Here is a 144,179-nt window from a genome sequence, read left to right as displayed (position 1 = left end):
GGAGATGCAAACCTGTCCTCGTCTCTCTTCTCTTCCCTCCATCCAGGGACACAAATAATTTCTCCAGGTGAACTGCGATTTGCTTGCACTTCTTCCAGTTCAGTGTGTTACAGTCTGTGTTCACCTCTGCAGGTACAGATTGGGTGATTATATTGCAGAACATCAGAGCGCAGTCCATCGGGGTGACCCTGAGCTTTAATTTACATTCCATTCCCACACTGCCCTCTCTGCCTGTGGCCTCCTGAACTGTTACAGTGTGATCCAAGGCAAACACGAGGAAAAGAGCCCCATCTTGCATCTGTACGTTGCAATTGTCAGACTCTGTATAGGCTTGTTCACCTTTAGGGACTGATTTCCTGTTCGAATAAGGACTGCTCGTTTCTGCCTGATTCCTGCTCCAGCCTTTCCTTCAGTTTTTGTTCATCTGCCGGGCATCTGTAGTAGAATTCTCCTGGTAGGCTGGTCTATATAATATGACACGGAGTTCAGAACATTAGCAACACTTTATGCAGACAGAGCAGCTTCACTGTCCCCTTATGGCCACATTATTTCAGTATCAGAGGAATTCCCCTTGTGCCACTCACTGTCCTCCCCACCTTCTCTGCTATTTAGACCAACTTGTATCTTTTTCCTTTATTTCTGGTGAATCGGTCTCAAACCTGAACTGCTGGGTGTTTCCAGTATATCCGATTTTATTTTGAATTTCTGGCATCAGTGTTTTTTTAATTGATACTTGACCTCTCATTTGACTGCCTTCACTGTTCCAACAAAGCCCAATATAAGTTCAAGAAAGAGTACTCAACTTCTGCCTGGGCATTTTCTGGCCCTTAGGTCTCAACATTAAATACAACAATTTCAGATAACAAACCTTTCCAGTTTGCGTCAGAAAAGATGTCAACCTGAAGTATTAAGTTTCTCTTTTTATAATTGCTGCCCAACTCACCGAGTGCTTCCAGCATTCTTTTCCTTTTTGGGTTCCCTGCAATTTTAGTCTTCAGTTAGCGCAGAGAAGACAGAACTATAATACAAGCCTTTTTCAGGCTGGAAGAAGGGGGACACACTTGTGGAACACAACAGGATATGTTCTTCACCCTATTTAATTACCAGTGACCTAGACAAGATGGCAGAGTACAAGATATTTGAGTTTGCCAATGATATGAGATAGGTGGGAAGGAAGGCATGTTGCAATGAGGCTATTCGGACTTCCCGAAGTATATAGACAGGTTGAGTGAACAGGTTGAAAACCTGCCAAGTAGAATTTAGTGTGGGAAGTGTGAAGTCTGAACTTCAGTAAGAGGAATCAAAGGCAGATTATTATGTATAACAAAGAAAGATTGCAGACAAGGGAAGTGCAGAGGGAGTGAGGTGCTCTTGTGAATGAATCATAAGAAGTCAGCAGACAGGTGCAGTAAGTGGTAAGGAAGACAGATGACACGTTGACCTGAATTGCGAGTTGTTTGGAGTTTCGAGATGGGGACGAATTAGTACAATTATTCATGTGCTGATAGGTTCATACAGTTTTGGTCCTTTTGCATCTCCAAAAGAGATGCACCAACCTGATTCCTGGGACGAAAGGCTGCCCCATCATAAGCAGTTTAAGAGATTAGACCTATATTCAGGTCAACGCCTTTGACCACAGGGCCATCAGGCAGTGGTCAGCACGTAAGGTCCTGCAGGCACTGCAGGAGAAGGACGTGGCGGACACAGTGGGGTGGTTCCCTGAGCAGACAGTCCAGTTCATCTGGCAAAATGCCTCATCACCAGATCTCACCAACAGGCACCAAGACCTCGCCTGGCTAGCGATGAGAGGGGCCCTCCCAGTCCGATCCCTCCTGTACGCCCGGAACGTCGTCCCCACACCCCTCTGCCCACGGGAGGACTGCAGTGAGGAGGAGTCAGTGACCCACCTCTTTGCACACTGTGGGTTCGCGGAGAAGGTGTGGAGGAGGATGGAAGGGGAAGTGTCGAGGTTCATCCCCAGCAGCGGTGTAACAGAGGACTCTCTGATCTACGGGCTGTTCCCGGAGACACACACGGAGACCAACATCTGGTGCGGCTGGCAGATCATCAACTCGGTGAAAGACGCTCTTTGGTCGACCCGAAACTTGATGGTCTACCAGCACGCGGAGATGTCCGTGGGGGAATGCTGCCAACTGGCACATTCTCGGCTGCAGGAGTACGTGCTGAGGGATGCACTCAAACTCGGTGTAGCTACTGCAAGGGCCCAGTGGGGAAGGACCACAGCCTAGGGTTCTTCTCCCGTGGGAGTTGAGGGGTGGGGGGTTGGGGATATACCCCTTGAATGAAAATATGAAAGAACAAAGTGCCACGTGTGTGGCAAAACTTTTGAACTTTGAAAATGTAAAGACAGTAATGGTACCAACTGTAAAGAATTGAAAGTCTTTGAATGGTTATTGTATATAATTTTATTTTTGAATAAAGTATATTTTGTTTAATAAAAAAAGCAGTTTCTAAACTAACCAATCATGATGGAAGTGACTTTCGAAAATCAAAATAAGTCACACCCCCTCCCACCCTCACAGGACAAGTGTCAGCACATCATTTCTTAGATAAGGGGCCCAAAACTGCTCACAATACTCCAAGTGAGGCCTCACCAGTGCTTTATAAAGCCTCAGCAATACATCTTTGCTTTTATATTCTAGTCCTTTTGAAATGAATGCTAACATCACATTTGTTTTCGTTACCACCAAACTACCTGCATATTGAAATCCCCCATGGCAACTGTAACATTGCCCTTTAGCATGCATTTTCTGTCTTCCATTGTAATTTGTAGACCACATCCTTACTACTGTTTGAGGGTCTGTATACAACTCCCATCAGGGTCTTTTACCCTTGAAGTTCCTCAGCTCTACCCACAATGATTCAGCACCTTCCGAACCTATGTCACATCTTTCTAATGATTTGATTTCATTTTTAAACTAACAGAGCCATACCTCCCACTCTGCCTTCCTGCTTGACCTTTCAATACAATGTGTATTCTTGGACGTTAAGCTCTCAGCTATAACCCTCTTTCAGGCATGATTCAGTAATGCCCACAACGCCATATATGCCAATCTGTAGCTATGCTACGAGTTCATCCACTGTATTCTGTGTGCTGTGTGCATTCAAGTATAAGGCCTTCAATCCTATATTCACCTTTTTAAAAAAAAAAAAAAATTTAAATTAGTTTTTCAAAACATTTTACAAAATTAAAAACCCCAAATCCCAGTGAGGAGCATTAATATAGAGCAAGGTTAAGCATACAATAACAATATGCTACAAAGGAAGAGAATTTAACAAAAAAGCACCTAAATTAAAGACAAGTGAGCTTAGTGTTCTCCCCAAGCCCCACAACACAAGAAAAAAACAACAACAACTCCAGACCAACCACCACACAGTATAAAGAGTATAAGTCTGGACAGTCAAACTCCCAGACTGTGAATACACTTAGCAACAGAGGGTAATAATGCCTACTACCAGAAAAAAAAAGGAGCTGAAAGCAAGGGACCGAAAAGAAAAAAACCCTAGTCAAGAGGAAGGTTATGAAAGTACTCGATAAAAGGCCCCCAGACCTTATGGAACTTTAAATCCGAATTGAGAACTGAGTAATGAATTTTTTCGAGGTCCAAGCAGGCCATAATGTCGTTAAGCCATTGCACATGAGTGGGCGGGGCAACATCGCTCCATCTAAGGAGGATCAAGCGTCTCGCCAGGAGAGAGGCAAAGGATAGTATTCGGCATTTGGTCGGACCCAGACATAAATCTGTCTCGCCCCAAAAACCGAACAGAGCAATTAAGGGGTTAGGTTCTAGGTGCTGATTCAGAATACCCGATAGTGTAGTGAAGACATCTTTCCAGAATTTCTCCAAGCTAGGACAGAGCCAATACATATGGATGAGAGAGGAGAGAGGCCACGCCCCTCTTGCATTTATCACAGAGCGGACTAATGCCAGGGTAGAATCGAGATAGTTTAGATTTAGACATATGGGCTCTATGAACAATCTTAAACTGTAAGAGACAATGGCGAGCACAAAGAGAGGTTGAGTTAACCGACTTGAGAACTGAGTCCCAGCTCTCCTCGGATATTTAAATCCTGCTCCCAGGCCATTTTAATTTTATCCACAGGGGCCCGTCGTAAGGCTGCTAGTTTATCTTGGATAATTGAAATTAAACCTTTACCTAGTGGATTAATGGAGAGAAATAGGTCCATAGCATTTTTCGCAGGCATTTCAGGAAAGTTAGGAATTAAAGGAGCAGTGAAGTGTCGGATTTGAAGATATCTGAAAAAGTGAGCATTAGGCAGGTTGAACTTAACAGAGAGCTGTTGAAAAGAAGCGAAGCGGTTATCAATGAAGAGATCTTCAAAATGTCTAATGCCCTTCCTGTACCAAACATGGAATGCTGAATCGAACGTGGTAGGTAAAAAAAGGTGATTGTGTGCGACAGGGCTAGAAATGGAAAACCCTTGGAAACCATAGCATTTCCTGAACTGAGCCCATATACGCAAAGTGTGTCTAACCAGAGGATTTGCTATTGATCTGGGCAGAATGCTAGGGAGTGCAGAGCCAAGAAGTGCAGATATAGATAATTCTTTAGTGGAGCTCAACTCCATTGCCACCCAGTTAGGGCACTCAGGTTGACCATGGAAGAAAGACCAGAAGGCAGCACAACGTATATTAGCTGCCCAGTAATATAAGCGAAAGTTAGGTAAAGCCATGCCACCCTCTTTTTTAGATTTTTGGAGGTGGATTTTATTAATTCTAGAGCGCTTATTCTGCCACAGATATGACAAAATAATAGAGTCTAAGGAATCAAAAAAGGATTTAGGAATAAAAATTGGGATAGATTGAAATAAGTATAAAAATTTGGGGAGAACATACATTTTGACAACATTGATACGACCTACCAAGGACATAGAGGTGACCATTGTACCAGATTCTGTTTTGTAGCATATGAAAGATTGACAAAGTTTTCACGAAAGAGATCTTTAAACTTCCTTGTGACTGTAATTCCAAGATAAGTAAATTGATTATGGACTACTTTAAAAGGGAGATCACGAAATATTAGTTCTTGTGCTTCTTTATTAATTGGGAAAAGTTCACTCTTATGTAAGTTGAGTTTATAGCCAGAGATCTGGCTAAACTGGTCAAGAAGTGAAAACATTAGAGGTAAGGATGTAGACGGATATGAGAGAAAGAGTAGTAAGTCATCAGCATAGAGAGAGACTTTATGCTCAACACCCCCTCTCCAAATCCCGGTCAGTTCAGGACATTTTCGAAATGCTATCGCCAGAGGTTCTATAGCCAAATCAAAGAGAAAGGGACTTAAGGGGCATCCCTGACGGGTGCCACGTTTGAGATTGAATACTTGGGATTTCTGAAAGTTAGTTAGAACAGAAGCAGTAGGACACAGGTACAGCAATTGGATCCAAGAGATGAAACTTTGGCCGAGGTCAAATTTTTCTAAGACTGCAAAAAGGTAGTTCCACTCTATACGGTCAAATGCTTTCTCCGCATCAAGGGAGATAACACATTCAGGAGTCCCAGTTGGAACTGAGTATAAAATATTAAATAGACGCCGAATGTTAAAAAAAGGGAGACGGTTTTTAATAAAGCCTGTTTGGTCATCAGAGATAATGGAGGGAATAACGGTTTCTAATCTATGAGCCAACACTTTAGCTAAGATCTTTACATCAACATTGAGCAGAGAGATCGGCCTGTACGAGGAACACTCTGTTGGGTCTTTGCCCTTTTTTAAAAGAAGAATAATAGATGCCTATATTCACCTTTTTTGATTTTGTCTCCCTTTTACATTGCAACTCATCCTATTGACTGCAATTTTGCCCTGTCATCAGCTTCTCCTTGCTAGAGGTCTCACTACATACCGCCCCGGTTGTAAACCAACTATCGCACCCTTAGCACTAAGGGATTTGTTTGAGTCCACTGGACAGTGTGTGTGGAATCGCAAGAGACCATAGATGCTGGAATCTGGAACAACACACAAAAAACACAAAATCTGGAGGAACTCAGAAGGTCAGGCTGCATCTACGGACAGTCTGCAGGGTTTAGACCCAAAACGTTGACTGGCCATTTCCCTCTAATGTGTGAGGAATTTTGGTTAAACATTTCAGCCAAAGGTATTTGGAAACACAGGAGCAAAAGATGGCCATTCAAGTCTGGCCCACGACTGGTCATTCGTTTCAGCATCTCCTCCCCCTATTCCTTAATCACTTTAATAGTAAGAAATATACTGCATCTACCTCTTTAATGACTTGGACTCCAAAGGTTTTGGCAGTACAGAATTGTACAGGTTCACCCACCCTTGTTTGAAATCAATTGTGCTTGTACTCAGGTGCTAGTCTGATGTATTGGCCAAGTACTGAAATGGGACTTGAACTTGTATCCTCCTGACACTTTCCAGCAATTTACATTGTCTATCATTCCTCCCCCTATAAACTTTGTCCCTTCGCCCAAATTTCACTATGGAAACACATTGTAGAGTCCCTTCCACCATTTGACAACTTTGCACTGGGCCACATTGACTGCAGATAATGCACTGACAGATGATATGAAGTAGATTTCATTATACGATGACTCTCTTTCATCGATCAATAAGCTTAAGTAAATCTGTTCCAAGGGTAATAAAATGTCACTATTGACACAGCACTACTGAGAATATCATGTTACTGTCTGTAAGACCTAGTTACGTCAAATGTTGAGTTTTTTGACCTTCAAATTTTGGAGATGGACCCATAGTTCAATGTAATTTGAGAGAGTATCTGTTCTAATTAAATCTCATTATCTCATTCTTCTCTGGTTAATGCTTTGTGACATTATTTGGCACAGACTTGGTGGTGGTGGAATGTGTGACTGATGTGGGCATTCCTAGTTTGCTCCATAAAGCTGGGAACAGGATGGGAAATGAGGTATAAGCAGGAGCTAACAGGAACTCTGTTTTCAATGGGGATTCGGTCAAAAGTTATATCAACAACAGCTTGCACTTATAAATGCCAATCAAAAAATAACTGCAGAAGCTGGAATTCCAAAATAAAAGCTGAAAATTAAGCAAACATTCACATATCTGTTGAAAAAAAGGTGTGAGACATCTAATTCTAACTGGGAAGTTTAAGGTATGAATTAATTACAATGTTAGCAATGATTTCGAGCATCAGAACCAATTATAGGTCCAGTTCTGAAACATTGACTTTCTCTTTCCGGTTAGTGCAATACTTAACAGTGCCAGGTGTAAGACTGGGGTTCAATTCCTGCTGCTGTCTGTAAGGAGTTTGTATATTTTCCCCGTGGCCGTGTGGTTTTACTCTGGGTGCTCTGGTTTCCTCCCACATTCCAAAGACATACACTTAGGGTTAGTGAGTTGCGGGCATGCTATATCGGCCCGGATGTGTGGTGACACTTGTGGGCTGTCCTCAGCACAATCTCGCTAACTTAATTTGAGCAAACAATGCATTTCACGGTATGTTTCGATATACATGTGACAAATAATGCTTATCATTCATCTTTAAAGCTGCCTAATCTTTGAATGCTATCATCTTGTACTTGAACTTCATAAAATGCCTCAGGCAAAATCAGATACTGAAATAGGTAAAGTGAAAGTCTGGTCAAACAGACAGGTTGTAAGGAACATCACAGAGGATGATTCAAACGGCAGGGAGATGGAGAGGTTTTGGGGAGTTATTTCTGAATTTAAGGCCAAGGAAGTTGAAGCCCTTCTGCCAATGGTTAAGTAATTAAATTCAGTGTTGACTGTGAGGCCAGCAGTAAACTCATCAAGATGAATCAGTTCAGACAAACCCTTAGAGTACTGCACATGAATTAGAATGTATATCGTACTTCTGTTATCTGCCAACAATAACAGCAAGTTTGGAGATCAGAGGTTGGAGATAGGGAGGGGCAGGTAATGGAGGGTGATATTTTTCAAAAAATTGTGATTTTAGTTAAACTAGGAAGCAATGTGGATTAGCGAGAAAAGGGTGATAGGTGAGCAGACTTTGGAAGTGTGCTGACACATCCAGTGACCTCAGGATTACGGATGGCAGAGCCAAAGATTAGCCAGAGGTAAAAGCTCTGTTAATTACTTGAAACCGGTGCTCAATAAATTTAGTGAGCTAAGAGCATTAAGGGAAATAGAGCCTTAGTTGGGTGGATTGAGTTAGATAGAGATCACACATGAACTCATTGGATTGTGCTCAGAAGGATGAATGGTGTGTTCAGTCAATGTTTCTCTCCTCTTGGACCACGGAGCTACCTGGCTTGTCTTTTTGGGCATCAGTGAAGATAAATTGCCAAAGAGAAATGTTACTACAGTTTCACTATTCTGAATATTTGGGTCAATCCTGCTATTTGAGCAGCTATAGATTTGTATATCTATTTCGACACATTGTCATGCTGCTAATTCATTTGATCAGCAATACATCCATTCCTGCTTTCAAAAGTGTGATGATATCATTACTTACCTATTACTCTTTTATAATCAGATTGGTGATGCATTTCTCCATATTACCTCGTGAATATTTGCTAATGTTTACTAACAACAAAATATAGTTTTGCATTGAAGCCTCTGATAAAAGTCAGTGGCACAAAGATACTTAATTAAGCACTGCTCAATGGAAAAAGAGAGAAGGGGGAGGAAAGATATTGATGTCCATGCCATCAGGTTGGAGGTTACCCAGACGGGATAGGAAGTGCTGCTCCTCCAACCTGTGTTTGGCCTCCTTGTGATAATAGAGCACATAATGGACAGACACGTTAGATTATGAATAGGAAGTTTAGTAATGGATTTTAGTGAGGCACTTGACAAACAATTAGTGTAATGGGACAAGGACAAAAAGAAAGGTTTGTGCATAAAAAATTCGAAATAGTTCAGCTTTTCAAGTAATGTCCACTTGTAGAAAAACAGAAACTTCTTCTAACTAGTCTGGAGGTAATCATCTTTTGGTCCCCAGTACAAACTCTCTTTCCCAATCACTAATTTTCCTCATCTCTTGCTAAACACCTGAATCTAACGAGAAGCTAGATGTTGATTTTGACATTAAGTTAGACAATTTCTATCCCTGCTCTATTATCTGCCCCTGCCCTCACCTTAACTCATCAGCTGCCAAAACCTTTAGCATGTCTTTGTTAATTCTAATGTTGTCAATTCTACTGGGTTTCTGTTCTTCCATCTGTAATCCTGTGGTCATCTGAAATCCTATTCCTGCCACCAGGAATCTAACACCTTCTAACCTAACTCTCACACAGCTATCTTGACTATACTTCTTCCCACCCTGTATTCCTTTTTTCTCAGAACTGCACTTGTTCTCAGGATGAGGTCTTCCATTCCAGAACATCTGAGATATCCTTCATCAGAGAATGGGGGTTCTCTTTTTCTACTATTGATGCTGCCCTTATTTCCCGGAAATCCACACTCACACTATCTCCCCACCGCCATAACAGAGTTCTTGTCCTCATCTAAGTGGTGGAACCTCCCTATCCAGCACATCATTTTCAGTAACATCAGTCATTTTCAATACGTTCATAAACACATCTTTCCCTCCTCCCCACTCTCCGCTTTCTGCAGCGATCACTCTCTATGTGACTCCCTTGTCCACTTGTCCCTTCTCAGTGATTTTCCACCTGGGACTTATCCCTGCAAGAGCTACAGCTGCCCCACATCTCTTCCCTCATCACCATTAAACAGACATTCCAGATGAGCTAACACTTCAACTTCGAGTCTTTTGTGGTTGTCTAGTGTATCTGGTTCTCTAGTGTGGCCTCCTCTACATCAGTGAGATCCAACCTAGTTTGGTGGACTGGTTCAACAAGCAGGATTTCTTGGTGGCCATGTATTTCATTTAAACATAGAACAGGACTGTACAGGCCATTCAGCCCATAATGTTGTGCTGAACCAGCTAAGAAGCCACTCAAAAACACCCAAACACTAATCCTTCCGACCTACACAATGTCCATATCCCTCCATCTTCCTTACATCCATGAGCCTATCCAAATGTCTTAAAAGCCTCTACTGCATTTGCCTACCACCATACCAGGCAGTACATTCTGAGCAAAAAAAACTTACATCTCACATCCCTCTTGAAGCTACCACTTTCACCTTCAAAACATGCCCGCTGGTATTAGACATTTTTACTCTGAGAAATAGTTACTACCTGTCTACTCTATCTATGCCTCTCATAATCTTTTAAACCTCTATCAGATCCCCCCTCAGCCTCCAGAGAAAACAACCCAAGTTTATCCAGCCTCTCATGATAGCAGATGCCCTCTAAACCAGGCATCATCCTGGTAAAGCTCTTCTGCAGCCTCTCCAAAGCCTCAACATCTGTCCTATAGCGGGGCATCTAGAACTTATTAAATGCTCCAGATGTGGCCTAACCAAAGTTTTATAAAGTTGAAACGTAACCTCTTGACTTTTGAACTTATTGCCTTGGCTAACGAAAGCAAGCATTCCCTAAGCCTTCTTAACTACCTTATCAACCTGTGTAGCTACTTTCAAGGAGCTATCAACATGGATCCCAAGATCTTTCTGCTCGGCAACATTGTTAAGAATCTTACCCTTAACAGTGTACTGGCTCTTTGCATTTGCCCCACCGAGGTGCAACACCTCACATTTATCTGTGTTAAACTCCATATGCCATTTCTCTGCCCATATCTGCAACTGATCTATATTACCCTGTATTCTTTGCCAGTCTTCTACACTACCCACAGTCTTGGTATCATCTACAAACTTACTAACCAACCCATCTACATTTTCATCCAGGTCATTTATATGCGTCACAAACAGCAGAGGTCCCAGCACAGATCCCTGCGGAACATCAGTAATTACAGACCTCCGGCTCAAATCAGTCCCTTTAACCACTACCCTCTGTCATCCATGTGCAAGCCAGTTCTGAATCCAAACAGCCAATTTCCTGTGGATCCCGTGTTTCTTAATCTTCCGGATTAGCCTCTTATGAGGGACTTTGTCAAATGCCTCACTAAAATCCATTACTAAACTTCCTATTCATAATCTAACATGTCTGTCCATTGTGTGCTCTATTATCCCAAGGAGGCCAAACACAGGTTGGAGGAGCAGCACTTCATATCCCGTCTGGGTAACCTCCAACCTGATGGCATGAACATCAATTTCTTTCCTCCCCCTTCTCTCTTTTCATTCCCCATTCTGACTCCCCTCTTATCTCTTCTCTTCTCCCCCTGCCGTTCCCTCACTCTAGTGCCTCTTTTCCTTCCCTGTCTCCCATGGTCCACTCTCCTCTCCTATCAGACTCCTCCTCCTTCAGCCCTTTACCTCTTCCACCTAAAACCTTCTAGCTTCTTACTTCATCCCCACCCACCCAGCTACACCCTCACTTAGTTTCTACGAACACCTGCTAACCTGGATTTGGCCCCCTTCCTTTCCAGTGCTGCTGAAAGGCCTCATCCTGAAACATTGACTGTTTATTCCTCTCATGTTTATTGCTGTCTTACTTGCTGAGATCCTCCTGTACCTAACACACCAGTGCTTCCCAATCTATCCTGCTTTAACAATGCCTCAATTTCAAAATATCTTGTTTTCAAATCATACCTGGACTTTGCTCTCAATAATTTCTACTGTTAAAAATTCCTCAACATGTGTCCACTCCTCCAATCACACCACTTTATCTTCCCTAGTTTTAATTGTTTCACAACTAGCTGCCATTCTGACATTACCAAGGTCTGGAATTATTATATGCTCTCTACAACTTCCTTAAGGTAATCCTGAACACCCATTACTTTGGTTGTCTGCCTCATTATTTCCTTAATTATCAAGTTTTCTTTGACAATGATCGCACGAGGCACCCAAAGGCACCATTTCCCACAAGCTGTGAGGTTTAAAGAGCAAGTTCAATCTTACCTGGAGGAGGTTCCACCATCGATAATTTCAGAGTGAAAATACAATTCTCTTACGTTTGAATTGTGAACCATATGCTGCCTATGTTGGCGCAACTGATGCACGAGATACTGTATAAGTGCAGCAACGTTAGAATCTTAATACCTCTCTTACTGACAACTTTGGGGCTGTCCCATTTAGAGAGAATGACAAGGAATAAGGAATGACTCACTGAAGATCACGTGACACAAGAATCAAAAAATCTCCATTCCGACATTGCCTTACTGCACTCAGGATTTGCAATGTTTAAGGTACCTACAAAGTCATTGTGATTTGGCCCAATGATTACAGCAATTTAAGACGTACAGAAAGGCTGGATGAACTCAGCAGGTCGGGCAGCATCTGTTGAAAGGAGCAGTCAACGTTTTGGGCCGAGACCCTTCGTCAGGACTGAAGAAGGAGGGGGAAGGGGCCCTATAAAGAAGGTGGGGGGTGGGAAGTGTCGCTCTGTCCCTACACCACCTCTCTTACCACCATTCAGGGCCCCAAACAGTCCTTCCAGGTGAGGCAACACCTTACTTGTGAGTCTGTTGGGGTAATCTATTCCATCCGGTGCTCCCGGTGTGGCCTCCTCTACATCAACGAGACCAAACACAGATTGGGGGACTGCTTCGTCGAGCACCTACGCTCCATCCGCCAAAACAGACAGGATCTCCTGGTTGCCACTCACTTCAACTCTCCTTCACATTCCCATTCAGATATGTTCATACATGGCCTCCTCTACTGCCATGATGAGGCCAAACTTTGGTTGGAGGAACAACATCTCATATACCGTCTGGGTAGTCTCCAGCCCCTTGGTATGAACATCGAATTCTCCAACTTCCAGTAATTCCCTCCCTCTCCCTTCCCCCATCCCACCTTCACTCTGTCTCCTCTTCTAGCTGCCTATCACCTCTCTCATGATTCTGTCTTCTTCTACTACCCATAGTGCTTTTCCCTTACATTCCTCCTTCACCTTTCCTGCCTGTCCCCTCCCTGCTTGCCCTTCCCCATCCCTTGATCTTTCTTCTGATTGGTTTTTCACCCAGCACCTTCCACCCTCCACCCACCTTCTTTGTAGGGCCCCTGCCTCCTCCTCCTTTAGTCCTGACGAAGGGTCTCGGCCCGAAACGTTAACTGCTCCTTTCAACGGATGCTGCCCGACCTGCTGAGTTCCTCCAGCCTTTTTGTACGTCTTGATTTGACCCCAGCATCTGCAGTGTACTTTGTGATTACAGCAATTTATCTTTTGCATCCCAGGGCACAGAGATGAAAGAAAAAATGGAGGGCTATCTGGGAAGGAAGGGTTAGATTGATCTTAGAGTAGTTAAAGGGTTGGAACAACATTGTGGGCCGATTGGCTGTGTTCTATGTTCTATTTTGTCTCGCATATCATTCCGTGTTCTGCAGTGGGAAGAGCCGCTCATGGCACAGGACTCCATCAGGGCAAATGATCACATGGGAGTACAGTAGGTCAGTAGTGTGACTGACCTCTCCGCTACCTCCTTCACCTAAATAGCACTCTCTGCTTCGACTGACTGGCAGGCCTCATAGGAAGAGAGCTCAACGGGGCTTCCTAATGGCCAGTGCAGCAATAACGCGGCTGTATTGAACTTCCCCCACTAGCACTGCCAGTTGTACAGTTTTAAGAGGAGGACTGAGAAGGTGTTAGACGTGGTAACGTTTTAGCACACCTCTGTGTTTAAAATTCAATTTCTGGGAACATGTAAATTTAGACTGTTCGGAACTATTGAGTTTTCCTACCTATCAGAAAGAACACATTTTCATGGAACAGATAGAGTGGCTTTGTCAGTGAACTACTAATTCTGAGAGTGGGGGAGAAGAGGTGTTTCCGACTTGGAGCAATGCTTTAAGTTTATTGACTCTGCTCTCTGCTCCCCGTTTCAGGCAGCACTGCTGTAGGCGAGAGACAGCTTACTGGTGGTTATCAAAACAAGAAATACAACTAAATACGTTATTAATAACACTTTCTCTGCAAAGAATTATGGTAAGCACTCATCGCAAACGAGGGCTAAAGCGTATGGGTGCAAGGTGAAGTTGGGGCGAGGTCGAGGCACGTTCAAAGCGAAATCAAGGTGAGCAGAGTGGAGTAAGGTCGGAGCAGAGGAGAGGCAGATTCGCGGTCCATCCTCCTGAACCATGAGCGAGGTTTGATTGATCGAAGCCCCAGGCCAGTTTGGCAAGGTGGGGTCCAGACCCAGAACATATCGATGCAACAGGGTCCAGGTCTTAGAGCGAGGAAATCACCTGCTGTTTGGATGATTTAAACACGGGGACAAATGGATTGAAAAGGCGGGATATCAGGGCTAGAGGCAGGGATTGGGCTGGTTCTGCTTGCCAATCCACGACATTTACTCAGCTCTGCACTGCACAGAGGCTGTGGCCTGCTCCGATCGCTCAAGGCTTCGTGTCTGAGGACTCTCTTTCGTTTTAACCGCTGTTGGCTTACTTTTGTCTTTTTTGCATTATTTGTTTGTTTTTCTCTTTGCACATTGGGTGTTTGTCAGTCTTCTTTTTGTTATGGGTTCTGTTTGGTTCCTTGTTTTGTGGCTGCCTGTAAGGAGAAGAATCTCAAGGCTGCATAAAGGATACATACTTTGATAATAAATGTACTTTGAAGTTTCAAACTTTGAAATGGAAACGCAGTGAGACAAGGTGGTGACGAAGTTGTTAGGCTCATCTGTCAGGGCAGTGAGAACAGTTGTAGTTTAATTTTGGTGGAGCTTGAGCTCTTAAGTTGCTTGTAGTGAGTAAGCGCTCGATTTTACAAGTGAGTGGGGCCAATCGGGGCTTTCAGTGGAGGTTGAGATCGTTTTGAGTTATTAGGCAAGTACAAAAACATTAGGTTGTAGCAGAGGGGCTATTTTGAACATGGCCATTGTGTGAGTGGGGAGGAGAGACAGGGGCTAAGGTAGTGTTGCAAGTTTCTTTCTCTATTACTGCAGAGTTAGAGCAGTGGGAATGACATTCAGGACATTGTCGGAGGTGTGAAGACAGGGAGACCTTTAGTATCCCTAACGACGGCAACTGCAGGAAGTGCATCCAGCTGTCACTTATGTTGGGGAGCTGGAGCTGGATGAGCTCCATATCATTCGGGAGGCTGAGGGACTGATTGACAGGAGACAGTTGCAGGACACAGGTAATTAGGTGACTGCCAAGATGGGGAATATCATTAGACCATAAGGCATACAGTAGGGCAGACTTGGGTAGTTTGGCCCATTGAATCTGCTCTGCCATTCCATCGTGGCTGATTTATTATCCCTCTCGACCCCACTCTCAAGCCTTCACCTGTAGCCTTTGACACCCTGACTAATCAAGAAAATAATAAGAGCGTAAAACGTAGGAGTATTCAGCCATTCGGTCCATTGCATCGGAAAGGGGATAGACATCTGGCGCAGGGTACCCCACCTATATGGCTTTGGAAAATGTTGAGAGGGAAGACCAAGGGAAGGAAAGTGACAGCAGTGAGGTCTCTCGCACTGAGTCGGGCTCTGTGACTCAGAAGGGAAGGGATGAGAAAAGATGAGGAGTAGTGAGAGGGGATTGATTGGTGAGAGGAACAGAAAGGAGGTCCTGTGGATGAGAATGAGATTCTGGGTGGTATGGTGCCTCCCAGGGTTAGACACATTTTGGATTGAATTCACTCTTGAGGTGGAAGGTGAGCAGCCAGAGGTTGTGGTCCACATCTTTACCAAAGACATAGACAGGAAGGGTGACAATGTTCTGTAAAATGAGTTCAGCAAGTTAGGAGTTAAATTAAAGCACAGGACCTCCAGGCTAGTGTTCTCAGCATTTCTGCTTGTGACACACTGGTAAGGCTTGAAAGATAATACGGTTTAATATGCGGCTGAGAAGATGGTGCAGGAGGGAGGGCTTCAGATGTTTGGACCAGTGGTCTGTCTGCCAGAGAAGGTGGAACATGTTCAAACGGGACAGTTTGCAGCTGAATTGGAGGAGGACCAATGCAGGGTGATGGGAATCTGAGTGGAAGGGCAGCTAGTGGGGTGACTATGGGAAAAGTAGATGGTTAGCCTACATACGGAGACAAGAACCAAAAGGTTCATGCTAGGACTAATGTCCTGAGTTGCATCTATTTCAATGCAAGGAGCATTGTGGGAAGGCAGATGATGCCAGAGCATGGATCAGCATGTGGAATTATGACATTGTAGTCATTAGTGAGACTCTGTTGAAGGAGGGGCAGGACTGGCAGCTCAGTGTTCCAGGGTTGTGTTGTATTAGACGTGATATCAGGGGAGATGTTGAAGGGAAAGTGATGGAAAATGTCCTGGCAGTGCTCAGACGAGACAGACTGAAGGGTCTATCCACTGAAGCTGTATGGGTGGAATTGAGGAATAAGAAACAGGTGACCATACTCTGGATTTACCTTATAGAACACCCAATAGGCATCAGGATTTAGAGGAGAAAGTATGTAAAGAGATAGCAGAAAGTTGTGAAGAGAATAAGGTTGTGATAGTAGGTGAGTTTAACTTTCCATATATTGACTGGGACCCCATACTGAAAAAGGACTGGTTGCAACAAGCCAGTTAATGCAATGCTTTATATTGCCAGCTGTAAGATCGAGGTTTGATTCCAGCCACTGTCTGTAAGGAGTTTGTACATTTCCCCAGTAGCCGTGTGGGTTTCCTCCCACATTCCAACGACATACGGGTAGGGTGAGTAAACTGTGTTGGTGTCAGAAGCATATCAACACTTCCGAGCTGCCCAGCCCAATCCTTGCTGATCTGCTTTGATGCAAAAAATACACTTCACTGCATATTTTACATGTAATAAATAAATCTAACCCCTCACTGGGTGGGATAGAGTTTGTCAAATGTGTTCAGGGAACTTTCCTTAATCAATATTTTGAGGTGTCAACAAGAGAGGATGATACTGGATCTGCAAGAAAAGGCAGGTGACAGAAGTGTGTGCAGGCCAACAGCTTGGATCTAGTGATCCATTAGGTTAAACATAGTTATAGAGAACGATAGGACTGGTCCTTGGATTGAGCTTCTAAATGGGAGAAAGGTCCATTTTAAAAGCATCAGAAGGGTCTGGCAAATGCAGACTGGGACGGGTTGTTTTCTGGCAAAGGTGAATTTGGTAAGTGGGAGACCTTCAAAAGTGAAATATTGAGAGGACAGAATTTGTATGTTTAGAGAACTTTGGTTTGTGAAGGGTAGGAGTCCCTGGTTAACAAGAGGGAGGAGGTGCATTACAGGTATAGGCAGAATGAATAAATGAGGTGCTTTAAGAGTATAAGAATTAGAAAAGAGCAATTAAGAGGGAAATCAGGAGGGCTGAAAGAAGACATGATACTCCTCTGGTAGACAAGCTGAACAAGAGTCCAAGGGGCTTCTATAGACATACAAGAGCTAAAGGATAGCAAAGAATCAAACTGGTCTACTCTACTAGAAAATCAATGTGGTCATCAATGCATGGAACCAAAAGAGCTGGGGGACATCCTAAATGGATTTTTTGAGACTGTGTTTACATGGGAGAAGGACTCGGAAATTATAGAACTGAAGAAAGACAATAGTGAGGTCATGGACTATATCCAGATTACAGAAGAAGAGGTGCTTGTGATTGAGGCGAATTAGGCTGTATAAAACCCCAGGGTCTGACAAGAGGTGCTAGTGCAGAAATTATAGAGGCCCTGGCAGAGGTACTTATAATGCCCTTATCCAGAGGTGAGGTGCCAGATGACTGGAGGATAGCTAATTTTGTTTGATTATTCAAGAAAGGCTCTAAGAACAAACTGGGAAATTATAGGCCAGTGAGTCTGATGTAGTGGGTAAATTATTGGAAGGAATTCTACGGGACAGGATATATAAATATATATATTTGGATAAACAGGGCCTGAATAAGGATATTCAACCTTTGTGTGTGGTAGGCTGTGTCTAGCTAATCTAGAGTTTTTTGAGGAGCTACCAGGAAAGTTGATGAAGGAAAGACAGTAGACGTTGTATACATGGACTTTGGCAAGTCTTTTCACAAAGTCTTGCATGGGAAACTGGTCCAGAAGATTCAGTTGCTCAGCATTCAGAAAAAAAGTTGCAAATTGGATTCAACTTGGACTTAGTAGGACAAGCCAGAGAGTGGAAATAGATGGTTGCTTCTCAGACTGGAGGCCTGTGACTAGTGGTGTGCCACAGGAATGGATGTGAGTTCATTGTTGTTTGTCACTTATATTAATGATTCGGATGATAATGTGGTGAACTGGATCAGCAAATTTGTGATGACAGCAAGATCGGGGGGCATAGTGGACATCGTACAAAGTTATTAATGTTTGCAGCGGGATCTGGACTAGCTGGAAAAACGGGCTGAAAAGTGGCAGATGGAATTTAATGCAGACAAGTGGGAGCTGTTGCTCTTCTGGACTTGCATGGTGAGCTGTAGGGCTTGGCAGAGTGCAATAGAATGGAATCTGGGAATACAGATCAATAATTCCTCGACAGTGGTATCACAGGAGGATAAAGTCGTACAGAGAGCTTCTGGCACATAGCCTCCATAAATCAGAGTGCTGAGTACCGGAGTAGTGATGAGTGCTATAGTAGGACAATGAGGACAAATTTGGAATGTTGTGTGTGATTCTGGTCACACACTCCAGAAAAGATATCAATAAGATTGAAATAGTACAGATAAAACTTACAAGAATGTTGCTGGGTGCTTGAGGACCTGAGATACAGAGGAAGATCGAATAGGTAAGGACTTTATTCCCTTGAGCATAGGACAATGAAGGGAGATTTGATGGAGGCATACAAAATTGAGGGGTTTTTATACTGAGCTTGGGTGGGACTAGAACTGAGTTAAAGGAGAAAGGTGAAATATTTAAAGGGAAATTTCTTTTCTCAGAGAGTGCTGTGAATGTGGAATTAGTTGCCAGCAGAAGTGGTAGATGTGGGATTGAATGCAGTATTTAAGGGAAATGTGGATAAGTACATGGATGAGAGAGGAATGGAGTCTATAGTCCAGCTGAAGGTCGAGGGGTCTACGTGGGCCAAAGAGCCTGTTTCTGTGCTGTACTGCTCTATCACTCTATGTGTGTAATTCTGGTTGCCTGTTTATATGAAGGATGTCATTTTGCTGGAAAGGGTGCAGGAAGGATTCAGGAGGAAGTTACCGGGATTGGATGTCTTCAAGGAAAGATTGGATAGGCAGGGATTTTTCTCCCGGGAGTGTGGCAGAGAAGTGACCTTGCAGAAGGGTGTAGTTAACGTGGATGCTCGTAGTCATTTTCCAGGAATGGGGAGCCTAAATCTAGAGGACGTAGATTTAAGGCAAGTGCAGAAGGAATTAAAAGGGGTCTGAAGGGCCACTTTTAGCAGAGGTTGTGGTGGGTATATGCAACATCAAATTTTCACAGAGATGGTGGGAGGGGGGCACATGCAACCAGCTGCCAAAGGAAGCTTCGGAGATGGGAATAATTATAATGCCTGAAAGGTAGTTGGTCAGGTTCATGGATAGAAATGGTTTGGGGATGTGGGCCAAACAAAGGCAATCGGAACCAGCTCCCATAAACATCTAGGTCATCACTGACAAGATAGGCTGATGAGTTAGTTGACTCTATACCTCAGCCTGTTTTATATTCTAGTCAACTCCAAGATGATCTAAGAGTCCAAATCTGACTCTGTGTTAAAGCAAAACAATGTTGTTGGTACTCAGCAGTTCAGGCAGCAGCTGTGGATGAGAAAGAGCTAACTTTGGCAGTTTATTCCAGTTTAAGACAATAAAATAGTGTCAACAAATGTACTCCCTAAACTGGTGTTTGTTAGCTTAACCCCTAATGAGAAACCCCACTGGTTCACTTAAGTCCTTTAGGGCAGGAAACCTGTTATCATTACCTGCTTTTGGCTTTGTTTGAAGCCCAATGCAATTGATTTATCCTTCCTTCTGGGACAGGATACTCTACATAAGGAGGCACAGCAGCTATAATTGCAGGCCCACATGCAAGAACATATTAAAAATGTACTGCAAAGTCATGCGGCAATAGTTTCTAACTATAATCTAGGACACTGCTGATAAACTCAAGACAATGAAACCTGTGACAACTGAAACACCCAGAGGGAGTCATAAAGATAGGTTAATTGTCGCAGTAAAATAAACAATGTAAGTGAAAAATCTGTGCATCTGTGATAGTGTTCTTTATTAGCATACTTCTGAACCCTTAAGATGAAATGTTATCCTGTGCAAAGATACTGGTGAAATTTATAATCTTCTAGTTAGCAAACCTCTTGGAAAGAGTGCTCACAGTATGATTGAATTTCTCGTACAAATGGAGGGTGCAATTGTTTGATCTAAGACCAGTGTATTAAGCCTAAACACGGCAGACTGCAATGGGATGAGAGTAGATTTGGCTAGTACAGATTGTGGACACAGGCTCTATGGTGGGACAGTTGAGGAACAGTAGAAGTCTTTCAAAGTCATTTTTCACAGTGCTCAACAAAATGAAATTTCAGTTAAATGCAAGGATAGTGAGGGTGTGGAGAGCCAGCCTTGGACAGCCAAGAATATAAAGAAAGATATAAGGCTCGAAGCTCAATATACAAAGTTGTCAAGTGGAGTGGGAAACTGGAAGATCATGAAAACTTTAAACAGTAATGAAGAGCCACTCACTAGGCAAGCAATAAGGAAATGGTCACAACCACAAAATATAAAAACAGATAGTAAAAGTTTTTAAATATAATTTTATAAAGCAGAAAAGGGTGGCTAAAGTGAAGTTAGGGTCCTTGTAAGATGAAAGGGGAATAAAAGAAGGGGTAATGCAGAACTGGCTGAAAATCAATCGACTATTTTGTGTTGACTCTCGCGATGAAGTGGATATCTAACATGGCAAATAGAGATGTGATTGGAGTTGAGGACCTTGATACAATCACTTTTACTAAAGAGGTAATGTTGTGCAAGCTAATGGTTCTAAAGATAGACATATTCCCTAGTCCTGATGGAATACTTCCCAGTGTACTTGAAAGAATTAGCAGAAGTTGTAGCAAAAGAAATTGTGATAATCTACCAAAATTCTCTGGACTCTGGGCAGATCCTGGCAGATTGGAAGACCAGCAAATATCATGCCACAATTTAAAAAAAAAAGAATTTAGGCAAAATGCAGTAACTAGAGACCAGTCATCTTAACACTTGTAGTCAGGAAAATGATTGTAGCTTTCATTAAGGAAAAAATAGTGAGGCTTCTAGATAGAAGTGGTTCTATTAGGCAGATTCGTCATGCATTCAGGAAGGGCAGATGCTGTTTGACAAACTTACTGAAGTTCTTTGAGGATATAATGAGTGCAGTGGATAGAACGGAATGGGTGGATGTTGAATACTTGCATTTTCAGAGGCATTTGATCAGGAGCTAAGTAAAAGACTTATTCATAAGATAAGATTATATGAAATTCAGGGTAATGTATTAGCATGGATAGAGGATCTACTAACCTAGAAGACTGAAAGTTGGGATGAATGAGTGCTTCTGTGATTGGCAATCTGTGTCGCAGGGGTTGTTATGAGCCCGCAACAGTTCATGATGTACGTTAACGATTTGGAAGAGAGCACCAAGTATAGCATATCCAACTTTGCTGATGACACTAAATTGAGAGGAAAAGCAAATAGTGCCGAGGATGCGGAGAGTCTGCAGAGAGATATAGATAGGTTAAGTGAATGGGCGAGCATCTACTTTAGAGAGAAAAATGGAAGATCTGATTATTATTTCAACGGTGAAAGGGTGCAGGATACTGAATGCAGAGGGACCTAAGCGTACATGTGCATGATTCATAAAAGATTGGTTTGCAGTTCCAACAGGTTATCCAGAAGGCAAATGGAATGTTGGCTTTCATTGTTTGAGGGATTGAATTTAAGAGCAGGGAGATTATGCTGCAATAGCACAGGGACTGGTGAGGCTGCACCTGGAGTACTACGTGTGGTTCTGGTCTCCTTACTTGAAGAAAGACATATTGGCTTTGGAGGATCACCAGGTTGATTCCAGACATGAGGGGGTTAGTCTAGGAGTTGCCTAGGGGTATATCCGGAAGAATGAGAGGGGACCTTATAGAAGCATATATAATTATGAAAGGGGATGATAAAATAGAGACAGGGAAGTTGTTTTGACCAGTAGATGAGATTAGAACTAGGGGGATATATTTCAAAATTTTGGTGGAGCAGGTTCAGGACAAAGATGAAGAGGAACTGCTTTCACCAGAGACCATTGACTCTGTGGATTTCTCTGCTCAGGGAAGCAGTAGAGGCTACATCATTAAATATATTTCAGACAGAGTTAAGTTTTTGCATAGCAAGGGAATTAAGGGTTAAAGGCAGGTTCAGCCATAATCTGAATGAATGGTGAAGCAGTCTTGAAGGGTCAGATGTCCCACTCCTGCTCTTATTTCTTATGTTCTTAAATCGCTGATGGGAGAGGAGGAGTGCACTCCACACTCGGCCACTACCTTGAATTTTCATGGGAGTATTTGTGCTGTGTGGCAATGGGAAAGTTTTGTGTCTTTTAGTATAGGTGAATTTTGACTGATTCGGGCATCATCATTTTAATGTCAACCATGTTGGTGTAATATCATTTCAAAGGAGATGGTCAGATACCACTGTGTCATGAGTTGTCTGAGTTTCCCCTTCAGTAGATTCCCCGTTGGTTAATGCAATGGCTGTTCCAGGAGTTACACTCGTTAGCTGACTGCCTTAGTGGTGGGCCCCTATGCTCAATGATTGGCCTGGACTGTTAACTGATTTCCTGTGTAGCTGCTCCAGTGGTTTTCTCCAATTGCCTGCTGCTGGTATGCTTCTGGGTTCTCCTTTCAGCTGCTCCACTGGATAACTGAGCAGCAGGCCAGCTGCTGGTCCTGATTTCCCAGTAACATCCTACTGCTCCCGTTTCCTGCTTTAAATTTACAGCTATTCTGGTGGTGGACCTGGCATTTAATCTTGTGGTTGCCCATGTTTTTCCTTGCTGCTGCCCCTTTTGTTGGCCAGTACTTAGCTTTATTTGCAGAAGTGGCTTTGCCAAATTTCATTGAAAGTGGAAGACCATTAAACTCCCAATCTAACCTTAGGGTCCCATGGTGTGTGTCATAATAGACTACTTAGGTGAGTATAGTACAAGACTTATAAATGCTATTTTCTTTATTTCTTTAAGGTATACTTTAGAATTTAGATAACAGTTAGTCCCATCGAAAATCCTGTCCCACCATTTGATAAAACTTTATATTATATGGTCTATAAAATTCTTTCAGCTGCTCAATAACATCTGAGTCTATCTGGACATGAGTTCTCCCCTTGGATTTCCCGAGGCATCTTGGCAGGCTGCTGCTCTCAGGTTTCTTCAGGCACGGAAATCCCTTGGTTTTGTTGAAGTAAAAATGTTTGTCTGTGACAATCCTCTTGAGGCCCAAGAAGTCCTGAACTTTTCCCATCTCTCCAGCCGGGTCAATGATGAGCCTCTCCCCGCTGACGAAATGGATCTGGGAGAGGGGAAAAAACTGGAGCCAGTTCTCCAGGTGTAAGGCATAGATCCCAATGCGGATGGCACTCCAAGAGGCATCGATCAGGCCCAGGGTCCTGTTCTTGAAGGCCAGAACCTCAAAGGTTGGAATCTCAGGTTTCTTGGACAGTGTCTGGGTGTAATCCGAAATGGCTCTGGTCACTGGGTTCCGTACCACCACCACCAGCTTGGTGCCCTTCGCCATGGAGAAGATTCGTTTTGGAGCTTCTCTGGTGACAAAGTAACTGGGTGTTTTCTCCATGGTAAGCTGACCGTCCAGTGTCTTCGGCATCAAACTCCTAAAAGTAAAATAGGTCACAATTTAGAAACTCTCGACTGGAATCTATCAAACTAGGTTGCATAAAGCAGAGAAAAATTAATGTGGCTAAAAATAAATATCTGATAAAAAAACTGAAAGAAAAATACTTCTGTGTAGAAGAGGATTCATTAGGTAAGTAGAGTTATGGAGTCATACAACATGAAACAGGCCATTCAGCCCAAATGGTCTGTGTTGATCATGAATCTTATCTAAGCTAGTCCCATTTGCCATGTTTCCAATATCCCTCTAAACATTTCCCATTTCTGTACCTGTCCAACTAGCTTTTAAATGTACTGTCTCGATCACCTTTGGTGGTTCATTCTGCATACTAATCACTCTTTGGGGAAAAAGTGTTGCCTCTCAGGTTCCTTTTAAATCTTTTGGCAGACCAATAGATTCGAAGAGAGAGAGAGCTTCACACAAGTCGGGGGGAGAAGTTTTAAAAAAGGCATGTTTCGTGGGGCTCAGCGTATTATCGGTGGACCAATCAATTGAGAGAGAGAGAGGGGGAGAGAGATAGAGAGCTTCGCACAGGTCAGGGAGCAGAGTTTTAAAAAAGGAGAGTCTCACGGGACTCGGTGTATTAGAATAGTGGGTATGACTGTGAGGCTAGTTTTCTGTTCTGGGTGTCAGATGTGGGATGACCAAGAGACTTCCAGCCTTCCTGATGGCCACATCTGTGCCAGGTGCTTCGAGCTTAAGCTCCTTAGAGATGGAGTTTGGGAACTGGACCTGCAGCTCGATGACCTTTGGCTTGTTAGGGAAAGTGATAAGCTGATAGACACGAGCTATAGGCAGGTAGTCACCCCGGGACCACAGGACACAGATAAGTGGGTGACCATCAGGAGGGGGAAGAGAGGGCGTTTCTCTTCTGATGTTGTTGGGGAGGGTGACCTACCTGGGGGGAAACAACAGCCTCTGTCACTGAGTCTGGCCCTCTGGCTCAGAAGGGTAGGGAAAGGAAGAGGATGGCAGTGGAAATAGGGGACTCTATAGTTAGCGAGACAGAGAAGCGATTCTGTGGACTCGATAAAGAAACAAGGATGGTAGTTTGCCTCCCGGGTGCCAGGGTTTGTGATGTTTCTGAGCGTGTCCACAATATCCTGAATTGGGAAGGTGAGCAGCCAGAGGCCGTGGTATGTATTGGTACCAACGACATAGGTAGACAAATGATGGAGGTCCTGAAAGCAGAATACAGGGAGTTAGGAAGGAAGCTGAGAAACAGGATCGCAATCTCCAGATTACTGCCTGTGCCACAAGACAGTGAGTATAGGAATAGAATGAAGTGAAGGATAAATGCGTGGCTGAGGGATTGGAGCAGGGGGCAAGGATTCAGATTTCTGGATCATTGGGACCTCTTCTGGAGCGGGTGTGATTTGTACAAAAAGGACGGGTTGCAGTTGAATCCAAGGGGGGCCAATAACCTGGTGGGGAGGTTTGCTAATGCTATTGGGGAGGGTTTAAACTAGATTTGCAGGGAGGTGGGAACTGAAGTGAAGAGGCAGAGGATAGGGAGGTTGGAGCACAAGTAGAGACAGCCTGTAGGGAGTTTGTGAGGAAGGATAGGCAGATGTTAGAGCAAAGATGCACTCAGTCTGATGGTTTGAGATGTGTCTATTTTAATGCAAGGAGTATCATAAACAAGGTCGATGAACTCAGAGAGTGGATCAATACGTGGAACTGTGATGTCGTGGCCATTACAGAGACTTGGATGTCTCAGGAGCAGGAATGGCTGCTGAGTGTGCCAGGCTTTAGATGTTTCAGAAAGAACAGAGAAGGAGGCAAAAGAAGTGGCATTGCTAATTAGGGATAATGTCATGGCTGCAGAAAAGGAGGAAGTCATGGAGGGATTGTCTATGGAGTCTCTGTGGGTAGAAGTCAGAAACAGGAAAGGGGAAATAACTCTACTGGCTGTTTTTATAGACTCCAATAGTAACAGGATTATCAAGGAGCAGATAGGGAGGCAGATTCTGGAACAGTGTAATAATAACAGGGTTATCGTGATGAGAGATTTTAACTTTCCTAATATTGATTGGGATCTCCATAGTGCAAGGGGTTTAGATGGGGTGGAGTTTGTTAGGTGTGTTCAGGAAGCTTTCCTGACACGATATGTAGATAAGCCAACTAGAGGAGAGGCTGTACTTGATCTGTATTGGGAAATTAACCTGGTCAGGTGTTAGATCTCTGGGAGGGAAAGCATTTTGGAGGTAGTGACCACAACTCTATCTCCTTCATCATAGTGCTGGAGAAGGATAGGAGCATACAATTTGGGAAAACATTTAATTGGGGTGGGGGGAAATATGATGCTATTAGGCAGGAACTTGGGAGCATTAACTGGGAGCAGATGTGCTCAGGGTAATGCATGGCAGAAATGTGGCAAATATTCAGGGAATATTTGCATAGAGTTCTGCGTGGGTATGTTCCATTGAGGCAGGGATAGGATGGTACAGTTAAAGAACCATGGTGTACAAAGTATGTAGAAAATCTAGTTAAGAAGAAAAGAAGAGCTTGCATATGGTCCAAAAAACTAGGTATTGTTAGAGCTCTAGAAAATTACAAAGTTTGCTAGGAAGGAGCTTAAGAACGGAATTACAAGAGCCAGAAGGGGTCATGAGAAGGCCTTGGTGATCAGGATTAAGGAAAGCCCCAAGGCATTCTACAAGTATGTGAAGAGCAAGAGGATGAGCAATGTGAGAATTAGGACCAATCAGGTCTGATAATGGAAACGTGCATGGAGCCGGAGGAGGTAGCAGAGTTACTTAATGAATACTTTGCTTCAGTATTCACCAGGGAAAAAGACCTTGGCAATTGTGGGGATGATTTACAATGGACTGAAATGCTTGAGCAAATAGAGATTAAGAAAGAGATTGTGCTGGAGCTTTTGAAAAGTGTTAAGTTAGATAAGGCACTGGGACTGATTGAGATATACCCCAGGGTACTATGGGAAGCAAGGGAGGAGATTGCTGAGTCTCTGGTGATGATCTTTGCATCATCAATAGGGATGGGAGAAGTACTGGAGCATTGGAGGATTGCAAATTTGTTCCCTTGTTAAAGAAAGGGTGTAGAGATAACCCAGGACATTTTAGAACAGTGAGTCTAACATCAGTAGTGGGCAAGTTGTTGAAGATCATGAGAGGCAGGATTTATGAGCATTTGGAGAGACACAATCTGATTAGGGTTAGTCAACATGGCTTTGTCAAGGACAGGTCGTGCCTTACGAGCCTGACTGAATTCTTTGAGGATGTAACAAAACACATTGATGAAGGAAGAGCAGTGGATGTAGTGTATATGGTTTTCAGTAAGGAATTTGATAAGGTTCCTGATGCAAGGCACCTTCAGAAAGTAAGGAGGTATGGGGTCCAAGGAGACCTTGCTTTGCAGATCTAGAATTGGCTTGTGGATCTAGAAGGCAAAGGGTGGTTGTAGATGTTTTGTATTCTGCATGGAGGTTGGTGACCAGTGGTGTTCCAAACGGATCTGTTCTGGGGCCCCTCTTCTTTGTGATTTTTATAAATGATCTGGATGAGGAAGTAGAAGTGTGGGTTAATAAGTTTGCTGATGACACAAATATTGGGGATGTTGTAGATAGTCTGGAGGGTTGTCAGAGGTTACAGCGGGACATCAACAGGATACAGAACTGGGCTGGGAAGTGGCAGATTAACTTCAACCCAGATAAGTGTGAAGTGGTTCATTTTGGTAGGTCCAGTTTGAAGACAGAATATAATATAAATGGTAAAACTCTTGGCAGTGTGGAGGATCTGAGGGTCCATGTCGATAGGACACTCAAAGCTGCTGCGCAGGTTGACACACGTTAAGAAGGTGTATAGTGAACTCAGCCATGGGATTGAGTTCAAGAGATGTGAGATATATGCTGGGGAAATTCTAGGCAGTTTCTAGACTAGGTTACATGTTTGGCACGACGTTGTGGGCCAAAGGGCTGTAATATGCTGTAGATTTCTATGTTCTATGTGTCCCATCTATTCTTAAGCCAATGTCCTACAGTCTTTGATTCCACAACCACAGGTAAAGAAATTGTGCATATTACTTTATCTATGCCTGTTATGATTTTATGCATCTCTGTAAGATCACCCTTCAATCTCCTTTGCTGCAAAGAAGAAGTCTCAACCTGTTTAATCTCTTGCCACTCTCAGTTCCCCGAGTTCTGGCACCATCCTCGTAAATCTCCTCTGCACTCCTTCCAGTTTAATGCCACTCTTCCTACAGCAGGGTGAACACAATATTCCAATCGTGGCCTCACCAATGACTTGTATAACTGCAGTGTAACATGCCAGCTTCTCATTGCCTGGACCGATGAAGGCAATGTTCCAAAAACCTCCTTTACTACCCTGTCTACCTATGATACCACTTCCAGGGAATAGAGACAGGGTGCTCATGGAATATGGGAGCACATTTAACTTAGGGAGGTGGGGACTAGAAGTCATGATGGAGAGAGGTTTACCCATGGGTTTGGAAGCAGATGACCAGATAATTTTTTCTTCAATACATTTTAAGTATGTTATTTATGACCATCACTCATGCTTTTAAATCCTGAAGGACAAATGCTGGTTTGAGCATTCAATGAATCTTCTAGCTCAAATTTAATTTGACTGCTGAACTGTAAAATGTGATACTAACTTCCTTCGGAAGCTATTGGATTACAGCAACCTTGCTTATTCTTCCTCTGCTGGCCGTAACCTGAGGAATTGTTCTCAGCCTGAGAATTTGTTGTTTAATGTGATTAACATCTCACAAAAAGTTTTCCTGTCAGTATATTTTCAGCCCAATCACATTTAAGTCTCTGGGCATATTCCCAATATCTAGTTTCTAACACCTTCCTGGTGAAAGATTCTGCTTGGGTAAGCTCGCCGAACGTCAGTTGGAAGGTCACTCCAGAGACATGAACACAAAGCTCAGTGAAACAGGAAGCAAGTGCTGGAGGGCTACAGGTGCTGGCACTGGGATCAGACATTAAACGGCCCCCCCTGTCAGATCGATATAAAAGGACAAACTTGGAAAGTAAGGGGCTTTTAGCCCTGTTACCGTGGCTACAATTTACCTCTCAACCATCAGAGAACGGGGCAATCTGAAAATGATCATGTTGCTGCTCTGAAACCGATTGTGAGCTAATTCACTTGACACCTCTCAACAGTAACTGTTCTTAAAAAGTAACTAACGGGATTAAAACCTCTCAGTGCTGTCCCAAGGACATGAAGGGCTTCTTGTGAATGACTACCTCGACAGGAACACTTCCACCTTGTGTAACTCTAGCCCCTCGATTCTTTCTCCTCACATCTTTCCTGAAACTAGATATTCCTAAGCAAAATTATTGTTCAGCTGTGCCATCTCATGCACTTTCTGCTGGTGGAACGCAACAGGCCAGGCAGCATCTATAAGGAAAAGCACTGTCGACGTTTCGGGCTGAGACCCTTCGTCAGCATCTGCAGATTTCCTCATGTCATGCACTTTCCTCCTTCTTTCCCACTTACATTATAGGAATTGGTAGATATTTCAGATTTTGGCACCTGGTTGTCCATGACTGACGAACTCCTTAGCCCCCCCAACATTCCCACAACATGGGTGTATTTACACACAGTATCGGCTTGGCCTGCTGCTTCTCACTTTTCCCAGAAATAACGGTTACATCTTCCAACTGTGATGCTATGGTATTTGGAAAAAGCTCCGTAGATGTAGAATGAATTAATAATTAATTCTAGTCAGGAAAGAAAGTTTTAAAGGCTGAAGGTACCAAATTCCACTGTGTTGGATGTTCCCAGATGTGTAATATGTGGAGTGATGCTGAATGAAACCCACGTCTGATTTGCTGAAGTTATTATTCACATTTGACAGCACTGGAAGATAGCTGGAATGGGCAAAGAAGTCTTACTTTAATATTGGACGGATTCCTGCACACGTTGTAATCGTTCAAGACCACTTGCATGCACATGATACAGCTGGCTACTGTGTGTGTTTAATTGCATGAGCTAATGCATCAAAGGTTGACTCAATACATCATGAAACATGGATTCTGGCCCTTTTGCCCAGGAGTCCATGTTGACTATCAAGTGACTATTTACACACTTCAATACTATTTTATTCTCCTCATGTTTCCATCAACTCCCTCTGATTCTGACACTCACCAACACACTTGGGGCAACTTTCAGTGAGTAATGAATATACTGTATCAACCTGCCTATCTTTGGGATGTGGAGGAAACTGGAACACCCGGAGGAAACCCTGTGTAGTGATGACTGGAAAACAAACCAAAACTGCTCAGAGACAAGCACAGGGATTAACACTGTATGAGACACTCCAAAACCATTCAGAGACAAGCACAGGGATTGACACTGTACGACACACTCCAAAACCATTCAGAGACAAGCACAGGGATTGACACTGTACGAGACACTCCAAAACCATTCAGAGACAAGCAGAGGGATTGACACTGTACGACACACTCCAAAACCACTCAGAGACAAGCAGAGGGATTAACACTGTATGAGACACTCCAAAACCACTCCGAGACAAGCACAGGGATTGACACTGTACGACACACTCCAAAACCACTCAGAGACAAGCACAGGGATTGACACTGTATGAGACACTCCAAAACCACTCCGAGACAAGCACAGGGATTGACACTGTACGACACACTCCAAAACCACTCAGAGACAAGCACAGGGATTGACACTGTATGAGACACTCCAAAACCATTCAGAGACAAGCACAGGGATTGACACTGTACGACACACTCCAAAACCACTCCGAGACAAGCACAGGGATTGACACTGTATGAGACACTCCAAAACCATTCAGAGACAAGCACAGGGATTGACACTGTACGACACACTCCAAAACCACTCAGAGACAAGCACAGGGATTGACACTGTACGACACACTCCAAAACCATTCAGAGACAAGCACAGGGATTAACACTGTACGAGACACTCCAAAACCATTCAGAGACAAGCAGAGGGATTGACACTGTACGACACACTCCAAAACCATTCAGAGACAAGCACAGGGATTGACACTGTACGACACACTCCAAAACCATTCAGAGACAAGCACAGGGATTGACACTGTATGAGACACTCCAAAACCATTCAGAGACAAGCACAGGGATTGACACTGTACGACACACTCCAAAACCATTCAGAGACAAGCACAGGGATTGACACTGTACGACACACTCCAAAACCATTCAGAGACAAGCACAGGGATTAACACTGTACGACACACTCCAAAACCATTCAGAGACAAGCACAGGGATTGACACTGTACGAGACACTCCAAAACCATTCAGAGACAAGCAGAGGGATTGACACTGTACGACACACTCCAAAACCACTCAGAGACAAGCAGAGGGATTAACACTGTATGAGACACTCCAAAACCACTCCGATACAAGCACAGGGATTGACACTGTACGACACACTCCAAAACCACTCAGAGACAAGCACAGGGATTGACACTGTATGAGACACTCCAAAACCACTCCGAGACAAGCACAGGGATTGACACTGTACGACACACTCCAAAACCACTCAGAGACAAGCACAGGGATTGACACTGTATGAGACACTCCAAAACCATTCAGAGACAAGCACAGGGATTGACACTGTACGACACACTCCAAAACCACTCCGAGACAAGCACAGGGATTGACACTGTATGAGACACTCCAAAACCATTCAGAGACAAGCACAGGGATTGACACTGTACGACACACTCCAAAACCATTCAGAGACAAGCACAGGGATTGACACTGTACGACACACTCCAAAACCATTCAGAGACAAGCACAGGGATTAACACTGTACGAGACACTCCAAAACCATTCAGAGACAAGCAGAGGGATTGACACTGTACGACACACTCCAAAACCATTCAGAGACAAGCACAGGGATTGACACTGTACGACACACTCCAAAACCATTCAGAGACAAGCACAGGGATTGACACTGTACGAGACACTCCAAAACCATTCAGAGACAAGCACAGGGATTGACACTGTACGACACACTCCAAAACCATTCAGAGACAAGCACAGGGATTAACACTGTACGAGACACTCCAAAACCATTCAGAGACAAGCAGAGGGATTGACAATGTACGAGACACTCCAAAACCATTCAGAGACAAGCACAGGGATTGACACTGTACGACACACTCCAAAACCATTCAGAGACAAGCACAGGGATTGACACTGTACGACACACTCCAAAACCATTCAGAGACAAGCACAGGGATTGACACTGTACGAGACACTCCAAAACCACTCAGAGACAAGCAGAGGGATTAACACTGTATGAGACACTCCAAAACCATTCAGAGACAAGCACAGGGATTGACACTGTACGACACACTCCAAAACCACTCAGAGACAAGCACAGGGATTGACACTGTATGAGACACTCCAAAACCACTCCGAGACAAGCACAGGGATTGACACTCTACGACACACTCCAAAACCACTCAGAGACAAGCACAGGGATTGACACTGTATGAGATACTCCAAAACCATTCAGAGACAAGCACAGGGATTGACACTGTACGACACACTCCAAAACCATTCAGAGACAAGCACAGGGATTGACACTGTATGAGACACTCCAAAACCATTCAGAGACAAGCACAGGGATTGACACTGTACGACACACTCCAAAACCATTCAGAGACAAGCACAGGGATTGACACTGTATGAGACACTCCAAAACCATTCAGAGACAAGCACAGGGATTGACACTGTACGACACACTCCAAAACCACTCCGAGACAAGCACAGGGATTGACACTGTACGACACACTCCAAAACCATTCAGAGACAAGCACAGGGATTGACACTGTACGACACACTCCAAAACCATTCAGAGACAAGCACAGGGATTGACACTGTACGAGTCACTCCAAAACCACTCAGAGACAAGCAGAGGGATTAACACTGTATGAGACACTCCAAAACCACTCCGAGACAAGCACAGGGATTGACACTGTACGACACACTCCAAAACCACTCAGAGACAAGCACAGGGATTGACACTGTATGAGACACTCCAAAACCATTCAGAGACAAGCACAGGGATTGACACTGTACGACACACTCCAAAACCATTCAGAGACAAGCACAGGGATTAACACTGTACGACACACTCCAAAACCATTCAGAGACAAGCACAGGGATTGACACTGTATGAGACACTCCAAAACCATTCAGAGACAAGCACAGGGATTGACACTGTACGACACACTCCAAAACCATTCAGAGACAAGCACAGGGATTGACACTGTATGAGACAGTCCAAAACCATTCAGAGACAAGCACAGGGATTGACACTGTACGACACACTCCAAAACCATTCAGAGACAAGCACAGGGATTGACACTGTACGACACACTCCAAAACCATTCAGAGACAAGCACAGGGATTGACACTGTACGACACACTCCAAAACCACTCAGAGACAAGCACAGGGATTGACACTGTACGAGACACTCCAAAACCACTCAGAGACAAGCAGAGGGATTAACACTGTATGAGACACTCCAAACCCATTCAGAGACAAGCACAGGGATTGATACTGTACGACACACTCCAAAACCACTCCGAGACAAGCACAGGGATTGACACTGTACAACACACTCCAAAACCACTCCGAGACAAGCACAGGGATTGACACTGTACGACACACTCCAAAACCATTCAGAGACAAGCACAGGGATTAACACTGTACGACACACTCCAAAACCACTCAGAGACAAGCACAGGGATTGACACTGTACGACACACTCCAAAACCACTCAGAGACAAGCACAGGGATTGACACTCTACGAGACACTCCAAAACCATTCAGAGACAAGCAGAGGGATTGACACTGTACGACACACTCCAAAACCATTCAGAGACAAGCAGAGGGATTAACACTGTACGACACACTCCTAAACCACTCAGAGACAAGCACAGGGATTGACACTGTACGACACACTCCAAAACCACTCAGAGACAAGCACAGGGATTGACACTGTACGAGACACTCCAAAACCATTCAGAGACAAGCAGAGGGATTGACACTGTACGACACACTCCAAAACCATTCAGAGACAAGCACAGGGATTGACACTGTACGAGACACTCCAAAACCACTCAGAGACAAGCAGAGGGATTGACACTGTACGACACACTCCAAAACCATTCAGAGACAAGCACAGGGATTGACACTGTACGAGGCACTCCAAAACCATTCAGAGACAAGCAGAGGGATTAACACTGTACGAGACACTCCAAAACCATTCAGAGACAAGCAGAGGGATTGACACTGTACGACACACTCCAAAACCATTCAGAGACAAGCACAGGGATTGACACTGTACGACACACTCCAAAACCATTCAGAGACAAGCACAGGGATTGACACTGTATGAGACACTCCAAAACCATTCAGAGACAAGCACAGGGATTGACACTGTACGACACACTCCAAAACCATTCAGAGACAAGCACAGGGATTGACACTGTATGAGACACTCCAAAACCATTCAGAGACAAGCACAGGGATTGACACTGTATGACACACTCCAAAACCACTCCGAGACAAGCACAGGGATTGACACTGTACGAGACACTCCAAAACCATTCAGAGACAAGCAGAGGGATTAACACTGTACGACACACTCCAAAACCATTCAGAGACAAGCACAGGGATTGACACTGTACGACACACTCCAAAACCACTCCGAGACAAGCACAGGGATTGACACTGTACGACACACTCCAAAACCATTCAGAGACAAGCACAGGGATTGACACTGTACGACACACTCCAAAACCATTCAGAGACAAGCACAGGGATTGACACTGTACGAGACACTCCAAAACCACTCAGAGACAAGCAGAGGGATTAACACTGTATGAGACACTCCAAAACCATTCAGAGACAAGCACATTGATTGATACTGTACGACACACTCCAAAACCACTCAGAGACAAGCACAGGGATTGACACTGTATGAGACACTCCAAAACCACTCCGAGACAAGCACAGGGATTGACACTGTATGAGACACTCCAAAACCACTCAGAGACAACCACAGGGATTGACACTGTATGAGACACTCCAAAACCATTCAGAGACAAGCACAGGGATTGATACTGTACGACACACTCCAAAACCACTCAGAGACAAGCACAGGGATTGACACTGTATGAGACACTCCAAAACCACTCCGAGACAAGCACAGGGATTGACACTGTACGACACACTCCAAAACCACTCAGAGACAAGCACAGGGATTGACACTGTATGAGACACTCCAAAACCATTCAGAGACAAGCACAGGGATTGACACTGTACGACACACTCCAAAACCATTCAGAGACAAGCACAGGGATTAACACTGTACGACACACTCCAAAACCACTCAGAGACAAGCACAGGGATTGACACTGTACGACACACTCCAAAACCACTCAGAGACAAGCACAGGGATTGACACTGTACGAGACACTCCAAAACCATTCAGAGACAAGCAGAGGGATTGACACTGTACGACACACTCCAAAACCATTCAGAGACAAGCACAGGGATTGACACTGTATGAGACACTCCAAAACCACTCAGAGACAAGCAGAGGGATTGACACTGTACGACACACTCCAAAACCATTCAGAGACAAGCACAGGGATTGACACTGTACGAGGCACTCCAAAACCATTCAGAGACAAGCAGAGGGATTAACACTGTATGAGACACTCCAAAACCATTCAGAGACAAGCAGAGGGATTGACACTGTACGACACACTCCAAAACCATTCAGAGACAAGCACAGGGATTAACACTGTATGACAGACTCCAAAACCACTCAGAGCCAAGCACAGGGTTGACTCTATATGATATACTCCAAAATAACCAATTCCAAAGTTAAAAAAGTTTGATGCTTTATTAAGAAACCAGCAAAGATGAAAAATCTTGTAATGATAAAAAAACTTATTAAACTAAAATTAGCGATACTATGAAATAAATGGTCTCAGTGTTAGCAATCTTAGCGTATTTAAGTGGTCAACAAAAATAAAATCTCCTCAGCCTTCTCTCTGGCTCTAACCAGTCTAAACTGAACTCAGACAAAGTGTGAACACATTATTATACTCGTATGCTTCCACCACACCCCGACCCATGTGACAAATTACCCATAACACAAAGTACAATACAGACAGACAGAAAATAGATACTTGGTTCCTGCGCCTCGATTGTTACAAGGAGATTGCGCAAATTCCACAGCGACAGACCGGGACTGAGACAGGGCAGCTCTACTGACTGCTCAACAGTGTGAATCAGCACCCTCTCATTAGCATCCAGTCCTGCAGCAACTGAGACACAGATACTGACTGGACAGTGGTGTAAATAAACTAATCCTTCAACCTGCTCTCTCAGAATTCAGCACCTTGCAAAGGCATGGATTGTCATGGATTTTCTATGGAAGTCTGCTTCATGAGGGCTGTCACCTTCCAGCAAGAAAAAAATAATCTGTCTCTTAATTATCCAATTTGCCCAAACCTGGACCTTCACATTTGCGCACAGGCTGCACAAATGAATGTTTACAGCTTCCTTCTCTGAACAGTTATTGGGATCAAGTCCTAGATAAAAAGAAAAAGGAACGTGCAAAGCTGTGTGGTACAGTGTTGAGTAGAGATTAAGTATAGCAGAAGACCGTGCTGAAGGGAGGAATTTATCAGTAAAACTAATAATGCAGGAGCAATGTACTTGCATGCAACCCAGAATATCCATCAGAAAGTGAGACAGCACAGGCAGGGGCTAATCCATCAGAGGCTGTGACAACTGAGATACATGCCTCTTGGAAAGGTAAATAAATGGGTAATCTATTGGAGAGTGAGCCAGCAGGGGCAAGTCCAACATGGAGCAATAGAACAAGGTGTCAAATTCACCTGGGAATAATATAGTAGGGCAGATCCTTCAGAGAGTATCAAAGCAATAAATCGTTGGAATAACGGGTGCAATGTATTTCTGTTTAAAAAGGAATAACTGAACGGTCATTAATATAGTGCTGGAACAAAGGCAGTTGTGGAACCCTTTTGGCAAGTTATCCAGCAGGGGGCAAGATGCTGCTCAAAATAACTGAGGAGGGGCAATCCATTGTTGTGAAGGAGGGAGAGGAAACAATATCACTCCAGCACTCATACAGCAGGGGTAACTATCAGAGAGCAACTCAAAGGTGGTAATAGCACCCTGTAAGTAATCATTATGAGGCAGTGTCCTGCTGGAATCAATACTGAGGAGATCTTTCTTCAGAGGACAATGGAATCAGAGGCAATATTCTCCCTATAAATATTGCATCATGGGGCAGTTCATCAGAGTGGAACATATTTAGAGGCAATCTTCCAGTAAATTTAAATCTGGTGTGGAGGTAGGAGTGGGTGGCTCGGAGGAGGGGCGGTTGGTGGCACTGGCTGTGAGTGGTGAGGGGATGTTGGGAAATAGTGTAGGTTCGGGTAGGAGGAAGGATCTGGAAAAGGGAGCTGCAAATGGAGGTTCGGGTGAGTTGGGGGAGGTTCAAATGAAGTTGAATCTGGATCTAGAAAATGTAAAAAGAAACACAATACTGGAATGATTTTGAAGAGATGGAGAAGAAGGGTGGGATATTTTGGTAAAAAAGGAAAGAAGACTTCAAGGTATTGTTTAAATTTGACCTGGAACAGCCTTTTTCTATCAGTTCCATTAAATTAACTGCAGTTGAAATCTGTCCTAGGGGATATAGATTGTAATCGTACTTTAAGAGGAGGTAATGTGTTAATCGTTTGTGAGGATTAGAAACAGTGTGAAAAGGCGTTACGTTTGAAGACTTTACTTGGCAAAAAGATAGTATCTATGTTGCCTGATGAAATAGAGGTGTTAGGGATGTTATAATGGGTGTTCTGGTGGAGATTTTGATAGAGGGGGTTAAATCTCATTTATTTGGAGGCAAGGTTAAGGAGGTAAAGAGATTGCAAGTAGTCAGAAATGGGGAAAAGATGGGAAGTTTATCTGTATTGATATATTTTGATATGGCGAAACTCCCTGACAAAGTTAGTTTGGGGTATGTTAGTTATAATGTTCAAGCTTATATTCCACATCTGCTCAGATGGTACAGTTGTCAGTGGTTTGGGCATGTTGCGGCACTGTGTTGTGAGAAACTAAGATGTAGTACGTGTGGTGGAGAACATAAGTGTGAAGATTGTGGAGAAGGTGTAAAGTTTAATTGTAATTGCAGGGGAGGACATGGTGCAGCTTATAGAGGATGTGAAGTGTTTCAGAAGGCAGCTGAAGTTCAACAGGTTAAAGTACAGATAGGTGTGTCTTCTGCAGGGGCCTTGCAGAACTTTAAACTGAATGTTGATAAAGTATTACCAGTTAGAGAACAGAATGTCAGAGGCTATACGTCGGCATCATACTTCTCTTACTAAAGATACATTACTAGTTGATAATAAAATTTGTGATGTTTATAATGGACGTGGTGAATTGTACTGCTCAGATATCTAGTTGTACTTCTGTAGTTGTACCATGGAGAGCATTCTGACAGGCTGCATCACTGTCTGGTATGGAGGGGCTACTGCACAGGACCAAAAGAAGCTGCAGAAGGTTGCAAGTCTAGTCAGCTCCATCTTGGGCACTAGACTACAAAGTACCCAGGACATCTTTAGGGAGCGGTGTCTCAGAAAGGCAGTGTCCATTATTAAAGACCTCCAGCACCCAGGGTGTGGTGAACTACATATACCTGTCTGGACACGCCCCCCCGCTGACTGCTCCTCTGGCTCCTCCCACAGACCGTGGCTCCTCCCACGGACCCCGGTATAAAGGCGATTGGAGACACAGACCCTTCCTCAGTCTCCAGGATGTTGTGTGGTGGTCGCGTGCTGCTTGTGCTTTCTTCCAGCCAATAAAAGCCTACCTTAACTCATGTCTCCGAGAGTTATTGATGGTGCATCACAGGGAATGCCCTTTTCTCACTGTTACCATCAGGTAGGAGGTACAGAAGCCTGAAGGCACACACTCAGTGATTCAGGATCAGCTTCTTCCCCTCTGCCATCCGATTCCTAAATGGAGATTGTACCTCACTTTTTAAAAAAATATACAGTATTTCTGTTTTTTAAATCTATCCAATATACGTAATTGCTTTACTTGTTTATTTAGTATTTTATTTACTATTATTATTATTTCTCTGCTAGATTCACGTCACATGCCAATGATAATAAACCCAATTCCGATTCTGATTCTAAGAAAAGCTTCTGAAAAGTATCTGGGTATAACAGGGGTTATGTGGAAAGTTGTAAATGAAGCTCTGATAGTTGGGGTATCTGTATTTCAGTCTCCTGTGAAGGTATACAACGGGATTAAGAATATTGCAGTGGATTGTGAGAAGCCTGATTTCTAATGGTCAAGACCTTAAGAAGTTTATTTTTGATTTATCAAATCCATCTGATGTTATATGTATACAGGAAACCTTGTTGTTACCACACTTAAATTTTCTCTTTGCAGGATTATATTATAATTAGGCATGATGGGTTAGTTGGTAGAGGGAGTGGTGTTGCAAGTTTTATAAGTAAAGGGATAGGATATAGTGTTTTTGATGTAAATTAAGTATATGAGGCACTTGTAGTAGAAGTGGTAGAAATTCAACAGGTAGGGTCATTAAAGTGGTACATTTTTTAAACCATTATGGAAATCTCTCAATTGATTTGCTGAAAAGCAAATGTAGCTCTGGCTCACTAAGGGTTATATGGTGTGGGGATTTTAATGCACATAGTTCACTGTGGGGTTGTTTTCAGAATGATGGTAATGCTTTGATTGTAGAAAAGTTTTTAGATATTTCACATCTTGTGTGTCTTAATGATGGGAGGGATACAAGTTTTAATGTTCATAATAGTTCTGAAACTGCTATAGATTTAACTTCCGTTCTGTACATTCTGGCTGGAGTGTGTGTGGGATGTCAGGGGAGATGAAACTTTGTGGAGTGATCATGTTCCTACATTTATAAGCTTGGGTTTGGATTTGTATCAGGGACAGGACACCACTTTTAGGAGTTGGAATTTTGGTAAAGCAAATTGAGAGAAGTTTAAGGTTTTACATGATGAATGTCTGTCTGGGCTGAATGTTGAGGATGATGTGGATTTCTGCAATGAAAAATTATGTCACCTTATTCATCAAACTGTGGTGGAAGTGATTCCTATCCTATTAAAAATGGCATTAATAGGATAAAGGTGGTACCATGATGGACTGAGGAGTGTGCAGGGCAATTAGAGAGAGAAATAAAGTGTTTAGGAAAGTTAAGAACGATCACTCTCCGAGTGACCCTATTAAAAGGGCTCAGACCATGGTGAAGGTTGTGAAAAGTGTTTACTGGATGTCATAATGTGATGGTATTGGAAGGGATATTAAAGTTGGAGATTTCTGGGAAATTATTAAGAAAATATAGGGGACTCATAGGGCTAATAACATTGCAGTATTGATTAAAGAAGTTAATACAATAGAGAAGGTTGAGTTACTGGCTTGGTTACTTGCTGCAGTCAAGATGATTTAAGTGGAGAGGCTATACAATGAGGCTCCAAGTGAAAACACTGATGTGTGGGAAGCCAGCTGTAGCATTGGTAGTACTAGGGATGTAGAGTTTTCTCAGTGTGAATTTACATGTTCTTTGTGTGACTGGCACATGTTCAGGGAGGCTGCAACCGATGGCGACTCTACCAACTGAGAGGAGTACACAGCATCAGTGACCAGCTGCATCAGCAAGTGCATCGACGACGTCACTGTGTCCAAGACCATCACTACACGCGCTAACCAGAAGCCATGGATGACCGCGGAGGTGTGCGCGCTGCTGAGGACCCGTGACTCCGCCTTCAGAGCAGGTGACAAGGCAGCTCTAACAACAGCGAGGGCCAAACTGTCCCGGGCCATCAGAGGGACAAAGTGTGCACACGCCCAGCGAATCCACAGTTACTTCCAGGACAGTGGTGACATAGACAGACAGGCAGACATACTTTATTGATCCCGAGGGAAAGTGGGTTTCGTTACAGTTGCACAATAAAACCAGAAATAATTAAATTATGTCAAGTGGAAATAAGTCCAGGACCAGCCTATTGGCTCAGGGTGTCTGACACTCCGAGGGAGGAGTTGTAAAGTTTGATGGCCACAGGCAGGAATGACTTCCTATGATGCTCAGTGTTGTATCTCGGTGGAATGAGTCTCTGGCTGAATGTACTCCTGTGCCTAACCAGTACATTATGGACATGCGGCACATGTGGGAGGACATTCAGGACATCACCAACTACAGGACAACATCACCTGACTGTGCGGGTGATGCCTCCCTCCCAGATGCGCTGAACAACTTCTACGCTCATTTTGAGTTGGAAAATGACGTGGCGGTGAGGAAGTCCACCCCTCCTCCAAATAACCAGTGCTGTGTTTCACCGTGGCCAACGTGAGGAGAACCCTGTGCAGGGTCAACCCACGGAAGGCTGCTGGACCAGACAATATTCCTGGCAGAATGCTTAGAGAATGTGCAGACCAGCTGGCAGATGTACTCACAGTCATCTTCAACATCTCCCTGAGCAGTGTCGTTGTTCCAACGTGCTTCAAGGCCACCACCATCGTCCCCGTGCCGAAGAAGTCTTCAGTGTCCTGCCTCAATGTCTACTGTCCCGTTGCACTCACATCCATCATCATGAAGTGTTTCGAGAGGCTCATCATGAGGCATATCAAGACCCTGCTGCCCCCCTCACTGGACCCCCTGCGGTTCATGTACTGTCCCAACCACTCAACAGATGACACCATTGCCATCACCCTCCACCTGGCCCTAACCCACCTGGACAAAAAAGACACATACGTTCGAATGCTGTTCATAGACTTTAGTCCAGCATTCAACACAAACATCCCTCAGAAACTGATTGGAAAGCTGAGCCTACTGGGCCTGAACACCTCCCTCTGCAGCTGGATCCTAGACTTCCTGACTGGGAGACATCAGTCAGTCCGGATTGGAGGCAGCATCTCTAACACCATCACACTGAGCACGGGGGCTCCCAAGGGTTGCGTGCTCAGTCCACTGCTGTTCACTCTGCTGACCCACGACTGTGCTGCAACACACAGCTCGAATCACATCATCAAGTTCGCCGATGACACGACCGTGGTGGGTCTCATCAGCAAGAACTATGAGTCAGCTTACAGAGAGGAGGTGCAGTGGCTAACGGACTGGTGCAGAGCCAACAACCTGTCTCTGAATGTGAACAAAACAAAAGAGATGGTTGTTGACTTCAGGAAGGCACAGAGCGAACATCGACGGCTCCTCGGTAGAGATTGTTAAGAGCACCAAATTTTTTGGTGTTCACCTGGCGGAGAATCTCACCTGGTCCCTCAACACCAGCTCCATAGCAAAGAAAGCCCAGCAGCATCTCTACTTTCTGCAAAGGCTGAGGAAAGTCCATCTCCCACCCCCCCAACCTCACCACATTCTACAGGGGTTGTATTGAGAGCATCCTGAGCAGCTGCATCACTGTCTGGTTCGGAAATTGCACCATCTCGGATCACAAGACCCTGCAGCGGATAGTGAGGTCAGCTGAGAAGATCATCGGGGTCTCTTTTCCCGCCATTAAAGACATTTACACTACACGCTGCATCCACAAAGCAAACAGCATTATGAAGGACCCCACGCACCCTTCATACAAACTCTTCTCCCTCCTGCCGTCTGGGAAAAGGCTCCGAAGCATTCAGGTTCTCACGACCAGACTATGTAACAGTTTCTTCCCCCAAGCCGTCAGGCTCCTCAATACCCGAAGCCTGGACTGACACCAACTTACTGCCCTCTACTGTGCCTATTGTCTTATTTATTATTTATTGTAATGCCTGCACTGTTTTGTGCACCTTATGCAGTCCTGGGTAGGTCTGTAGTCTAGTGTAGTTATTTTTCTGTGTTGTTTTTACATAGTTCAGTGTAGTTTTTGTATAGTTTCATGTAGCACCATGGTCCTGAAAAACGTTGTCTTGTTTTTACTGTGTACTGTACCAGCAGTTATGGTCAAAATGACAATAAAAAGTGACTTGACTTGACTTGAAGAAAGCTATTCATAGTACGGGTCAGATGGCTCCAGGAAAAGATGTTTTATGCTATTGTATGTTTAAATATATGGCTGACAACTGTCTTGAAATAATATTAATTTTTTTGAATCATATTTGGAGTTTCGGCCATCTTCCCTCTTCATGGAAAATGGCAGTAGTAGCAGCGCCTATTCTAAAACCTGGGAAACCTCGGTCAGATCCTTCTGGTGGTAGACCAGTATCATTAACGTCCCATTTGTGTAAACCTATGCATCATATGGTAACAGAGTGGTTGAAGTATATTTTGGAAAAAAGAGGTGATATAGCATTTTATCAGAGCAGATTTCAAAAGGGGTAAAATGACACGGTTAGAAGATGATATTAGGAAACCAAAGGTAAACAAGGCAGTATTTCTTGATATTGAAAAAGCATATGATATGTTATGGAGGGAAGGGTTTTTGATTAAATTATGGAAATTAGGTGTGAGAGGATGGCTATACAATGTTTCTTCTGAGTTTTTATTTGGATGGTCTGTGCAGGTAAGGGTAAGTGAGGTATATCCAGGCTTCTACGAGACACAACAAGGGACTTCACAAGGCAGTATTTGTAGCTCTTTATTGTATAATATTATGATGAATGATGTTTTCTCTGAGATAGGAACTGGAGTGGTTAAAGCTCTTTTTGCAGATGATGGAGCTTTATGGATAAGAGGTAGAAATTTCAATTTAACTGTATATAGGATGCAATTAGAAATTAATAAGGTCAAACAATGGGCAAGTAGATGGGATTTTAAGCTTTCAATAGCTAAAACACAAGTTATGTGTTTTACAAAGAGGATCAATAGACCTGCACTGGATTTGAAATTATATGGTCAAACTCTTGAAGAAGTGCCAGTGGTGAGATTCCTCAGCATGTGGCTGGATAGTAAGCTGACATGGAAGCTCTGCATCAGTAAGATAATTGATAAATGTAAAGGAGCATTAAATATCTTCAGGTGTCTATGTGGGTATTCTTGGGGTGTTATACAAAAATCTTTGACCATTTATATCTGTTTAATTAGATCTCCACTTGATTATGGTTGTGTGGTTTATGAATCAGCTTCACCTTCAAATTAAAAATGTTTGGATGTGATGCAAGCCCAGGCTTTAAGACTGTGTTGTGCTGCAGTAAAGGTTATCTCCTGTTTCGGCTTCACTGGTTGAAATGGCATAATTACCCTTGTATGTTGCCGCCATACCTGTCCTTCATAAAGAAGTTCTTTCAGGTCAACGCCTTTGACCACAGGGCCATCAGGCAGTGGTCAGCACGTAAGGTCCTGCAGGCACTGCAGGAGAAGGATGAGATGGACACAGTGGGGTGGTTCCCTGAGCCGACAGTCCAGTTCATCTGGCAAAATGCCTCATCGCCAGACCTCACCAACAGGCACCAAGACCTCGCCTGGCTGGCGGTGAGAGGGGCCCTCCCAGTCCGATCCCTCCTGTACGCCCGGAACATCGTCTCCACACCCCTCTGCCCACGGGAGGACTGCAGTGAGGAGGAGTCAGTGACCCACCTCTTTGCACACTGTGGGTTCGCGGAGAAGGTGTGGAGGAGGATGGAAGGGGCAGTGTCAAGATTCATCCCCAGCAGCTGCATAACAGAGGACTCTCTGATCTACGGGCTGTTCCCAGGGACGCACACGGAGACCAACATCTGGTGCGGCTGGCAGATCATCAACTCGGTGAAAGACGCTCTTTGGTCGGCCCGAAACTTGATGGTCTACCAGCACACGGAGATGTCCGTGGGGGAATGCTGCCGACTGGCACATTCTCCGCTGCAGGAGTACGTGCTGAGGGATGCACTCAAACTCGGTGCAGCTACTGCAAGGGCCCAGTGGGGAAGGACCACAGCCTAGGGTCCTTCTCCCATGGGAGTTGAGGAGTGGGTGGCGGGGTGTATACCCCTAAACCACTGTATGTAAATATGGAATAACAGAGTGCCACCTGGGTGGCAAAAGTGTGGGAATGTAAAGACTGTAATGGAAACATTTGTAAAGGACTGAGAGTCATTGAATGGTTTATTGTACCTAAGTTTATTTTTGAATAAAGTATATTTTGTTTAAAAAAATTACCCTTATAGTTGCAGAGATTGAAGTTGATGTTAATATACTGAATTAATTTCAGGGTGCAGAGAAATGATCACCCTGTTAAAAGTGTGTTGGAAGACTGTTGGGAACATCACAAGAAGAGTGATGTGTGGCGGAGTTCTAGTTTGGCGTGGTGGGGTTCTTATCATGCGAGGAATATGGATTTGTTGGATAATGCAATATGTTCCACTGTAGCTTTTTTGGTAACCCCAGCTTGTTTTTTTTTCAATGACTTTAGTTGATTTTAAGTTGCATGATTTAATGAAGTCAGGAGGTGTCATCCATCATGGATGATCTTACAAGAATCATCATCTTCTGGAATGATTTCGGGGGAATGGAGAATTGTAAATGTCACTCCACTCTTTAAGAAGGGAGGGAGGCAGAAGAAGGGAAACTATAGGCTAATTAGCCTGACTACAGTGGTTAGAAAGATGTTGGAGTCCATTATTAAGGATGAGTTTTTAGGGTACTTGGAGGTGCATGATAAAGTGGGCCAACACCAGCATGATTTCCTTAAGGATAAATCTTGTCTGGCGAATCTGTTGGAATTCTTTGAGGAAATAATAGGCAGGATAGGCAAAGGAGAGTCAGTGGATGTGGTTTGAAAAGGTTCTGCATGAGGCTGCTTAACAAGGTAAGGGCCCATGGGTATTGCAGGAAAGGTACTAGCATGGATAGAAAATAGGCTGACTGGCAGGAGGCAAAGAGTGAGATGAAAGAGTGGCTTCTGGTGACTAGTGGTATTCTGCAGGGGTCGGTATTGGACTATTTCTTTTCATGTTATGTGTCAGCAGTTTGGATGATGGCATTGACAGCTTGGTGGACAAGTTTGCAGACAATGCTAAGAAAGGTGGGGGGGGGCAGGAAGTGTTGAGGAAGGATATAGTCAGACTGGGAGAGTGGAAGGCAAATGCAATGTTAGCATTCATTTTGAGAGGAATAGAATATAAGAGCAAGGATGTAATCCTGAGGCTTTCTAAGACATTGGTCAGACTGCACCTGGAATATTGTGAGCAGTTTGGGCCCCTTATCTAAGAAAAGATGTGCTGCATTGGAGAGGGTCCATGGGGGATTCATGAGAATGATTCTGGGTTTGAAAGGGTTAATGTATGAGGAGCATTTGATGGCTGTGGGCCTGGACTCACTGGAGATTAGAAGAATGAGGAGGAGATCTCATTGAAACCTATTGAGTGTTGAAAGGCCTAGATAGAATAGATGTGGAAAAGATGTTTCCTATAGTGAGTGAGTCTAGGACCAGAGGACACAGCTTCAGAATAGAGGGACTTGCATGTCGAACTGAAGTGAGGAGGAATTTCTTTAGCCGGAGGATGGTCGATCTGTGGAAGTCATTGGTATGGACAGTTGTGGAAGCCAAATCATTATGTATATCTAAAGCAGTGGTTGATATGTTTTTTTATTAATCATGGCATTAAAGATTATGGGGAGAAGGCAGGAGAATGTTGAGAGGGATAATAAATCAGCCCTGAAGGAATGGTGGAGCAGGCTTGATGGGCTGAATGGCCTAATTCTGCTCCTATGTCTTATGTCAGCATCAGAATTGGGTTTATTATCATCGGCATGTGTCGTGAAATTTGTAAACTTAGCAGCAACAGTTCAATGCAATATATAATATAGAAGAAGAAAAAATAGTTAATCAATTACAGTATACATATATTGAATAGATTAAAAATCATGAAAAATGCAAATAATATATATATTAAAAAAGTGAGGTAGTGTTCACGGGTGACTCTGTGAATCTCCCATCCACTATCACCAACTTCATAGTTCCCACACTCCGCACCTCCCGTTTCTACCTCCTACCCAAAATCCGCAAACCTGCCTGTCAAGGTAGACCCATTGTTTCAGCTTGTTCCTGCCCCACTGAACTCATATCTGCATACCTCGACTCTGTTTTCTCCCCCTGGTTCAGTCCCTTCCCACCTACATCAGTGACACCTCACACGCTCTTGATCTTTACAAAGATTCCAGGTTTCCTGGCTCCTGTAATCTTATTTTCACTACGGATGTCCAGTCCCTATACACCTCCATCCCCCACCAGGAAGGCCTCAAAGCTCTCCGTTTCTTTCTGGACACCAGACCCAACCAGTCCCCCTCCACTACCATTCTCCTCTGCCTAGCAGAACTTGTTCTCACTCTAAATAATTTCTTCTTTGGGTCCTCCCACTTCCTTCAAACAAAAGGTGTAGCCATAGGTACTCGCATGAGTCCCAGCTATGCCTGCCTGTTTGTTGGCTCCATGGACCAGTCTATGTTGCAAGCCCACACAGGAGACCGTCCCGCACTTTTCCTATGCTACATTGACGACTACATTGGTGTTGCTTCTTGCACCCATGCTGAACTCGTCAATTCCATCCACTTTGCCTCTAACTTCCACCCGGCCCTCAAATTCACCCGGTCCATTTCCAACACCTCCCTTCCCTTTCCTGATCTCCCTGTCTATATCTCCGGAGACAGCTTATCCACCGATGTCCATTATAAACCAATGGACTCTCAGATTGTCCCACCCTGCATCTTGTAAAAACAGCATCTCCTTCTCTCAATTCCTCTGTCTCTGCCGCATCTGCTCTCAGGATGAGGCTTTTCATTCTAGAATGAAGGACATGTCCTCCTTTTTCAAAGAAAGGGGCTTCCCTTCCTCCACCATCAATGCTGCCCTCAACCGCATCTCTTCAATTTCACGCATCTCTGCTCTTACCTCATCCTCCCGCCACACTATCAGAGATAGGGTTCCTCTTGTCCTCACCTACCACCCCACCAGCCTCCGCGTCCAGCACATAATTCTCTGAAACCTCCACCACCTCCAAATGGATCCCATCACCAAACACATCTTTCCCCACCCCCACTTTCTGCTTTCCACAGGGATCACTCCCTACGTGACTCCCTTGTCCATTTGTCTCTCCCCACTGATCTCCCTCCTGGTACTTAGCCCAGCAAGCGGAACAAGTGCTTTACCTGCCCCTAAACCTCCTCCCTCACTACCATTCAGGGCCCCAAACAGTCCTTCCAGGTGAGGCAACACATCACCTGTGAGTCTGTTGGGGTCATATACGGTGTTCTGTGATCCCTGTGTGGCCTCCTGTATATCGGTGAGACCTGACATAGTTTGGGAGACCGCTTCACCGAGCACCTACGATCCGTCCACCAGAAGAAGCGAGATCTCTCAGTGGCCACACATTTTAATTCCACTTCCCATTCCCATTCCGATATGTCCATCCATGGCCTCCTCCACTGTTGGGGTAAGGCCACACTCAGGTTAGAGGAACAACAACTTATATTCCATCTGGGTGGCCAACCTGATGGCATGAACACCGATTTCTCAAACATCCAGTAATGCCCCCACCCCCCTTCACCATTTCCCATCCCCTTATCCCTCTCTCAAGTTATGTCCTTGCCCGCCCATCGCCTCCCTCTGGTACTCCTCCCCCCTCCTTTCTTCTTTCTTCCATGGCCTTCTGTTTCTTTCACCAATCAACTTCCTAGCTCTTTGCTTCACTCCTCCTCCTCCATTTAACCAATTGCCCGGCATTTCTTTCTCCCCTCCCCCCACTTTTCAAATCTACCCCTCAGCTCTTTTTTCTCCAGTCCTGCCGACGGGTTTCGGCCCAAAACGTTGACGGTGCTTTTTTCCATGAACGCTGCCTGGCCTGCTGAGTTCCTCCAGCATTTTGTGCTGTTTCTCGGGTTCAATGTCCATTTAGGAATTGGATGGTAGAGGGGAAGAAGCTGTTCCTGAATCACTGAGTGTGTGCCTTCAGGCTTCTGTACCTCCTACCCGATGGTAACAGTGAGAAAAGAGCATGCCCTGGGTGCTGGAGGTCCTTAATAATGGACGCTGCCTCTCTGAGACACCGCTCCTCGAGGATGTCCTGCGTACTTTGTAGGCTAGTACCCAAGATGGAGCTGACGAGATTTACAACCTTCTGCAGCTTCTTTCGGTCCTGTGCAGTAGCCCCACCATACCAGACAGTGATGCAGCCTGGCAGAATGCTCTCCATGGTACAAGTATAGAAGTTTTTGAGTGTTTTTGTTGACATGCCAAATCTCTTTAAACTCTCAATGAAGTATAGTCGCTGCCTTATCTTCTTTATAGCTGTATTGATATGTTGGGACCAGGTTAGGTCCTCAGAGATCTTGACACCCAGGAACTTGTATAATCATCTAATGGAATATTGCACCTTGGGGAAATACATTAGTGTAGAGCACAACAGTGGACAATATAGGTCTTGAAATAACACAGCAACAGGTATTCCATCAGGGAGAGCAACTGTACAGGACAATGTTGGTGGGACTAATACAGCAGAGACTTCTGAACTATAGGAAGCATCCTCTCAATGTCCATTCTATTTAGATATTTCCATACTTGATTGGTTTTGTTGAGATCCTCCCTCATTCTTCTAAACTCCAGCGAGTGTGAGCCTAGACCCGTGAAACGCTCCTCATAAATTGCTGGGGTCATTCCCCCGAACCTCCTCTGGACCCTGTCCAATGTCAGCACATCCTTTCTTCGAGAAGGAGCCCAGACGTGCTCATGATGGTCAGATCACACTAAGGGCTGTCTTCTAACCAACGCCTAATGCCTCAACAATACATCCTTGCTTTTATATTCTAGTCCTCTCAAAATTAATGCTAACTTTATATTTTCCTTCCTTACCACCAACTCAACTTGCAAGTTAACCCTTAGGGAATCATTCATGAAGATCTCAAGTCCCTTGGCTCCTCTGATTTCCGAATTTGTTCCCCATTTAGAAAACAGTCCTCATCATTAGTCCTTCTATCAAAGTGCATGACCATACACTTCCACACTTTATTCAATCTGCCACATCATTTCCCTTTTTTCTAATCTGTCTAAGATCTTTTGTAGACTCCCTGCTTCCTTAACACTGCTTGCTCCTCCACTTATCTTTGTATTGTCTGTAAATGACCAGAAAACCATAATTTCATCATCCAAATAATTAACATATAATGTGAAATGAAGCAATTCCAACAACGACTCCAGTGGAACATCATTAGTCACTGGCAGCCAGTCTCTAACTGTGCTACAAGATCATTTACCTTATTCTATGTACTATGTGCATTCAAATATAATACCTTCAGTGCTACATTCACCATCCTTTTCAATTTTGCCTCCATGTTAAATTCTTATTCCTTTTTAAACTACCTTTTATTTTTTCTGAATTTTCTTAAACTCTCTTGCACTCTCCATTCCTTTTACTTTATCAACACTTTTCTAAACTGTTAACCCCACCTCCACCTCACTTTACATTAAAACACACTTCATCCAAGTCCCACTGACTGGAATTCTGCCCTATCATATGCCTATCCTTCCTCGGTCTCAGTGCATACTGTATCTAGTTGCATACCAGCTACCCCTCTGCCCGATCATTCCATATCCCACTGCCTTACCAAATTAGTTTAAACCCTCTCCAACAGCTCCAGCAAACATTCCTGCAAGGATGTTGCTTCCCTCAATTTCAGGTGTAACCTGTGAGATCCCAGTGATCTAGAGATATGAAATCCTGCCCCCCCTCCACTAATTCCTCAGCCATGTTTTCATCTGCCAAATCATCCTATTCTTACTATTCTTACCTGGTACAGGCAACAATTCATAGATGACTATCCTTGAGGTCCTGCTTTTCAGCTTTCTAGCTAGCTCCCTAAATTCTCTCTGCGGGACCTCAACCCTGTTTCCTACTCATGTCATTGGTACCAATATGTACTACAACTTCTGCTTGCTCACCTTCACCTTTAGAATCTTGTGGACCCATTCTGAGATGTCCCTGACCCTAGCACCTGGGAGGCAACATACCATCCAGGTGTCTATTTCCTGTCCACAGAATCTTCTTCTGCTCCTCAATTATTGAATCTCCTATCAGTACAACATTCCTCTTCTCCTCCTTTCCCCCTGAGCCACAGAGTCAGATTTAGAGCCAGAGAACTGGTCGCCCTGGTAAGTAATTCCTGGCCCAATAGTATCCAAAATGGTAGACTTATTATTGAGGGGTGCTCTACACTATCTGTCTATTTCATTTGCCTCTCCTGACAGTGATTCAGCAGCCTACCTCTTGCATCTTAGGGGTGACTATCTCCCTGCAGCCCCTTTCTCTAGCACCTCCTTCTTCTGCTGTATGAGCTGAAGATCATCCAGCTGCAGCTCCCGTTCTCTAACACAGTTTGTAAAGAACATTACAATCGGATTTGGATGCACTTTATGCAGATGTAGACAGACAGACAGACATACTTTATTGATCCCGAGGGAAACTGGGTAATTGGGTAGTTACTGGGGAGACCAGAGTTCTCCCAGAATTCAAGTTCAAGTTTAATTATCATTCAACCATACATGGATATGGCCAGATGAAGCCCCTCTGGGGCCAAGGTGCAGAACATATTACCAGCAGCATACAGCACATAGCAGAAATAGTTATGATTTCAGAAAAACATACAGTCACAAAGGAAAAAAATAGAGCTCAAGTCCCTGATCGTCCGATTTGTTCTTCCAGCGAGTGAACGCAGGATTGCAGCACCAATGGGAAGGGAATGGATTCCAGCACTCCTACAGAGCTCCCCTCCTCACCACCTTGGCATCTCCTCCCCTGGGTGACTGCAACAGGGAGCCTAGGCCTAGTCCTCGTCACAACTGATGCAACACCGCCCCTCCCCCCATAAGTCTTGCTAATAAACCAGTGACCTGGACTTGCAGTGTTCTACGTTACCGATGTCCAGTAGGGCCTTGTGATCACAATAAAACACCCAAGACAATCACTTGCACCTTCCAACGGTATGCAAGTCCAGGCAACAACACAACAACGGAAAGCAGTAAGCCCAGCTCCATCACCATTCAGCAACTCACTGATAGGATAGTCCTGCAGTACTTGATCTTCTTAGTATCCAGCAATGACTTGCAATCATAAAAAAGATGTACAAGATGAACAGTACGCCTTTGATTGGACCCGGACCGTTGCGTTCAAGTGCGCCACCATCTTACTGGAATTCCCACATCTCACAGAAAGAACACACCACTGATCCTGGACCCTTTCTCACTGCGCTAATAGTCAAAGAAAGAAACTTGACAGAAACTTAGCTAGAGTCATCGCTCTTCTTGCCCAAGGCCTGAAACTAACCACTCTAACATTGCCACTCCCACAATGGCCGCTCCACTTAAACTGAACTTTTAATTAGCTTTTGCTCATTGCCTAATAAATTGTGATAAGTGAAGCCGGCTCAAAAGTCCTTAAAGGCCCCCCTTTCTTTTTCAAATCTCATGTTGTCTCACCAAAGGAAACAACTGCTTACGATGACTGAAGCCTGTAGAAACATTCTGACTAATTGCATCACAGATGAATATGGATCCTCCAATGCACTGGATCATATGACGCTGTTCAGGTCTGAAGACTCAAATAGCTCCATCGGGGCACAACCCTTTCCACCACTGAGGATATTTTCAAAAGTTGAATGTAAATTTGTTATTGAAGTATATTTATGTCATCAGATACAACCCTGAGATTCGTTTTCTTGTGGGCGTACTTAGTAAATCCAACAGCCATAATCGAATCAATGAAAAACCACACCCAACTAGGCAGACAAGTAACCAATGTGTAAAGGACAACAGACTGTGCAAATGAGAAAGAAATAATTATAAAGACTGAGAACATGAGATGAAGAGGTGAAAAGATGGTGCCTCAATAAGTTGGTATCCATCATGAAGGACCCTCACCATCTAGGACATGTTCTCTTCACTGCTACATCAGAGAAGAGGTCCAGCAGTTCCTCAGCCCACATTCAATGATTCAGGAACAGCTTCTGTCCCTCATTCATCAGATTTCTAAATGATCCATGAACCCAGGAACATGATCAAGTTATTCCTTTTTATGTACTGTTTATTTATTCCATAACTTATAGTAATTTTATGTCTTTGTGCTCTGTACTCCAGCTGCAAAACAACAAATTTTACGAAATATAAGCCAGCGATAATAAAGCTGTTTCTGCTTCTGATTCTGCGTATTACAACACAGACGAAAATACTGCTGAGAATTATACAGTAGGGGGCAATTCATCAGAGAGTAACAGAGCAAGGCCAATATTCCTTTCTAAATAATACTGCAGGGAGTAATAGATCTCCGATTAAATATCACATTAGGGATTAATGGAACAGAGAATACTACATCTGGTCATGATACAGTGGAGAGCTGTGTTTGTACACGAAGTGGCACAGAGGCACACATTAGCTAGCGTTGCGGTCAGGTGGGACGGTATCTCATCATTTAAAACAAGTATATGCTGAGCTGCCATGTTTCTTAAATCCTTCATGTGGAAGTGTATCAATTGATAAGCCTGCATTTCTGGGGCGTGATATACAGAACTATCAATAAACTGTCATGAATGGATCATGGCCTTGATTTTGAATACAGGCCACGCACGCACCTCTGACTACAGATGGATAAAAGGAGGATATATGCTCAGACTGGACACTGCAGTGGGTTTTGCTAATAAATTCACACTCTACCAAACCCATTCCCATTCAGTCCCACTGGGAGATTGGCATTGTATCAAACCCATTCCCATTCAATCCCACTGGGAGATCAGCACTGTACAAACCCATTCCCATTCAATCCCACTGGGAGATCAGCACTGTACAAACCCATTCCCATTCAATCCCACTGGGAGATCAGCACTGTACCAAACCCATTCCCATTCAATCCCACTGGGAGATCAGCACTGTACAAACCCATTCCCAATCAATCGCACTGGGAGATCAGCACTGTATAAACCCATTCCCACTCAATCCCACTGGGAGATCAGCACTGTACAAACCCATTCCCATTCAATCCCATTGGGAGATCAGCACTGTACAAACCCATTCCCATTCAATCCCACTGGGAGATCAGCACTGTACAAACCCATTCCCATTCAATCGCACTGGGAGATCAGCACTGTACAAACCCATTCCCAATCAATCCCACTGGGAGATCAGCACTGTACAAACCCATTCCCAATCAATCGCACTGGGAGATCAGCACTGTATAAACCCATTCCCACTCAATCCCACTGGGAGATCAGCACTGTACAAACCCATTCCCATTCAATCGCACTGGGAGATCAGCACTGTACAAACCCATTCCCATTCAATCCCACTGGGAGATCAGCACTGTACAAACCCATTCCCATTAAATCGCACTGGGAGATCAGCACTGTACAAACCCATTCCCAATCAATCCCACTGGGAGATCAGCACTGTACAAACCCATTCCCGTTCAATCGCACTGGGAGATCAGCACTGTACCAAACCCATTCCCATTCAATCCCACTGGGAGATCAGCACTGTACAAACCCATTCCCATTCAATCCCACTGGGAGATCAGCACTGTACAAACCCATTCCCATTCAATCCCACTGGGAGATCAGCACTGTACAAACCCATTCCCATTCAATCCCACTGGGAGATCAGCACCGTACAAACCCATTCCCATTCAATCCCACTGGGAGATCAGCACCGTACCAAACCCATTCCCATTCAATCCCACTGGGAGATCAGCACTGTACCAAACCCATTCCCATTCAATCCCACTGACAGATCAGCACTGTACAAACCCATTCCCATTCAATCCCACTGGGAGACCAGCACTGTACAAACCCATTCCCATTCAGTCCCACTGGGAGATCAGCACTGTACAAACCCATTCCCACTCAATCCCACTGGGAGATCAGCACTGTATAAACCCATTCCCATTCAATCCCACTGGGAGATCAGCACTGTACAAACCAATTCCCATTCAATCGCACTGGGAGACCAGCACTGTATCAAACCCATTCCCGTTCAATCCCACTGGGAGATCAGCACTGTACAAACCCATTCCCGTTAAATCCCACTGGGAGACCAGCACTGTACAAACCCATTCCCGTTCAATCCCACTGGGAGATCAGCACTGTATCAAACCCATTCCCATTCAATCCCACTGGGAGATCAGCACTGTACAAACCCATTCCCATTCAATCCCACTGGGAGACCAGCACTGTACAAACCCATTCCCACTCAATCCCATAGGGAGATCAGCACTGTACCAAACCATTTCACATTCAATCCCACTGGGAGATCAGCACTGTACCAAACCCATTCCCATTCAATCCCACTGGGAGATCAGCACTGTACCAAACCCATTCCCATTCAATCCCACTGGGAGACCAGCACTGTACAAACCCATTCCCATTCAATCCCACTGGGAGACCAGCACTGTACAAACCCATTCCCACTCAATCCCACTGGGAGATCAGCACTGTACAAACCCATTCCCATTCAATCCCACTGGGAGACCAGCACTGTACAAACCCATTCCCATTCAATCCCACTGGGAGATCAGCACTGTACAAACCCATTCCCATTCAATCGCACTGGGAGATCAGCACTGTACAAACCCATTCCCATTCAATCCCACTGGGAGACCAGCACTGTACAAACCCATTCCCACTCAATCCCACTGGGAGATCAGCACTGTACAAACCCATTCCCATTCAATCCCACTGGGAGACCAGCACTGTACAAACCCATTCCCATTCAATCCCACTGGGAGATCAGCACTGTACAAACCCATTCCCATTCAATCGCACTGGGAGATCAGCACTGTACAAACCCATTCCCATTCAATCCCACTGGGAGATCAGCACTGTACCAAACCCATTCCCATTCAATCCCACTGGGAGATCAGCACTGTACAAACCCATTCCCAATCAATCGCACTGGGAGATCAGCACTGTATAAACCCATTCCCACTCAATCCCACTGGGAGATCAGCACTGTACAAACCCATTCCCATTCAATCCCACTGGGAGATCAGCACTGTACAAACCCATTCCCATTCAATCCCACTGGGAGATCAGCACTGTACAAACCCATTCCCATTCAATCCCACTGGGAGATCAGCACTGTACAAACCCATTCCCATTCAATCCCACTGGGAGATCAGCACTGTACAAACCCATTCCCATTCAATCGCACTGGGAGATCAGCACTGTATCAAACCCATTCCCATTCAATCCCACTGGGAGATCAGCAGTGTACAAACCCATTCCCATTCAATCCCACTGGGAGATCAGCACTGTACAAACCCATTCCCATTCAATCCCACTGGGAGACCAGCACTGTATAAACCCATTCCCATTCAATCCCACTGGGAGATCAGCACTGTACCAAACCCATTCCCACTCAATCCCACTGGGAGATCAGCACTGTATAAACCCATTCCCATTCAATCACACTGGGAGATCAGCACTGTACCAAACACATTCCCATTCAATCCCACTGGGAGATCAGCACTGTATAAACCCATTCCCATTCAATCACACTGGGAGATCAGCACTGTACCAAACACATTCCCATTCAATCCCACTGGGAGATCAGCACTGTATAAACCCATTCCCATTCAATCCCACTGGGAGATCAGCACTGTACAAACCCCGTCCCATTCAATCGCACTGGGAGATCAGCACTGTATAAACCCATTCCCATTCAATCCCACTGGGAGATCAGCACTGTACAAACCCATTCCCATTCAATCCCACTGGGAGATCAGCACTGTATAAACCCATTCCCATTCAATCGCACTGGGAGATCAGCACTGTACAAACCCATTCCCACTCAATCCCACTGGGAGATCAGCAATGTACCAAACCCATTCCCATTCAATCCCACTGGGAGATCAGCACTGTACAAACCCATTCCCATTCAATCCCACTGGGAGATCAGCACTGTACAAACACATTCCCATTCAATCCCACTGGGAGATCAGCACTGTACCAAACCCATTCCCATTCAATCCCACTGGGAGACCAGCACTGTACAAACCCATTCCCACTCAATCCCATAGGGAGATCAGCACTGTACCAAACCATTTCACATTCAATCCCACTGGGAGATCAGCACTGTACCAAACCCATTCCCATTCAATCCCACTGGGAGATCAGCACTGTACCAAACCCATTCCCATTCAATCCCACTGGGAGACCAGCACTGTACAAACCCATTCCCATTCAATCCCACTGGGAGACCAGCACTGTACAAACCCATTCCCACTCAATCCCACTGGGAGATCAGCACTGTACAAACCCATTCCCATTCAATCCCACTGGGAGATCAGCACTGTACCAAACCCATTCCCATTCAATCCCACTGGGAGATCAGCACTGTACAAACCCATTCCCATTCAATCCCACTGGGAGCTCAGCACTATACCAAACCCATTCCCATTCAATCCCACTGGGAGATCAGCACTGTACAAACCCATTCCCATTCAATCCCACTGGGAGATCAGCACTGTACAAACCCATTCCCATTCAATCCCACTGGGAGATCAGCACTGTACAAACCCATTCCCATTCAATCCCACTGGGAGATCAGCACTGTACAAACCCATTCCCATTCAATCGCACTGGGAGATCAGCACTGTACAAACCCATTCCCATTCAATCCCACTGGGAGATCAGCACTGTACCAAACCCATTCCCACTCAATCTCACTGGGAGACCAGCACTGTATAAACCCATTCCCATTCAATCGCACTGGGAGATCAGCACTGTACAAACCCATTCCCATTCAATCCCACTGGGAGATCAGCACTGTACCAAACCCATTCCCATTCAATCCCACTGGGAGATCAGCACTGTACCAAACCCATTCCCATTCAATCCCACTGGGAGATCAGCACTGTACAAACCCATTCCCACTCAATTCCACTGGGAGATCAGCACTGTACAAACCCATTCCCATTCAATCCCACTGGGAGATCAGCACTGTATAAACCCATTCCCACTCAATCCCACTGGGAGATCCCACAAGTGAGAGAAATACATCGACTATTAGAAACTAAAGATATAAACTGTTAAAGTGGAATTAGTAGTGAGTATCCCCTACCCTGCTTACTTGAAAACCTCAGGATGAAACCCCTGGGGGAGAGACGATCTTGATAAAAGATTTAGTGTAGTTAGAGCTATAACAAGCAGCAGCTATAGCGAGACAGTATCGGCAGAGACGAGTGTCCAAGATTTCTACTGTATAACCGGGAATTAGTTCTGTTAAATCATAACAAGGGATTTGGTTAGGTTTTTTTGTGTAAGTATTGTGAATTGACATTCTGTGGATGACATAGAAACATTGAAACATAGAAAACCAACAGTACAATACAGGCCCTTCAGCCCACAAAACTGTGCCGAACATGTCCTTACCTGAGAAATTACTTAGAGTTACCCATAGCCTTCTATTTTTCTGAGCTCCATATACCTATCCAGGAGTCCCTTAAAAGACCCTATTGTATCCGCCTCCACCACCGTTGCCGGCAGCCCATTCCACGCGCTCACCACTCTCTGCGTAAAAAACTTACCCCTGACATCTCCTCTGTACCTACTTCCAAGCACCTTAAAACAGTCCCCTCTTGTGCTAGCCATTTCAACCCTGGGTAAAAGCCTCTGATTATCCACATGATCAATGCCTCTCATCATCTAATACACCTCTATCAGGTCACCTCTCATCCTTCATCGCTCCAAGTAAAAAAGGCCAAATTCACTTAACCTATTCTCATAAGGCATGCTCCCCAATCCAGGCAACGTCCTTGTAAATCTCCTCTGCACCCATTCTATGGTTTCCACATCCTTCCTGTAGTGAGGCGACCAGAACTGAGCACAGTACTCCAAGTGGAGTCTGATCAGGGTTCTATATAGCTGTAACATTACCTCTCAGCTCCTAAACTCAATCCCACAATTGATGAAGGCCAATGCTCTGTATGCTTCCTTGATCACAGAGTCAACCTGCGTAACAGCTTTGAGTGTCCTATGGACCTGGACCCCAAGATCCCTCTGATCCTCCACACTGCCAAGTGTCTTACCATCAATACTATATTCTGTTAACATATTTGACCTATCAAAATGAACCACCTCACCCTTATCTGGGTTGAACTCTATGTGCCACTTATCAGCCCAGTTTTGCATCCTATCAATGTCCCACTGTAACCTCTGACAGCCCTCCACACTATCCACAACAACCCCAACCTTTGTGTCATCAGCAAATTTACTAACCCATTCCTCCACTTCTTTACCCAGGATGAAGGATGACCCACCAATTCCTCCAACGACCCTGGAAACAAGATGGCGACCCACCCAAGATTGAAGAAACAGCACGAGAATGAAATGTTTAATGATATATATTGAACTTGTGAATTTGAAGACATACTGTCCTGAAAATGAAGCTGAAACTGTGGGTAACCATAATACTTAAGAATAGGAGTTCGATTAGTTTTCTAACTAACTATGGATAAATAAAAAGGCAAGTGTTAGACTGTAAACTTTTAAATAGGGAATAATATGAGATCTAATTAGTTAAAGAAATTGGAGAAATAAAATTTATTCTAATGAATCTCACTGATTCTAACTAAAAAGGAATCTGGTTTTGTTTGATACATGAAATTTGGAACTTAAACAGAATGTTAGAATTTTGAATTGTTCTTGTTTATGTAAACATTTTGCATACATTGCTATTTTTATAAACTTAGCTCTAGAAGTGTGTAACACGAGTGTGGCAGTGGACGAACCCAAGTGCAGAACATGGGCGTGGAGGCAGAGTTGGGCGGGATTATTTACATAGCGAGCGTGGAGTCGGTATCCAGGAGCAATGCTAGACCTAGAACTGGCAGTCCTTAGAAACATGAAACAAGGTTACTCACACCGGAGTCAACCAACAAACTGGCAGCTCCTTGTTGTGGTCACAGGGTTTTTATCCTGCATTTGCTGATGGAAAGCAGGTGTTAGTGGAACCTGGGAATGATTGAAACTAAATGAGGTGATTGAGGCCCAATTCCTGAGGTAAATAGCCAGGTGGGCGAATGCCAGAAGGGACCGTGACAAAGTGTGTTTTCTATTCACTGCCCCCTTTACAATACCTAGAGCTTCTGATGGCCCACTAGCATTTGGTGCAGTACTATGTAACTTGATTTTCTCAGAAAGAGTGTGGCAGCCAGTCACACAAGATAAGACAAGCGCTGCACAAGTGTTACAGTTATTAAATCTGATTCTGATACCAAACTCATTCCCATTCACTCCCACTGCTCAGATCCATACTGTACTGAATAGATACCCATTAACTCCCACATATACAGTAGAATATCTACCCATTCATTCCCACTGTATAGAAATTATTGGGGAAACCAATCCATATTCACCATTGTTTAAAACTATATTGCCAAACTTTTTTTTAACTCTTTGATCACCTGCCTGAAACTCACCCCAGCCCCACCGATGCCACTGTGTGGGTAAAAATCAAATGCCCCAGCTCAGTTCTCTTCTACATGAAAGAATCAGCCTTCTCTGAACGTAGGTCCTGTGGGCTTCAGTCATCAAATCCAAGTTTGGAATCTGTTGAGTTTATTGTCATGAGCACAAGTCATGAGTACACAGGTGCAGTGACAAACTTACTCACAGCAGCATCACAGACAACATCATACAAGCAGGATTCATATGAAAATATAAATCAAAAATAAGTTTATACACAAACAGATGAAAGTTTGCAGATGCTGGCAATCCAGAGCAACACACACAAAATGCAGGAGGAACTCAGCAAATCAGGCAGGCTCTATGGAAAAGAATAAACAGTCGGCATTTTGGGCCGAGACCCTTCTTCGGGACTTAGAAGGAAGGGGGAGATGCCAAAATAATAAGGTGGGTGGAGGGGAAGGAGGCTAGCTGGAAGGGGGTAGGTTGTGCCAGGTGGGTGGGAAAGGTCAAGGGCTGGAGAAGAAGGAATCTGATAGGAGAGGAGAGTGGATCACAGGAGAATGGGAAGGAGCAGGGAATCCAGGGTAAGTAATGGGCAGGTGAGAGAAGGTCAAAGTGTGTAATAGAGGAAGGGGAGGGGTGGAATTTGTTTACCGGAAAGAGAAGTCAACATTCATGCTATCATACTGTTGTATCTAGGTGCTGGGCCCAGGACATATCATCTAAGATGCTAAAGTTGCTGATTCTCCCCACACCTTCAGCTGATCGTACCAATCCTGTCATGCCTCTACACGGTCTAAGCAAGTAAGTTCTCTTTATTTAGAGGGAAACCAACAACGTAATCAATAAGGGCAAGGATTTCCCACGTCACAAATTGTTCATGTTTGCAGAGAAGGTGTTAACACACAAGGAAAGGACGAACAAGAGAAAATCTGCAGATGCTGAAAATCCAAGCAACACACACAAAGTGCCTCTGGTGCTCCTTCCCCTTTTCTTTCTTCCATGGCCTTCTGTTCTCTCCTATCAGACTACCCCTCCTCCAGCCCTGTATCTCTTTCACCAATCAACTTGCCAGCTCTTTACTTCATCCCTCCCCCTCCAAATTTCACCTGTCACCCTGTGTTTCTCTCTCCCCTCCCCCCACCTTTAAAATCTATTCCTCATCTTTTTTTCTCCAATCCTGCCAAAGGGCCGCGGCCTCAAATGTCGACTGTTTACTCTTTTCTATAGATGCTGCCTGGCCCGCTGAGTTCCTCCAGCATTTTGCGTGAGCCCAAGGAAAGGACGAACTGGTTTTGTACATTTCAGGGCTTCAGGATATCTTAAAATGTTTTCCATTTAATTCATCTGTAATGTGATATGAGAAACATGTCACGAGTCAGCTCCCACGGGAAGCTACACTCATGTTATTAGGTACTGGCGAGGCACTTTGGAGAAAATTACTTCTCATCTTAGTTTGGTATTGGGGCAATAGCATCAACTTCAATGAACTGGTTGATAATGGATTAGAAATTATAATAAGTGAATTAGCTCTATATATATATATATATAAAGAGAGAGAGCTGTGGAGGCATTCAACACAGAAACAAGACATTCAGCCATTCTAGTCCTTATCGACCTTCCACCGCTTTTTCACACTAATCCGACATGAATTCCATTTTGTGTTCTTTCCATGTTTTCATCAACCCTCCAGATTCTACCACCCACCAATACACAGGGGCCGATTAACCTACCAAGCTGCAGGTGTTCAGGATGTGAGAAGAAACTTGGAAACTCTCGTGGCCACAGGAAAAATGTGGAAACTCCATGAAGACAGCATCTGAGATCAGGAATGAAAACCCGGCTCTCCGGAACTGTGAGGCAGGAGGTTTACTAACTGGTCACTCTGTTGCCAGGGTGGTGCAGCCAACCAGAATATCTAATTATTGAACTGTGGACACACACCGCTGCCTGCGCTCAGCAGCAGAGGAATACAGATGACTTGATCATTGCTGGTGGTATAAACTTGCTGAATTTAAATTGGCTACCACGTTTCCCTACAACATAACAGGGACGACACTTCAAAAACACTTCATTGGCTGTAACACACTTTAGGAGACCCTGAACTTGTCAAAATCATCTTGTGAATCAAGTCGTTCTTTTGCATCAAGAAACAGCAGCAAAAATAAAAAGGTATTGGAACGGTAGTTGGCGGTAATGAGAAGAAGACTAAATTCAGCCGAGCAGTCTGCGTGTTGTCTGGGAATAATTACACTGAGCTTTCATCATCTGCCCTGTGGGAAGATTACCTGAGGACTTCCAATCCCAGGACATGCAGAGCACCTAACCAAAAATGATCAGTACTCCACTAATTACTGCTCACTGTCCACTGTCACACCAAGTGATTCTAAAACCAAGTGCCTCCAACTGAGTGTGAAACTGGGAATTTGATGCAGAAGGGAAAGGAGCTACTGGCAGCTCTCTCCAATGCTCAAAGTGATTTATGTTAATATGAGTCAGTCAGTGCTTCACATTTTGTTCTGTGATTTAGTACAGTACATTCATATATTTAGTTTAAAAACCTTTTATTACAGATTCAAAGGTGAATGTGTTATTATGGTAGTAATGCAAATCTCATCTAATCTGGCATTCCCAAGACTCTGGTGGTGCTAGAATAACAGATTTTCCAGACGATTGGATTTGGGTCCATAATTAAGAAAGACGGGTGACCTCATTGAAACCCATCGAATGTTGAAAGGCCTCGATAGAGTGGATGTTTCCTGAAGTGGAGCCTAGGACCAGAGGACACAGCCTCAGAATAGAGGGACATCCTTTTAGAACAGAGATGAGGAGAGTGGTGAATCTGTGGAATTCGTTGCCACAGGTGGGTGTATTTAAGGCAGAGGTTGATTGGTCGGGACATGAGGGATATGGGGAGAAGGCAGGCGAGTGGGGCTGAGAGGGAAATAGATCGGCCATGGCAGAGCAGACTCGATTGGCCTAACTCTGCTCCTGCACCTTACAGTCTTATAATTGCACAAACACACATTTATTTCACTGTTTTTACACAGCAGTAAAATAAATTCTCCAGTGAAGTCAGTAAGTATAAAGAGAGCAGGAAATATACAAGCACATGGGACCCTGGCCCAGGACACGCACTTTGCTTATGCTCTAGGCACCCAGCTCACAGTCCGGACTAATCAGCAAACTAGATGTCAGACCACCAGTATTTCTGAAAAACCAGTTGCCATATTAACGCAGTTACACCTTACTGTAGGTGAAGTTGTTGAACCATGGACAGTCCTGAACAAATGCCCAGTAAGGTATCTCTCTGCCTCAGAACCATCAGAGGCACTCAGACTCATAGGAAATGTGGGGAAATATCTAGAAGGTTTGTTCTAGTTGCTAGAAGCATCTCCTGGAGAGTTGTGGGATCAGAGTGGGGTGATTGTGAATGGTTGTATGTTGAGTAAAGAAAACTGTTTACTCTTTTCCATAAATCTGCCTGGCTTGCTGAGTTCCTGCAGCATTTTGTGTGTGTTGCTATAGAATAAAGATCTGCAGCATCTGTAGTAGCAACAGGTGCAATGTGCTTATCACCTGTACGTATCGGTGTATGGTGCACAGGTGTGTATCTTCATCAGTCCTAGGGCGATGCCATTAACATTTTTAAGTTTATCAGGTCCAACTATAGAGTCATAGGGTCATTGAAAAGAACAATACAATAACAGGCCCTTTGGCCCATCTAGTCCGTGACGAACCATTTAAACTGCCTACTCCCATCGACCTTCACTGGGACTATATCCCTACCATCCATGTACCTATCCAAACTTCTCTTAAATGTTGAAATTGAGCTCACGTGCACCACTTGTGCTGGCAGCTCGTTCCACACTCTCATGACCCTCTGACTGAACAAGTTTCCCATTATGTTCCCCTTAAACTTTTCACCTTTCACCCTTAACCCTTGACTTCTGGTTGTAGACCCACCCAACCTCAATGGAAAAAGCCTGTTTGCTTTTACCCTCTCTATACCCCTCATAATTTTATATACCAGCAACACCCTAATAACTTTTCTCTGTGTTCTTTCACCCTTATTTGCATCTTGTAGGTAGGTGACCGAAACTGTACACAATACTCCACGTTAGGCCTCACCAATATCTCATGCAGCTCCAACATAACATCCCATCTCCTTTATGAAGGCCAATGTGACAAAAGCTTTCTTTACAACCCTGTCTACCTGTGATGCCACTTTCAACAAATTACGGATCTGTATTCCCAGTTGGCTTTGTTCTACCACACTCCTCAGTGCCCTGCCTTTCACTGTGCAAAACTTACCCTGGCTGGTCCTTCAGAAGTACAACACCTTGCACATGTCTGCATTAAATTCCATTTGCCATTTATCAGCCCATTTTTCCAGCTGGTCCAGATCCTGCTACAAGCTCTGATAGCCTTCCTCGCTGTCCACTACACCCCCAATCTTGGTGTCATCTGCTGATCCAGTTAATCACATAACATCCAGGTCATTGATATAGATGACAAACAATAATGGACCCAGAACTGATTGCTGTGGCACTCCACTAGACATAGGTCTCCAGTCAGAGAGCCTACTACCACTCTCTGGCTTCTCCCACAAAGCCAATGCCTAATCGAATTTACTACCTCATTTTGAATGCTGAGTGACTGAACCTTCTTGACCAACCGCTTACAACAACAGGACCTTGTCAAATGCCTTGCTAAAGTCCATGTAGACAACAACCATTGCCTTGCCTACATCAACTTTCCCGGTAACGTCCCCAAAACACTCTTTAAGATTGATTAGACATGACGTACCATGCACAAAGCCCTGCTGACCATCCTTAATCAGTCCATGTCTATCTACACACTTCCATATCCAGTCTCTCAGAATACCTTCCAATAACTTTCCCACTACTAACGTCAGACTCACCGGCCTGTAATTATCTGGTTTGTTTTTACAGCCTTTCCTGAACAGTGGAACAACATTGCCTATCCTCCAGTGTCTCTGTCGCTAAGGATGATTTAAATATCTCTGCTTGGACCCAGCAATTTTTGCACATGCCTCCTGTTATCCACCCTGATTTGCCTCAGGGCAGCAAACACCTCCTCTTCTGTAAAGTGTACAGGGTCCATGAAGTTACTGCAGATTTGCTTCAATTCTGTAGACTCTGTGTCCATCTCCTGAGTGAATATAGATGCAAAAAGATTCTTTGAAGGTCTCCCCATCTCTTTTCGCTCCACAGATCGATTACTGTACTGAACTTCCAGATTAATTTTGTCCCTTGCAATCCTTTTGCTCTTAACATATCTGTAGAATTGATACAGGATAGGGGCGCGATTACCTTTATCAGATCAACCGAGGCTGAGAACTGCTTTGTAATGTCCTGGTTGATTTGCTCAAAAGAAAATGATAAAGACTGACTGTCAGAATGCAGGCATTGGCACACCAGAGCAGAACACCAGTTGCAGAGAGAATGGGAAGAGTAATTAGGTATTTATGTGAGATACCATGATTAATCACACAGATGGCATCCTATGTAAATAGGATCAGAAATCCCTCACGGGATGATGCCTGATTTGTGCCAGGCAGCAGATGCCTTGGGTTGCGTTGAATGTATGAATGGATGGAAGAGGAGAGAGAGGCTTCGTGTTGGTTTGTTTAGGACCACCAACACTGGAAGGAGTGCACCAGTGTCAATTCAGGCACAGAAGGGAATTTACTAGTGGGGCAGGTTGCTGCAGGAATGGTGAGGACACACACATTAAACTACTAAATACTTGGGAGCACAAAGGATGAATAATGGAACAACGGTAGCTCTAAAGGCAATAAAAGGGAAGAGAATGGATTTACAGTCAGGAATGTTAATTTAGGCCCTGTTGTTAAAAAGTGTAGTCATTTAACCAAAGGAAAAAGATATATCTAGGCAAAACGTCAGACAGTATGGGGTATAATCTGTGGCCCAGGTCACACAGATACACAGATTATAAGGCATGAAGAGAATGAATTTTAACTATAAATTTAGCATAGAAAGTACAAGCTGCCAGCAGTTACTATGACATAGGTGTGAAACAAGACTGGAAACTACAAACAATTTTGTATATGTATTGGGTAATAGCATCTATATCTATAAGAGGTTATCTAAGAAATGATGTGCTGACTTTGGAGAGGGTTTAAAGGAGGTTCACAAGAATGATTCTGGGATTGAAAGGCTTATCATATGAAGAGTGTTTGATGGCTCTGGACCTGTACTCACTGGAATCCAGAAGAATGAGGGGTGATCACATTGAAACCTATCGAATGTTGAAAGGCCTCGATAGAGTGGATGTGGAGAGGACGTTTCCCATGGTTGGGGAGTCTAAGACCAAAGGACACAGCCTCAGAGCAGGGGGACATCCTTTGAGAACTGAGATAAGGAGTGATTTCTTTAGCTGGAGCGTTGTGAAATTGTGAAATTCATTGACACGTGCAGCTGTGGAGGCCAAGTCATTGGGTATATTTAAGGCAGAGGTTGATAGATTCTTGATTAGTCAGGGCATGAGAATTATAAGAAGAAGTCAGGAGATTGGGGCTGAGAGGGAAATAGATCAGCCATGATGAAATGGTGGAGCAGACCTGATGAGCCAAAATAGCCCAATTCTGCTCCTATATCTTATTGTCTTGTGCTCTATAGAATTAATAGGATACTTTCACTAAATATAAAAAGTTGAGTGGGTGATGAAGGAAGAATCATATCAATAACAAGAAAATAATGAGATGAGAACTAAATAGTGAGGGGATGGTATGGGTTCAACAGCTTGGAGAAGTATAGATAAAGTAACAGGGAAGGAAAGTGCGGAAGAGATCAGAGAACAAAACAAGACAAAAAGTTTAGAAAGGGATAAATTTCAGCTTCAGTAGCATGAGGACTAAATTGAAAAGGATGGTGAATAAAAGACTGAAGGTGTTATATTTGAATGTGCACAGTATGCGTAATAAGGTAGATGATCTTCAACAATTCCAGGATTCAAAGTACATCTATTATCAAAGTATGTCTACAGAATAAAGCTTTGAGATTCATCTTCCTGTAGGCAGCCACGAAACAAAGAAACACCATGGAACCTGTTCAAGAAAACATCAAGCACTCAATGTGCAAAAAAGGAACAAATTGCGCAGATGGTTAAAAAAAAGCAATGGACAATAATACATTGAATATCACACGTCAGCCCAGGAGACTAGCAGCATTTAGTTCAGTGTCGCACTGCTAGCCCACCGCAGGTCACAGGGCAAAGCATTCTTTGCTAAAGTGCCCCAGACCTCATGATCAAACCGCTCAAAAACAGCAGATAAAGAGTAACCAGAATCTAGGAACATGTGCAGCATGAACCCCAGAGTCCCCCAAAATGAGTCCCCAGCCTCTCCAATCAATCCACACAACATGGATCTCAAGACTCATGCGCTTTCAACTGAGAGCAGCTAACGAGAGGGAGAAGAAAACTGGTCCAATGCAGGCAGATGGCACCAAACGCTTGCCAATCCTCCACTCTCATCCTTGCCGACTTCAACCTTGCTTGATGCCTGCATCGAGAAAAACAATGGAGTCGATCATGGGGTTCTTACTCGCCACGCCTCAATTGGAGACAACCTTTGGAGTTGATTAGGGGCTGATGCCCTCAACATCTCAATCGGAGAGAAGCAATGGAGTCGATCAAGGGTATTCAGGCTTCCAGGCCTCCAGGCTGCACGTTCTGCTCCAAACCTTGCCAAGCTGCCTTGGAGACAGCAAAGTGCTAAGTTGCTCAAACAGTTCAAAAACTGTCTTTATCTAAGAAAGTGCATTTGGCATTGGAGAGGGTCCAGAGGTTCATGAGAATGATCTCGGGAATAAAAGGATTAGCATATGGAAAGCATGTGATGGCTCTGATCCTGGACTCCCTGAAGATTAGAAGTATGAAGGGAATCTCATTGAAACATTCTGAATATTGAAAGGACTAGATAGTGTAAATGTGGAGAGCATGTTTCCAGTAGTTGGAGATTGTAGAAGCAGGTGGCACAGCCAAGGAATAGTGTTATGATACAGCAACGATGAATATAGAATTGAGACAGGTTTTTTTAAACAAATAAACATTTATTTAAACTCTGCTCAATAAAAATGAAAAGTAAACCAATGACTAACTTAACCAGAAGTTAACTGCTATATGGCAACTCGAACAGTTCTTAAAGCGATAAATGCGAACACAGTTAAAGTGGTAAATGCGAAAGTCCAAATGATTTATACAGTCAATTAGGAGAGACTTTCCTGAAGTAACAAATTCCTCAACAACATGACGTTACTGCTGATCCCGGCAGAAATATGCCTTGCCTGAAGGTTTCATGATGAAGGAAATAAAAACAGCTTGAAGGAACTGACCTTTTCCTTGGCGAATAACACTGCACCCAACTCTTTCTGCTCTTACAATGCAGGGGCTATCTCAGATGCAGGTTACTATTTCTGAAACGAAGATCCAATAAGGTCGATCCTGTATTAAACTGCCGACGACACCAACTTTACCGATCCTTCGGGTTTCTGTACTTCAGTAAATCTTCACTTGCCAATATTTAGACTTTAAAATTAAATCGAAGATTCATCAAACATAACTGGCAGTGATTTTCAAAGCTGCCGGCACAATGACAATGTACCTTACAGTAAGAATTAAAATTCCATTTTAAAACAAAACTGCATCATGAAACCAAGTACACAGCATAACGGAGTAATGGATGACTTAAACAACGTCCCAACAAAAACTCCTGCATCACAGCAGGCTTTCCCCGTTTTACACCTGTTGGAACAGGCCATCGCATGACCTTACACTGGCAGGAAAATTACATCATGTGACCTCACACTGGCGGGAAAATATATCACCCACCATCACAAGACCATTACATCATGCTCACCAGATACTCGATTACATCATGGTCATAAGACAGTCACAAGATACCCACAGGGTATGTAACAATAGAAATATATCCCTTTTGAAGAGAGCTAAGGAGGAATTTCCTTAGCCAGAGGGTAGTCAATCTGTGGAGTTCATTGCCACTTGATGGTTGTGGAGGACAAATCATTGAGTATATTTAAAGCAGAGGTTCATAGGTTCTTGACTAGTACGGGCATTAAGTATTACGGGAAGGTAGGAGGATGGAGTTGAGAGTGAAAATAAATTAGCCCTGATTGAATGTCAGAGCAGATTTGATAGGCCTAATAGCCTAATTCTGTCCTATGCCTTATGGTCTCAAGGCCAAGGAGATATTATGGATAGAATAAAGAAATGGATTTAAGAGCAAAATAAGTTTTACATTAGACTCCTGTTAGCAACTGTGAATGGCATCATGAATGCAGAAATTAGATGCGTATGTAGCTAAAGACAACTAGTTCAAAAGGAAGATTTCAGTTTTCATGCAGATAAAGATAAGCAGAGCAGCTCCTGTCTAAAGGACTAGGTGTTTCTCAAGTGGATTCAGTACAATCTTCTGACAGCTGCCCTAGAACCAACATGTTAACAACAACAAAAGTTTTAATTTTTGTGAGCTTAGTTAACAGTCTACTCGACCATGAGCATTATTCACATAGGATTCAGTGTGAGGGAACTGGGTAAATCTACAAATGGGAAAATCTACTACAGACCAATGGAACAGAAAATATTTAATCTGAAACAGAACCAGTTCATTCTTATCAAACTACAGGAGCTCTAGCTGTGAAAGAAAGAGGCAAGAAGCAGCATCAAAATGAAAGAAGGCACACATAACGGTGCACGTTGCATCATCTCATAGAAACGAGGAAGAAGAGACTCTGAACGCAACTATTTAGATCAATGGTTGGATCTTGCCAAAAATGAACATTCTCAAAATCAACAAAAATGCCCCACTGACTGACATGTCCTTAGGCCAAGGAGTTATCATCATTGAATTTTAAAGATTTAAATGGTAACACTGAATAATAATATTTATGTCATCTTCAAAGTTCTTTCCATCAGGGAACCATTCCTTTAGGTTGGAAAATTGCTTTGTCACTCAGCTACTTGGGGAGGAAAACTAGGGAATGAAAATGGGGTAGTCCAAGATCTGTTGTCATGAAATTACTAGAGTCTATAATTAATGGCAAAATCACCACAAGATATAACAGTATTGGCCCATTCAGCCCATCAGATCTGCTTTGCTATTCCATCATTGTTATTCATTATCCCTCTGCACCCCATTTTCTCCCCCTCACACAAAATGTGTCAGTGTCATAATAAAAACTCAGTTATTACAATAAAAAAAAATCAGAGATAGCAAATCTTAAACAGAAAATAGATAATGCTAGAAACACACAGCAGGTCAGGCAGCACATGCAGGGGGAGAAACTGAGTTAATATGGTGAGCCTGAGATTTAGTGAAGGTCTGTATTGTTCTGAGCAATTTTAATCGAGCTCTGAAGAAGCCCAGCAAAACAACAGACTGCCGTGGTCAAAGTAGCATGTGATGGGTAATACTTGAGGGCTTTGCACTGGAATAAATATTAAAACAAAGACGGCTATTGCCAGCCAGTATAGAGATGATGAGGACATTATGCTATCAATCAATTGTAGTGACCACACTGCTGTAACAGACAAGAATGATAACTGCAATTTTCCAGTGAAATCGTCCTGATCTCACTGGGAAAAGTCACTGTAGTTTATGCTTTTCATTGTTTGTGGTAGAATAGACTCTTCCTACGAGCTTGGTAATAAATCCTGCCCTGCCACATAACACACATCGTCTCCAAGGCCTTCACAGACTCCTCCAGCCTATTAAGGAAACCTAGCGGCAGTTGCCTGCTTCACGCCTTCCAGATCCACCACTGCTCAGCAGTCACTGTCACTGTGGCTGCAGGGTTATTTGTTCCATCCAGACAGCCATAACTGGAAGGACCTTACTTTGCAATTAGCACAAGTTACCTGCACTCTCCACTGTTCAGGATAGCCAGGCAGAGAGTTTCTGAATTGAAAGGCTAAAGGATATTTCCCTGGTTCTGATCTGATCTGACACAAAGTGGGTACTAATCAGTTTATTAGACTGTGGACTGAGCACGTAGGTGTAACGCGCTGTAAGGTTTCACCGTTAATGTGATAGTTTCCCTGTAATGTTTCACTGCTAATGTAATGGTCTCTCTGTAGCAGCAGTGCTTGGGTTATGACTAGAGATAACGGAGGCTTTGGAATGTGTGACACTCAATGTGTTGTTTCTTCTTGTGGGTCTGAGAGAAGGTATTCGTGGTCTTTTGTCGGTGAGAAATGAAGAGAGAAGACGCGAGTGGAGAGAGTTGGTAGACCACAGGATGGAGTGGACTTGGAGTGAGGGTCTGAGGGTCAGCTATGCTCGGAGGGGGTCGATGGGGAACGAATGGATGGAACTGTGAGCTCCAGTATTAGACTGTTTCATTAAAATGGGCCTAAGTTTAATTGTTTAACTGCATATGGTCTGATATTTTGCGGTTCGGATTTGTAACTGGGCAACACATCAGGCAGCATCCACACAAACGAGATTTCTCAGTTTGGTGGGGCCAGAGGCTGTCTTCCCCTGGACAAACACATGCTGGCCGAAGCTAAGGGTTACACAAGTGTTTAGCGGGATCTGATAACTGGCTTCTTACCCATCCAGACTAGTTTCCCAAAGGTGCACGCAGATGGAGCTGCTGTCATTCACTGACTCCACTGCCTAATCTGGGTGGATGTTTCAGGCTCCAATACCCTATCAAAGAAGAAGGATGTTTCCCTGGAACCTTCTGCAGGAATCAACTTTCCTTCATTAACCTGCAGGTTACCTTCCCCCCTTAACTGAGATTTGCGTCAAAATGGTTTTGGCATTTGAGAGTCATGGAGAGATAGAACACAGAAACAAGTCAACACCAAGGATCAAGCACCCATTTGCAGTAATCCTACCCTAAACCAGCCTATTCTCCCCACGCTCCCATCAGCACCCCCTCCCTCCACTGATTCAAGCACATAACTAAGGGTAATTTACATGGAAACCAATTAACCTCACCACCCACATGTCTTTGCATGAAGGAGAAACCCAGCCAGCCAGAGAGGACCCATAGTCACAGGTAGAATGAGCAAACCTCACACAGACAGGACTGAACGTGGTCATTGAGGCTGTGGGGCAGAAGGTCTTCTTGGATACCTCCTCGTGGAGGCTGAACAGAGAGGGTCTGAGCTGATCCAGTGTCACAGGGAACAGGACAACAAAAGAAGGTTCGAGAACGGGTAAATGCAAAGCCCAAGCTGGGCTCGTGCCCTCTCTGAGTTGGGCATAAAGGATTCCTTGTTGGTGCAGTTCTAGCTGTAGCCCAAAAGGTTGCTCATATTTCCCATTGAAACACAATGGCCCAGGAATAGTACAGTGCTGGAGAAGGTGCCTTAAATTAACAACGATAGGTGAGCCAACAAATATTACCCTGAGGAGCTGCAAATTGCAATCAAGCACAAGACCCGAATCTTCGTGAGTTGCGGGTCATCACCATGTGGATGTCTGCTCTGAATACTCCCCCGAGGATAGCTTGTGCAAAGGAAGATGGAATGATGATTCCAGGGTAATCCTGTTGTATCTCAGATCCTAGTACATCTTCCCCTAAATTCCTCTACTTTCAGTATGTTCCCTCAATATCCTGTTGCGGCTTGACCACTCCTGCACATCTCCCGCATACTTCACTTCTCCGGGGGTATTTCCTCTCTTTCCCATTATTCCATCCATATTCTGTCAATTCCACTTTGTTGTTTCTATATCCCACTCTTCTAGTGCGTTCCCTCTGTGACTGACCTTTACTGGCATGTTCCATTTGACGTCCTGCTGCTCCCAATGCATTCCCTCTGCATCACACCAATCCTAGTGATCAATATATATCCTGGTATCAAATTGTTCCCTTCATATCCCACTGCTCTAGAGTGTCCCATCTGTATCCCACTGCTCCTAGCATTTTCCTCTAGATCCCACTGCTCTCAGTTATTCTAGATCCCACTGTTCACAGAGTTTTCCTTGCATAAACAAAATGTTTTCAGAGTAGATTATCTGTTCTGCTGTTTTTGGTGCAGACATGAGTGTTGCTGTGTCTCCTGTTTCATCTACCACTCCCAGAGAGGAACCTTGTTCTCTTCTATATACCATAGAACATAGAAATTTACAGCACATTACAGGCTCTTTGGCCTACAATGTTGTGCCATCCATGTAACCTACTTTAAACAACTGTCTAGTATTTCCCTACGCATAGCCCTCTATTTTTCAAAGCTCGATGTACGTATCTAGGAGTCTCTTAAAAGACCCTATTGTATTCGCCTCTACCACCGTCACTGGCAGTGCATTCCACGCACCCACCACTCTCTGTGTGAAAAACCTACCCCTGACATCCCCTCAGTACCTACTTCCAAGCACCTTAAAACTATGCCACCTCGTGCTAGCCATTTCAGCCCTGGGGAAAGCCTCTGTCTATCCACACGATCAATGCCTCTCATCATCTTATACACCTGTATCAAGTCACCTCTCATCTTCTGTCACTCCAAGGAGAAAAGGCCAAGTTCACTCAACCTATTAGAAACATAGAAAACATACAGCACAATACAGCCCACAAAGCTGTGCCAAACATGCCCCCACCTTAGAATTACCTAGGCTTTACCCATAGCCTATTTTTCCAAGCTACATGTAGCCATCCAGGAATCTCTTAAAAGACCCTATCACTTCTGCCTCCACCACTGCCGCTGGCAGCCCATTCCCCACACTCTCCACTTCCTGTGTAAAAAACTTACCAAAATCAATGCCTGTAATTATCTTGTACACCTTTATCAGGTCACCTCTCATCTTCCGTCGCTCCAAGGAGAAAAGGCCGAGTTCACTCAACCTATTCTCATAAGGCATGCTCCCCAATCCAGGCAACATCCTTGTAAATCTCCTCTGCGCCCTTTCTATGGCTTCCACATCCTTCCTGTAGTGAGGCGACCAGAACTGAACAGTACTCCAAGTGGGGTCTGACCAGGGTCCTATATAGCTGTGACATTACCTCTCGGCTCCTAAACTCAATCCCACAATTGATGAAGGCCAATACACCATACGCCTTCTTAACCACAGAGTCAACCTGTGTAGCAGCTTTGAGTGTCCTATGGACTCAGATCCCAAGATCCCTCTGATCCTCCACACTGCCAAGAGTCTTACCATTAATACTATATTCTGCCATCATATTTGACCTACCAAAATGAACCACTTCACACTTATCTGGGTTGAACTCCATCTGCCACTTCTCAGCCCAGTTTTGCATCCTATCAATGTCCCGCTGTAACCTCTGACAGCCCTCCACACTATCCACAACACCTCCAACCTTTGTGTCATCAGCAAACTTACTAATCCATCCCTCCCCTTCCTCATTCAGGTCATTTATAAAAATCATGAAGAGTAAGGGTCCCAGAACAGATCCCTGAGGTACTCCATTGGTGACCGACCTCCATGCAGAATATGACCCATCTACAACCACTCTTTGCCTTCTGTGGGCAAGCCAGTTCTGGATCCACAAATCAATGTCCCCTTGGATCCCATACCTCTTTACTTTCTCAATAAGCCTTGCATGGGGTTCCTTATCAAATGCCTTGCTGAAATCCATATACACTACATCTACTCCTCTTCCTTCATCAATTTGTTTAATCACATCCTCAAAAAATTCAATCAGGCTCGTAAGGCACGGCCTGCCTATGACAAAGCCATGCTGACTAATCATATCATGCCTCTCTAAATGTTCATAAATCCTGCCTTTCAGGATCTTTTCCATCAACTTACCAACCACTGAAGTAAAACTCACTGGTCTATAATTTCCTGGGCTATCTCTACTCCCTTTCTTGAATAAAGGAACAACATCCACAACCCTCCAATCCTCCGGAACCTCTCCCGTCCTCATTGATGATGCAATGATCATCGCCAGAGGCTCAGCAATCTCCTCCCTCACCTCCCACAGTAACCTGGGGTACATCTCATCCGGTCCCGGTGACTTATCCAACTTAATGTTTTCCAAAAGCTCCAGCACATCCTCTTCCTTAATATCTATATTCTCAAGCTTTTCAGTCCACTGCAAGTCATCCCTACAATCGCCAAGATCCTTTTCTGTAATGAATATTGAAGCAAAGTATTCATTAAGTACCTTAGCTATCTCCTCCGGATCCATATACACTTTTCCACTGTCACACTTGATTGGTCGTATTCTCTCACGTCTTACCCTCTTGCTCTTCACATACTTGTAGAATGCCTTGCGGTTTTCCTCAATCCTGTCCGCCAATGCCTTCTCATGGCCCCTTCTGGCTGTCCTAATCTCATTCTTAAACTCCTTCCTGCTAGCCTTATAATCTTCTAGATTCCTATCATTACCTAATTTTTTGAACCTTTCGTAAGCTCTTCTTTTCTTCTTGACTAGATTTACAACAGCCTTTGTACACCACAGATCTTGTACCCTACCATCCTTTCCATGTCTCATTGGAACGTACCTACTCAGAACCTCACATAAATATCCCCTAAATATTTGCCACATTTCTTCCGTACGTTTCCCTGAGAGCATCTGTTTCCAATTTATGCTTCCAAGTTCCTGCCTGATAGCCTCATATTTCCCCTTACTCCAATTAAACATTTCCCTAACTTGTCTGTTCCTTTCCTTCTCCAATGTTATGGTAAAGGAGATAGAATTATGATCACTATCTCCAAAATGCTCTCCCACTGAGAGACCTGACACCTGACCAGGTTCATTTCCCAATACCAGATCAAGTACAGCCTCTCCTCTTGCAGACTTATCTACATATTGTGTCTAGAAACCTTCTGAACACACCTAACAAACTCTACCCCATCTAAACCCCTCATTCTAGGGAGATGCCAATCAATATTTGGGAAATTAAAATCTCCTACCACAACAATTCTGCTTCCAGAATCTGTCTCCCTATCTGTTCCTCGATGTCCCTGTTGCTATTGGGTGGTCTATATAAAACACCCAGTAGAGTTATTGACCCTTTCCTATTCCTAACTTCTACCCACAGAGACTCCGTAGACAACCTGTTCATGACTTCCTCCTTTTCTGCAGCCACGACACTATCTCTGATCAACAGTGCCACACCCCCACCTCTTTTGCCTCTCTCCCTGTCCTTTCTGAAACATCTAAAGCCTGGCACTTGAATTCCTGCTCCTGCACCATCCAAGTCTCTGTAATGGCCACAACATCATAGCTCCAAGTGTTGATCCACGCTCTACGCTCATCCGCTTTATTCATAATATTCCTTGCGTTAAAATAGACACATATCAAACCATCAGACTCAGTGCGTCCCTTCTCTATCACCTGCCTATCCTCCCTTTCGCACTGTCTCCAAGCTTTCTCTATTTGTGAGCCAACCTCCCTTTCCTCCATTACTTCAGTTCAGTTCCCACCTCCCCCCCAGCAATTCTAGTTTAAACTCTCCCCAATTGCCTTAGCAAACCTTCCCGCTAGGATATTGGTCTCCCTCAGATTTAAGTGCAACCCGTCCTTTTTGTACAAGTCACACCTGCCCCAGAAGAGGTCCCAATGATCCAGAAATCTGAATCCCTGCCTCCTGCTCCAATCCCTCAGCCATGCATTTATCCTCCACCTCATTCTATTCCTATACTCACTGTCACATGGCACAGGCAGTAATCCCGAGATTACAACCTTTGAGGTCCTGTTTCTCAACTTCTTTCCTAACTCCCTGTAGTCTGTTTTCAGGACCTCTTCCCTTTTCCTACCGATGTCATTGGTACCAATATGTACAATGGCCTCTGGCTGTTCTCCTTCCCACTTCAGGATATCTTGGACATGATCAGAAACATCCTGGACCCCGGCACCTGGGAGGCAAAGTACCATCTGTGTTTCTTTCCTGCATCCACAGAATCACCCATCTGACCCCCTAACTATAGAGTCCCCTATTGCTGCCATCCTCTTCCTTTCCCTACCCTTCTGAGCCACAGGGCCAGACTCTGCCAGAGGTGTGGCCACTGTCGCTTCCCCCAGGTAGGCTGCCGCCCCCAACAGTACTCAAGCAAGAGTACTTAATGTTAAGGGGGACAGCCACTGGGGTACTCTCTAGTATCTGATTCTTGCCCTTCCCTCTCCTGACTGTTACCCACTTCTCTGTCTCCTGTGGTCTTGGTGTGACTACCTGCCTATAGCTCCTCTCTATCACCTCCTCGCTCTCCCTGACCAGTCGAAGGTCATCGAGCTGCAGCTCCAGTTCCCTAACGCGGTCTCTAAGGAGCTGCAGCTCAACAAACCTGTCCAGGAGGCCGGGAGTCCCGAGGACCTCCCACATCTGACACAGAGCACAGAAAACCGGCCTCACACACTTACTTTCTGTCTTTATTTTAAATAGATAACCTACCTGGCCTCGACCCTTTATCGTCGAAGCCCCTTTAAGCCAAAGCCTTCCTACTCTGGTCTCCCACTACTCCGTCGCCCACTCTGTAAACCTGTCTTCCTTTTAAACTCTTCACACACTGTTCTCACTGGCCAACCTCCACGAACTTGGGCAGCTATGCCCCGTTCAATCTGCTGAAGAAATAACCATCACCTTTTCAACTCTCTCATAAGGTTGGCCTCTAATCCAGGGAACATCCTCGTAAATCTCCACTGCACTCTCTCTATAATATCCACATCCTTCCTGTGGTGAGGTGAATAGAACTGAACGCAGTTCTCTAAGTGGGGTCTGACCAAGGTCTTGTATCACTGTAACATTACCTCACGGATCTTGAACTCAATCCCACGGTTGATGAAGGCCAACACATCATACACTTGTTGAATAACACTGTCAACCTGCGCAGCAGCTTTGAGTGTCCTTTGGACACGGACTCCAAGATCTCTCAGATCCTCCAGTCTGCCAAGAGTCTTACCATTAATATTACATTCTGACTTCAAATTTGACAGTGAAATGAACCACTTCACACTTATCTGTGTTGAACTCCATCTGTCACTTCTCAGCCCAGTTCTGCATCCTATTGATGTCCTGCTGTAACCTCTGACAACCCTCCAGACAATCCACAACCTTTGTGTCATCAAAAAACTTACTAAACCATGCTTCTACTTCTTCAACTAGAGGATTTTTATAAGGTCCTATAATATTTCACTGCTCCCACCACTGTATCCCTCTACATCTCCCTCCCACCACTGTATCCCTCCACATCTCCCTCCCACCACTGTATCCCTCCACATCTCCCTCCACCCATTGTATCCCTCTACATCTCCCTCCACCCACTGTATCCCTCTACATCTCCCTCCACCCACTGTATCCCTCCACATCTCCCTCCCACCACTGTATCCCTCTACATCTCAATCCACCCATTGTATCCCTCTACATCTCCCTCCACCCACTGTATCCCTCTACATCTCCCTCCACACACTGTATCCCTCTACATCTCCCTCCACCCACTGTATCCCTCCACATCTCCCTCCACCCACAGTATCCGTCTACATCTCCCTCCCACCACTGTATCCCTCCACATCTCCCTCCACCCACTGTATCCTCTCTACATCTCCCTCCCATCACTGTATCCCTCTACATCTCCCTCCCACCACTGTATCCCTCCACATCTCCCTCCAACCAGTGTATCCCTCTACATCTCCCTCCAACCACTGTATCCCTCTACATCTCCCTCCACCCACTGTATCCCTCTACATCTCCCTCAAGCCACTGTATCCCTCTACATCTCCCTCCCACCACTGTATCCCTCTACATCTCCCTCCAACCACTGTATCCCTCTACATCTCCCTCCACCCACTGTATCCCTCTACATCTCCCTCCAACCACTGTATCCCTCTACATCTCCCTCCACCCACTGTATCCCTCTACATCTCCCTCCCACCACTGTATCCCTCTGCATCTCCCTCCAACCACTGTATCCCTCTACATCTCCCTCCCACCACTGTATCCCTCCACATCTCCCTCCAACCACTGTATCCCTCCACATCTCCCTCCACCCACTGTATCCCTCCACAACTCCCTCCACTCATTGTATCCCTCTACATCTCCCTCCACCCACTGTATCCCTCTACATCTCCCTCCACCCACTGTATCCCTCCACATCTCCCTCCACCCACTGTATCCTCTCTACATCTCCCTCCACCCACTGTATCCCTCCACATCTCCCTCCACCCATTGTATCCCTCTACATCTCCCTCCACCCACTGTATCCCTCCACATCTCCCTCCACCCACTGTATCCCTCCACATCTCCCTCCCACCACTGTATCCCTCTACATCTCAATCCACCCATTGTATCCCTCTACATCTCCCTCCACCCACTGTATCCCTCCACATCTCCCTCCACCCACTGTATCCCTCTACATCTCCCTCCACCCACTGTATCCCTCCACATCTCCCTCCACCCACTGTATCCCTCCACATCTCCCTCCACCCACTGTATCCCTCTACATCTCAATCCACCCATTGTATCCCTCTACATCTCCCTCCACCCACTGTATCCCTCCACATCTCCCTCCACCCACTGTATCCCTCTACATCTCCCTCCACCCACTGTATCCCTCCACATCTCCCTCCACCCACTGTATCCGTCTACATCTCCCTCCGCCCACTGTATCCCTCTACATCTCCCTCCGCCCACTGTATCCCTCTACATCTCCCTCCAACCACTGTATCCCTCTACATCTCCCTCCACCCACTGTATCCCTCTACATCTCCCTCCAACCACTGTATCCCTCTGCATCTCCCTCCCACCACTGTATCCCTCTGCATCTCCCTCCAACCACTGTATCCCTCTACATCTCCCTCCACCCACTGTATCCCTCTACATCTCCCTCCAACCACTGTATCCCTCTACATCTCCCTCCACCCACTGTATCCCTCTACATCTCCCTCCCACCACTGTATCCCTCCACATCTTCCTCCCACCACTGTATCCCTCCACATCTCCCTCCACCCATTGTATCCCTCTACATCTCCCTCCACCCACTGTATCCCACTACATCTCCCTCCACCCACTGTATCCCTCTACATCTCCCTCCACCCACGGTATCCCTCCACATCTCCCTCCACCCATTGTATCCTTCTACATCTCCCTCCAACCACTGTATCCCTCTACATCTCCCTACCACCACTGTATCCCTCTTCATCTCCCTCCACCCACTGTATCCCTCCACATCTCCCTCCAACCACTGTATCCCTCTACATCTCCCTCCACCCACTGTATCCCTCCACATCTCCCTCCACCCACTGTATCCTCTCTACATCTCCCTCCCATCACTGTATCCCTCTACATCTCCCTCCCATCACTGTATCCCTCTACATCTCCCTCCCACCACTGTATCCCTCCACATCTCCCTCCAACCACTGTATCCCTCCACATCTCCCTCCACCCATTGTATCCCTCTACATCTCCCTCCAGCCACTGTATCCATCTACATCTCCCTCCAACCACTGTATCCCTCCACATCTCCCTCCAACCACTGTATCCCTCCACATCTCCCTCCACCCATTGTATCCCTCTACATCTCCCTCCAGCCACTGTATCCCTCTACATCTCCCTACCACCACTGTATCCCTCTACATCTCCCTCCAACCACTGTATCCCTCTACATCTCCCTCCACCCACTGTATCCCTCTACATCTCCCTCCAACCACTGTATCCCTCTACATCTCCATCCAACCACTGTATCCCTCTACATCTCCCTCCCACCACTGTATCCCTCTGCATCTCCCTCCACCCACTGTATCCCTCTACATCTCCCTCCACCCACTGTATCCCTCCACATCTCCCTCCACCCACTGTATCCCTCCACATCTCCCTCCACCCACTGTATCCCTCTACATCTCAATCCACCCATTGTATCCCTCTACATCTCCCTCCACCCACTGTATCCCTCCACATCTCCCTCCACCCACTGTATCCCTCTACATCTCCCTCCACCCACTGTATCCCTCCACATCTCCCTCCACCCACTGTATCCGTCTACATCTCCCTCCCACCACTGTATCCCTCCACATCTCCCTCCCACCACTGTATCCCTCCACATCCCCCTCCACCCACTGTATCCTCTCTACATCTCCCTCCACTCACTGTATCCTCTCTACATCTCCCTCCCATCACTGTATCCCTCTACATCTCCCTCCACCCACTGTATCCCTCCACATCTCCCTCCACTCACTGTATCCTCTCTACATCTCCCTCCCATCACTGTATCCCTCTACATCTCCCTCCCATCACTGTATCCCTCTACATCTCCCTCCCACCACTGTATCCCTCCACATCTCCCTCCAACCACTGTATCCCTCCACATCTCCCTCCACCCATTGTATCCCTCTACATCTCCCTCCAGCCACTGTATCCCTCTACATCTCCCTCCAACCACTGTATCCCTCCACATCTCCCTCCAACCACTGTATCCCTCCACATCTCCCTCCACCCATTGTATCCCTCTACATCTCCCTCCAGCCACTGTATCCCTCTACATCTCCCTACCACCACTGTATCCCTCTACATCTCCCTCCAACCACTGTATCCCTCTACATCTCCCTCCACCCACTGTATCCCTCTACATCTCCCTCCAACCACTGTATCCCTCTACATCTCCATCCAACCACTGTATCCCTCTACATCTCCCTCCCACCACTGTATCCCTCTGCATCTCCCTCCACCCACTGTATCCCTCTACATCTCCCTCCACCCACTGTATCCCTCCACATCTCCCTCCACCCACTGTATCCCTCTATATCTCCCTCCACATCTCCCTCCAACCATTGTATCCCTCTACATCTCCCTGATCTCAGTGCATTTCCTCTATATTTCCTTATTGCCAGAGTACTCTCTTTATATCAGAATGTTCCCTCAGTGCCACGGCGTTGCTTTTCTACACCACTCAGTCCAGCGTTTACCTCCTCAATCCACTATTTCTGCTGGTTCCCTTCCCTATTCCAGTGTTCCTCATATTTCTGTTAGATCCTTCTGCTCCCAATGTGAAGATATTCCACGGCTCCCAGTGTTCCCTCTTCAGAACATTGTCGCTACAGTATCCCATCTGGACATTCTACTCACTGGGATAAGTTGTGTTTCTTCCATTTCAGTTCAATTCAAGTTTAATTGTCATTCAGCCATACAGGAATACCCATGAATATGACCAAATGAGATAGCGTTAGTCTGGGGTCAGGGTGTAAAACACAGCACCGACAGTCACACACAGCACAAAGCACACGTAGCACATACAAGATAGCAAGCAGATGTAAGATATCTGTAAGATACAGCTATGCAAAAAAATAGTCCACAGCCTGTGTCCTCGATGCCACAAAAAAATGCAGTTGACCAGAATACTGCTGAATGGTTGCTAAGGGCAACACCGATTCCAGCCTGGATGCCACGCCACATCGCCCCCCCCGCCCCCCCCCCCGGTGGAGTTTTCCAGCTCCGACGCCTTCGTCCTGGTGGCCGTCGACAGGTGTTACCACAGCTCGTGGCGACCAAGGCCACCCAGCTCCCTCACTGTCCGCCAATAAATCAGTGAATCGGACTTGCAGCATTCCACGTTGACGGTGTCCAAGCGGGGTCTCGTGATCACGGTCATTCTTTATCAGACCGCATGCTTCCTCCGTGCACCAACTCCTTTGATGCCTCTCTGGCGCAGGCAGCAGCACGATCTGCACCAACTCCAGCTCCTCCTGTTTTCTCCGCTGATGAGGTAGAGACCTGCGGTTATTTAAGTTCTTAATGTCCAGCTGGAACTTGCCATCATCACAAATATGTTGAAAAAGGATAATATCCTTCTGGATCCTGATGCTCTCAATGTGCTTGTTCGATATTCTACTGTTCTCAGGATATTTCCACAGTATTCCACTGGTGTTAGACAACTGTTTACCACTTTTCTCTGCAAATTCTGTCTGTATTTCACTTTGCACACATACTGTTTCTGAACTGCTAAAAAGGCAGAAAGGTTCATCTGATGCTGTGAGAAATAGTCCCAGTGAAAGTAAGAAGGGGCAAGGCTTCAAATTTCCAGCCACGCTAATAACCTTTTCAGGTAGGACTCTGGGATTATAGAAACGTACGCGGTGAGTCCTGGCTCTTTTCCAATGCCTTTCCTGACCACTTGCGTCACAATCTTCTCCGGACCACTCTGGATGGGCAAAGCCAGCTTTTGCCCAAGATGCCCACATCCTGCCCATGTCTCCTAAAGATAGCCGGCCTTTCCCGGTTTGGTTAGGGGTGAACTTGAAAGTGATGAGTCTGCACTGTACGACGGGTGCTCACAATCCACTAATTGACAGGGCAAAAGTGGATCGCTTTTCCTCTGTATTAGCAACAAGCTCTAGAAATCAATCTCGAGGCAGTGGCAGTTTTATAAGCATCTAGTTATTACCATTAGCTCAGAACCCGGGTGAAAATTGCTGTTAAATTAATGAGACATTCTCTCCCTTGTCAGGCTTTCAATAACAGATGCCCACTAAATCAATTTGTCTTTTCACGCAGCTCAGTCAAGGATTGATACGTATCAGACAAGGGTGTCTCTGTCAATCAATTACCCAAATGAAGGAGGAAATTGGATTGAGACTGGCTGATTAAAGCACATTGCAACAGTCGAGACATTGACAACAACCTCCATGTAATGATCGCAAGCATTAATCAGCTGGTAATTCGAAAGGAGTTATACAGGCCATTAGCATGTGGAGCATGTTAAATCACTGATGTGGGAGTGCCACAAGAAGCTACATTAACTACACAAATGTGGGATTTTACTTTATGAGAACTTTACTGAGATGGCAATGAAATTAATAATAATGATGAGCTTTTTTATCGCTCTTCGAATCAATTTTTCAATTAGAAAAGGATTTTGAGAAACATTTTACAGCTCTTTATTTCAAAGATTAATGCCTCCCTCCATGTATTTTTATTCCAATGACATACCCATTTTGGACAAATTGCAAGGCACTTGATAAGATTCATGTCTATCTTGCCAGCTTGGAAGCTACATATGGATTTGAAAGAGTCCTCTCAGGCTATTGCTCGACGTAATGGCGACATGTTAATCAATTTTAACTGACCACTGTAGTTTCATTTCTCTCAATGCCCTTCCCAAAAAAAGGTTTCTCCATCTTTGGCTGTAGCATCGATATCATCCTTCATTTTAGTTTTAAGGGCAGTTTAGGACCTTCAAGTATGTTAAAATGGAGGGGCGTGAGCAGGTTATGTCTAGGAAATCATGGATAAGAAGTATCACTGGGAAGATACACGAGATTATAGGTCAGTTTCTAGGGATACAGAGAAGCCCAAAAGGAGATTTAGTGGAAGTGTGTCAAGTTCTGAAAGCTTTTGAATGGTGTAAAAATGGCCAAATTACAACCTCTACTCTTAGTAATGTCCTAGGAAGAGGGGAGAGTAATTCCACTAGCTGTGAAGTCATTAGAAAGGTCACCCACTTAAAATAACGAAGCATACTGTGGGTCATGCCAAGAACAATCATGGCCAAGACCGTGATTGGCCACATCAGAATGCACGGCACATAATGATGATGCTGGTGGTGCTTGTGGGTCAGGCACGGTCTCAGAAAATGTACAACTTGAGATCAGGTCAAGGATATTGGGGGGGGGGATGTGATAGAGGAAATTATTTGAGAATGATGCATGTAGAAACTACAGCCATGAAATTAGCTTGGGGTTGACTCAGAGCTGCAGGCAGAAAGCTGAATATGGGGCCCACCTTGGGACTTCCCTAGCATACCAGACACAATGTGTGCTGATTTTGTCCTTTGCTATTGTACAATGATTTACATAGCACTGTCGTTCCTGTCGTCTCAAGGTACCTAGTGTTTCCTTTACTATAGCACACAAAATGCTGATGGAACTCAGCAAGTCTGTCAGTTTCCACGGAGTGGAATGAACAATTGCCGTTCTGGGCTGAGACCCTTCAGATGTGTTTGTGTTTCCTTTAGCATAGCCACTCGATAATTGCGAGTGTTCTCTGCATTGAACATGAGCAGTGGGGTCTTGAGGGAACTTTTGAAAGAAGCAAGAATTCTCTCAGCTCCCTCTGTGACCAGTTGGCCTCTGATCTGCAGGCTTTTACGTCTGGCGCAAGGCACCCGGAAACAAGCTCACTAATATCACCCTACACAAGATCGTGATTGGATTTGTGATCAGCCTGAGTTCAAACACAGGAAGCATTGACCCTGCTACATCAAGTGCAAAAGGATTAAAATGTGGATTGGGAGAACTCAACAAACCGGGCAGCATCTGTGAAGGGAGAAAGTGAAGCCATGCTTTAGGTTGATGTCTTCTCACCAGAACTGGGTTCCTTCTCGTTCAGTTTTACACTCCTGCCATTGACATGGTTCAGCAGTGATGGAGTTTTTGCATACTGTATTTACTTCAGTCAATTAATCTCCTCAGATCCCATAAAAGTGCAAGGAAATCCTTGGGAGGGAGGATTTTTGAAGACAAACAAGTGTCCCTCAAAATCTATGAATTTGTGTTGAATGAATTATTACTGCCTCTCCAAAGGACATAGTTCATTGGTTGATTTCTTGTTCATTGACAAAATGGCTCACTGTTAATTTGAGCTAGGAGCATACTGTGAAAGGGCAAGTAATAAGATGGCATATCAAAGCTCAGAGAACTTCTGACCCCACAACCTCATCACTGGATCCAGACTACTGACTTGTGCGCAGATCCAGTGATGGGTCTGATTGGGGTGGCTATGGTTGGGGGTGGAGAGGGACATCAATGGGAAGGGCGGTCTTATAGTGCTAGTGCAGCTCCCCCTCACCATTTATGGACCCTTTGATACTGCCTCTAGTCCCTCAGAATCCTCCCTCGGACTGAGCACCCCTGTCCCAGGACAGACAGCTGAACAGAGTGCTGCTCCCACAGTCCTGCCTCCTGGCATTGCTGTACTCCCTCAGCGACACTCGTTGGGCTGACCAGTGTCAGCTGAGTAGCTCCATCCCCTCACCATCGGACTTCATAAACCCATGAATGCCACATCATTATTCACGACGGAGCAGGATTTAATTGTTTTCAGGATCATCGCAACTTGACGACTTGGCTCAAGACTGAGTTTGATTTGGCTTCTGATTCTTATCGAAAGATTAGCGTTGTATCCCAGTTCTGCTGTCTGACAGTGTGCCACTCCCTCAGTACCGTCCCTCTGACAGTGTGACACTCCCTCAGAACTGTCCCTCTGACAGTGTGACACTCCCCCAGTACTGTCCCTCTGACAGTGTGACACTCCCTCAGTACTGTCCCTCTGACAGTGTGACACTCCCTCAGTACCGTCCCTCTGACAGTGTGACACTCCCTCAGTACCGTCCATCTGACAGTGTGACACTCCCTCAGTACCGTCCCTCTGACAGTGTGACACTCCCCCAGTACCGTCCTTCTGACAGTGTGACACTCCCTCAGTACTGTCCCTCTGACTGTGTGACACTCCCTCAGTACTGTCCCTCTGACAGTGTGACACTCCCCCAGTACTGTCCATCTGACAGTGTGACACTCGCTCAGTACTGTCCCTCTGACAGTGTGACACTCCCTCAGTACCGTCCCTCTGACAGTGCGACACTCCCTCAGTACTGTCCCTCTGACGGTGTGACACTCCCTCAGTACCGTCCCTCTGACAGTGTGACACTCCCTCAGTACCGTCCCTCTGACAGTGTGACACTCCCTCAGTAATGTCCCTCTGACAGTGTGACACTCCCTCAGTACCGTCCCTCTGACAGTGTGACACTCCCTCAGTAATGTCCCTCTGACAGTGTGACACTCCCTCAGTAATGTCCCTCTGACAGTGTGACACTCCCTCAGTACCGTCCCTCTGACAGTGTGACACTCCCTCAGTACTGTCCCTCTGACAGTGTGACACTCCGTCAGTACCGTCCCTCTGACAGTGTGCCACTCCCTCAGTACCGCCCCTCTGACAGTGTGACACTCCCTCAGTAATGTCCCTCTGACAGTGTGACACTCCCTCAGTAATGTCCCTCTGACAGTGTGACACTCCCTCAGTACCGTCCCTCTGACAGTGTGACACTCCCTCAGTACTGTCCCTCTGACAGTGTGACACTCCGTCAGTACCGTCCCTCTGACAGTGTGCCACTCCCTCAGTACCGTCCCTCTGACAGTGTGACACTCCCTCAGTACTGTCCCTCTGACAGTGTGACACTCCCTCAGTAATGTCCCTCTGACAGTGTGACACTCCCTCAGTACCGTCCCTCTGACAGTGTGACACTCCCTCAGTACTGTCCCTCTGACAGTGTGACACTCCGTCAGTACCGTCCCTCTGACAGTGTGCCACTCCCTCAGTACTGCCCCTCTGACAGTGTGACACTCCCTCAGTACCGTCCCTCTGACAGTGTGACACTCCGTCAGTACTGTCCCTCTGACAGTGTGCCACTCCCTCAGTACCGCCCCTCTGACAGTGTGACACTCCCTCAGTACTGTCCCTCTGACAGTGTGCCACTCCCTCAGTACTGCCCCTCTGACAGTGTGACACTCCCTCAGTACTGTCCATCTGACAGTGTGACACTCCCTCAGTACTGTCCCTCTGACAGTGTGACACTCCCTCAGTACTGCCCCTCTGACAGTGTGACACTCCGTCAGTACTGTCCCTCTGACAGTGCGCCACTCCCTCAGTACTGCCCCTCTGACGGTGTGACACTCCCTCAGTACTGTCCCTCTGACAGTGTGACACTCCGTCAGTACTATCCCTCTGACAGTGTGACACTCCCTCAGTACTGTCCCTCTGACAGTTGGTACTCCCTCTGATGGTCCTTTGCTTATGTAGGACTGTCTAACAACCCTTGAGTGACCTGACATAAGGTCTCCCCTGGGTAGGGATACCCCTGCTGACCTAGATGCCTTGTTTTTCGAGTCGGCTCTCATTTGGCTGCTCTCTCTGAGCCATCTTTTCCCTCTCTCTCTCCTGTGAGCCGCACTGCACGACCGTGAGGGGACATCCGATTGGAATTAGCCGTCCAGCTCTGTTTCATTAATTCTTCAGTGACTCTTCCTGGGCTGTGAATTATTAAGCAGCCTCCAGGCAATCTGAAGCATGTTCAACTCAGGCAGATTAACAACAACGTGGAGATCATTGCCAATGCTGCCTGTGATGTTTAACGGTAAAGACACAGTGTTTGGGCTCTGCTTCTGACTAGGAACAAGTGATGGGATGTTCATTAAGTGTAGCTGTAATGTCTCAATAAGGTTTCTGAATGTTAAAAAATGTCTACAATTCCAGTGATAAGGACTTGTATTCTAATATTTTAGCAGAACACTGTGTTGTGCATGAAAATGTGCAGCCAGCTCGGTGGCCAATCCAGGCTGTCGTGGGAATGAAAGAGTATACTGGCCTAATCATGGCCAAAATGTCAGTGGCTGGGATGGGAGGCTTGGTAGTCCTGGAAGGTGGTGTGTGTGTGTGTGTGAGAGAGTGAGTGAGTGAGATCTCCTCGGGGTCTGATAGAGATCCCTGGGTGAAGAAGCTACAATCTGGGCTGCCTTGGAAGTTGAGGAAAGGGACTCATGGTTGGGGTAGATGTGCTCAGAAATTACAAGTTAAATATGGGTGCACTTCCCTGGGGGTCCGAGCCAGTGTAGCTACACAGAGAGCAGTATGCCTCCAGATCATCAAGGGCTCATTTCCCCACTATCCTCGAAAAGGAATAATGGACACAGAATAATGAATCTGATGCGTGTTTCATCCTGTCTTTGAATGCAATAACCCAGAACTGGCTGTTCCTGCATTTCCTTCTTTGGAAAATATGTTTTTTTGTATCATCTGGTGCTCAAACAAATAATATAAATTATGTGCAATATACTGTAGGTTCAAGGGCAATGCATGGTCATTGGATAACTGGGAGTTTACAAGCACAAGGAGTGGTTTGATGTTTTTTGTCCAACAGCCGGCAAGGGAACCCCCTCCTGGTCACCATCTACCACCTTCCCTCAGCTGATGAATCAGCGATCCACCATGACAGCAGCTGGAAGAGTAATGAGGACACAGAATGTGGACTGGGCGGTGGTGGTGGGAGCTCAGTGCTCATCATCAGGAGTCGTCTGGTAACGCTAACACTGACTGAGTGCTGAAGAACAGAGCTACCGAACTGGGTCTGCCATCGGAAGTGAGTTAACTAACTCAAGGCTAAACGTAGTTGAACATGACCTCTCCGAGCTATCTGCGGCGAATGCATCCATCCACAATAGAACTGGCAGAAATGGTCCTTGTGGGGTCAGGCAAGGAACAGGCCCTTTGGCCCCATTTGTCTATGCTGTGCAATGCTGCCCCACCCCCTGCAAGATAGTCCTATTTGCTTGCGTCTGGTTTGTATCCTACTGAATCTTTCCTGTCCATTTACTTATCTAAATATCACTTCATTTTTCCTTAAATGGTGACTAAGTCACCATCTTCATAATGAACACACCCTCCATTATATATATTACTTAACACAGAATATAGCAACTTACAGCACATTCAGGCCCTTTGGCCCAAAATGTTGCGTCGCTATGGTGTGTCGTAATGATGCTAAATGGATAGATGCTGAACAGTTCAAAACTGGGCATCCACTAGGCACCCTGGACCATCGGCAGCAACAGAAATGCAACAGCACTTGCAACCTGCGAAATGGTTTATCTCCGAGTATACTTACCGATAAAGCCAGAGGATCAACAAGAGCACAGAAGAGCATTTTGGGAGAGGTGTATAAAAGTGAGAAGCAAACTCAGTGTAACTGCCACACAAAACCATATTATGCTAAACAGAAACAGAGACATCCAGTAGAGCTAAATGATCCACAGATCGGTTTAAAGCTCCTAGAGACATAGATAAACAGAAACAGCAACATCTCGTAGAGCTAAATGATCCCTGACTCCACAGATCGGTTTAAAGCTCCTAGAGACATAGATAAACAGAAACAGAGACATCCGGTACAGCTAAATGATCCACAGATCGGTTTAAAGCTCCTAGAGACATAGATAAACAGAAACAGCAACATCTCGTAGAGCTAAATGATCCCTGACTCCACAGATCAGTTTAAAGCTCCTAGAGACATAGCTAAGTACAGCAGAGGAAGAGGGCTGAACTAGAGCCGAACCATTTAAATTGTCTACTCCCGTCGACCTGTACCGGGACTATAGTCCTCCATATCCCTACCATCCATGTACCTATCCAAACTTCCCTTAAACATTGACATCAAGCTCACGTACACCACTCGTGCTGGCAGCTCATTCTCACGATCCTCTGAGTGAAGAAGATTACCCTCCTGTTTCCCTTAAACTTCTCACCTTTCACCATTAACCCATGACATCTAGTAGTAGTTACCCCCCACCCTCAGTGGAAATTGTAGTACTGCCACATCTAATCATGAACCGTGGCGGACAATTAATCAGTCAGTGGGAAGACGAGGCTCCAAGAATATCTGCCTCCTCAGATGCATGTGAGTGCTAATGACAAGGCTGAAGCATTTGCAGTCACACTTAGCTGGAAATGCGAGGTGGATGAACCATCTTAAGACATTGCTTTCATAGCCTTTGGCCAATTCCATCCATTCCACATGATATCTTGCGGAGGATACAAGACCAGAAACATCACAGCTGTAGAGGACTATAAGACCATAAGATAGAGGAGCAGAATTAGGCCATTTGGCCCATCGAGTCTGCTCTACCATTTCATCATGGCTGATCTGTTTCCCTTTCATCAGCCCCAATCTCCTGCCTTCTCCCCGTGTCCCTTCATGCCCTGACTAATCAATAATCTATCAACCTCTCCCTTAACTATTCCCAATGACTTGGCCTCCACAGAATTACCATCTGATTAATATCAGCAAAACAATGGAAGGTGTCACTGACGATGCATTTACTGACCAATTCCTTCATCACTGAGAAAATGTTAGAAATGCTCAGAAGTTCTATCTGGCCTACTGATGTATTTTGTTTTAGCTTTTGGTTTATTATTGTAACGTGTACAGATATACAGTGAAAATCTTTGTTTTGCATGTCATTCCTGCAAATTATTTCATCACATCAGTACATTGAGGGCATCCTGACCGGCTGTGTCACCGCCTGGTATGGGAACTGCACCAACCTTGATCGCTGGGCACTGCAGAGGATGGTACAGACTGCCCAGCACATCTGTGTTGCGAACTTCCCTCCACTGCGGACATTTATAGCAGCAGGTGTGTAAAGAAGGCCTGGAAGATCACTGGGGACACCAGTCACCCCAAACATAACCTGTTTCAGCTACTTCGGCCTGGCAAACGGTAGCACAGCATTAAAGCCAGGACCAACAGGCTACAGGACAGCAGCTTCCTACAAACCATTAGACTTAAATTCACATGTCTGTACATTTCGACGGAGTCATTACACAAAGATCTTTACTCCCTCACGTTGTGGGATGAATGTAAGATTTAAATGAATTCAATTCTAGGGAAAATCAGTAACAGAGAGCAGCACATAGTGTTATAGTTACAGAGAAATTCAATTGCAGGCAGACAATAAAGTACAAGGCCACAACAAGGTCAAGAATCCATCTAATTGTACAAGAAGTCTGTTCAGTTGTCTTAAAACAGCAGGTTTCCAGATTTCTAGCACCTGTGGTTTTTCCGATTTTCACCTGCTCACCAATGCCCAGTTTAGTTCCCGCCAGAACACCTACTTCCCGGCGTCACCACAGCCTTGACGTAAACAAGGAACAAAGAGCACACTGCAGAGGTGAAGTGAGGCGGGCTGCCCTTGACAGCCAGCACGCTGCAGCGTGTGGTACCACAGCGTACTGAGGTTACTGGCCGTAAAGTCAGTCTGGACACGGGGTCTCGTCAGCCAAGAGCTTCAACAATTCAATCAGTGTCTCCACCCTGGTGAATGTAATGTTCCTGAATGCGTCCAGCACTTCCAAATCCCAATTTACAGTCAATGCTCAGATACTTCTTGTACCTGAAAACTGATGCAAAATTCCTGTTTAATTCTTCCACCATCTCTTTGTTTCCCCGGACTCACTTTCTACGGGACCAACGCTCACTTTATTAACTCTTTTTAATAAATCTGTCAGGTTCTGATAAATTTCAGGTTCTGCAGGAAGGCCACTGGCCTGAAACTCTTTCTCTGTCCACAGATGGCGCCTGACCTACTGAATATGCCCTTCATTTTCTGTTTTCATTTGATCTCAGCTTTTCAGCACCTTCATTTTTTTTGTTTTCTGCTCAAACACTGTGTAGTGGCAAGCATCAATCCCAAAACAGTGCCAGCGAGCCCCCCTTTAATGTTAGTGTGATTCAGGAAAAGGCAGCATTCAGGGTTTAACATCCAGTATTAGCTCTATCTTCTTTCTCAGCCTGGCCTCAGCAATTGCCCTTAAAGAACTCTTTCAGATGCTGGACAAGGAATGAGTGCATGGTAGGAGGAGGTGGGAGTGTCCTCCTGGGGTGTTGGGGTAGGGGGAGCACAGGAAGTTGCGTAGGAGACTGGAGAAAACTGTGTACTGGTGCAGCTTAGGACCGCAGAGGGCATTAAAGGCAGGCAGATGCCAAGGCAAGTACCTTCCATGGAGTTTTCCATTTGGGAGCTGTGTAATGCAGCCAAGTTCCCCTTCCATGTTTGAATGCAAAAATCACATTTAACAAAAATCACACACAAAATGCTGGCCAGGCAGCATCTATAAGGAGAAGCACTGTTGACGTTTCGGACCGAGACCCTTCGTCAGGACTGACATTTAATGAAAATGCAAGGTCTCCTACTTTTCCAGTATGCACCCACAGCTGTGAGTGCCAAGCATGGCTTCTCGGCAGAGGCAGGTTGCAGAGAGCCTGGGGCAGGGCTCCTGAGAAGGAGAGAGAGCCTGCCGTTGACATTTACAGCAGAGCAGGAATTTATGCAGGTTTGCATTTTGAGCTTTCCCTGTTGACCCAGCAGTAACTGCAGAATGTGGGACTTACAGCACAAATCATTAAAAAGTCCTCAAATCTGTTGAGATGAAGTGCCAGGCAGCTGACTAAATCTTAACCAGAGCTACCAGAAGACATGCCATTCCAATTTATAATGGCTAATTATTTTTCCAGTGAGGACACAGATCACAACTACAGTTTTGAACCGACCTGAGCCAAAACCCAAGGCAGACATACCAGCAGTTAGGTGAAAAAGAGTTAGACAGATGAGGAAGGGTGAGAAAAGACTAACCAGGCATACCATGGTGCTTTTGTCCGTATAGAATCCATTTCATTATGGGTTATACACGACCATTGAACCTCCTGCCACACCCTGTGTTTGCTCTGACCTATCATGGATCCTATCAGAAGAATGAGGGGAGACCTCAGTGAAACTGATCGAATGTTGGAAGGTCTTGATAGAGTGGATGTGGAGGGAATATTTCCTATGCCGGGGTAGCTGAGACCAGAGGACACAGCCTGGAATAGAGGGACATCCTTTTAGAACAAAGATGAGGAGGAATTTCTTTAATCAGAGGATGGCAAATCTGTGGAATTCGTTGGCACAGCCGGGTGTGGAGGCCAAGTCATTGGGTATACTTAAGCCAGAGGTTGATAGATTCTTGATCAGTTGAGTCATCAGGACATGAAGAGATACGGGGGGAAGGTTGGAGATTTCGGCTGAGAGGGAAATGGATCAGCCATGATGAAATGGCGAAGCAGACTCGATGGGCCAAATGGCCTAATTCAGCTCCTGTATCTTATGGTCTATCCACACACTGACCCCCTTCCTACACTCCACGTTTAAATGCCTCTGTAGATCTGCAAGAAACAGGAGTAGGCCATTGGTCCTCATGTCCATTCCACCATTCATGACTGATCTTTTAGCTCAGTGGCAATTTTATTCTCTAACTGCTTATCCCCAGATTCCATTAATTTTCCATCTATTGAGAACTCTATCCGTCCATTGAGTCTCTTCTCACAGCTCACGTATGTGTCTATGCACCATGGCGACTATACACACTAAATCTCTTCCCATCTCAGCGACACTCTCCCATCTCCAACATACCCCCAGCAGAAGCTAGCAAAGCTTCTGTGTGAAACTTTTCGATACAGGGGCTGACTATAGTGGAACTTATCTGATACTTGAAGAAATGCAAACAAAGTATAGGTGCTTCACAGCAATATTATCCTTAAAACAGAGACAATGTAGAGTGGGTGCAGGAAGGTTCCACTGAGCTCAAAGGTCACCTGTGATATTATGGATGTTAGAGGCTGCATGGGAGAAGCATGCAGGATCATAATGGGAACAGCATGACAAAGCAGAGCTACTTTGATTGTGAGTTAGCTACTGCAAGGTTCTATGGCACCCAATGCCACAGGCCTGTTGTCCCAGTCACGGTTGGGGGAGGGAGGCACAGTGAATCTGGGACTGAGACCAATATTGCAATTAGGACAGTGGTGCCAGGAGATCAGTGCTTCAGGGGCATTAGGGAAGAGCTTGGAGGTGGGAGTTCCTGGGAGGAGGACTTACAGTTAATGTCTGGTGGGGCCAGGGAGGCGCAGACGATGGGATATTGATGGTGCCAGCACTGTGTGTGTGTGTTGGAATCAGGACTACAAGGGAACAAACCCAAATTCTTAAGGATAATGTATCTGGAACGTATCCATGATACCCATGAGAACAGTTTAGTTCTCCAAAGGACACTCATCTAGGCCACAAACAGAAACTAGCACATGATGTTCCAGGTCCAAAGTAAGAACAGAATTTTTTTCTCCTGTTATCATCCAGTAAATGCTACTTAAAGACAAAATCAGTCCTATTCACAGCCGAGAATTAGACCGGTTAATGTTTGCAATGTTGAGGGGCCCCTAGCTAATGCAGTGGGGGCAGCTTTGTTGAAGAAAAAGGGGTGACAGATAACATAGTGTGAGAATGATAATCTGCATGCTGTTTGTAATGACATATTACAAACCACTATATCAACATAGTGTGAGAATGATAATCTGCGTGCTGTTTGTAATGACATATTACAAACCACTATATCAACATCGTGTGAGAATGATAATCTCCATGGTTTGTAATGATGTGTTACAAACCACTATATCACCATAGTGTGAGAATGATAATTTAGAAAATTTTTTGGTTTAGCGAATTTTTCATTATCAGCTCCCATTCTCATTAATTATTTTTTTTTATCCCTTCCATGACTGATAAAGTCTTTAAATATTGGGATGAATTAGGTATTAAGTGTTTTTGGGACCTGTTTATCTCAGGATCTCTTGCTTCATTTGACCAATTGTCAAATAAATTTGCACTCCCAAAATCACATTTTTACAGATACCTTCAAATTAGAGATTTTCTACGTTTCCAATTAGCTACTTTCCCTATAGGTCCTGATAAAAATTTACTGGACGATCTTTTAAATAGTTGGTAGGGGGTTGACTTTTTTATATACATAAAAAAATTTCTTTTTTGGTCAATTTTATTACAATATATGAATGTACACAAGTTATGTTGAGATGTATCTATGTGTTGCACTCTGTGATAATCTCCATGGTTTGTAATGACGTTATTACAAACCACTATATCAACATAGTGTGAGAATATGACATATTACAAACCACTATATCAATTTATGTCATCATATTTTTTGAACATTCCCAAGCAACAGAATGAAATTGATACTACCTTGCCTCACCAGTTGTCTGAATGGACTGGAAGACAACTCTAACTATGTGACTGTGACTTTATTCTGGGCTCTGACTGAATAGGGATCACGATCTTGCGTGAAACAAGAGGCTGATAAAACAGAGAACTTTATTTGTAACACTATAGTTCAGTATTCATTTTGATTGATGTAATATTATCCACTCTAATCCAGTTTCATCCTAATAAATGTAATTTTGCCTCTCCACTCTGAGCTCTGAGGCACGGCTTGACCTGAAATGTCAACAGTTCCTTTCCCCCACAGAAGCTGCTCAACACGGTGTGTTCATGCCGCAGAATGTTTGCTGCCCTGGATTTGCAGTCTCTTGTGTTTCTGTGATTTCCCTTATGTTTAGATTAAATAACTTGCAGACAGTGGAACATAGAATGTAGAACAAAATCAGCCCTTGGCCTACAATGTTGTGCTGACCCAAGTAAACCTACTGCACGATCAATCTAATCCTTCTCTCCTGCACAACCAAACCTTGATTTTTATTACATCCATGAGCCTAACTAAAGAATTTTTTTAACACTCCTATTGTATCAGGTTCTACCATCAACCCCCGCTGTGGGTTCCAGGCCTCCACCACTCTCAGTGTAAATCTTCACCTCTGACAAATCCCCAAAACTTTCCGTAAACAAATGTCCTCTGGTATTGGCCGTTGCTGTACCAGGAAGAAACGGATAGCTCTCCACTCCATCTACACCTCTGATAATGTCCCTTGATTTTGGCCATTGGCACCTTGGGAAGAAGGTGTTAGCCCCCCACCCTATCTATGCCTCCGATAATGTTCTCTGGCTTTGGCCATTGGTGCTCTAGGAAGAAGATTTAGCGGTTCACCCTGTCTATGCCTCTCATTATCTTATCCATTTCTATCAAGTTGCCCCTCATCTTCCTTTGCTCAAAAGGGAAACCCCCAGCTAGCTCAACCTTTCCTCATAAAGCATGCTTTCTAGTCCAAATCTCCTCTGCACTCTCTCTCAAGTTTCCATGTCCTTCCCAAAATGATGCAAACAGAACTGGGCACAACGGTCCAAGTGTGGTCTAATTAGAGTTTTATGGAGCTGCAACATTACCTTGCTGCTCTTGAAATCAGTCCCTCAACTAATAAAGGCCAATACACCGTATGCCTTCTTAATCAGCCTATCAACTTGTGTGGCAATGTTGAGGGATCAGAGAACTTGGACCCCAAGATCCCTCTGTTCCTCTAAACTGATAAAAATCCTGCCATTAACTTTGTGTCCCGCCTTCAAGTGCGATCTTCCAAAGCGAACCACTTCACATTTCCACCTTGAACTCCATCTGCCACTCTCTGCCAAATTCTGCATCCTGTGTAGATCTTGTTGTGGCCTATGGTAATTTTCTACACTATCCACAACACCTCCAACCTTCATGTTATCAACAAACTTACTAACCCATTCCTCTGCTTCCTCATCCAGGTATTTTAAGAGCAGGAGTCCTTGAAGAGACCTCGGTGGAGTCTAACTATCACAACCTCCAGGCAGAATTCTAATGGCCAATTCTAAATCCACGTAGCCAAAGCCTCAATCCTTTCTGGATGAGCCTTCCATGGGGAACCTCACCAAATGCCTCACTAAAATCCATATATACCTCATCCATTACTCTACTGTCAACAACGTGCTTTGCTTTGTCTCTTCCTCAAAGAAGTCAATCAGGCTTGTGAGGCACGACCTGTGCCTCATAAAGCCATATTGACTATCCCTAATAAGACTATGTTTCTCCAAATGCTTGGAAATCCTATCTCTAAGAATAGTCTCCAATAGTTTGCTGATGTAAGGCTCACCAGTCTATACTTCCTAGGGTTATCCCCATTACCTTCTTAAACAACAGAAGAACATTTGTCATCCTCCAATGCTCTGTTACCACTTCTATAGCCAGTACGGATACAAAGATCACCATCAATGCCCTATCAACCTCTTCTCTTGTTTCCCACGGTAACTTAGGATATATTTCATCTGGTCTCATGGTCTTCCCTATCCAAATAACTTACAAAAGCTCCAATGCTACCTCTTTCTTAATCTCAACATGTTCCAGTATATCAGCTTATTCTTCACTGACCTTACATTTGTCAAAATCCCTACACATGACGAACACTGAAGCAAAGGACCTTTCTTGCCTCCTCTAATTCCAGGAATATGCTTCCCCATTTATCCCTGAGCAGCCCTATCCTCTCTCTAGTCATCCTCCTGTTCTTCACGTACATGCAGAATGTCATGGGGTTTTCCATAATCTATTCACCATGGCCTTCTCAGTTCCCTTAAGTCCAATTAAGTCAGCTCCCTTAAGTCCCATTTATGCTGGATACCTAATAATTCTCAAAAGCCCTGACTGATTATTGCTTCCTAACCCTTCCTAACCTTTAAGTATCCTTCCTTCTTCTTCACTAAATGCTCCGCCTTTCTTGTCAACAATAGTTGCTTCACCCTTCAATCCTTTCCCTGTCTCCATGAGAAAACCCATTCAGAAGCCATGCAAGTGTTCCGAAATCACCTGCAAATTTTTGCTGTGTATTACCATATGAACACCTGTTCCCAGTTTATGCTCCCATTCCTGCCTGATATCATCATAATTAGCCCTCACCCAGTTAAACCCTTTCCCACATTGTCCTTGCTTGTGGGTATGCTAAATGTTAAAGAGTTGTGCTCTTTACCTCAATGAGAAGCAGTCAGTTTCTGCTGCTCTCCTCCATGTAGCTTCAAGCTCCATCCTGTCTCCATCTCTGTGGCCAATACTCCTAATCCTCTCCTCTTCTGTAGCCACCCCTGCTTCTCCAAATCACTGTGACTTGCAGATCGTCCTCTTGCTCTCTGCCTGTCACTGCCAGTTAAATTCAAGGCCAAATCCAGGACCCCAAGTTCCAGTGTTGACAGTAAAGATGAAGAGAAACAGCAATACACATGACAGGCCGGCAATCACTCTTTTAATTTTAGAACAGCTCACTCCTTTAATTTTATTCAACTTCGTTCCCAACATAAACATCTGCATAAATTTACACTTTATAAATTCCACAGATCTTGTTATAGGTTCTAATTATACCAATCACGACTTGTTGATAAGTCCTTATTCTGCACTGGGCACATAAAGAAATGATGGGTACAGTACATCAGTGTACACTCGACAGATCACAGGGGAAGGCCATTTGTCCCATCAAATCTGTACTAGCTCTTTGGAAGAGCAATTTAGTTAGGGCACTCTGCTCTTTTTCCTATCCCCTCTGCAAAATATTTCTTCAGCAGTATATTGAATTTCCCACAAAGGACTACAATTGAATCGGTTTCTAACACATCAGCTTCTAAGCATATACAATCAATGGCCACGTTTTGGGCACACCTGTATGCCTGCTAGTTATTGCAAATGTATAATCAGCCAATCATGTGGCAGCAACTCAATGCATAAAACCATGGAGACATGGTCAAGGGGTTCAGTTGTTGTTCAGAACAAACATCAGAATCAGGAAGAAATGTGATCTAAGTGACTTTGGCCATGGAATGGTTGTTGGCGCCAGACAGGGTGGCTTCAGTATCTCAGAAACTGCTGATCTCCTGGGATTCTCACGCACAACAGTCTCCAGAGTTTAAAGAGAATGGTGTGTGTGTCTTCACCAATGTATTTCATCGCTATTATATAACGACAGATGCAAAGTCTTTCTGTGTGTGACGGCAGGAAAATCCTGACCTTGAACTGAGGTTCCGTGTACTCCTCTCTGTCGTTATTCCTCTGTATCTGTCTGCCGTTATTCCTCTGTATCTGTCTGCCGTTATTCCTCTGTACCAGTCTGTCATTATTCCTCTGTAACTGTCTGCCATTATTCCTCTGTACCAGTCTGTCGTTATTCCTCTGTATCTGTCTGTCGTTATTCCTCTGTATCTGTCTGTCGTTATTCCTCGGTACCTGTCTGCCGTTATTCCTCTGTACCAGTCTGTCGTTATTCCTCTGTACCAGTCTATCGTTATTCCTCTGTACCAGTCTGTCATTATTCCTCTGTATCTGTCTGTCGTTATTCCTCTGTATCTGTCTGTCGTTATTCCTCTGTACCAGTCTGTCGTTATTCCTCTGTACCTGTCTGTCGTTATTCCTCTGTACCAGTCTGTCGTTATTCCTCTGTACCAGTCTGTCGTTATTCCTCTGTACCTGTCTGTCGTTATTCCTCTGTATCTGTCTGTTGTTATTCCTCTGTACCTGTCTGCCGTTATTCCTCTGTATCTGTCTGTCGTTATTCCTCTGTATCTGTCTGTTGTTATTCCTCTGTACCTGTCTGCCGTTATTCCTCTGTATCTGTCTGTTGTTATTCCTCTGTACCAGTCTGTTGTTATTCCTTTGTACCTGTGCTGTTGAGATCTTCATATTCACTACCTTTTTGCATCAATTAACAACAATCCGGTGGGTAAGTGGTGATACAGGGCGGTGTGGTTAGGAACGAGCTTCTAGATGAGTGAGTGGCAGTCAAAGTAACAGAGCTGTCTCCAGTGGAGCTAATGAGATGTCAACACTCTTTCTAAACCTCTCATTATTGACTGGAAACATGACATCAACCAGCAAGATAAAGGAAGGCTGAAGGAAGCCGACTGTTTTCCCAGACTCCAATGACGAGGATAGTTAAATCAAAGGCAGCACACTCTAATCAAACACACTCAACACTCACAGAAAACGCACCACCCGCTACTCCAACCAAAGGCATCTATTGCCAAGTCACCCGTGGCTCAGTGACATGCACATTCTTGTGGGTTCAAGTGCCAAATAGAGTGAAATGCAGATGGAAAATATCAGAGCAATGAACAGCGGAAAGTTACTGCTGAAGGAGTGTGGCATGTGAAAAGAGTATTGCACAGCAGATAGGCAGTACTGAGGGAGTGTCACACTGTCAGAGGGACAGTACTGAGGGAGTGTCACACTGTCAGAGGGACAGTACTGGGGGAGTGTCACACTGTTAGTGGGACGGTACTGAGGGAGTGTCACACTGTCAGAGGGACGGTACTGAGGGTGTGTCACACTGTCAGAGGGACAGTACTGAGGGAGTGTCACACTGTCAGAGGGACGGTACTGAGGGTGTGTCACACTGGCAGAGGGACGGTACTGAGGGTGTGTCACACTGGCAGAGGGACGGTACTGAGGGAGTGTCACACTGTCAGAGGGACAGTACTGAGGGATTGTCACACTGTCAGAGGGACATTACTGAGGGAGTGTCACACTGTCAGAGGGACAGTACTGAGGGAGTGTCACACTGTCCGAGGGACAGTACTGAGGGAGTGTCACACTGTCAGAGGGACAGTACTGAGGGAGTGTCACACTGTCAGAGGGACAGTACTGAGAGAGTGTCACACTGTCAGAGGGACAGTACTGAAGGAGTGTCACACAGTCAGAGGGACAGTACTGAGGGAGTGTCACACTGTCAGAGGGACAGTACTGAGGGAGTGTCACACTGTCAGAGGGACAGTACTGGGGGAGTGTCACACTGTCAGAGGGACGTTACTGAGGGTGTGTCACACTGTCAGAGGGACAGTACTGAGGGAGTGTCACACTGTCAGAGGGACAGTACTGAGGGAGTGTCACACTGTCAGAGGGACAGTACTGAGGGAGTGTCACACTGTCAGAGGGACGGTACTGAGGGTGTGTCACACTGTCAGAGGGACAGTACTGAGGGAGTGTCACACTGTCAGAGGGACAGTACTGAGGGAGTGTCACACTGTCAGAGGGACGGTACTGAGGGTGTGTCACACTGTCAGAGGGACAGTACTGGGGGAGTGTCACACTGTCAGAGGGACAGTACTGAGGGAGTGTCACACTGTCAGAGGGACAGTTCTGAGGGAGTGTCACACTGTCAGAGGGACAGTACTGAGGGAGTGTCACACTGTCAGAGGGACAGTACTGAATGAGTGTCACACTGTCAGAGGGACAGTTCTGAGGGAGTGTCACACTGACAGAGGGACCGTTCTGAGGGAGTGTCACACTGTCAGAGGGACAGTACTGAGGGAGTGTCACACTGTCAGAGGGACAGTTCTGAGGGAGTGTCACACTGTCAGAGGGACAGTACTGAGGGAGTGTCACACTGTCAGAGGGACAGTTCTGAGGGAGTGTCACACTGTCAGAGGGACAGTACTGAGAGAGTGTCACACTGTCAGAGGGACAGTACTGAAGGAGTGTCACACTGTCAGAGGGACGGTACTGAGGGAGTGTCACACTGTCAGAGGGACGGTACTGAGGGAGTGTCACACTGTCAGAGGGACATTACTGAGGGAGTGTCACACTGTCAGAGGGACAGTACTGAGGGAGTGTCACACTGTCAGAGGGCAGTTACTGAGGGAGTGTCACACTGTCAGAGGGATGGTACTGAGGGAGTGTCACACTGTCAGAGGGACAGTACTGAGGGAGTGTCACACTGTCAGAGGGACAGTACTGAGCGAGTGTCACACTATTGAGGGACAGTACTGAGGGAGTGTCACACTATCGAGGGACAGTACTGAACGAGTGTCACACTGTCAGAGGGACAGTACTGAGCGAGTGTCACACTATTGAGGGACAGTACTGAGGGAGTGTCACACTATCGAGGGACAGTACTGAACGAGTGTCACACTGTCAAAGGGACAGTACTGAGGGAGTGTCACACTCTCAGAGGGACATCATGGAGGGAGTGTCACACTGTCAGAGGGACAGTACTGAATGAGTGTCACACTGTCAGAGGGACAGTTCTGAGGGAGTGTCACACTGACAGAGGGACCGTTCTGAGGGAGTGTCACACTGTCAGAGGGACAGTACTGAGGGAGTGTCACACTCTCAGAGGGACAGTACTGAGGGATTGTCACACTGTCAGTGGGACAGTACTGAGGGAGTGTCACACTGTCAGAGGGACGGTACTGAGGGAGTGTCACACTGTCAGAGGGACAGTACTGAGCGAGTGTCACACTATTGAGGGACAGTACTGAGGGAGTGTCACACTATCGAGGGACAGTACTGAACGAGTGTCACACTGTCAAAGGGACAGTACTGAAGGAGTGTCACACTCTCAGAGGGACATCATGGAGGGAGTGTCACACTGTCAGAGGGACAGTACCGAGGGAGTGTCACTGTCAGAGGGTCTGTACCGAGAGAGTTTCACACTGTCAGAGGGACAGTACTGAGGGAGTGTCACACTGTCAGAGGGACAGTACTGAGGGAGTGTCACACTGTCAGAGGGACAGTACTGAGCGAGTGTCACACTATCAAGGGACAGTACTGAGGGAGTGTCACACTATCGAGGGACATCATGGAGGGAGTGTCACACTGTCAGAGGGACAGTACTGAGGGAGTGTCACTGTCAGAGGGTCTGTACCGAGAGAGTTTCACACTGTCAGAGGGACAGTACTGAGGGAGTGTTACACTGTCCGAGGGACAGTACTGAGGGAGTGTCACACTGTCAGAGGGACAGTACTGAGGGAGTGTCATAATTTCAGAGGGACAGTACTGAGGGAGTGTCACACTGTCAGAGGGACAGTACTGAGGGTGTGTCACACTGTCGGAGGGACAGTAGTGAGGGAATGTCACACTGTCGGAGGGACAGTTCTGAGGGAGTGTCATAATGTCAGAGGGACAGTACTGAGGGAGTGTCACAGTCATTGTGACAATGCTGAGGTTGTGTCAGACTGTCAGAGGGGCAGTACTGGGGCAGTGACACACTGTCAGAGGGACTGTACTGAGGGAGTGTCACAGTGTCAGAGGGGCAGTACTGAGGGAGTGTCATAATGTCTGAAGGTCAGTACTTGGGAGTGTCACACTGTCGGAGGGACAGTAGTGAGGGTGTGTCACTCTATCTTAGGGACCCTTCTGAGGGAGCGCTGCACTCCTAGAGGGGCAGTAATTTCAAAGAACAAGATTTCCTGCTGAATTACAACTGGAGCGATTATTTTCTTTCTCTTTACTGAACTTTGTATGCTTGTCTTTAGACTGGCGATGAAGCAACCTCCAACTCCGTCCCAGCAGTCAGTATCATCGTTTGTGTCCTTGTTGTTCACCTTGTAATCAATATACTCTGTGTTCTTTTCACCTCTTCCCCTTGTTTGCATTTTTAAATGCACCTGGATTACTACTCTTTCCAGTTCTGATGAAGGAATATTGGCCTGCAACATTAACCCTGTCTCCCTATCCGCAGAGGCTACCTGACTTGCTGAGTGATATCAGAATCTGACGTCTGAAATCTCACCATCTGCGATGTTTGCTTTGCAGCCGATACCGAATGCTGAAGGAATCGGACTGATTGTGAGAACGTGGGAAGTGTGCGATTGGCCGATGATTCTCATGGTGAATTGTCTGGACCTCATTTTGCGTGAACCTTTGAGTGTGCACGTTTATCATCTCGGATGGTCTGGTTCGTCACTCACAAACTCTTTCTGGCCTCGCTTGAACCTGGGCTAACGCAACTCAGTAAAAATGTTTAACTCTACCCCTTTGTCGTGCATATGCAACAGAACCCACAACTGTGTGTGCTGCGCTGTAACTGACGTCAGAGCTCTGAAACCGCACCGGGGCTGTGAGCTGGTATCAGGCTTCGTACTGGCCCGGTGTTAGAGTGTGGCTCGTCCTGGCTCCGACCCACCTTAGTGACATAATCGGTGCTTCTCCGCAATATCCACCCTCAAGAACAAACCGTTTTAGTTTGCTCAACAAGGAGATGATGCAGCCCATCTACAGCACACAGTGTTTGGGACTTGAAGCTCTGATAGCTGCAGGGAGATTTGAACTTACTGCCCACTAAGGCAGAGGTGACAGCTGTCAGGGCATAGGTACAACTTCCAGATAAGACAGAGAAGCCTCAGAAAACCAAAGGGAGCTTTGGGGACGTGATTAATTGGTGATGAGAATGCAGTAATCCCTTGTCAGGTCAGTGACGCACTCTGGAGTGTTTGGACACGTCAAAACACGAAGGATTACTTTGTTTTCAGTTTTAAACCGTTCGTAGGTATTTATTCAAAGGCTGGCTTATCCTTGTAAAAGCAAACAAAATGAAGTCTGGAAAGAATATCAAGACCTCTGTCTGTAATGTCATCACAACTGCATCAGGAATCTTGCGAGGTAATTATCTGATGCAGTGTACACTTCATCTTTTAGACCCATTTGGAATGCAGAATGTGTAAGCACCAAGAAAGAGAAATACCCCTTATCTGAAATTCTAAAATCCAATCTAAAACTTCCAATTGAAGTCCAATTTTTTTTTGAGCGCTGACGTGTCGCCACAAATGGAAAATTCCGCAAAGCGCTGGGTGGGTTCCCAGGCGAGGCACGGGTCTCTGCATTCCGAGAACCGACTTCACATATCTAATGAACAGAAGTCAATGGAAAATAGAAACACACTGCACAAAGCAACAGATGAAGATCTGGATCGTGTACTGAAAGAGTGGATTTGTCAGCGCTGGAGTGAACATGGTATGCTCATGATGAAAGATCTGCTATATTGCGATGAACTGAAAACTGAAGGTTATTGTTTCAGGCACAACATTATTAAAAATATTATATAAGCCTATTCCTCCCCCATCGTGGACCGGGCGGCTATTTGAAATGGATGGCAGGTATGAAGCCAATCGACACTGGAACCAGTGATAGACGTGGTTGGGCGCAGGTCATTCAACTCCGACAGTCCGTGGAGGTCCCAGCTCCATCGCGACAGACTGTGGGCTGTTTGCACTGTGAGCTTCACACCAGCTGTATATGTAAAGTAAATGGAGTTCGTGCTTCGACTTGGGTCCCATCCCCCAAGGGGTGGGATTATATAGAGGCAAATATTCCATATAAACTCCATTATATAGAGGAAAATATTCCAAAATCCAAACAAATCCAAACTCCAAAACACTTTCAGCCCCAAGCATTTTGGATAAGGGGTGCTCAACCGGTAGTACACAGCACATAGGCCTGGGATTACTGGCTGAGGGATCAGCCAACAAACACAATGACTTCGTGAAACTTCATTAATGAAGCCTACTGCCCACTTCCGGTTGCTGCTTGTGGGTCAGAATAAAGGCTGCCTTACTCCTTATCGCACCGATGCTATCTCTCCTGTCCTGTTCCATTGATAATCTCACTCAGTTAACATCTGTAACTTAAAGTCCTTGTTACTACCGACATTATCCCAAAACTCCCCTTCGGTTAATATCCCTCTCCCATTAATCCTAGTTAGCACTCTCTGTTAATGAACTTCATTCTTATTTTGTTAAGGCTCTGTTTAGTATTAGTAGACTTTATCAGGTGAAGTTCTGGCCAGTTCACACACACTTCACTCATTATGTTAGTGTTTCTTTTCCCTTAGTGTTGTTACATCGCTTGTACACTTAGTTAAAACATATGCTGTTCACTCCCTTGTTTAACTACTCTTCACCTATTACTGCTCTGTTTGACACACGCTCAGTAAATACACCTGACTCCTTATTGCTCCTTTTGATTAATGTTCACATTTTGTTGGTGCTGATATTTTATTTGTGCTCATGTGATTAAAGTAGTTGAAGATAAATGATTAGTCAAACGGGCTAATTTTTTGTGTTAAAGCCGGTGTTTATAGCCTCGGAGATGCTCAGGGGCTCTCCATTTGCTGGAAGTATTGATTAGTTGAAGGTTTAAGGAGGCTTTGGGTTCCATGTAGGTGACTTGCTAGTATGCTCTGGACATTGCTTGAAAATAGTCCGAGCATCTAATGAAATGCTGGCTTTTGTTTACAATGGTTAGGCGTGGACGGAGCACATGTTGTAAATGGTGCCCAGTCCGAGACCGAGAGCAGCTTTGGGCACCTAACAGCACAGGGCTGGGAGACAGGGCAGTAAATAATCTTTAGAAACAGAATGTAGAACGGTACAGTGAAGGAATCATCGCATAATGCTGTGCTGAACTAATTAAGTTAGTAATTAAACACCTAACGAATCCTTTATGTCTAAGCAATGTCCATATCCTTCCATTTTCTGCACACTCGTGCACCTATCTCAGAGCTTCTTAAACTCCTCTATCGTACCTGCCTCCAGCACCACCCCCGGGTGCCCACCACTCTCTGTGTATAAAACTGGCTCCATACATCTCCTTTGAACTTACCTCCTCTCACCTTAGCCATTTCAATGCCAGCTGTCTCCTCTGCCTATGCCTCTCATAATTTTATAAACTTCTATCTGCACCTCCAGAGAAAGAGAAACACGTTAGTCCAACCTCTCCTTATAGTAGAAGCCCTATAATCCCAGTGACACACACAAAATGCTGGATAAGCTCAGGAGGTCAGGTAGCATTTATGGAAATGAATAAACAGTTGACATTTTGGGCCGAGACCCTTCTTCAGGACCCTTTACGGCTCTCTCATTGCTCCCTCTCCGTGATCTCTGCTGCTCTCCATGTCTTCACTCCTATCAGTTTCCTTCTTTGCCAGCCCTTGACCCTTCCCACCCACCTGGCTTTCTCTATCACCTTCTATCTAGCCCCTTCCCCTCCCCCCACCTTTTTATTCTGATGTCTCTCCCCTTCCTTCCCAGTCCTGAAGAAGACAGCCCAAAATGTCAACTGTTTATTCATTTCCACAGATGCTGCCTGACTTGCTGAGTTCCTCCAGCAGTGTGCGTGTGTGTGTGTGTGTGTGTGTGTGTTGCTTTGGATTTCCAGCCTCTGCAGGCTTTCTCATGTTTATGATTTGCTAGCATCCCGGTAAAATCCTTCTCCAGTCCCCAAAACCTCCAATTCCTATCTATGATGGTGCAACTCTAATTTAATGCAATACTCCAGGATCCCTGTATACATGAGTGCTGCTATAAGGGTCCAGTCATTAATTGCATACTGTCCCTTTACATTTGATCTCCCGAAGTGCAGCTTGTTGTTGTGGCCAGCTGGTGGTGTACTGGCATCAGTACTGGACTTCAAGGCAGATGCTCCTGAGTTCAAACCCAGCTGGGTCCCAACCTGGGCAGCGGCAGTATCTGCATGGAATCTACTTCTGTATTGTTGCCATGTGGGGAGAATGCTGGTATTAAGCATGCCCAAAGACATGGGCCCCTGTCTACCAGACGTTTCAGATTCGAAAGAGACCTTCATGCGGAAGGTGGGATAACCATCAACTTTCTTCCAAAGCAGAAATTTCACATCTGGTCTCTTTAAATTTGCGGAACCTGGGTGAGAGGGTGGGTGTACAGAGTTAGTTCACCGATCTCCTGATCAAAATGAATGGTGGAAAAATTTCAGAAGTAAGTACCCTCCTCCAAATTCCTCCAGTCTAATTCCAAAATGTTTGAGTGCAGGAGGCTTGAGAGGGGAACCACACAGCAGCACACACTGTAGCCTGCTTTGTATAGTTCATTTGATATGCACGACTACATTCTGTACCTTGCCTCGCCATCTCTGTACACACATTATATTCCAGAGAGGAAGTTGTACAAAGTGTTGTTGAATTACATACTACACAGCTTTGCACAGAGGGAATGCCGGGCCTTTTGTAATATGTGTGTGGGTATCTCAGTAAGGACGTAAGAAATTCTGGTTATGGCATGTAGCCAGGGCAAATATCCTTTCTGCCTCCCTTTACAATAAAGCTGGCAACTCAGCCCAAGGAGAACTCTGAATTGCCCTGAATTCAAACTTGTAATATTAACTCGGAAGATGAGAATTAGGATCAGAGATTTCTTAGCTACAGTTACTTTGAGCACATCTGCCCACACTGCCGAACTAATGTCAACACAATTAATAAATAAAATAGTAATGTTGTAAACGAGTAAGCTTTGTCTTAAAGGCTGTGAGGCTATTTGTATAGACTGTACTCTGCAACTGCCTTCAGGAAGCTGGTGCATGGATTTCTTATTCTTGGTATGAAGAAATATTTAATCAGCAATATTAGGTCTAATTGTTTCTATTTTGAGAAATGCGGATATTGTTGTGCCTGTACACAAAGATTTTAGTGTACCTGTCTTTCTCATTCCATTCCAACATGGTATAGGGTGCATCCAAGTCTGTGAGTGAGATTCTGACCAACACATGTTAAATCATGTACTAAGACATGGCCATAGTTGGCTGAACTTCTCTGTTTGGGAGCCAGCAACACGAGAAGGAATGAGATCCATTCTCATCCCATTCAGTGGGACAAAATGGTTGGGAGTTGACCTGTAATGATCTTTATAATGGAGATGAATGGGAGGCGGTTTTAATCCATTGTAATTTTGTCTAATATGAGTGAAGAGGAAGGGCTTGTTCCACGGGGATTCTGGTTAATGGAAGTGAAAGAGACAGACAGTGGCCCATTGCAATGATCTTAGTGGAAGTGAATGACAGAGGGTTTGGCCCACAGGGACTCTATACAGCCAGACTAAATGAAATAGGACATTTCCTGTGGCAACTTTTTACAGCAGGATTGTATGAGAAAGCATTTGGTCCAATGGGATGTTGTGCAGTGGGAGTGAATAGACTTGGTTTGGTATATTGGTATTCCATACGGTGGAAGTTAATCAAACTGTTCAATAGCATTGTGGCTACAGGATCGATTATTGAATCATAGGATCACAGAGCGATTACAGAGCAGATAGAGGCCATTCAGTTCATTATGTCTGTTCCAGCTCACCACCCTGAGCAACTCCAGCTCTACCGACCTGCACTTTCTCTATACACAAGAAAAATGTTCATCACGTTTATCTCATTTGCTTTGGAAGGAAAGGAACTTGCATACACGAGTCTTACAGGCACTGTTCCCTCTAAACTGCGCAGTGTGCTGCTATTCAGTGATTGAACTGCTCCCCCACGCATCGCCTTTGATGCTGCGCAGCTGGGGATTCCTTTTATGTAATGTTAATATAATTTTGACCCTGTTGCTATTGCAAACTCAACCAATTTTGAATTTGGAAAAAATAATGTTGCAGAACTGCTATTACGAATCAGCTGCTATTACAAACTGCGAGAAAAGTGTTGCCTCAAAAATAACACAGCAATACAGCGATTGCAAATTTGTCATTTCTGAGAAATTAAGTCACTCACTGATATTTTGAACTACTTGTATAGAAATGAAGAATTTGAAGAACAGTCAATTTTTCAGAATCAGAATCAGGTCTAATAACGTCGACTTATGTCGTGAAATTTGTCGTTACGTGGCTACAGTACATGACAACAAAAACTGAAAATTACAGTAAGTATGTATATAAAGTTAAATTAAATAAGTAGTGCAAAAAGAGAAAACAGTAGTGAGGTAATGTTCACAGGTTCAATGTCCATTCAGAAATTGGACGGCAGAGGAGAAAGCTGTTCCTGAATCGCTGAGTGTGTGCCTTCAGTCTCTTGTGCCTCCTCCCTGATGGTAACAATGAGAACAAGGCATGTCTTGGGGGATGGGGGTTCTTAATGCCTTAACGATGGATGCTGCCTTATTGAGGCATCGCTCCTTGAAGGTGTCCTAAACGCTGGGGAAGTGCCCATTATGGAACTGACTGAGATTACAACTTTCTGCAGCTCATTTTGACCCTGTGCAGTGGCTTTTCCATACCAGATAGTGATGCAGCCAGTTAGAATACTCTCCACGGTATATCTGTAGAAATTTGCGAGTGTCTTTGATGACATGTCAACTCTCCTCAACCTCCAAATGAAATATATGCCTTTTTTGTAATTACATCAATACATTAAACCTAATGTGGACGCTCAGAGATGTTGACACCCAGGAACTTAAAATAGCTCAGCCTTTCCACTTCTGATCCCTTGATGAGGACTGGTGTGTGCTCTGTTGTCTTACAGTTCCTGAAGTCCGGAATCAATTCTTTGGTCTGACTGACATTGAGTGCAAGGGTGGTGCTGTGATACCACTCAGCTAGCTGATCTACCTCGCTTCTGTACATCTTCTCGTCACCATCTGAAATTCTGCAACAATAGCTGTGACATCAGCAAATTTATAGATGTCATTTTAGCCGAGCCTATCCACACTGTCATAGGTGTAGAGGGAGCAGAGCAGTGGGCTAAGCACACATCCTCGAGGTGCGCCAGTGTTGATAGTCAGGGAGTGGGCGATGTTACTTCCGATTTGCACAGACTTGTTGACATCGTTGGAACATTTCAAGCTTCTAATGCTGACTGCGAACGTGGATTCAGTCTTATGAATTCAATCAAATATAAATCCAGACACAGCCTGGAAGTGGAACATTTAGATGATCTAATGAGGATTAAGATGCATCTTTCATCTGGATGCAAAATTAATCTGGACAGTGTCTATGGACAACAGATTTATAATAAAGACAGATGAGAAGAAGTTTAAGAAACGTGAAAGATTTTCTTTGTTGTGTTGTATTTCATTACACTCTTCAATTAATGTGATTTTTCAATTTTCATTCTAAATATCACAGCATACATATTAGAAAAACATTTAAAGTGCTGCACAGTTTTCAAGTGCTGCAACAGTTTCCTGCTCAGACCAATGGTTGGTCCGCACAGCGGTAAAAAAGATTAGTGTGTACGTTGCTTGCAGGTAGTTCATTTGAGATTCCCACCAGATTAGATAAACATGATTTGACTGTAAAAATGGTACACTGATTTACCTTAATTAATTAATTTTCCTCCAAGTTGCTATTAATCCCTAGAGACACAAGACACCGCACATGTTGGAATCCGGAGCGAAAGGTAAAGTGCAGTAAGATCTCAGCAGGTCAATGGTCACCTGTGCAGGTAAGGAGATGGTCAATGTTCAGGTCAAGATTCTGCATCAGTCCTGACCCAAAATGTCGACAATTCCCTTTACCTCCACAGATGCTGCTTGATCATTAATCCTTGCCTAAGATCAACGTTCCAAGTTTCCATCACTAAGGTTAAACTGACTGGCCTGTAATGTTGAGTTTATCCTTTCTTCCTTTATTGAACAACAGTGTAAGCTACGTCACTCTCTAGTCCTCTGCCATCATCACCTCATATCAGAAGAATATTAGAAGATTATAGTCAGTAACCCAACAATTTTCTCCAGAACTTCCCTTAAAATCCTAGAAAACATCCTATCCAGTGCTGGTGACTTACCTGTTTTCTATTAAGCCAACTTTTCTAATATCTCTGTGTTATAAATTATTAAGGCACACAGTGTCTCAACCATCTGCTTCTTCACTATTACTTTGAAAGAGAAATAGTACTCATTTTGTTCCCTACAGTGGCCTCAGCATCCATTTGTACAGTTCTGTGTCTATCCTTAACGGGCTCCATTCCACACGATACTACCCTTTTACTCTATGTATGCTTCTTGAACACTTCTGTGTTCCATTCATAATGGCAGCTAATCTCCTCAGATCCATTCAAACTGGTTTGCAATCAACCTTGCTCCCACTGGAATTTTCAACCAACACTTACCTTATATAGCCTTTAAATATTTTATCATCCTTAGTGGGAGCACATAAGAACATAAGAAATAGGAGCAGGACTAGAGCATCTGGCCCGTTAAGCCTGCTCTGCTATTCAATAAGATCATCACTGATATGGCCCTAGGCTCAGTTTCACCCACCTGCCTTTTTCCCCATAACTCTGCTATGCAAAAAAAATCTAACTCTGTCTGAAATATATTTGATGAGCTAGCCTCCATGCTTCTTTGGCCAGAGAATTTCATAGTTTCGTTACTCTCTGGGAAAAGCATTTTCTCCTCATCTCCATCTTAAATCAATTTCCCCAAATCTTGAAGCCATGTCCTCTAGTTCTAGTCTCACCTACCAGTGGAAACAACTTTCCTGGTTCTCTCTTATCTATCACCTTCATAATTTTTTATGTTTCTATGAACTTTATATGAATCCCAGTGGTGCATAGAATGGACAACAGCCTTTTCAACTTCAACTGTTTCAAGGGCAAGAACAAGGTCAGCACCTGCACTGCCATGGAGCTTCAGTACGCGGATGGCAACACCATCATGGCACATTCTGTATCTGAGCTCCAATGTATCCTGCATGCCTTTGACAAGGCATATAGGGCCCTGGGTCTTGTCTTGAATTTTAAAAAGATACAGGTCCTATTTTAGACTCTGCCCAACCAGCCTTTTATCCAGCCCTCTGTACAAGTTGATGATAGTGCTTTTTCCCTACCTTGGCAGCATTCTCTCCTCAAACGCAGACATCAGCTCAAAGATCAACCACCATCTGACCAGTGTCGGTGGAGCCCATGCAGGATTCAGGAAAATAATTTTTGAAGACCGAGACCTATAGGTCCAAGCAAGACTTTTGGCCTAAAGAGCAGTTGTCTTTCTTATATTACTGTATGGAGCTGAATCATGGACCACCTACAGTAGACACCTGGAAGCCCTAGAACAATACCTCTAAAGATCTTTATGAAAGATTTTGAGGATCAGCTGAAAGGACAGACACTAACACCAGGCCAGCATGAAGAGCATCTCCACCATAATAAAGTAATACCAACTCTGATGGATGGTCGTGTCATTCGGATGCCTAACTCATGTCTCTCCAAACTGGTCTTCTACTCCCAAATGAAGGAAAGTGAGTGAGCCCCTGGAGGGCAAAGGAAATGTTTCAAAGAAAACATCAAAATCAGTCTGAAGAAATTCTGCATTGCATCTAGAAAATGGGAAGACATCGCACTCAATAGATACACCTGGAAGAAAGCTGTTCAAGAGGGAGCTGAGCTACTCGAGACCAACCTCTGCTGTGCCTCAGAGAACAAGCGGCAGCTGTGAAAGGAGAGAATGAAGAAGCAGAAGGTCCAACCATAGTCAACACTTACTGTTTGCCCACTCTGCACCAGAATTTGTGGATACCATATTGTCCTCTGCAGCCTCCTGTGGATCTATCGATAGGCAATCCCTTAAGAGAACATCATACTCAACTCGAGTGATCGCACTACTATAAGATCGCTGTTCATTCTTCTGAATTGTAGAGATTATAGTCCCAGGTGACAGAATCTCTCGTCTTGGCTAATCCCCTGATATCCAAAATCAACTTGGCGAACCTCTTCTGCACCACCTCAAGTAAGGAGACCAGAACTACATGCCATATTCACCCGTACCTGTACAATTGCAGCATGGCATCCCTGCTCTTCAACTCAATCCCCCTAGCAATGAAGGCCAATGTTTGTTTGTTCTGATTGTTTGTTCTTCCTTTTCCCAACTGTACCTGAACCTTAAAGGTATTCCATTAACCAAGATCCTGCAACTGCAGAATCTCCATACCAAGACTCAGAGGTACCAGGTAGGCAAGTTAAGTCTGTCCCAAGCCTTATAGGCTCATCACGTCGGTTTCCATGGCGTGAAGCAACTGAGAGTACGAGACTCCCCCACCACCCCCCCCCAGATAGGACGCCAGTCGATCGCAAGGTTAACCCCCAGCAGTTTGCTGGTACCCATTTTCAGCTGGGTGGACTGGAGTAATGTGTGATTAAGTGCCTTGCTCGAGGACACAACACGCTGCCTTGGCTGGGGCTCGAACTCACGACCTTCAGATCACTAGACCAATGCCTTAACCACTTGGCCACGTGCTACTCCAGGTAAGCAAACTGTGGCTCAGTACAGTATTACACAGAAAAATGATTAGGCTCATTAATAGTTTCATTTTGGGAAAAAAGGAGAATGATTCAAAAATTAGCCTGTCTTTAGAAGTAGACATGCAGTGGCTATTCATTACTCATGGATAGATACTGAGGGATTGCTCTGCAGATGGAGACTGTAACACATCATGAGACATAAAGCTGTAATTATCACAGTATTAACTGATCATTAATTAATGCTGTAATTATGAAGAAATAAAATAATTACATGGGAGATCCCCCGGGATTTGCCAACGAAAATGCCTTTTTCTTCTACAACAGAGTGAACGTGGTGAGAGTAGGTGTCTGGGTCTGAAGCTGCGGGTAGTAAAATCCTCCCAATTAGCTGCAACATCCACTGTGGTGTGAAGTATTCAAACAGTTCATCTTTCACAGGGCTGTGGTAACCCTACCTCTCATGGGAGACTGACGTGTTAGTGAGGTTGGAGTATAGCAGGATGCGGGCATCGGATCATGGAGTAGAAGAGGGGTGAACTACAGGATGGAGAATAATGATGTGTGTGTTGAGTGGGGTGTTGGGCAAATGAATCTGTCAAAGAGTTATAGAGCACAGCAGCACAGAAGCAGGGGATTTGGCCCATCTAGTTTGTGTAGAACTGTTATTCTGCCCGGTCCTATAGGCCAGACCCCCATCTAGACCGTATCCCTCCCTGCCCATCCATCCATCCGTTTGCTTTTATTTATTTATTTTAAATTTTTTTATTGACACACAGGCATGGAGTAGGCACTTTTGGTCCTTCGAGCCACGCCACCCAGCAATCACCGAACTTAACCCTAGCCTAACCACGGGACAATTGACAATGACAAACGTTCTTTGGATGTGGAAGGAAACTGGAGCACCTGGAGAAAACCAATGCCATCACGGGGAGAAAGTGCAAACTCCTTACAGGCAGTGGTAGGAATTGAACCCAGGTCACCAGTACTGTGAAGCATTGTGCTAATCACTATGTTACTGTTCTGCTCCTTCTTAAGGGAGGTTATCCAAACTTTTCACAAGTGTTGCAATTGATCCCATATCTACCACTTCTGCTGGCAGCTCATTCCATACTCACACAACCCTCTGAGTAAAGACGTTTGCCTTCAGGATTCCCTTAAATATGTCACCTTTCATCCTTAACATGACCTCTAGTTCTAATTTCACATACCCTCAGTAGAAAAAAGCCTGCTTGCATTAACCCTTTCTATAACTCTTATCACTTTGTTTAACTCTATCAAATCTCCTCCAATTCTCCTACATTCCAGGAAATAAAGTCCCAACCTATTCAGCCTTTCCCTGTTACACAGGTCCTGGCAATATCCTTGTAAAATTTCTCTGTATTCTTTCAACCTTACTGATATTTTGTCATGTAATCAGAAGCGCCCTGGTTGAATGCTGAGGCGTGCTCCCTACTAAAGGCCTGGGATGCTGCCTTTGAGTCTGGTGACAGGACCGCTCTCAGAACAGCCAGGAGAAATCTTATTTTAGGCACCAAGAGGGCAAAGACTGCCTACACTCAAAAAATTAGCAGCACCTGTCCTGTAACTATCTGGGGAATATGCTCTGGAAATCAAGGGCATTACCGACTACGTAAAGAAGAGTAGCATCAACTGTACCAGTGACACCTCCCTCACTGACATTTTAAACGATTTCTATGCACGGTTCAAGTCACGTAACATAACGCCAGCCACAAAATCTACCCCCCTCCCAGGTGAGCAGCCACTGTCTGTAGCAGCAGCAGATGTGAGACAAACTCTGCAAAGGGTCAACCCTGGAAAGGCAGCCGGGGTAGACAACATCCAGGCTGAGTACTCAGGGAGCGTGCACACCAGCTCACAAAGATATTCAAACACTTCACTCATCAGGCTGCTGCCCCCACACGCTTCAAATCTGCCACCATCATCCCTGTACCAAAAGCTCTACACCTTCAGAACTAAATGACACTGATGCCAATCATCATGAAGTGCTTTGGACAGCTGAGATATGCCACACATCAGAAACTCCATTCCTGCCACACTGGGCACGCACCGACAGAACTACTCTCCAACAGATGCCACAGTATCTGTCATGCACTTGGCCCTGACACACCTGGAAAACAAGGACACTCATGTCAGCATGCTGTTTCTGGATTTTAGTTCAGCATCCCACAGGTGTTGGTGGTCCATCTCTTACTCCTTGGTCTAAATACACCACTGTGTTAGACTTGCTAATGAAAGGATCTTGGATAGTCAGGATGCACAACCGCTCCTCCCTCCCCATCATCCTCGAAACACTGCTGTACACTCTGCTCACATATGACTGCTCGGCCAAACACTCAAATAATCACATTGTCAGTTTGGCCAATAGCATGACAGTGGTGGGGCTCACCACCAACAATGATGAGATGGCTTACAGAGAGGAGGTAGAAGATCTTGAGGCCTGCTGGCAGGCAAATAAACTTTTTCTCAATGTCAACAAGACAGAGGAGATGGCTATTGACTTTGGGAGAACTCACCTCACTCATACCCCTCCTTACATCAATGGCACAGCAGTAGAAACTGAGTGCAGTTTCAACCTCCTCGGAGAGCACATCTTGCAAACCTCTCATGGTCTCAGAACACATTGTCCACAGTCAGGAAAACTCAGTAATACCTCTGCTTTCCGAGGAAGCTGAAGAACTGGACCATGCACATCCACACTCATGTCATACTACAAATGCATCCTAACAAGCTGTATCACTGCCAGAAGGCTTTCCAATGGGTAGTCAAACATTGGCATCAGCCCACCCACCATCAAGGACACATATACAGAGAGGTGCCAGAAATGGACCAGTAACATCATGAAGGATCCCAACCACCCTGCTCATGTACTGTTTGTCCCAGCCCCATCAGGGAGGAGGCTACGTAGCATCCACATCAGGGCCACCAGATTCAAAAGCAGTTACTTCCCCCAAGAAGTAAGGCTGATCAATACCTCTACCAACTAACCCACCCCTCCACACCCCTCCACACCCCTAACCACCACTACTTTATAATTTCCCGTCAGTCATCTTATGTACAAACACTCCTGTGCCAAGCGTCACTTTATGGACATACTATCAATCTGCGTATATGAGCTATCTTATGTATTTATATTTATTGTGTTTGTTTTATTATTATGTTCTTTATGTTACTGTTTTATTTTTCTGCTGCATTCAATCAGGAGTAACAGTTATTTTATTCTTCTTTACACTTGCATGATGGAAATGATATTAAACACTCTTGAATCGAGAGGTATCTGACCAGAACTGCACCCAGTACTCCAAATCTGCCCTCAGCAATGTCTCATACAACTTCAACATAGCATTCCAACTCCTGTACTTAATACTTACAGTTACGAAGGTCACTGTGCCAAAAGTTCTTTTTACAACTTTATCTCCCTGTGCTGCTACTTTCAAGGAACTACGATTCCATATTCCCAGATCACTCTGCTCTACCACACTCCTCAGTGCCCACCAGTTCACTGTGTAAGTTCTACCCTAGTCTGTCCTCTCAAAGTGCAGCACCTCACACTTGTCTGCATTAAACTCCATCTGACATTTTTCAGCCCATTTTTCCATTTGGACCAGATCCTGCTGCAAGTTTTGATCTCTTTCCTCGCTGTCCACTATGTCCCCAGTCTTGATGTCATCAGCAAATTTGCTGATCCAGTTTCTCACATCAGTAATATGAATGACAAGCAACGATGGACCCAGCACAATCCCTATGGCACAGGCCTTTAGTCAGAAAGTTAAGTATCTGCTAAAACTCATTGGCTTCTCCCCCCAAATCAATGTTGAATCTGATTTACTGCCTCATCCTGAATGCTATGTGATTTAAACTTTTCTGACCAGCCTCCCATGCAGGACTTCGTCAAAGGCCTTGCTAAAGTTCAGGGAGACAATATCCACTGTCTTTCAATCATCAGCTTTCCCAGTAACACCTCAAGAAGATCTATAAGATTGGTTAGACACAATCTACCACATATAAAGTCATGTTGACTAGCCATAATCAGGTCCTGTCTATCAAATACCTATATATCTGGTCATTAGAACGACTTCCAATAATTTTCCCACTTCTGATGTCTATAAGACCGGCTCACCGGTCCATAAATTTTTGGCTTATTCTTAGAGGCTTTCTTGAACAGCGGACAACAGAACAACATTAGCTATCCTCCAGTCCTCTAGCACCTCACCTGTGGCTAGGGACATTTTAAATACCTCTTCCAGAGATCCTACAATTTCTGCACTAGCCTCCCGCAAAGTCCAAGAGGACATTTTGTCAGGCCCTGAACTTAATTTGCTTCAAGACAGCAAACACTTCCTTTTCCGTAATCTGTATATGGTCCATGACCTGCTGCTGTTTTGGTTCTTTCCTATAGAATTTGTGTTTGTCTCCCATGTAAATAAAGATGCAAAAAATCCATTTAAGAACTTCACCATCTCATTCTGCTCCATACATAAATGACTACAATAATTGATCTTCAAGTGGATAAATTTAGTCCGTTACTATGCCTTTGCTCTTATTAAATCTGTAGGAGCCCTTTGAATTCTCCTTCATCTCGTCTCACGTCTTCTTTTAGCCTTCCTGATTTACCTCTTAACTATTCTCTTGTATTTCTTATATTTCTCATGCATCTCACTTTTTCATTGCTGCCGGTACCTGCTATCCATTTCCTATTTCTTAACCAGTGCCTCAATATCTCTCAAAAACCAAGGTTCCCTAAACCAGTTAGCCTCGACTTTCATTCCACAGGAACATACAAACTCTGCACTCTCCATTTATCACTTTTGAAGGCCATCCCATCTCCAAGGATCTCTTTGCAGAAAACAACTTATCCCAATCCAGATCTGCTGGATCCTTTCAAAACGGTCTTTCTCCAGATTAGAATCTCAACCCAAGGACCAGTCCTATCCTTCTCCATAATCATCTTGAAATTAATGGAATTATGATCATTAAATTCAAAGTGTTCCCCAACTCAGACTTCTGTCACTTGCTCTGCCTCGTTCCCTAATAGGAGATTCAGTATCGCACACTCTCTAGATGGGACCTCTACACTCTGATTAAGGAAACTTTCTTCCCTGAACACATTTGACAAACTCTATCCCATCCAGTAACTTACAGTTTGGGAGTCCCAGTCACTATGTGGAAAGTTAAAATCACCTACTATCACAACCATATCTTTCTTGCAACTGACTGCTGCAGAGTCACAGAACACTACAGCACAGAAACAGGCCCTTTGGCCCATCTAATCAATGCTGAACTATTATTCTACCCACTCTGATCGACCTGCACCTGAACTATAGCCCTCCGTGCCCCTCCTATCCATGTACCCATCCAAATTTTGTTAAAATGTTGAAATTGAACTGGCATCCAGTCCTGAAGAAACATAGCCATGAAACCAAGACAGAAAGGAAAGGCAGCACAATTATCAACCCCCAAATACCCCCTCCCCACAAAAAATGAAATACCCCCTCCCCACAAAAAATGAACAAAAATGGAACAGGCACATCAACCCCCAAATTCCTTCTCCTGCACAAAAAAAAACCCGAACGAAACAAAACAGGCACATCAACCACCTCCTGTACAAAAAACAAACAAAGTAGAACAGGCACATCAATCCCCAAGTCCTGCTTCCCACACAAAAAAGATCGGGTGAAAAGTACAAAAGATTAACAAAAAACGGTAAGACTTAATGAAGGTCTACAGTCCAAATCCATATCCAAAATGCAGAAAACAGACACAGAGAATGTTACCCAGGTTTTCCGTGTTTTGTTCATGGACTTGGACAATCCACTTTTTTTCAGGAAAGTTCAGGAACTTTCAAGGAATTATCAATTTGTGTTCACAGATCCCTTTGTTCGACCACACTCTGCAGTGCCCTTCTGCTCATTGTGCAAGTCTTACCCAGATTTGTCCTCCCAAAGTGCAAACCCTCACACTTGTCTGCATTAAATTCTATCCGCCATTTTTCAGCCCATTTTCCCAGCTGGTCCAGATCCCACTACAAGCTTTGGTAGTCTTCCTTGCTGTCCACTATTTTAGTATCATCCACAAATTTGCTGATCCAGTTTACCACATTGTCATCCAGATCGTTGATATAGATGCCAAAAAGTATGGGACCCAGCATCGATCCATGTGGCACACCCACTACTTACGGGCCTCCAGTCAGAGAGGCAGCCATCACCTAACACTCTGTGGCTCATCTGGTGAAGCCAATGTCTAATTCAATTTACTAATTCATTCTCAATGTCAAGCCACTAAATCTTCTTGACCAACACCCAATGCGGGACATTGTCAAAGGCTTTGCTAAGGTCTGAGTAGACAACATCCACTGCTTTTCCTTCATCAACTTTCCCAGTAACTTCCTTGAAAAACACTATAAGATTGGTTAGACTACCCCTAATCAGTCCCTTTCTATCCAAATACTTATATATCTGGTCTCTCAGAATACCTTCCAGTAAGTTAACTGACAATAATTTCTTGGCTTATTCTTAGAGCCTTTCTTAGACATGGAGCAACATTAGCTATCCTCCAATACTCGGGCAGCTGTAGCTCCTTAGAAAGGTACCGCAGTGAGGAAGCTGACCGCCATGAACTGAGCAGACGTGGTATGAGAGCTTGGCTGAATGTTTTCCCACGTGCAGTCGTACCTTTGGAAACCTGACCCACTAAATGCATTGCTCATTAGGCGGGTGCATGTAGGATGTGGTGTCTCTGAGCTGCCTATGCGGATCATCTTTCCTTTAACAATATGGAAAAGCAACAAACCAATGCAACGTGCTCCTAGTACTTTTCAGCAGCCAGCCCAGTCCTGAGACTCAGATCCTGAGAAAAAAGCTCTACTCTCTATGCCCCAGCTCCTCATACCAATGCTCTCTCTAACCACATCAGCTGAGCACAGGTACAATGCAAATATTTTCCCATCACACGCATATAACATAGTGATGGAAAGCTGTGGTCTCCTGATAAGATTCAGCAGCCTGAGGACAAACGCAGCAGGATTGACTTCACCACTGGAGGAAGGGCAGAAGGAAATCAGGACGCTGGTGAGCAGTAGGAGGGAGGAAGGGGGAAGAGTGATGGGTGGGAGGGGAGAGTGGGGTGGAGAAGACAGAGTGAGAGTGAGAGAGATAGAAAGAGAGAACCAGAAAGAAAGAGTGAGAGGAGTAAGACTTTTGAAAAGTCGCAAATTGACTTTTGCAAGTCAATTTTGCAAAATTGACTTTTTCAATTGTTACCACCAAGACAATGCATAAGTGAGAGAACTGGAAGAGAACAGGTGAACAGTACAAATCCTCTCACGTCCTGCTGTGCTTTTCCACCTGCGATGAATAAAATACACAACTGAATGAAGATTGCTGAGAGCCACCTTGCTTAATGAGCTCAAGCCTCTGCATAAAATACACATCCCTCTGCATAAAAACCCCCACATTTCCTGCAGGGTGTAAGCAGTGATGTGCCCTGACGTACCTTGTGAAGATGTGAATGTCTTTCTGCATCGTATGGGGATTGCCACTCCTGGAGGGGACAAATATAACCTACCCCATCCTGGCTCTCTATTGTGTGCTCAGCTGCACGACCCTCCTAGCACTGTATTTTGTAGGTTATAGTTGATACGTCCCTTTGAGTGAATGCGAAGAGTTTCTCTCTCCTCTCTGCTATCCACAGTACGTGAACTACTGTCTGACTGCTATGGGGAGCATGTCTTTAGGGAATGATGCCTTTCCCTGGTCTACACAGCTGTGTCAAGAGATGTGTGATATAGGGTGAGGCCCTGTTGAGAACAACCTGACTCTCTATTAAGTTTTGGTCTCTGTTTTCTGGATATCCCAGATATATTTTTGATGAACTTTGTGATGTTTTTTTAAATTGGAGGGGGTTTGTTGGGTTGTAAAGGATGACCACTAAACTAGATGCAAAATGGAGACACAAAATACTCCAGACACTGGAATCCAGAGTTACCCACAGAAAGTCGGATGAATTAGGAGGGTCAGGAGAACTGAAGAATGGTCAATGTTTCCAGATACAGATCAAAGGTCTCAACTCATCAATTGTCCATCTCCCTTCATAGTTGCTGATTGACCTGCTGAGTTCCTCCCCTTATTTGGTGTTAAACAGGATGCAATCCAATTTTTAGACAGGTATTAACATACTGTACACCAAAATATGCAGTGCTTTATTTGCAAGGCTTAACGCATATTTATTGAGATATATGGTGTGGAATAGGCCCATCCTGCTCTTTGAGCCACACTGCCCAGCCATTCCCTGACTTAAAACCTGGTCTAATCACGGGACAATTTGCAATGACCAAAGAAACTACCAACCGGTACGTCTCTGGAATGTGTGAGGAAACTGGAGCAGTCGGGGGAAACCTACGCGGTTATGGGGAGGACGAACGAACTCCATACAGACAGTGACAGGAGTTGAACCCAGGTCACCTGTACTACAAGGTGTTGTGCAAACCACTACACTACTGTGCCCCCCCATCCCATACAGTATGTTGAGTCTTCAATCTTCTGCTATGGGCCGAGTTCTTAGTCAGTGCTATGCTATTGGGAAGTACACACACTCTGTAACTTTCCTGGCCACAGAATCATGTATGTTCCACTCATTGTTAAACGTAGATACACTGAACTGCTCACCTCTTTATGAAAGTGTTTTTCTCAGCTGACGTGCTAGAGAGTTACCATTACATTGTCACTCTCTTTTCAATGAACAGTAACCGTAGCCACAATGTTTGCAACTGTAAATCCAGTCCAGTGGCTGCTTCTTGCTGTCTTTATGATCTCTTTACAAGCGCTGCATCCACTTTTGAATTGTTTGCTTCTGATTTTGTCCTCAGAAAGGCCTTTGTGCTCAGTTGGACAGTCCATTAACATGCCAAGAGAAGGAATTCACCCTCAGCGGTGCCACAGCGCACTTTGCTGAAGGGATACATGACAATGTCATAGCGTGCATCTGCTTTTTAGGGTAAAGGGTCAGGCTGATGAAAAACAATGGGATTTGTCATTCAAGCCACTATTCTATATGTTTCCTTGTCAATTTGTGAATAGTTACGCTTGCTCCTTGGGATACTATGAGATGTGAATATGAAGGGTCTCTCTTGCACATCATCCATTTCTATCTGCACCTGCTCACTGCCTCATTCATCTTCTGGCTCTTTCTCCAAAACTCATGACTTTCAGCTATTTCTAAAGCTTCAGATTAATGTAATCTTCCAATTTCTGCTCAACAAGCCTTCAGGCACCTGGTGAGAAGCTTTGTCAACGTGCCAGATGCTTCTGCGCAAACTCACTCAGGAGTGTTGCTTTTTTAATGCTTGTGCATCATATCATTTTGGACTCTCACCTTCTCCTTCAGTCTCTTGGGTATCGTTTTCTTGTGGTAATGCCCAGGGCTTGTTGTATGAGTTGAAGGATTCTCGTACAGCAAGAGCCATACATGCTGAAGCTCTCTATTCAGTCAGAGAAGATGCTATGTTTTCCCAACCCTATTCAGTCATGACACGGCTAAACATGGTGCACGTGCCAGTGTGCCATGTGCTGCTGACAGTATGTATGCAGACTTTTAACAGCAACATTCCCCGATTGACAGGAAAACCTCACAAATAGTCACTTTTGTAACTGTGAACAATTTTCTTTGTTGATCTCAAAAAATCTGTGTTTAAGTCATCACTGCCAATTTGTAATATTTTTACAAGCGCATTAAGGCATGGTGTATGTATGAGAAGTGATAGAGATTTATTAGCAGTGCCGATAACCTACTTTTGCATCCTTAGCTCCTGTTACAAATTGTGATCAAGTGAGTCTATATTGGTACCGAGCATGCTTGCTCTTGTCCAACAGGATATATCCATGGTTGTAGATATACCATAACTACCTGCACAACTCCTGCGGCTGATCCAATGATGCATGCTTGAAACTGCATAGATAACCCCCTAGTGCTGGATCGGCTATGAGGCATTTCTTGCTGTGCAGACCTGTTGATCTAAGCTGCGTTGATATGGTGTGAGACAGCCCAACAGCCATGGATCGATCCCCTTTGTTCAAGGGAAAAGGACTGTCACAGGCATGAACATTTTTTCATGACCACCCACATTATAAAGGCAGTACATCATGTGGACACTGCCTGCCTGCTTTTCATTTGTTCAATTCATAGGACCCTGAGATTCAGTGCTGCAATGTTTAAGCACAGGATGAATTTAGGGGCCTGAGACAGCGCACGTACACTGTGGCTCAACAAATCCTTTAGTTCAGCTCACGCAAGCTACCACAGAAAGGCAGCCGACCCCCATTACTCAGGTTGAAATTTCAGGTCAAGAATTAATGGAGAAGATAAGGAACATTGGAACAAGCAAGGCCAATGACAAAAACAACTTGTCAATGCCCAGCTTTCAGGTCAATGTCCCCAGCCTGTTCTAGCCATTCCAGGAAACAATTAACTTACCTTCTCAGCAAATCTTCCAGAATCACCTCTCGGGGCTCCATATATTGCAATATCTTTACATTCAAACCTCTTGCATTAAGGCCAATGTACCATTTCCCTTCTTGATTGCTTTGTGTCTATAGCAAGACGAGTGGACACTTGAGGCAACCAGTCTTTGAGGATTTGTGACATGGATCAACCGGTAGAAAGGTCATACCAGAGCATTTAGACTATCCCCCTGGCTCACTATTCCCTTTCCACCTCTCCCTGTAATATTGATTGCAGTCACTAGATGCTACATTGCCCATTGATTTGAATTCACCTCTCAATATAAGCTCATTGAACACCATTCAAACAACAATGTTCTCATGAAGAGTAGTAATCTCTTCTCTCTGTCCTGTAAGTGGACTGTAGTTAATGGGTCAGTGTTGGGGCTGCTCCAGGTCAAAGTTCAAAGTAAATTTATTATCAAAATATATACCTGTCACTATATACAATCCTGAGATTCTTTTTTTGTGGGCATATACTGTAAATCCAAGAAACATAATAAAATCAATGAAAGACTTAATCCAACAGGATGGGCAAACAACCAATGTGCAAAAGACAACAAAATGTGCAAATAGAAAAGAAAAAAAAAGCAACAAATATCAAGAGGCTTTGGTAAATTGCCCCTAGTGTTAAGGGCAGTGGTATAATCTGGAAGTATCGACAGGAAGGTGGGACAACCAAATGGGATTAGCACAGGATAAGTGTAAATGGGCAGTTATGATCAGTAACTTCTCACCATTCGGATTTTTCTTATAAAATAGACAAATTCAAATTTTCTTACATTATAATTCATCTGCCACATATTTTCCCACAGATATCCTTTGTAGTCTCTTTATGTCCTATCAATTTGTTGTTCTACCTACCTTTGTGTCACTAACACAGTTAGCAGCCAGACCTTCATTGCCTTCAACCAAATAATTTATACACATTGTAAAATGTTAATGCTCCGGCACTAATTTTTGTAGCACATTGCATGTTACATCTTGCTGACCAGAAAAAGACCCATTTATACCTACGCTCTGTTTCTTGTTAGCCAGACAATCTTCTACCCACATCAACATGCTATATCATGAAGCTTCATTTCTTGCAAAATCCTTGATGCAGAATTTCATCAAATGCCCTCTGCAAATCTAAGTACAGTGTATCGTTATTAACAAAAAAAATTATTTCTTCAAAAATCTCAAATACGCTGGTCTAGCTTTAATTCTTCCTCACAAAGTCATGCTGATTCTGGCTGAATACCTTGAATTTTTCTTTTCTTTTTCAAATCTTTTTATTACTATTATCCAAAATGAACAAGAGTACATCGAAGTAGGTAACACTTGCAATGTCTCAAGGAAAAAAAACATTGTTTTAAAGATTGAAAAATTTTGAGAACAAAAAAAAGAAGAAAAAAAAACTCTACTAAAGCAAAGAAAAGAGAAAAACAAACCATTAGGTGTTCAACCCCACAGCCATGCGTCATACCAAAAGCATCTAAAGATAAACGTCAAACCGCCAGCAAGAAAAAAAAGTACCAAATCCATAGATCGTGGAGGAAATCCATCAATTAACTCAAATGATAGTAACGAGCAAATGAACCCCATCTTTTCTCAAAATCAAACAGAGGTTCAAAGGTTCGACTTTAATTTTCTACAAACTAAGATATAGCATCACTTGAGAGAAGAGCACCTTGAATCTTTATGTGTGTGGCTATGATAGCTTTAATAATATTTTCCAACTCTCTTCCCATCATATGTTAAATATGTAACAGCTGTGTTTTTTCAACCTTGTTTTTTGAATAAAGAAGTTATTTCTGCTATTTTCCAATTTCACGGAATCTTCCCCAAACTTAATAAAAAAACCAATGCGTTATCTGTTTTGTACTTAATATTTGGGTAATAATATAAATATATTGCTTGATTAAGCATTCTTGTTTGTTTAAATAATTCATGGGTTATATGTAAAAGTATGTGAATGGCATATGTCATCACGCCACCACATCATATGTGCATGCCTTGTTTAAAGTAAAAACAAAACCAAGACACACTATTCCCAGATCCATGTTTTTATTTTAATTAGTTTCATGTTTTGGAGTTACAAAACATAACAGTAGCGAAGAGTGAACTTTAAAATGATCCTTTCTGCTAAAGCCCGGCGAGACATTCGAGTTAAAAAGAAAAAAGACCGCATGAACCAGAATCAAAAGGAAGGAGTGTCCATTTCAGTGTACGTGTCTGAATTGACGAAGCTGTCTAAGCATTGTCAGTTCAGAGATGTGCTTAATGATGCACTGAGGGGTTGTTTAGTTTGTGAAATCTTACAAGAAAGTATTCAAAAATGACTCCTAATAGAAGCACAATTTGCATTTAAAAGAGCAGTTGAAATAGCTGTATCAATGGAAACAGCAGACAAAGATGCAATTGAGTCACAGTCAGAAATGAAAGTGTGTGTGAACAAAATTGCAACATCTAAACAGAAACCAGCCTGGCCAAACAAATTGTGTTACAGTTGTGCAGGGGCTTACATACTCCAGATCAATGCAGGTTTAAAGGTGAAACTCGCAGAAAACGCAAGGAAGTAGGACACATACAAAGAGTATGTTGAGCAGACAAATATAAATGGACTGCACAGGGAAGAGAAAAAGCCAAGCTGCAGTTTCAAAAGGGCTGTTGATGAAAAAATTGATAATGATGAGAATGACACCGGGCTGGGTAGCCTTGAAATTTACAATGCGAATACTAACAATAGACAAGCAATATGGCTTAAACCAGAAGTGAACAGCAAATTAATTAAAATGAGCTTGAACTGCATTTCAAAGATACTGAACTGAAGCCTGTAGATATCCACTTAAGAACTTAGACTGGAGAAAAATTAATTCCTTTGGGAATGACATTCATAAGAGTGAGATACAGCAACCAACAAGGCACATTGATCTTATATGTGGTAAAAATAAGAGGGCTAGTATTGTGGCATCATAAGTGGCTGAGAAAACTACAACATAATTGGAGATCCATCCAGTATTTGCAAGACACATCCCCTACAACAGTGTCAACTGAAAGCAACTTAAGATCTTGTTACGATCTTCCATCTTATTGTTAATCTGTATTGCACTTTCTCCAACTGTTACACATTATTCTGCATCGTTACTGTTTTACCTTGATCTATTTCAATGCACTGTGTAATGATCTGATCTGTATGCACAGTAAGCAAGACAAGCTTTTCACTGTATCTCAGTACAAGAGACAATAATAAACTAATTCCAATTCAACTATGCTGGAGTTTAGATGAAATTGAGCAGACTTGATCAAAACACACAAGGCGATGAAGGGTCTTGAGACTGTTGATGTGTGACAAATTCTTTCTTTTGTGGTACTACGTAGAAGCAAGGATCACTGTTTAAGGAGTTAATCATTTAAGACAGGTGTGAGGAAGAACGTTTGCTGTCAGAGACTCATGAGCCTTTGCATTGCCTCTTCCTCAAGTTACTTAAACTTCGCATATTTTCACACAGTGGCTAATAGATCTTAATAAAGACAAAATCTTGTTGCAGGGAGATGGGACAGCAAAGATGAGGCTAGAATCAGATCTACTATGATCTTTTTCTAATATGCTGGAACAGGCTAGAGGGACCAAGTGGCTGGCTCCTGGCAAGCGTTCTTATATTACAGACTAGAGCTAACAGATATTTGGATTCAAAAGGAATCAAGAGATATGTGAAACTGGACCTGGATCAGACATTAGCTTATTGAATGTCAGAGCAACTCAAGACGCTTTACCCCTGACTCCTGCCTTTATTTCTTATCTTGGTTTTTATGCGATCTGCTCGGTTGAACTTGGTGTACCCGATTATTTTGAGGCAACCTGTTATTGAAAGTAAATACAATTAAATAAAAAAAAATTATGAGAAAGTCACAGCACATTGCTAGGGGATTTAAATTGACTTGATCTATTCCCCAAGTTACACTGTCAAAGGCTACTGTGACCAAATGCACACTCCACAGGAAAACACACAGCTGAGTAGCAAGAGTCTGTAGACAGTAAAGATTTGGAGAAATTACAAAGGCTTTGCAACTAAAGGTCAGCAGCAAAACTAAAAGTTGGAACCGACAGAGTTTTATTTAGCCTTAGGATATTCAAAAGCATTTAGGACTTCATGAAAGAATTTTGTAAAGTTGAAATTATTATGATGTAGGAACCACACCAACCAATTTATGCACATCAAGCTCTCACAAAGAACAAATGAACATTAACAAAACCAAAAGTGTTTAAAGCAATCAGATGGCCAGGTAGCATTCGTGGCGAGAGAAATATAGTTAATATTTCTCCCTGATGGTTCTGCATCAGAACCAACGAAAGGTCCTCAGCTTTAATTGCTAGCTGTTTATCCAAATCTACCAAGTGTTTCTAACATGGTTTGTTTCTAGTTCTGCAACCAGTGATGTGTAAAATGATCAGATCATTTGTTTTAGTGACTTTAGTTGAGAAAATATTGAGTAGGACATCAGGGGTAAGTCCACAGTTCTTTATTTCTATATATTTCATATACCCTTCAGGGGGTAAAATCACAGAGCCACTCATCATGGCAACAGGCCCTCCAGGCCATTGTCCACACTAACTATCAAGCTCAGTTTGCACTATCCTACACTATCCCCACAAGCCCATCAATTCCTCCCATATTCTACCAGGCACTGACAAATCTGCACATCTTTGGGGTGTGGGGGAAATCAGAATTCTTGTGGGGAAACATTACAGGAAGAATATGCAAACTTTTACACAGACAGCATGAAGTCAAGATTAAACCCGAGTTACTGGAACCACTGGAAGCACTGGAACCACTGGAAGCACTGGAACGGAAGCAAAAGTCCTGCACCGGAGGGGCTCCAATGTCCTTGTTGGCCGGTTTGCTAGAGCTGTTCAGGAGGGTTTAAACTAATTGGGCAGGGTATGGGAACTGGACTGATAGTGCTGAGGATGAGGTAGTTGGTTTACAAACAGAGGCAATATGTAATGAGACTCCTAGCATGGAGAGGCTGATGATGGAGCAAAATTGCAGTCAATGGGATGAGTTGCGATGTAAAAGATAGACAAAATCGAAAAGCGTGAATACAGGACTGAAGGTGATATATTTGAATATGCCATTTGGAATAAGGTAGATGAACTTATAGCACAGTTTGCAGATTGGCATATATGATGTTGTAGGCATCACAAAATCACGGCTGAAAGGAGATTATAGTTGGGAGCTTAACATCAATGGGCACACATTCTATCAAAAGGACAGACAGGAACACAAAGGGAGTGCTGTGGCTCTGCTGGTAAAAGACAAAATCAAATCATTAGAAAGAGGTGACACAGGGTTAGAAGGTGTTGAATCGTTTTGGGTAGGGCTAAGGATCTGCAAGGGTAAAATGACCCCGTTGGGAGTTATATAGATACCCTCAAACAGTAGTAAGGATGTGGTCTACAAATTACAATGCGAGGTAGAAAATGCATGCTGAAGGGACAATGTTGCAATAGTCATGGGGGATTTCAATATGCATGTAGATTGGGAAAATCAGGCTGGTGCTGGATGCCAAGGGGATGAAATGTTGGAATGCCTGCAAGATTGCTTTTTAGAGCAGCTTGTGGCTGAGCCCACTAGGGGATCAGACAGACGGACAGATAGACAGACAGACATACATACATACTTTATTGATCCCGAGGGAAATTGGGTTTTGTTACAGCCGCACCAACCAAGAATAGTGAAGAAATATAGCAATATAAAACCATAAATAATTACATAATAATAAGTTAATCATGCCAAGTGGAAATAAGTCCAGGACCAACCTATCGGCTCAGGGTGTCTGACACTCCGAGGGAGGAGTTGTAAAGTTTGATGGCCACAGGTAGGAATGACTTCCTATGACGCTCAGAGTTGCATCTCGGTGGAATGAGTCTCTGGCTGGATGTACTCCTGTGCCTAACCAGTACATTATGGAGTGGACGGGAGATATTGTCCAAGATGGCATGCAACTTGGACAGCAACATCTTTTCAGACACCACCATCAGAGAGTCCAGTTCCACCCCCACAACATCACTGGCCTTACAAATGAGTTTCTTGATTTTGTTGGTGTCTGCTACCCTCAACCTGCTGCCCCAGCACACAACAGCAAATATGATAGCACTGGCCACCACAGACTTGTAGAACATCCTCAGCATCATCCGGCAGATGTTAAAGGACCTCAGTCTCCTCAGGAAATAGAGATGGCTCTGACCCTTCTTGTAGACAGCCTCAGTGTTCTTTGACCAGTCCAGTTTATTCAGCTATTCTAGCTAGTCAGCAATTTAGTCAGCTATTCTAGATATTCTTTGTTGTGCAAAGAACCGGAGTTGATTACAGAGGTTAAGGTAAAAGAACCCTCAGGGAAAAGTGATCATAAAATGATCAAATTCACCCTGAAATTTGAGAAGGAGAAGCTAAAGTCAGATGTTTCAGTATTATAGTGGAGTAAAGGGAATTACAGAGGCGTGAGAGAGGAGTTGGCCAAAATTGATTGGAAAAGAACACTGGCAGGGATGACGGCAGAGCAGCAATGGTTAGAATTTCTGGAAGCAATTCAGAAGGCACAGGATATAATCATCCCAAAGAGGAAGAAGTATTCTAAAGGCAAGATGACACAACCGTGGCTAATAAGAGAAGTCAAAGTCAACATAAAAACAAAAGAAAGGGCAGATAATAGAGCAAAGATTAGTGGGAAGTTAGAGGGTTGGGAAGCTTTTAAAAATCACCAGAAGGAACTAAAAATGTCATTAAGAAGGAAAAGATGGAATATGAAAGTAAGCTAGCTAATAATATTACAGGGAATACCAAAAGCTTTTTCAGATACTGTTACATACCCCGTGGGTATCTTGTGACTGTCTTATGACCATGATGTAATTGAGTATCTGGTGAGCCTGAGGTAATGATCTTGTGATGGTGGGGTGATGTAATTCCTGCCAGTGTGAGGTCATGTGATGACATGTTCCAACAGGTATAAAATGGGAAAGCCTTCTGTGAAGCTGTTGAGTCGTTGTTTAATTCATCAGTCACTCCATTATGCTGCCTATTTGTCTCATGATGCAGTTACGTTTTAAAGTGGAGTTTTACTTTCTACTGTAAGGTACAGAATCATTGTGCCGGCAGTTTTGCCAATCACTGCCAGTTTTGTTTGATGTATCTTTGATTTAATTTTAAAGTCCAAGTATTGGAGAGTGAAGACTTTACTGAAGTACAGGAACCTGAAGGATCGAGTAAAGTTGGTGTCGTTTGGCGGTTTAATACAGGATCGACCTTTTTGAATCTTCGTTCAAGAAATAGTGACCTGCATCTGAGATAACCCCTGCCTGTAAGAGCAGAAAGGGTTGTGCAGTGTTATTTGCCAAGAAAAAGGTCAGTTCCTTTAAGCCGTTTTTACTTCCTTCGCCGTGAATCCTTCGGCCAAGGTATATTTCGGCTAGGATCAGCAGTAACGTCACGTCGCCGAGGAATTCATTACTTCAGGAAAGTCTCTTCTAATTGACTGTATAAATCACTTGGACTTTCGTATTTACCACTTTAAGTACTGTTCCAGAGTTGCTGTATAGCAGTTAACTTCCAGTTAAGTTAGTCATTTGTTTACTTTTCATTTTTTTTTCTGAACAGAGTTTAATAAATGTTTATTTGTTTATAAAACCCTGACTCAATTCTATATTCATTGTTGCCGTATCGTAACAATACACAAATGTACAAGCTAGGCGGGGGTGGATATCAGGCCGCTGGAAGATTATGCTCGAGAGGTAGTAATGTGGGGGGGGGGGGGGGCGTTGGCAAGGAAATAGTGGACGAAATGAGTAAGTATTTTGCATCAGTCTTCACTGTGGAAGATACTAACAGTATGGTGGAAATTCCAAAGCGTCAGAGTTCAGAAGTGTGTGATGTTGCCATTACTAGGGAGAATGTTCTTGGGAGGCTGAAAGGTCTGAAGGTAGATAAGTCACCTGGACCAGATAGTGTACACACAGGGTTCTGAAAGAAGAGGCTGAAGAGATTGTGGAAGCATTAGTAATGATCTGTCAGGAATCACTAGATTCTGGAACGTTTCCAGAAGACTGGAAAGTTGCAAATGTCACTCCACTCTTCAAGAAGGGAGAGAGGCAGAAGAAAGGAAACTATGGCCAGTTAGTCTGACCTCAGTGGTTGAGAAGATGTTGCAATCGATTGTTAAGGATGTGGTTTCTGGGTATTTGGAGGTACACGTTAAAATAGGCCAAAGTCAGCATGGTTTCCTCAAGTGAAAATCTTGCCTGAGAAATCTGTTGGAATTCTTTGAAGAAATAACAACCAGGATAGACAAAGGACATCAGTTGATGTTGTGTACTTGGATTTTCAGAAGGCCTTTGATAAGGTGCCACACTTGAGGCTGTTTAACAAGGTAAGAGCCCAAGGTAAGGGCCCATGGTATTACAGGATAGATACTAGCATGGATAAAGCAATGGCTGATTGGCAGGAAGCGAAGAATGGGAATAAAGGGAGCCTTCGCTGGTTGGCTGCCATTGACTAGTGGTGTTCCACGGGGTCGGTGTTGGGATCGCTTCCTTTTACATTATATGTCAATGACTTTGATGATGGAATTGAGAGCTTTTTTGCAAAGTTTGTTGATGATATGAGAATAGGTGGAGGGGCAGATACTTCTGAGGATATAGTGAGGCTACAAAAGAACTTCGACAGATTAGGAGAATGGGCATAGAAGTGGCAGATGGAATACAGTGTCAGGAAGTGTATGGTCATGCACTTTGGTAGAAGAAATAAAAAAGTAGACTATTTTGTAAATGGAGAGAAAATTCAAAAATCTGAGGGTGCAAAGGGACTTGTGCAGGACTCACTAAAGGTTAATTAGCAGGTTGAATTGGTGGTGAGGAAGGAAAATGCAATGTTAGCATTTATTTCAAGAGGACTAAAATATAAAAGTAAGGATGTAATGTTCAGACTTGATAAGGCACCTGAGGCTTCACTTGGGAGTATTGCGAGCAGTTTTGGGCCCCTTATTGTAGAAAGGATGTGCTGACTCTGGAGAGAGTTCAAAGGAGGTTCATGGAAATGATTTTGGGATTGAACAGCTTGCCATATGCTGTTTGATGGCTCTGGGACTGTATTCACTAGAATTCAGAAGGATGAGGGGTGACCGCATTGAGACCTAATGAATGTTGAAAGGTCTTGAAAGAGTGGATGTGGAGAGGGCTTTTCCTTTGGCTGGAGAGTCTAGGACCAGAGGACGCAGCCTCAGAGTAGATGGGCATCCTTTCAGAATGGAGGAATTTTTTTTAGCCAGAGAGTAGAGAATCTTTAGAATTTGTTACCACAGGCAGCTATGGAGGCCAAGTCTTTATGTATATTTACGGCAAAGGTTGGTAGATTCTCGTTTGGTCAGGGCATGAAGGAATATGTGGAGAAGGCAGGAGATTGGGGCTGAGAGGAAAAATTGATCAGCCATTATGAAATGGTGGACCAGCCTCAATGGGCCTAATTCTGTTCCTATATCTTACGGTCTTTGGTAAGTGTAGGCTAGTTATGGCCTTGGTAACCTGTCTAGAAAGTAGTACTTCTGACAAAGCATCACTTCAACAGTCCAGCAGAGATGCATTAGTCTGGACAATAAACTCAGATCCATAAAGGAGAACTTGCAGACTCTGGGTTGAGTGTGTCATTCACCGTGCTGGAGCCAATAGATAGGTAACTGCAGCAACTCATACTGATTAATGAGTGCCCCATGATCTCACTGAGCAAAGAATACTCATTGGTTCTAATCTCTCAGCAAGATTAAGGACGAATTTGGTGAGAGAGAGAAGGAAGTAGCTGATGAGATTGCGGAGGCATTAATAATGATCTTTCAAGAATCAATAGATTCTGGCATTGTACTAGATGACTGGAAAATTGCAAAAGTTACTCTGCTATTAAGAACGGCGGGAGACAGCAGAAAGGAAACTATAGACCTGTTAGGCTGACATCAGTGGTTGGGAAGATGTTGGAATTGATTGTTAGGGATGAGATTATGGAGTACCTGGAGGCACATGACAAGATAGGCCAAAGCCAGCATGGTTTCCTGAAAGGAAAATCCTGCCTAACAAACCTACTGCAATTCTTTGAGGAAATTACAAGCAGGGTAGACAAAGGAGATGCAGTTTACATGGTGTACTTGGATTTTCAGAAGTCCTTTGACAAGGTGTTGCACATGAGGCTGCTTAGCAAGATAAGAGCCCATGGAATTACAGGGAAGTTACTAGCATGAGTGGAGCATTGGTTGATCGGCAGAAATGGAGAGTGGGAATAAAAGGATCCTATTCTGGCTGGCCGCCGGTTACCAGTGGAGTTCCACAGGGGTCGGTGTTGGGACCGCTGCTTTTTTTACGATGTATGTCAATGATTTGGACTATGGTATTAATGGATTTGTGGCTTAATTTGCTGATGGTACAAAGATAGGTGGAGGAGTGGGTGGTGTTGAGGAAACAGAGAGCCTGCAGAGAGACTTAGATAGTTTATGGGAATGGGCAAAGAAGTGGCAAATGAAATACAATGTTGGAAAGTGTACGGTCATGCACTTTGGTGGAAGAAATAAACAGGCAGACTATTATTTAGATGGGAAGAGAATTCAAAATGCAGAGATGCAAAGGGACTTGGGAGTCCTTGTGCAGGATACCCTAAAGGTTAACCTCCAAGTTGAGTTGGTTGTGATGAAGGCGAATGCAATCTTGGCATTCATTTCTAGAGGTATAGAATATAAGAGCAGGAATGTGATGTTGAGTCTCTATAAGGCTCTCGTGAGACCACACTTGGAGTGTTGTGTGCAGTTTTGGGCTCCTTACTTTGGAAAGGATACACTGACATTGGAAAGAGTTCAGAGAAGATTCACAAGAATGATTCCAGGAATGAAAGGGTTACCATATGAGGAATGTCTGGCAGCTCTTGGGTTGTATTCCCTGGAGTTCTGGAGAATGAGGGGGATCTCATAGAAACATTCCAAATGTTAAAAGGCCTGAACAGATTAGATATGGCAAAGTTATTTCCCATGGTAGGGGATTCTAGGACAAGAGGGCATGACTTCAGGATTGAAGGATGTCCATTTAGAACTGAGATGAGGAGAAATTACTCTAGTCAAAGGGTGGTAAATCTATGGAATTTGTTGTCATGAGTTGCTGTGGAGGCCAAGTCATTGGGTGTATTTAAGGCAGAGATAGATAGGTTCTTGATTAGCCAGGGCATCAAAGTGTATGGAGTGAAACCAAGGGAGTGGGGATGACTGTAAGAATTGGATCAGCCCATGATGGTATGTCAGAGCAAACTCAATGGGCAGAATGGCCTACTTCTGCTCCTATATCTTATGGTCTTATGGTCTAAGTCCATTAATGTCCACTCATCTATCCTTTACCACAGGCAAAGTGAGTATTATAGAATTAAAATACTTCAGTGCCATCTAGCAATATTTGCAGAGTACTTCATGACAAAACCCACAGTCCTTTGTTTGTAACATTTATTTTGGGCTGTAGTTGAAGCAGTGGGCCAAAGTTAGCTGTCGTGCCATACAGCTATACATAGAAAAACAGGCTCCAAGGCTCACTGAGTCCACACTGACCATCAAACAACCATTTGCACTAATCCCTATCTTTCATTACCCCACATTTCCAATGTCCCCACGTTAGCTTGCAGATACATTATTGGATGTGAATTCATTTATTGGTGGGAGCATTGGGGATGGGGGTTGTTGAGGAAAAGGGTGAGACTGTTAGTGAGGGTGAGGTATGTCTAGTGCAGTAATTTACACAAGCCCTGAAATTACAACGGTGTCACAGAGAGTCCATTTCAAACCAGTCTGCCCAATGGGATAGGACCATTGCTTTAATGTCACATTTGAACAATGGAATTCCTTCCCTGTAGCTCAGCTGATTTCCTAAGCAGAACAAAGTTCCACTAACATCACTGTAGCAGATATTTCAAGGATAGGAAATGATATCTTACATTTTGATTTAGTCTGGCCTCTGCTTTATTTAGTGCTGTTGTTTTGAAATATATAAACAAGACTCTGTGAATGGATTAGTTGTGCATTGGGAGAAACTGACCTACTTCACAGAGTCTGATATGCAAACTGACTACAGTTCCTGATGAGGTTCTTTAATCTTCTCTCCTCCTTTTTCCAGCTTTTCTCCAAAGGAAAGTAGATCCCAGTGGGATAATGCTGCTCCCCACAATGTGTACATCCCGATTTTTCTCACACAAGGCATCAGACAGCAAATATCAGTAATGCATATGTCCGTGGGGAGATCAGAATCAAGGTCGAATCATTATTCATCTTGTGAACATTTTCCTTTTAAGGGTCACAATCTTGTTTCCCCTCTCTAGTCTGGAGCCAATGAAGTGAGTTCTGGCTCACACAGTATAGCTGCCCTGAGGTTAATGTTGTTCCACGTAAGTAACTGCTCAGCTAGGATGGGAGATTCCCCAGTCAGCTGTTGGATTGGCTACAGCTTGTCTTTTAACAAGTTGTCCAATTTATTTTTGAAACAAGGTGAGAGAGAGAGAGAAAGAGAGGAGGGTAGAGGGAGGGGGAGAGAGAGGGGGAGGGAGAGGGAGGGAGGAGAGAGAGAGGGGGAGAGAGGGGGGTGGGAGAGTGGGGGAGAGGGGGAGAGAGAGAGGGGGATGGTAGGACAAATGACGGGGAAGTGGGTGAGAGAAGGGGGAGAGAGGGGGGTGAGAGGGGGAGAGAGAGGGGAGAGAGAGGGGGGAGAGAGGGGGAGGATGGTAGGACAAATGATGGGGAAGTGGGTGAGAGAGGGAGAGTGGTAGTACAGAGGGAGAGTATAGAGAGAGAACACGATGTGAGAAACCATACGAGGTGAAGAGTGTGTGCGGGAGGGAGAAGAGTAAAGGGAAGAGTGGGAGAAGTGGTGGGGAAGGAAGAGAAGAGAGAGCTCTAGGAAAGGAGGGAAGAAGAGAGAGTGGAGGAGAATGAGAGAGAATAAACAGGGAGGAAGGGAAGGTGGAAATGTGGAATAAACCCATGTCACAGAATTCATTCATTGCAATCATTGTGAAATGGCTGTATGTTTCTAATTGATATTGGATTGGATGGATGGCATCTGTTAGTCTTGCGAGTCCCTAGATCTGCACCTGGAAAGTCTTGCTTCAGCCTCTCCAGGGTGCAGACCTGGGCAGGGTTGTATGGAAGACCGGCCGTTGCCCATGCAGTGAGTCTCCTTCCCCATGCCACTGATGTTGTCCAAGGGAAGGGCAAGGGCTGATACAGCTTGGCACCGGTGTCGTCGCAGGAGTTGCCAGAATGAGATTGAAGGCAATGTCGGACTGCCTTAGGGACTCCAGCTCCGGATCTGTCCTCAGGGTTTACTCCCAAAGCCTTTCCCATGAGTGGGTATGGCCGCAGGGCAGCGGAGGTTTGAAATCAGAGTTTATTGGATTACAGTGCTCGTAAAAAGGATATATTTTTAATGTTACAGTTTTAAGAATAAATAAGACAAGCATTGATGAGAAGCTTCCGTATCCTTAAATTAGAACATAAATGTTCAAGATTAATCAAATCACAAATTAAAATGCTTTCCTGCATTGCTTCCTTAGTTCCAGCGCTTAATATTTATGACATTGATCGATGAGAGGACTGACCCATCTGGGCTGGGTTCCATCCTCCCGCATTGAAACAGAATTAGAGCTTCTTTCAGAGTTTACCAAGCTCGAGCAAATAACTTATTTAATCAATCAACGACTGTAAAGTGTCCAGTTATGCCCATACTGAATCCAAAGTGTTACCATAACTATTTGTACCAAGTCACAGAGCACCGATACCATCTCACACCGATCGACACATAGAGCCAGGTCTCTCCACACTGCAAGCCATACCCATTCCATTCCCAAACGGCACCTACAACCAGGTGCATAGCATTCCTGTCGGTATCTTTAACCAAGCCTACAGATCCACACTGTTCTTGCAAACATACTCACACTGTGCCCATGAGCTTGACTACTATGAACCCATAATCATGATCACAGCATTCCCATTCTCAATGTATAAGCACACCTATGTGAACCATGTCCATTCTGTGGCAAAACTATGCCAATACCATTCCTATTCTTCACGTATAACCCTATCCATACCAATCCTTTGACCATATCCATACTGTGCTCACAAGGTGTCTATAATTAGGTGGCATGGTAGCATAGTAGTTAGCAAACACTTTACAGTACCAGTGACCGGGTTCAATTCCCTCTGCTGCCTGTCAGGAGTTTGTACATTCTCCCCGTGACCACGTGGGTTTCCTCCAGGTGCTCCGGTTTCCTCCCACAGTCCAAAAACGTACAGGTTGATTGGTTAATTGGTCATTGTAAAGGCTAGGGTTAAATGGATTGTGTCCCTATGTTTCAGCTACACCTTTCAGAGGAAATGCCAACTTTACATTTGCCCTGTCAGGCACAGTCTCCTTATCAAGACCCTGTTCAATTGAAGCAAGATGCAAGACCCTTGTACTCAAAATCGTCCTGCGGTAAAGGCAAAATATGTTTGCTTTGCTAATTACTTACCGTACCTACATGTTAACTTACTGATTCATGTACAGGGACACACGAGCAACTTTCTTTTTCTTGGCTTTTGAAAAAATAACTCCACCATTTTATTTCTTCTACTAGAGCAGATGACATTCATATTTCTAACTGCCATGAACCTACCATGAACCTTCTGCTGTGGACTGGTTAACAGACAGAAAACAGAACATAGGAATACAAATATCATTTATGGGCTGAAAGATTATGACAAGTGGAATGCTGTAGCAATCAGTGGTGGGGCCCACTTGTTCAATGATTGGAATAAGGGTGCAAGGTGACAGTGCGGGCTATGAGGAGGTTGCAAACAGGCTTCAACAGACAGGTACTTCACTGAGATTCATCTGTATCCTCATTGCAGTCCATAATGTCACTGACCATTGAATTGTCAACACACCAGGATGTGTTACACTTGATCCCAGCATCCAAGTCACTGATAAAATGTGGAATGAACTGCTGGGACCCCCAATATATACACATATCTGTCTGGCACCTATCCATTACAGCTTCACAGCCTGAAAATGATCTGGTTTTTTCCTTCTGTTTTATGTCTATTAACCAATCCTCAGTTCACAGTGGAATATTGCCCCTAATTGCCCCTAATAGTGCCACTGTAATTCCGTGTGGCACTATATTGAATGTTTCTGATGAAACAAATACACCCCATCAAATGGTTCATGCTGATCTATTCTAGGAATTACCACCTTAATCTCTCTTTCTAACTTTCTGTTGACTCTACCAAACCTTACGATTATTTCTGGAGTGTTTTTTTAAGCTAATCGGACTATAGTTCCCTATTTTCATTCTCCCTCTTTTTCAAAAGGCTGGGGTTACATTTATTATTTTTAACGCACGGGAGTTATTCTAGATTATATGGAACTTGGAAATGCATCCAGCATTTCTATAGTCATTTTCTCCAACACCCTATGATACAGTTCCAAGGGATTTAGTGCCTTTAAATCTTAGGACATCTTCTTCTATCTTAGCTTTTATCAAAGGGAATTTATTTCAACTCATCATTCACAGTTGACCTATTGCCCTCTACTATTTCCAAGAGATTTACTGTGTCCTTTTTTCCTGTGAAGACAGACACAAAATGTAATTAATTTCTCTGCCACTTACTTATTCCCTGAGATTGTTTCTCTAGTCTTACTCTTTTAGCAGATCTTTTCCAGTTACTTTTCAATGGAAGTTCTATAGACAAGCTATTTTTTTGTTTTGTTTTTATTTTTTTCACCAGTCCATTCTCATATTATCTATCATCTCTTGTCAGCTAGATCCACCCATTCCTTGCCATCTTTTGTCCTACTTCTCTTCACCTCTTTTACTGGCCATTTCCTCTATAGTTTGATCCTGATGAAGGGGCTCGACCTGAAACATTGACCGCCCATTTCCTTCCACAGATGCTGCCTGACCCTCTGATTTCCTCCAGCAATTTTTGTTTGCTCCAGATTCCAGCTCCACAGTCTCTTTGTGTCCTCATATAATGTTTTATCTTTCCATATCAATGCTTTGGTTCTTCTTTGCAGAATTCATAAATGCTATCAACTTTCACTGTTGCTGTTTATTTAAATCTTTGATTTTGTTAGCTACTACTCGACCATTTTACAAGTTGTTTTATATATCCTAAAATAGCAAATTGCTGGTAGGCAAGTATTAATTCTTTAGAGGTTCACTCATTGCTTGTTTATGTCATACCTGTCGGTGTAGCTGTTTAAACTACAACAGCCTGCCCACAATTTGTGCCTTTCTAACTCACTTCATTCAGATTTACGTTTAAATTAAATCACTTACAGTTTTAATGTAAAACTCTATCATACGATGATCACTGCTCACTAAAGGTCTTTAACTACCAGATTAACCCTTTCTCATTACACAAAGCACTTTATAAGCAGACTGTTCCCATCTCGTATGATCTAGAAATTCCTATCCCACACTGTTGCTGCTCATTTAGTTTGCCCAGTGTTTGGTAAGATCAAGCCCTGCCATTTCCAATCCCTACTTCTACTGTGCCCCAGTCGTGCTGATATTGTATCTGTAATCAAGTCTGTACTTCACACGGTGCTGAAACACACTCGGATCAGAACACACTGTGCACCCAGCACCTTTCACCTCACCCAGAGTCTACCTGTACTGAGTGCACCTGTGATTATGGTCAGGGCAAACCTGGGCTATGTCCGTTCTGTGTCTAAGCCATGCCCTAAGGCAGTCCTACACTGAGTTCGATGCTCCTGCCACGCTGCTGTATTGGGCTCTGCTGTTCCTTTGGGACAGGGGAGCATGCTACACGAGCAATAGCTTGCTCTCCATATCGTACTGCCCAGGCTTGTGTATCTAGATCAGCTAGGATGGAATCTCCATGGTCCACTCTGAACGATGGAGGCCCCAGACCATGCCCATGCCGCATCAATGACTGTGCTCAATTTTATGTTACCATATGGCATCCGTAACCATGTCCACACCATGCCAATCAGGGTCCTAAAATCACTCCCATTCCATACTCATAATGTGCCAATAACATATCTGTACCACACCTATAACCATGTCCACACCATGCCAATCAGGGTCCTAAAATCACTCCCATTCCATACTCATAATGTGCCAATAACATATCTGTACCACACCTATAACCATGGCTTTTCAAGGCCAATTCCACACCAATAAATATGTTGATTCACACCACCCATGCCCAAACCTGCGTCATATTGACATTACGCCATACCATACCTGTAACATTGCTAACTCATGGTGGTATTGTATTGAAAACCTGACTCACTCTGCACTATAAGAGAGAACACTACTATAGCAATACTGAACCATGCCAATCGTGTTCCTGAACCACATCCATTATTGCCACGTTTATTGTCAAACTATCCCTATACCATGCAGAAAATATATCCATTGCCCAAGCCTTGCCCATACCATAATGATATTGTGTCTTTATTGACATACCTAGAGCAGGTTTAAGGTCATATACAGATTATACCCCTACTGCATCACTGATTGTACCCATGACCATGACGGTATCATTCAACCTAGAGACATGCCTGTGCCCTATGCATTGTGCCTATCTGCATTCTTATGTGGTACCCAGACCAGCCCTAGCATACGGAGATATCATCCATAACCACCTCCAGTCTTTACCCAGTCCACACCCACTCTTTTCACTGAATTACACCAGTAGCATATTTGTACTGGAACCTTATATTGAATATTGCCCATAAAACTGCGCCTACAATCGTATCCATAGTGCACCCCATTCTACAAGCTGTCTATAACCGAATCGGTACCGTCCCGACATCTGTACCTGTACCAGTCCAGCCCTTTTTCATGGTTCCTGTCGAAGAAGTGGGGCTCGGTGCCCAATGCTCTCACGTCGGGGTGGACGCGGATGAACTCCAGCACGGGCCCGAGTGCCCCCTTTCTTCACGCCGACGATGATAGCCGTGGCAGTCGCTTGTTGCCCACTCTGGAGGTGGCGTTGCCGTTCCTGTCCCGCGGGTGGGAGGGCGATGCCGGTGCCGCCGGAGTGGCCGCCCTGTTGGTGGGGCGCTCCTCGGCGGGGTAACACTCGGTGGAGACTGCCTTGCTCCTGGCCCCCCTTCGCCGCGGCTGTCGGTCGCCGGCAGCTCGTTTGCACAGAACTGGGACTTGTGCAGGAGTTTCTTGGACGGCACCGCATGCATCAAGTAACATGCTCGATCTTCTGCCAAGCCCAGCGGTCCCTGCATGATGGGGCGGGCGCAGAAAAGGAGGTTGTAGAATAGGTATGTGAAGCAAAGGGAAAGACTGAAGATGAACAGCACCCTGCGACTTAACAGGGAGGAAGGCGGCGCCACTCGAATGGACGGTCTAGATGCCATGCTTGGGGGCAGCTCGCCAGAGGCAGTCCAACATGATTTTGGCTCAGGACGTGCGGAACATACCTTAGGACATCTGTGCCGAGCAGGGGGGCGAAGCGGGGGTCCAGGGGGGTGGAATTATAATCAGGTGAGGTGAGTATTTAGTGGGAGTCCAGCAGGACGAGTCGAGCACCGTCCTGGGGGTATCAGGTTATTCATCCCAAATCAATTTGGTAACTCCTGCATCTAGACGGTCCAGTCCCGGCGTACATACTGGCTCTTCGATCGCCGCTACCTCAGTAAAAACCTGACATTGCATGGAAATCAAAATCTCCTCCCTCTCTCCCCTCCCTAACCTCCACACACACAAATCCTTTTCGCTGACAGGTCTCGGACTCTCGGGCCGCTCTCAGCGTTAAACGACGTGCAGCACCGCGCTCAATCGCGGGCTCGAATGCATTCCAAGGGCGAGATGTCCCACTGGACTCGTGTCTCCAGGTAGCCCGGAGCGAACCGCCGCTGCCAGGTCTGCCCTTCTGACTGGGAGCTCTCTGCTACTCAGTCTCTGCTCCTGGACGTGGTTGCAAATTTGCCCGGGAATGCCAATGCAGGAGACCGAGAGACATGAATATTTAAACGTGCCGTCCCCGCGCTCCTGACGCTCACCGCGTCCTTTCTCCACCCGATGCTTTCTAGTTAAGGAGACCAGCGCTGCCGGAGCTTGGAGAGCAGCGATTCAGCACGGGAGCTGCCTCTCCCCACAACTCGACAGGGCAAGGGGGAGAACATAGGGCAAGGGGGAGAACATAGGGGGAGAGAGAGAGAGAGAGAGAGAGAGAGAGGAGAGAGAGAGAGAGAGAGGAGAGGAGAGAGAGAGAGAGAGAGAGAGAGACGAGAGAGAGAGAGAGAGAGAGAGAGAGAGAGAGAGAGAGAGAGAGAGAGAGTGTGTGTGTGTGAGAGAGAGAGAGAGAGTGGGACTGAGAGAGAGACAGAAACAGAGAGACAGAGGTAGATTGAGATAGATAGAGAGTGAGAGAGAGAGTGACAGAGAATGAC

The 144,179-nt window shown here is 44.5% G+C and overlaps 1 protein-coding gene across 1 annotated transcript; it reads right to left on the bottom strand.

Annotated features, from left to right (window-relative positions):
* Positions 1 to 23,066: 23,066 nt before the first annotated feature.
* Positions 23,067 to 143,783, bottom strand: LOC140735115 (heparan sulfate glucosamine 3-O-sulfotransferase 2-like). The gene is given in 3 exon segments (XM_073059908.1): positions 23,067 to 23,691; positions 142,589 to 142,808; positions 142,811 to 143,783. Coding segments are annotated over 3 exon segments (1,173 nt in total). The 5' UTR covers positions 143,145 to 143,783; the 3' UTR covers positions 23,067 to 23,072.
* Between the last annotated feature and the right edge of the window lie 396 nt (positions 143,784 to 144,179).

The sequence above is a fragment of the Hemitrygon akajei genome, chromosome 11, assembly GCF_048418815.1.
Source record: "Hemitrygon akajei chromosome 11, sHemAka1.3, whole genome shotgun sequence".
Lineage (NCBI taxonomy): Eukaryota > Metazoa > Chordata > Chondrichthyes > Myliobatiformes > Dasyatidae > Hemitrygon > Hemitrygon akajei.
Note: the sequence above shows the minus strand (reverse complement) of the source record. Positions and strands in the feature narration are given on the sequence as shown.